Source organism: Neltuma alba, unplaced genomic scaffold, assembly GCF_004799145.2.
Source record: "Neltuma alba isolate B1F8T4 unplaced genomic scaffold, ASM479914v2 tig00004928_pilon, whole genome shotgun sequence".
In the NCBI taxonomy this organism is placed as follows: domain Eukaryota; kingdom Viridiplantae; phylum Streptophyta; class Magnoliopsida; order Fabales; family Fabaceae; genus Neltuma; species Neltuma alba.
Genome location: NW_021633912.1, coordinates 342,115 through 468,249, shown reverse-complemented (window position 1 = coordinate 468,249; position 126,135 = coordinate 342,115). Strand labels below are relative to the sequence as shown.

The window sequence follows — 126,135 nt, the reverse complement described above, 5'->3', positions numbered from 1 at the left end:
TAATTAAATTAAATTAATAATTATGTAATAAAAAAGTAATAGAATTAATTAATTCAGGAAAATTTTTTAGAACAATTAATTTTTTTGCTGAAAAAATTAAAATCATTATAATAATTCAATATCTTTAGAATATTATTGTTTATAAACTAATATTAAATAATACATACTATTTTATGTTTATATAATAGTACTGTTAGAATTTATAAAATAAAGAATAAAAAATTCAGGGACTTAATTAAAAATAAGATGAACTTATAAGAACTTGATAAAAAGAAAAATAAATACAAGGACCTAATTAAAAACAGGTGAAAGTATAAAGACCTGATAAAAAGAAAAAAAAACTATAAGAATCTGATTCAAAATTAGTTGAAACTATAAAGAGCTGTGGATTAATTATCCCTTCTTTTAATTTATATTGTTTATTATTTAATTCTAATAAATATAATAATACTATCTAATTAAACTTAGTTTTTTAAAAAAATAAAATTGTAAAATTTAATGATAAATATTTTGATAATATTATTTGAATAGATTTAAAAAAACTAAATAAATTACTTAATTATATTATATGTTACTCGTACACGATCTTTCTAAAATATTTATGTATATTCTTAATTCTAAAATTGTTAACTGAATCTTATATAAAACTCATGTCCTTTTTAATCATTTTGCATTTAAATTTATTTTTTTAATTATCTATCCAAACAAGTTCTAAATTTTCAAACTGATTTTTTTATAAATGTTAATCCAAATATAAATCATACTATACTAACTAATTTTTATTCCAACTCATATTTATAAAAGTTAAATAGAATAAAAATCAGTTTTAATACTGCCAATTCAAATACACCTTTAAAAGCTGCAAATGGCGCGGTGCCTCCCCTTTCGGCGTCCCCTAGTGACGCTTTGCCTCCCAATAGGTTGAGTAAGATTGCAATGGCTACCTTGCCGACGGCGCGGGTTCTTGTCCCGTTGAACGCATCGGAGTCATCCATATTTTCAAACAAGCAAACTAGAGAACTAGCTTCTTCAATGTCGCTGTGAATTGAGCCTTCATCGTAGATGTGATATTCAATGTTTCTGTCTATTTCTACATTATTATTCTTGGTTTTTTGAATTGTTCGTTATTATGGATCGCTCGATTTCTGTAAATGATTAAAACTCAACACCTAATTTATGGTGTTCTCTAGCAGTAGCTTTTTGGTGGTTTTTCTAGTTGTGAGTAGTGGTTCTCTTCTCCAAGTTAAATCTAACTTCCTTTCTTGTTATTTTGCCCAGCAAGAATATCTTTGTACATTGATATTATAAATGCAAGTATTAGATTGAAATTATTGCAGGGTTCCATTGACCTACCAAACATTTTTTCACGTCACGTCTCTTTTCCTACCCCACTTTTACTTCTATTCCCACTCCTATTTACTTCAAACCCTTCATAGCAAATGGGCATGACAGCACCAAGAGTACGATATGATTTCTAAAATATTAACAATTTATTAATTATGCTGTTAAGCCTTCATTTAGCACTAGAATCAAAGCTACTGCCTAAGGGCTTGTTTGGAATAGGATTGGAGTCTTCAAAAGTAGCTTTTTAATCATAATTTACAAAAAACAATTATATGAGAGAAATTTTGTCCCGAATTACGTCAAAATACTTATAATTACCTTATAAAAGTGATCCCAAACAAACCCTAAAACACAAGGAATGTAACCATCCAGTCCAGGCCATCATCAGTCATCCATACCCCGGTTATGACAAATCACATCTCCTAACATGACTCTAGAGTCTTCAAGCGCCCCCAAAAAAATGGGGAGAAGTTGTTTTCTACATTCATCTTACCTTCTAACATACCATCACAAAAGAAATACGTTTTCCTAGCTTTAACTAAACCCAGATGACGCAAGATAACCCAAGCGGCTTGGAACCACAAGAAAGTGAAGGTCCTATGGTGGAGGGAAGTTAAGAACTGAAATTTCATCACCCCTACGTACAACTTAAATACATCAAGGACCGTCAATTTTTTACTTAATTCAACAGAAATCATATCCAGCGTCATGTTATGATTTCTGTTATGACACACAAGCCAATGGCCAAGTTGGTAGAAAGTAAGGAACAACTTTACTTGACTCCCATGAAATGGCAGCCCCACGACCCTGATAATAAATTGTTTCTAGCCTTTTGGTCTCCAGATCACATTGGAAAATGTTCCACCCCGATCTAATGAAGATAGACTGAGAATTCTGAGGAAGGAATGACAGTATCTGAGATTCTTTACATTGCATGCTGAGAGTTGGATTTTGCTTCCACATTACTTTAAAGTTTAATCTCCACCTTAAAATCCACTTCTTCCTTACATGTGCACAGTTTCTGTTAATGGATGAGCTAGCTCCTTCTTCATCCTCAAGAACCCATATCTCCACACCCAAGTTACTGCTCTGACCATACTGTAGAAGCCCATCAGATGACTCCCCTAGAACTGACTCTTCATGCTCATGTGATAGCCCACCTGCTGGCAGTTTTAATAGAGCTATCCACCTATCTCCAAAGCGTGGATCATAAATAGCAAGGTTTCCCCACATTGCAAACCAGTGGACAACTCCCTTGACCACCATAGCTACTGTCCTTGGGCGCAGTGCAAAAGTTGTAGAGCATGTTAGAGTAGATTGCTTCCAAGTTCCAGTTTTTGAGGAGAAAGTCTCAATAGAAACTGTGTTGCGCACCTTAAGTTTGCACTCACATTTGGCTCGAATCACCTTGTAGCAAATGACATCATCAAGATGTTCCTCAACAATGAATGCCATGCACAACATTTTGTAGAACTGCTGAGGTTCTGGGAGTTGGTATTGTTGCTTGTTCTTGAAATTGTACACATAATAAGTCTTTGGATGACGACCGCAAAGAAGAATGCCATTGAAACAATCAATAAAGTAGCCAAGTTTTCTGAGAACGCCAGAAGACTTCAGATCATCACCCTCTTTACAAGTGGACAAAAAAGGCAATGCAGGTTCCCAGGAGGGCCGTTGGTAGCCATCACGGGGTCTTCCTAGATATAAAAAGTTGCATACAAAGAAACCCCAAAGTCTAAACTTTTGTCCCCATATATTCACATAGCATCGGTAGAATGAAGAACTGCATATTACACGCAGCCATCTCTTTGATGTGATGATGAATTTGCAAATAGATGAAGGGGGTAGTCGTAGCAAGATCTCTTGCAGTATGTCATCACAGTTTAGCACAGCATGAACACTGTCACAGGTCATCCTCTTATTGATGTCCATCCAGGATATAAACCGGTAAAGCACGTCCTCAATAGTCACGACTAACTACATCTGCAGAGAACTGAATTAAAGTGGAGAAATATTAGGACTGGTAAATGATTACTCAAACTCCTCTACTGATGAAAATAAATGTAAGCCAAGGCTCATCACCTGTCCAGATTCTGAAATAGGGAGTCAAAAGCAAATCTGATATCGGGATCAATTTATCGTTCAGTTACAATCACTACAGATCACTACGTTAAGTCTTTAACATGTAACAGTACACAAGATGGTTTTCACTTGAAAACCTAATTGATGTTTTGACTCCGGAGAAAAGATGGGTATGAAAATCTCCCATAAGAATGATTATAATCTAATGCTTACCGAAAATCCAACTAATTTCCCTCGTTGGAGTGAGTTATTATTTTCAGACGCGCAATGAAGCGGAGAGTATGAGATTTGAGAACCCAAGTTCAACCGGGGAAGTTGGATGTATTAATCGACGGACAAAATTTCAAAGTTGGCTGATTTATTTAGGGATGAGAATTTTCTCTTTTAGCAGTTTCTTGACAACGAAACACCCAGGGAGAAAATCCGGCAAACGTTGCATGCAGTTGCCAACATGTGTCTACCATCAAGAGGAAAAAGCAAAAAAACATGCGAAAAGGATCAAACAATCAATTAATCAGAGGTACAAGAATAGGGGGAGATGTAAGAAACTTCAAACCTCTGAACAAGATAGCGAAAACGAGGCGAACCAATGAAGAAGCAAGCACGTTTGAGTAGCGCTGCTCGGTTCCGCCGCCGTCCGCGGCCCTGGCAATTCTTTCGTGGCTTGATCCCAAATTCCCAACAGAGGCGAGGTCATTGCGGCAAGGGGTCTAGGGCCAACCGGCCAAGAGTTTTTTTTTGTTTTTTTTTTTTCATTTGAAAAATATCCCATTGTAGTAGTAATTTTTAATGATAGATGTCTGGTCCAAAAATTTTTTAACGATAGATGCAAAAAGGGGGTGTTGTTTTACATAAATGTTGTGTTATTATGGACGCGCGGGGGAGTGACATTGATCACGTTTATAAATGATATGATTTCCTCTTTATGTTAATACTATGTCACATACAGATATAAATATTTAGATAATTTACATGAAGCTGTTATTGCTTGCAAAAACAAATTTTCTGTCTGTGATCTGATAATTCAATTTGGTTATAAATATAAAATTATAATTTATTTTGTTTTTTATATTTATTTATTTTTTAATATAGTCTTTATAGTAGTTGCACATATTAAAGGTTTCATTAAATAGTAGTTATAACTTATATACTGCCTTGGGTCCTTAATATAATACCTTGTTTGATATTTATTTTGGTCATAGTTAAATATAAGATCCCAGTCTATTTTGTTTCTTATATTTATATATTTTTTCTCAAGATAGTCATTCTAATAATGATAGTTCTAGCCATATACTTGATTAGTAAGAATATTTTAGAAAAGACAACACTTATTTATTAGAAACAATTAACTCAATTTATTTCCTTAATATATTCAAACCAGCCAATTAGCTCTTATATTTAGAATCAGAAGTAGTACATGATTGGCAATAATAACTTAGAAAAAATAACAGTTATTTATTACAAATAATTAATTTAACTAATTTTTTCAATATACTCAAATAAGTCAATTAATTTTTATACTAAGGCTTAGAAGTCTTAGATATTTCACAAAGATTTTTCTCATTCATTGTATTATATTTTGTATAAATTTGTTTATTATTCCTCAAATATTTCTCAATGTATTTAAATATAACCTATATATTTAGAATTGAACACAATTTTTTAGATGAGTTTTTATTTTTATTATTCATGTCTTGAGAACATATATATTGCAAACACATACTGTGTCTGGTTCTTAATATAAAAACTAGTTGACTGATTTAAATAAATTAAGAAAATTAATTAAGTTAGTTATTTGTAATAAATAGGTGTTATCTTTATTAAAATATCCTTACTAATCAAGTGTATTGGCTAAAACCACCATTATTATAAAGATTATCTTTTAAAGAAATATGAGAGACAAAGTAGATTAAAGTCTTATATTGGGATTAAAATAAAAATCAAATAAATTCTTATATTAAAAACGGAAAGTATTAATTCAGAGCAATATTGTAGTCATAACAATTCAAATTTACTCATGATTAAAATGAATTGAAAAGTATGTATTAATATAATTAGATATTTTCTCAATGTGGGAAAGAGTAATAAAAGCAGTCACATGAGCATGAAAAATAAAAGAAATAAAAAAAGTTACAATGTCTAATAAAAGCAACACTATTTATCACCTGATTCTTTGTGCCAAAAAATTTATTTCCTAAAATATCTTTATTAATTAAATGTATTAGTTAAAATTATTATTGTTAGAAGAACTATCTTGAAAAAAATATAAATATGAGAGACAAAATATATTAGAATTTTATATTTAAAGTCAAAATAAAAATCAAATAATATTTTATATTATAAACTTGAGATAGGATTTCCCAAAAAACTAAGTTCATGGAGGCCCAATTACTTGGGCTCCTTATAGGCCGATCGATCCAGGTGAAACTCATAGGTGCGGCCCGTGCTGGTTTATAACAAAATAAGATGCCGTCGTCCGGTTCTCCACTAACCAGATAAAAACTTCCCTCCCTTTTCACACAGCCAGCGACCCAACTGCCAACTCTCTCTCTCCTCACTCCTCTCTCTCCTCTCTCAGCGAGTGCGCAGCACACAGTCACCGCCGTCTCTCTCTTTCTCTCTCGCTGTACTTGATGCTCATACGCTTCGCCTTAAACCCAATCAAAGCCCCTCTCAATCCCATCCATTTCATTTATTCCAACTCATTTCGAGTTGTTCCTCCGTACTCGCTCAGATCCTGCCTTGTTGACTCTTCTCCGAGATCGTCAATGCCAATGGCGATGCCGCCTAAGTCATCTATGTCGTCCGGCCACACCGAAGCGGGACTTGCCAGGCGCTTTTGGGACAAGTTCAATCGAGAATCCATTTTTGCCATGTACACTCCCTTTGCTGTGTGTTTGGCCTCCGGCAATTTGAAGATTGAATCCTTCCGTCATTACATCTCTCAGGACGTTCATTTTCTTCGGGCCTTTGCTCAAGCGTGAGATTCTGTTTCTATCTTTTCCTTTTTCTTCTTTTTCAGTTTCTTTTATTTAACCCTGCCTTTTTCTTTTTTTTTGATTACTGTGAAAAATTATAATGTATTCTTGCTTTCAAGGACTTAGAAAACGAAACTGAAATGCCAAAAGTTTCCTTATAATAATATTCGTAATCTTAACTCGTAAGCAACTGATTAATCACGCAAGATAGTCCTTGAATAGCCCTCTTCCATTCTTTTTCCCATCGCCATGCTTGGTTCTTGAACTGGTATACCCAAAACAACAGTGTATTACATGTATTTTCGTCCTTTCGAAATTGGCATTTTAAGAATAACCTTCTTTAGTAGACGTTCGAGATTAGCCGTTACTGAGTAACATATTAAGTTAAATGCTAACACTCGTTTTCTGGACTAAAATTATATTGCTGACCTTGTTATTTCTCCCGGTTGACGTTTGAGAAGTGGAAAGTAATTCGTTATGATTCCGGAGTTTGTAACATCACATGTAAAGGTGCGTGAATTGTTTGTTTTTGTTTTGGGCTCTGTAGCCTAGTCTTAAAAAAGTATTATGTATACACTGCGAGAAACATTATACATTACTGTTTAAATGGAGTTTGGAGCGTTGTGTTGTATTTAACACGTGTATTGTGTATCTGGCAGATATGATATGACTCTGTTTTAAAGTACCAGTGTTTCATAGTTTCGTCCTTTTTAGTCTCATGTCCTTTTCGTTGGTAAATAACTATAAGGTCATTCAAGTGTTCTTATTTTTTAAAATTTTCTCCTTTGATTGATTTGACAGTTACGAGTTGGCAGAGGAGTGTGCTGATGATGATGATGCAAAGCTTGGAATTTCTGAGTTGAGGAAGTCAGTTTTAGAGGAGCTAAAGATGCATAATTTACTTGTGCAGGTTAGACTAAAACTGAGTAAATAATAATTTGAGAAAATAACATGTAGTTCTCATGTATCCATATGGAGGTAGTATACTTGATTGGGAATGGTTTTTGTGGATATATTATTTTGCGATATAATACTTTATTTTATTGTTGCCCCATCTTTTTCTATAATCTTCTTACTGAATTTTGGTTTGTGGAAATAATTTTCAAGTGTTGGTTGATATTTGCATGACTTCTTGCATGATCTATTGAGTATTGGTTAATTATATCATAGGCACTGAATACTGAGGGTAAAGGAGAATATCATCTGCAACTTGATCTTTTTAAAACTTGCACACTGTGCAATCGTAATGATCAACTTTTGTGTACCCTTGGAATATGACCATAGGAGAAAAGGTACTTCCAGTCAAATGGAACATGAGAATGAGAACTTAGGATGTATTTTGAAGGAGGAAAATTTAGAACTGCTTTCCTTGCAAATTCCCTTATCACTGTTATTTGTTAGCAATAGCACAGAGTATACCTATTTTCAGAGAGTAAGCCAATTATTCCAATCTTGGAATATGTGAAACATATGTCTCATGGTCATGATAACTTTATCGATATTTTATACATGCTTGTTGTCTTTTTCAACCATTCAATCTCTATTATTTTGGTGTGCTATTTTGAAATGATGTGTAGGAATGGGGATTAGACCTTGCCAAAGAGAATATTAACTCTGCAACTGTCAAGTACACAGACTTCCTGTTGGCTACAGCCTCTGGCAAGGTGGATGCAGTAAAAGGTCCCGGTAAGCTGGCAACACCTTTTGAGAAAACCAAGATTGCTGCTTATACTTTGGGTGCCATGACTCCTTGCATGAGCCTCTATGCCTTTTTGGGCAAGCAGTTTCAGGAACTTCTAGACAACAAGGATCCTCACCCTTTCCAGAAGTGGATCGACAATTATTCTTCTGAAGGTTTCCAGGTTTGTCAAATTGACGACAGAACCTAATTATAGTTGCCTTCATAGTTCTCTTGTGGTGAATATTGGTGGAATATACACTTAATCGATGACACTCATTTATTCTTTTTCTTTTTTTTTTTCCAAATATAATTTAGGCCTCTGCTTTACAAACAGAAGACTTGCTTGAGAAATTAAGCGTCCCTTTGACAGGCGAAGAGCTTGATGTCATTGAAAAGCTATATCACCAAGCTATGAAGCTTGAAATTGACTTCTTCTGTGCACAACCACTATTTCAACCAACTGTAGTACCCCTGACTAAAGAACATAACCCAGAAAGAGACCGCCTCATGATATTTTCTGATTTTGATTTGACATGCACCGTTGTTGACTCATCTGCCATCTTGGCAGAAATTGCAATTTTGACAGCACCAAAATCTGATCACAATCAATCCAAGGATCAAACTGTTCGGATGTCATCCATTGATCTCAAGAGTACGTGGATGGAACTATCGCAGGAGTATACAGAGGAGTATGAGCAATGTATAGAAAACATGATGCCTGCTGAGAGATGTATGATAATATTCTATGTTTTCTTTAAGATATTTTGACTTAAGAAGAATCTACATTCTGTTCTCTGATATTTTTAGTTCTAACTCTGACCTCGTGATTTGGCAGTGGAGAATTTTGATTTCCAAAAACTGTCTGTAGCACTGGAGCAACTCTCAAAGTTTGAGAAAAAGGCAAATGATAGGGTTATTGAGTCAGGGGTACTCAAGGGTTTAAACCTTGAAGATATAAAGCGGGCTGGGGAGCGTCTAATTCTTCAAGATGGTTGCATTAATTTCTTTCAGAGAGTTGTAAAGAATGAAAACTTGAATGCAAATGTGCATATACTTTCATACTGCTGGTGTGATGAGCTAATTAAGTCTGCTTTTTTGTCAGGTATGTCCCTTATTATGCTGTAATTTTGTCTATGATGGTAATATTGTATATTATTCCCTTTAACTAATTCTCTTTGCCTTCCCGTCAGAACACTTTTTGTATATGAACTGGTTATTGCATTTTTCTGATGTTCCCTGTCAATTTCAAATGAAAATTTAATTTTTTAAGTAAAATTATGAATTATAAATTTGATATACATGTCTTCTTCTTTGATATATATACTCAACTTATAAAGAAGCATCGAGGGATTTAGAAATAATTAGATCAGGCAGGCAACAGGTTACCAGTGGTCAAGTTACCTGTTGCCATACGTAACCTTGTGTCAGAATGGTTAATGAGAATCGATTGAATGACCATGAATTCTGTTGCTGTCTCACTCAATCACTTCCTGTTGGTTGTTTGGAATCGGTTGAATTTTTGTTATTTAATGCCTAGCAAAGAAAGCCTTGATATGCTTGTGTATGCTAATGTAATTGTTGGCATCTTTATTATATACGATTTCATACTAGATTATTTTTTTTCAATCTTCAGTAGTCTTTTTATTGAGAATATGCCTTAAAAGTTAGTAATATATTATACCGTATATTTCCTATTTTTCTTGCTAATAGTCTGCCCCCGGGGGAAAAAATGGTGCAGCGGGCTTGAATGAGCTGAATGTGCATGCTAATGAGTTCACTTTTGAGGGATCTGTCTCCACTGGTGAAATTGCTAAGAAGGTGGAATCTCCCGTTGAAAAGGTCCAAGCTTTCCGGAATATATTAAACAACTTCAATGATGAAAGGAAGAATTTGACTGTTTACATTGGGGACTCAGTGGGTGATTTGCTATGTCTACTCGAAGCTGATATTGGAATTGTGATTGGTTCAAGTTCTAGCCTTAGAAGAGTAGGGACGCAGTTTGGTATTTCATTTGTCCCATTGTTTCCTGGCTTGGTTGGGAAGCAGAAGGAGTACATTGACGAAAGCTCTTCCATTTGGAAGGGTTTGTCGGGCGTTCTTTACACGGTCTCCAGTTGGGCTGAAGTGCATGCCTTTATTTTGGGTTGCTAGTCTTGTTGAAATGAGTATACATAGTGCAATACAGATACACAAACAGGTGGCAAATTTTATAAGGGCCACGGATCTCATGCTATCCCTCTTCTTTCTCGTACAGAATGTTGCGATTCAGAGATATGGTGTCATTCTGTTTACTGAATGTGCTTTACCTGTGGGTATTTTTTATATCTTTAAATTTTCTAATATTTTACCTGTACATTTTTCTTTGCTCATTATTGCTGATATTATGTCATCTCAATTTCCTACCCGTCTCTTTTCAGGTATGAGAAATTTGAGGCAGCAGTGATCCAAAACATAGATTGTTAGATGAAGGCTTCGATACAGCCGTCGTAGCGTTGTACTGGTAATTACTAGGTTCCTGATTTTTACAAATTGTAAGAATGGTGCTGAGATCACTATTATTTTCAGTTGAATGCTTGCTCGGGATGCATGCGGATGCAGAAAGTTGATGTCCATCAACGCTATTTTTCTGAACCACTTATTGGAATGCAAATATGATCTGTTCTGAGATGCGATTGTTGCGGACGAGTCTAAGGGTCACGATAAATTCTGAGAATTTCTGTTGTTGAGCGATTTTATGATACTCCCTCGTGTGCTTATGCTTATCAATAACTTTGGAAAAAAATTTTCAATTTCACTTTTATTTTACATTATAAAAAAAATTACATTAGAGTAATATTCGGGAAAAAAAAAATAATTTGAGTAACTTGTATATAGGATCATGAATCCCATCTAGAAAATTCTCTTTACCTTCCATGTAAAATGACTGGGAAAGGTTAGGGGAAAAAAAATGCAAAATGGCTGAGAGGAAAAGGTTAGGAAAAAAAGTGCAAAATGGCTATGAGAAGGAGAATGTGAGGAGTGGTGGGCCCCGTGACAATGGATTTGGGAAATCAGTTGTTGGTGTCATCCCCGCTAACTAAACGACAAACGGAAAAGAAGGGAAAGGATGAGAAGATGACTAATGCCAACCTTTTCTTTTGGGATTGAAAGGCACGGTTTGATGAATGATGGACGGATAGCTCAGCCTTGCCAAGGCCGCCCTTAGGAAGCGTGCGTCTTAAAAAAGTCAGCAACCAAGCCGGACCCGTCTGGTATGCTAGATCTGAAAGCCTTTTTTTTTTTTTTTTTTTTTAATTTTTGGTCCCCGGAAGGTTTGAATGAATCCTTTTTAAAAAAGGAATACGAGTAAAAATGTTAAAAGTAATAAAATGAGTTTTAAAAGCAAGCTTCGAGTGTAAAGAATAATAAATGAATATTAAAATGAATGATTGTGGCGTAATGTTATGTGTTGACTAAAATCATATTTTTACATCGAAGATTCAGATTAACCCCGATCCCTCACAGTGGTCCATTGGCACCGTCATCTTCCACAGCATCTTTCCCTTACTTATATTTCATAACTCTGAGCTCTGATATTCGTCAAAGCTACTATGTGTATATTTGTCACGTTTCTTCGAGTTTTAATGACTGCAAAGGAATGAAAGCAATAGAATGATCTATTAAACAGTAGCAGCTAAGACCTAGTCGACGGTTGAAAACTTAGGAAATCCCTATTAATTATTGGTCAAATTAAATCCCTATCAAATGAAATCGTTGGGAAAGAATAATGATATTATTATAGATATAGTAGTCCACTGTTAAAAAAACTTTCCGTGCCGCAACTATATTAACGAACATTACAGGTGTTAATGTCTGACACGTGACAAGAAGTTCGAAACGGATTAGCACCCCAAATTAGCATAATAAATTAGAAGTAGCTTCATTATGGAGATTCTTGATTGGCTGCACACGAATGTGCGTTTTGGAAAATCGCAATTAAATGAAATTATTGCCGAATGTGCATTATTAAGTCACTGTCAGGTCCTGACAAGTGGAACTCTTGCCACTTGTCCATCAACTACCTTATTCTTCCACTTCCGCATTATTCTTCCCATCTCTTCATGGGGCTCAGTTAAAACTCGGGAACAAAAAAAAAAAAAAAAAACAAGGCTTTAGCGCGTGTAGACTCCATTCTAACTTCTAAGGGCAAGAGAAACACGCCCAACAAAATAATTCTCCTTGTTGATATTATAACAACAGTGTTAGTGTCCAGCTAAGTTAAAATCTTAGAAGGATTTGTTAGCGCTGAACTTTGCTGTGGTTAGGAATTGTTAACTGTAATGTGAAATCGATCATCCTAAAAGCGGAGCCGGCGTAAAGCGCGATCCTCGTCTCTTCTAATTAAAATACACATCATTATTCTACTGAAAAAAATACACACATCATTATACAAATACTCAATGAAAGCGTGTTGTGTAAATTTTTAAAAAAACATTTAATCACATGGCAGATGATATAAGTTTATTCATTTGTAATAAAGTTAAGCGACAAATTAATCCCTCACTTTTAAGTCTTGTCCATACGGTAATGGCCCCGGCCTTGTAGGTTTGTCTTTTTACTTCGTTCTATAACTCCCTCGCACACGGCTGAGAAATCTATGGCCCTTTATAAATAATACAACCCGCAACTCCCCAATAACACTCACCTTCTTCTTGTTCTTCCTCCTCTCTGCCGGACTCGGTCTTGTTGGCGCAGCGAAGGAGATCATGACGGGGCTTTTGAGGACAAGAAGGAGGTACAAGCTCAAGTATCTGGTGGAGTTGGAGCCGTGGCCAATAATTGCTCAGGAACCATGATTCTTGATAAAGAAGCCTGACCTGAGGTGAGGAAACGAGTCCTCGAGGCAAGTCTGATGCTTGGCTTTTCATTCTCATCCATTTTTCACTTTGTACGTTTCCCCCTGTTTGGTTGCCGACAAGATGATACACTGGTCCTTGTCTTTGAATCTCAAATTTCTGCTTTTACTGTGTCTTTTTAATCTGGGCAATCAAAGAATCAAACAAACTCTTCAGCCCCTCCTTGGTTTGCCACTTTTCCTGTATCTGTACGAGTGCTATTCCCCTATATATTGGAGCCCAGTTATTCTGTGTTCTTAATCATAAATCCATTGTCCAACCGGGTTCGATCCCATCATTTTCTTCTCTTTTTCTGTTTGTTTTTTTGGCGCATCAGGCTGTACTGGTGGGGGAAATCAAGAAAGACGAAACCCGAATGTTTTCTGAAAAATAAACGGGGTCCGTTTCGTAGGTTAATATTAGAACTAGGCCACAGAAAGTGCAGGACACGGGTGACGATTATTTACTTCACATCAGCTGAGAGAACAAAAGCACATGATCCTGGCTGTCTTTCGTACGGACATAGCGCAAAGTGCCACCACTTACAGACATCAGTGTTGTGGGTCGCAGTCGAAGGCAGGAAGGAAGAGGTAGTCCAACATTTGTGGAAGATGACTCATGCGGATGCTAATTAAATATGCATGCATCAATTGAAGACGATCACCCAAAGGGGAAAACAATCACAATAGAGGCGAGTGGAGTGGGCATATTTTATGTTTTGCCGCATCAAGTTATTATAACCGCATCATTTCACCACAAGTCACCGAATTAAAACTACGGCTTTTGATAATAACACGTGAATACATGCCATACGATGATTAATGCTGTCTGGTGTGTCGGCCGAGAATTTCTTCTCTGCATTGCGGAGGGTTCTGTCTATTAAAATTAAACTGATCTGATACTAACAATGAACCTGCTTTGATTATGATAAGCGAAGGTTCAGCGGAAGAGGGGCATGGCCTGTAATTTTTGGGCATGTTTGTGAAAAGCTTAATGGTGGTGACTGGCTCTTAAAGATAAGGATGATTGTAATTTAAGTGTGCAGATGGTAGCATCCAAAATTCCCACTGCGTGGTTTGATAATATCATATAAATCGAGTTGATTAGATAAGAAGGAAGGAGGATCGTGGGCCACCTGGTGGAAAGTGACGCCCACCTACGACCAAAAAGAGGGCATAAACCAGCCGATCATTTTAAAGTTTTCTACTGGCTTGTGACTCATCCCATTCCCACTAATTATCCTTCTTTTCTTTAAATAATTGCTGCCCGTGATTATCATTGTTGCATCAGATCACTGCCATTATTAAGTCAATTAGAAACAGAACCACCTGCAGAATCCAATAAAAGAGAAGTGCCTCTTCGTCTCCAAATTTTCTATTTGTTGGGCCAACCGGCCCTTTAATTGGATTAGTATTTTTATGGGCCGGGTTAGCCCGCTGCCACCTGACCACGCGTCTGAAGCCCAATATTTGGGCTTTGCCTCGTCGGTGGATCCAAGCAAAAAGAAGAAGAAAAAAAAGCCCGAACAATCGTCTTGTGCCTTTGACGGTGAAGACATTCAAAGACGAAAGAGAATTGTATTTAAGTCCTATCATTTGAGGTCATAAAAAATCCTATTAAAAAAAATAAGTTCTAAATATAAAAATTCTTTTGCCACAGTTCTAAATATCAACTTAAATGGATACAAATATAGGATTTTCAGTCATAACTACGATTTTTTTTTAAACCTACAACGGTAAAATAAATGGAAACACCGGCAAAATAAGCTTTCCTTTCCATGCCAATTCCGTAGTTGTCATCCTGTTTGTCAATAAGAACAAAGAGGTCATTCTCTTAATATTTACTTCTCTAATCCTATTTATAAGGTACTTTCAACATGTTTCACAAACTAAAAAAAACTTTAAACTGCATTAACTCTCTATTAAAATATAACAATTTTTTAATTTTATCCCTATTTAATATATACACTTTTAAAAAAAACATCTATATTATAATAAATAAAAGAAAAAATAGTACATCCATACTAAAAAATTTAATAAAATGACTTATAAATAGGATTAAAAAAATTTCTCCTCTCTATCTTCTAAATAGAACCAGAAGAGTATTTGAGAAGATAATGCTTAGATGCCATTAACCCGAATTCTACACTTACTTTATTGAACTTTACAATGGACACGGCCCAAAGAAATGACATTCTTAAATGTCTGATGGCAAAACAAAACCCAAAAAAAAAGGATTGAGCCTTCAAGCTTTGCAATATCCGTTCCTTCGCTTGTAATATTCACTCATAAACATTGAAAATTTCCCCGTTAAAATTCAAACAAGGCTGAATAATTATTCGTTAAAAATGATTGTTGATAACTGTAGACGTAAAGAGAAATTATTGTATTTTCTGCTTGATTGAAAAATGAGGACCGTCGGGCACCGAAGCCAACCTGTGGTTGGCGACTAGAATATAGAATATTCACCATAGAGGAAATGATTAATAGCGGTGGTGGGTCTCCCAACTTTGGCACAAAACCATGTGGGGCACCTGAGCTTTGGACATTTCTCTGATTCTCAAATGGTCAGAAAATAATAGAAACCAGTTTCCTTTGCTAAAATCATTCCCATTTTCCAATAATGAGTAGTTGGGCACCAAGTTCCTCCCTCTGGAAGTTTCCCGTTTCACATGGCATCCAGCCTTTCCCTTTTCATTGGTTATGGATCAAATTATTAACCTCTGATTGAAAAAGAAAAGTTCAATATCTTCTCTCACATTACGCACTCAAATTTTTTTATGAAAAGAAAGATAACAGTACTACAATAATTGCACAAGAGCCAGATGTGCCCATGTGGTGGCCAAGCAATGGGATATTGCAATTGCTTGATAATAGGGAATGGGCTTTGGTGCCACAGACAATGATTGCTACTAAACACATTCCCTTAAAGCACTATTCTTCTGTCACACTTAAACAGAAAGTTCCAAACTGTCTCTTTTTTTATCTCCATAGTAAATAAGGCCAACAGATCGCTCAAAACGGGGTCATCTTTGGTTCACCAACGTAACTTTGAGATGGGGCATTTATGGGTTGAACGGAGTGATGTGCTTAATATGGAATGCTTTGTCTCGGATATCATGATGAAGGAAAAAGACAACGTCTGAGTAATATGATGTTATTTCTGCATCAATACAGCAGAAATATGAGAATACTCCCTGAAAGTTTGATAATAAAGCCTGAGAAAAAACGAAAAAGAAAGGGTTAAGGAAAAAAGATTAAAATTTAAAAATCAGTTATAAATGGCTCACTTGTGTTGACCTTATTATAAGAACAAGCAGCTCTGGAACACATTCTGTGCATGTTATGATGTCGAGGATATTTCCAATGAGTCCAAAGATTGACAGTCATCAGTTGCACATGATTAGCAGGTCCGGATCCCAAGTGCCCACGTAGATCCATTAAACTGGTCTATCATTGCCTTTAACTATAAATTAATCTGTCTCTCAGAACTTCTAGTTATATTTACTCCCAGCACTCCATCTTCTTCCTCTGTTCCCTGCTCTGCAAAATGCTATACTTTTAAGTGGAACCAACTCACAGGAAAACGAAGACCCTCTTAAAATGCAGCCCTTCTTCTTATTCCACTGTTTCATTGGCCTCTCTCTTGTTTTTGCCGAGGGAGCTCAATCTGCATTTAGTGATGAATTGTCAACACTTCTCTCATTCAAATCCAGTCTCGTTGATCCAATGAAGCATCTGAAGAATTGGCAGCCACCAACCAATCTGAGCCGTAACGGTTCATGGTCACCCCACTGTAATTGGACAGGGGTTTGGTGCAACTCTAAAGGCTTCGTAGAGAGTCTCGACCTCTCCAACATGAACCTTAGTGGTCGTGTTTCAGACCACATCCGAGCACTTTCTAGTCTGTCTGTTTTCAACGTAAGTTGCAACAATTTCGCTTCTTCATTGCCAAAATCACTGTCCAATCTCACTTCCTTGAAGAGCTTTGATGTGAGCCAGAACTACTTCACTGGCAGCTTTCCTACGGGTCTTGGGAATGCCGCAGGATTGAGACTAGTTAACGCGTCAAGTAATAACTTTTTGGGTTTTCTTCCAGAGGATCTTGGAAATGCAACGTTGCTCGAAAGCATTGATTTTCGTGGGGGCTACCTCGAAGGTCCAGTCCCCGTTAGTTTCAGGAATTTACAGAAGCTCAAATTTCTTGGGCTTTCAGGGAATAACTTTACAGGGAGGATTCCAGGAGAACTTGGAGAACTTGCTTCTCTAGAGACACTAATTCTTGGGTACAATGAGTTTGAAGGAGAGGTCCCTTCAGAGTTTGGCAACCTCACCAATCTCCAGTACCTTGATTTGGCTGTGAGTAGTCTCAGTGGACAGATTCCACCACAATTGGGTAAGTTGAAAAGGCTTAATACACTTTTCTTGTACAAGAACAAGTTTGAAGGAAGGATTCCGCCTGAGATTGGCAACATTACGTCATTGGAGTATCTGGACTTGTCCGATAACAAGATTTCAGGGAAGATCCCAGAGGAAATTGCTGAGCTGAAGAACTTGCAGCTATTAAATGTCATGAGAAACAAACTAACAGGTTTGGTACCAGAAAAGCTTGGGGAACTGAAGAAATTAAAAGTACTTGAGCTATGGAAAAATTCTTTACGAGGCCCTTTGCCGGCGAACCTTGGACAGAACTCTCCACTGGAGTGGTTGGATGTGTCTTCTAACTCATTATCAGGAGAAATTCCGCGAGGTTTGTGTGCTTCTGGAAATCTCACCAAACTGATACTTTTCAGTAATTCCTTCTCCGGTTCCATTCCAAGCGGGATCTCAAATTGTTCATCTCTGGCACGTGTTCGCATTCATAACAATCTTATATCTGGGACTATTCCAATTGGTTTCGGAAAACTCCCAAACCTTCAAAGGCTGGAATTGGCCAAGAATAATCTTACCAGCCAAATTCCAATAGATATCACTTCATCCGCTTCACTTTCTTTCATTGATGTATCCTGGAACAACCTTGAATCATCTCTACCTTCTGGAATTCTCTCTATTCCCTCCCTTCAAACCTTCATTGCATCCAACAACAACTTGGGAGGCAATATACCAGGTGAGTTCCAGGATTGCATCTCTCTCTCCGTGCTGGATCTTTCAAACAACCTTATATCTGGAGACATCCCAGAAAGCATTGCTTCTTGCCAAAAACTAGTCCATTTGAGCCTCGGGAACAACCAATTAACTGGGGAAATCCCGAAATCAATTGCAAACATGCCCACCTTAGCCACTCTTGATCTCTCCCACAATGCACTTTACGGCCGGATACCTGAAAACCTTGGCCTCTCCCCAGCTCTTGAAACGATCAACCTATCCTACAACAAGCTCGAGGGTCCAGTGCCCTCCAATGGTATTTTGATGACCATAAATCCTAACGATCTCACAAACAACACCAACCTCTGCGGAGGCATTCTTCCTCCATGTTCTCAGAGATCAATTCAGGGAAGCGAGCGAAGGACCTCGCGCACAAAGCATATTATGGTTGGTTTTATCACAGGAATTTCAGTAATTGTGTCTCTGGGCATTGCATATGTTGGGGGCAGATGGTTGTACAATAAATGGTACTTATACAACAGTTTCGTCCATGATTGGTTCAAAAACAGCAATGAAGAATGGCCTTGGAGATTAGTAGCATTTCAAAGGATGAGTTTCACAAGCAGCGAGATTCTCACATGCATTAAGGAAACAAATATTATAGGCATGGGAGGCACTGGCATTGTGTATAAAGCTGAAATTCATAGACCTCATGTAACAGTAGCAGTGAAGAAACTATGGAGGTCAGGGGCAGACATAGAAGATGGTAATGATGTGTTGAAAGAAGTGAATCTGCTGGGGAGACTGAGGCATAGGAATATTGTGAGGCTGTTGGGGTATGTTCACAACGAAAGGGATGTGATGATGGTGTACGAGTTCATGCCCAATGGGAATCTTGGGACAGCACTACATGGAAAGCAAGGAGAAAGGTTACTGGTAGATTGGGTTTCCAGGTATAACGTAGCAGTTGGAGTTGCACAAGGCCTCCATTACCTCCATCATGATTGTCACCCCACAGTTATTCACAGAGACATCAAGTCCAACAATATACTCCTTGACGCAAATCTGGAGGCGAGGATAGCAGATTTCGGATTAGCAAAAATGCTGATCCACAAGAATGAGACTGTTTCAATGGTGGCGGGATCTTACGGGTACATCGCCCCAGGTCAGTATTAAATTATCATCAAAAGGCGGAGGAACGTAATTTGATCTAGATAGATGAATAAATTCTTGACTTGAACGCGCACAAATTACTTCTGTCACTTTTTTTTTAAAAAAAAGGATAACGTTCCAATCAAACCTAAAAATTTCTTAGCTTTCAATATGTTCGTCTTTTACTAGTGTGAAATCTGCGGTCCTATAATGTAATGAGGAAAATTAACATTATGCTCACATTAATTTCTCGGCTGTTGTGTTGGTTCTTAGAATATGGATATACTCTGAAAGTGGACGAGAAAATCGACATATACAGTTACGGCGTAGTGCTTCTGGAGCTCATAACAGGGAAAAAGCCTTTAGACGTGTCATTCGAAGACTGTGGAGACATAGTTGCATGGGTAAGAAAGAAAAGAAGCAACGGAGGGTTGGAAGAAGCACTAGATCCCACCATAGCGGGTAGGTGCAGGCATGTCCAAGAAGAGATGCTTCTCGTGCTCCGAATTGCGCTTCTCTGTACGGCAAAGCTTCCGAAGGAAAGACCATCCATGAGGGACATAGTGACCATGCTGGGAGAGGCAAAACCCAGAAGAAAAAGCACCTGTCAAAATGGAACACACGAAGAAACCAAGGAAAAGCCAATCTTCACCTCCTCTCCCATCATAAGCCTTCTCTAGCAACTAGTTTGTATCTGTAAGTTAATAACTTTATAAGTTAGTGACACAAAAACTCTCCCATAAATAGAACGTCGCAAATTGATCTTGCTCGTAACCCCATGCTTTTGTGCTAATTAATCTTGCTCGTTGGTGCGGCCCCCTCTAATTCAAGAAAAAATTTTATCTGTAAAGATTTTCTCCGCCTGCCTTCCCTGCACTCGCTTTTTTAAGTATCTCATGCCAGGATGTCATACAATTAAATAAAGGGAAAATGACATTGAGGTCCCATGCAACACAAAATACTACAAAAAGGTCCCAGGAAATTTGGTAATGATTCTGAAGTCCCAAAGGGACTTCAGTGCAATTTGATGAATTGCAAAATGACGCCTCTGCCCCTGGTGAAATGCCCTGTTTTTCAGTCTGAAAATGAACACTCAGTACGCAGGAAGCAAGAGAGAAAAAACCCAAACTTCATTCTGCTTCTTCCCTCATTCCCATCTGAAAATCTCATCCACTCTATTAATGTCAATCATTGGCAAAAATCGCTTGTGTTTTTGGTTTGGTGTGTGTTTGGTCATTCAAGTTGGGGTTTTATTATAGGTGGGTAGGGTGATTGTGGGTGTTCTGTTTCTGGGTATATTATGGGTGGATTGAAGGTGGGTTTGCTCTGTCTGGGCATGGTTTAGGGGGAACTGATGAGAAAGATGAAGGTTGGTGTGATTAGAAACCCTTACTGCGAAATAGGAAAATATGTTGTCAATAGGGCCGCGACAGTTGTCAATATAGCTCCTTGACTTGTCAATAATAACAGCATTGTACAGATTTACATTAACTGATTTTTTAAATTTTTTACACAAAGGCCATGACCTTCTGTACCCTTAACTCATTGGTAGAGGTCACAAAAAGAGGAAGAACAGGTAACAAAGAAGGGTGAGTAGTTACATGAGGCAAAACAAAAAAAAAGCCACTTTGATCCTAGACAAATGATGGCAAAAGAATTTTTTCATAAATAGAAGTGACATAAATTTTTTTGGTAGATGTCACAACACACACAAATAATTAGTTTAATACTTGATACATGCAACTATTTGTTTTTTTTAATGGGGTTATAAAATCAGTGTAATTACATGTATATGAAGTTGTAAATGAAAGTTAACTGTGTATTACATTCTGATGCATAGTTTGTTGTCATTATCCGCACCCTTCATTGTCAATACATGCTTCGTCACTTGTCACTCACTGCACCATCAGTTGTCAATTAATGTACTGATATAAATTTAAAAAAAATATGATTTTTCTTACATAATGTTATACAACGTCATACAATATTACTAATTCCTCAAAACTAATATATTTTTTATAATATGATATAGAATAGCTATTAAAAGTCAATCATCACTGATATGAAATCATAAAATCACTTGTCATAAACAACATATTTACTTGTTAATGGTTTCAGTGTAACTTGGCATGTTAGATTCTGCTGTCATTTTAATTGTCATTATTCGCACCCTACATTGTTATTAGACTTATTATAACTTGTCAATGGAGCATTGTAACTTGTCAATTAATTTGCTGATATAAGTTGTCAACAATATGAATTCAAGTTACATAACCTGTTTTAGTATCATATGATATTTTTAATTACTCTGTCATATTATATTTTGATTATATTGTCACATATAATTATTATTAATGAAGTGTTAATGATGGCACTATGACTTGTCAATGGAAGCACTATGATTTATCAATGGTGGCACTATGACTTATCAATGGTAGCACACTGACTTGTCAATGGTAGCACTGTGACTTGTTGTTCACCGAATAACTTCTCGAAAGGTTTGGGCACTGCGGCGGATATGATTAGGTGCCCCGGTGCCTTACACAGAATGGCAACTCCTTGGAACATGGGGGTGCCGCGACAGATATGGTCAGACGCTGTAGCGGATTATCAGTTGTCAATGGTGGCACACTAACTTGTCAATGGTGGCACTATGACTTGCCAATAGAGTACTGTGACTTGTTAATGTAGGCACTGTCTTTTATCAATTGAACATAAATCTGAGTAACACCTTCTTCTTAATAATTATATTTTAATGCAAATATCACTTAACATTATAAATAAATGACACCTTCAATTATAAAAATTTTGGACATTAATTATTAATATTCACACATTCATTTGTTATAAAATTGTTATATCACTTGTTATTAACTTATGTTATATTACTTGTTATTTTGGATAACTCAGGTTGTTAATTTCTACGCCGGATGCTGTTGAGCTATACACAACTGAGAATTTCAAAAGAAATGAGTCACTTTCTTTTCTAGCAATTGATGATATAATTTTCTTCAATTCTTCATAACTTGTGCCCTCCTTTATACTGTTGTTCTTACACTACCTCCCACATATCTCATATCATCTTCTCTATCATTTATAAACTTTCTCTCTATGTGAACAAAGCAAAATAGATGCTTTTCAAATGTATTCGCCATCAGTAATTTAAACCTGCATCAAGAATCATGCAACTGTTATTGACAAGTTAAGGAGCTACGTTGACAACTGTCGGGGCACACATTGACAACTATCACAGCCTGATTGACAACACAATATCCCATTTCGTGCTAAGAGTTTCTACCCACACTAACCTTCATCTTTTTCTTCCTTTGCTACTAAACTAACATCAGCACAGAGCAAAACCATTAACAAGTGAATATGTTGTTTATGACAAGTGATTTTATGATTTCATATCAGTGATGATTGACTTTTAATAGCTATTCTATATCATATTATAAAAAATATTAGTTTTGAGGAATTAGTGATATTGTATGACGTTGTATAACATTATGTAAGAAAATCATATTTTTTTTAAAATTTATATCAGTACATTAATTGACAACTGATGGTGCAGTGAGTGACAAGTGACGAAGCATGTATTGACAATGAAGGGTGCGGATAATGACAACAAACTATGCATCAGAATGTAATACACAGTTAACTTTCATTTACAACTTCATATACATGTAATTACACTGATTTTATAACCCCATTAAAAAAAACAAATAGTTGCATGTATCAGTATTAAACTAATTATTTGTGTGTGTTGTGACATCTACCAAAAAAATTTATGTCACTTCTATTTATGAAAAAATTCTTTTGCCATATTTGTCTAGGATCAAAGTGGCTTTTTTTTTTTTTTTTTGCCTCATGTAACTACTCACCCTTCTTTGTTACCTCTTCTTCCTCTTTTTGTGACCTCTACCAATGAGTCAAGGGTACAGAAGGTCATGGCCTTTGTGTAAAAAATTTAAAAAATCAGTTAATGTAAATCTGTACAATGCTGTTATTATTGACAAGTCAAGGAGCTATATTGACAACTGTCGCGGCCCTATTGACAACATATTTTCCTATTTCGCAGTAAGGGTTTCTAATCACACCAACATTCATCTTTCTCATCAGTTCCCCCTAAACCATGCCCAGACAGAGCAAACCCACCTTCAATCCACCCACAATATACCCAGAAACAGAACACCCATAATCACCCTACCCACCTATAATAAAACCCCAACTTGAATGACCAAACACACACCAAACCAAAAACACAAGCGATTTTTGCCAATGATTGACATTAATAGAGTGGATGAGATTTTCAGATGGGAATGAGGGAAGAAGCAGAATGAAGTTTGGGTTTTTTCTCTCTTGCTTCCTGCGTACTGAGTGTTCATTTTCAGACTGAAAAACAGGGCATTTCACCAGGGGCAGAGGCGTCATTTTGCAATTCATCAAATTGCACTGAAGTCCCTTTGGGACTTCAGAATCATTACCAAATTTCCTGGGACCTTTTTGTAGTATTTTGTGTTGCATGGGACCTCAATGTCATTTTCCCTTAAATAAAATAATACTTCCCTCTCTTCTTCCTTGTTAAGGTCAATATTGCTCATTTTCACACTAGCAGTCAGTTAAAATGCAAACATACAGACCCATCATCACTTTTTTTTTTTTTATGGTTTAGCAACATTTCTCTCTTAGAATCCGTTTGGTACGAGAGAAATAAGAGAGAGAAGAGAAAAAAATTTTAATGAGGTCATTTCAAATAGTTCAAAAAATGAAGTCAAAACTTTTTAATTAATTTTTTAATTCTTTTATCTTATATTTTCTCTTCATCAAAATTTTATAACCCTACTTTTTCAATTTTTTAAAACGAGCTCACTAAAATTTTTCCTCCCCCTAACCCTCCATTTCCTTCGTACCAACCATACCCTTGAACAGATGTTCATAGTTATGATTTTCACCTTCCATAGTCTGAGTGTTCGTACGACAAAAAATAGAGGTAAACTTTCGATTGTCTTGCTTGGCAAGACATTTTGTTTTAATATTTCATTTTCAATAATAAAGCAGTACCTTGCAATTAATTACAAATTGTTCCTTGAGGACTAGGATCTTTTTCCTTTTTTAACGGCCAGAACCCAAGAGGTTGACACCTTCCAGCTCCGCAGACATGTTTGTATTCAAACTTCAAAGAAACATGTAGAATAAATAGAATATCGGTGCAATAAACGATTTACAGTATCAAAAGGCACTGTTGACTACTTGACTATTGAGATTTTCCTATTAAGAACATCAGGAAATTATGGCTGAGAAGGAAAAATGCTACCTCTTCTCTTCCGATTGAGAACACGACACGGGCAAAATACGCATGTTGCATCATACGCCAAACACGCTCAAACTACACATAAACTGGGGAATCACCTCAAACTGTGACCCATAAAAAATACTCCACTGATCTAGGTTACTGCAAGAGAACTGTTTCCAGATGTACTTCCTATTTCAAGCAAGCTGCCAGGTGTTGACTGGAAAAGAAAGGAAAAATTGCTATGAATTAAAATTCTCTAGGTGATATATCATCTATAAAAACAATTCAAATATTTTTCCCCATGGGATAAATAGTAGCTTAAAAAATTGTACATATTTTTCAAACATTCAATCCTTCTAAAATGTGTAGAAAAATATTGAATGAATAAAAAAAATAATTTGCATGAAACTTGAGCCAAAATTATATTATTGTTCATGATTTATGAATAGTCTTACTCCCTATGAAGTTATATTATAATGACGATATCCGTGCAGATGAAAGTAGGACAATAATATACATGTTTGAATTGCAATTTGTTATTTGAGAATTTTCACCTTTTATTTTTATTTCTATAACGATAATTTTGGGTTGAAGAAATCAACTCAACTCATAAGCAAAAAAATTCCCACCCTGATTTCTCCAAGCATTAGGGGCCGGTTCCTGATATATGGAGATATAAAAAGGACACTATGTTGTATAATTCGTCAACGGTCTGAATCCATGAACGGGCATAATACTTTAAGCCAAACTAGTCACGGCCATTATGCACCATAGAAAATAACTGACAGATCCAAAACTGTCATACATGACAATGGGTTCAGAATTTTATTCCCTTTCCCCACGGATATTTATCAGTAATTGACATGCATGATGTACCTGTTCATCATAAAGTCCACAAAGGGAAAACGGTTCTTTCTCCTTGATTCCCCCATTGTCTTCAACAATTCTTCTCAAATCCTGCTAGGAAGCTAGCAAATGTGTCATTAAACAGCAGAAGATATTTCATAGTACCCAAAATTAACTACAGATTTCAAAAGGAAATGAGGGAATAAAATCAAGAGGACACAGTATAACAATAATAACAACAGGACTTATCCCACTAGATGAGGTCAGCTTTAATTCTAAATAGGGCCTAGTATTTTAGATCATATTTTTTTAATAACTTGACACTTTAAAGGAGATTTTCTGATAAAATACCCAAATAAACTATGAAACTGACATAAAAAAACAAGGAATTCTCCAAAATATAACCCAAACTGATAGTTCAGATGTACTAGAAGAAGCCCTTACCTTTTCAGTCAGAATTTCAAATTCAAGTAATTCCTCCACAATTTTTTCAAGTGCTGAACGATTTTTCTGCAGCATTTCCTTCGCTTTTTGATATGCTAAGTCAAACATCTAAGAAGATGACAAAACGATGTTAGGTAGCCTTTTCAGACAATCAGTTGCCCTTGTACAGTTGTACTAACATACAGGTACCTTTTCAACTTTGCTCGCCATCACATACTCATGGTCATCCCCCATGCTCAATGATGTAACCTATTCACAGTTTGAAAAAGATTAATCTAATCATGCTACTGTGCACAAATGGTCCATTGGACTTTAAAATGGATGGCCAAATAGAGTGAAAAAAACAGATGGAGCTATTCAGTTTTCTGGGGCAAATGAACTAACTGGAATTATATATGCATCTTTTGCATTAATAATTTGAGAGTTATGGATTTAAATCATGATTAGGATAATTTAGAATTCAGTAAAGAATGACCAACAAAGGTGTTAGAGTTTAAGGAGATTCCGTCCTCCTGCTCTTAATATTTGAGGACGGTTAGAAATTGGGCAATCATACTAGTATCATAATGGTTTCTTGCCCAAAAATAGGTCCTGATTTGAATAAAATCATTATCTCTTGATTATAATAAAAGTTGATATTGATTTTTAGGGGGAAAAAAATCTTCATTTCCCTTCATGTCCAAATCATATGGTAAATTTTTGTCTCAAATATTACCCATTAAAAGTTTTAATCTAATAATTAAATGTCACACAACTTAGATGAACAAAAACCCGTCTCTTCTGCAGGGACACCTCAGTTGGATGTAGGAAAGGTGCATACCGCATTACGATAGTAGTAAATTGCAGGACTGTCATCTGGTCCCCACCCATACTGAATAACCATTCGTGTAGCTATCTGCTAAGGGATAGAAAGGGATCAGTTGTTTTATGCTCATAACAAAAACCTTGGTAAAAGCAATTGTATTGCCCAAAGAACCAAAAATCTGAAAACCAGCAAAAATCACAGTTGTGTCAAGTCCGACCTCTTGTGCCTGCTGTATCTCAGAAGAAGACAGGAAGTTTTCTTCCCCAAAAGGAAGAAGCATTTGGGAAGCAACATATGATCCAAAACAAAACACAAGTTTCTTCTCAAGATATGATCTTGATTCAGAATTCCCATGAACCGAACCTTCATTTCTTGCTTTGTGATTTTTGTACATCCAATTCCCTGTACAACAAGGAGGCAAGAATCTGTCATTATTCATGTGGAGTTAAATTTGTATAGCCTTCAATCAATTACCACTCGATCAGCCTCCCAAATCACAGAAATCAGCGACATGACAATCATTGCTGACTAACTTCACAATTCATACTGCCATTCAAGATTGAGCATCGATATATTTTGTGCTCATCTTGCAAGCAATTGAATGGGAAAATCTGAACGTAAACAAATAGGAAACTCAAACAAGAAATTGATGGAAACCAGAACCAAAGACACACTAATGGGCTTCTCTGAAATGGAATTAACAAGATAACGGAAAAGATTCTGTGAATGTGAAGACTGGTTTACAGCAGCACTATACACACCAAACACAAATGGAAACAACAGAATAAAAGATAATATAGAACAGTGAAAACACTCTCTAGCAGTTAAGGGCCTAAGGACCCTCCATCATGAGCAAGTCAAATTCTTTCGTGTTCTCTCAGACCTCAAATCCCTATTCAAAATTAAACCCCTACGGCTACATTCTCTTTGATTAACCAACTCGTTTGAGCAATCCATCATACTGAAATGTAAGATTTAGGTATCCCATGCTATCTCAGTCTCATATAAAACATCAAATGCAAATCTTGCCTGCAGGTTAGACACCTAGAAGATACAGGAATCATTTACTTCACCAAAAGCTACTACATTTCATCCAGTAAGAAGCAGAGTGATACTAAAAAATTATTTAAAAGTGTTACTTAAAACTCGCATATAATCCTTCACCAAATTTCAAAAGCAGCCCAAAAATTAGCACAACTAACCTGCCATGAGAGAGGTTCGAGCCATAAATTATCCACAACATCAAAATTTGGTAAGAGAAGAGCAATAAGACCACGACCAGCAGCCCAGACTGCGTGAGGAAACTTGGTCTCCCTTGTCCACTACACATCAAAGAACCTCCTTATTAACACATTTCTCAAAGCAAGTGATAAAAGTTAGATTCAGACATCCATAAAAGAAGAAAACTAGGACTGCTATTGCATTCAAACTTACAAACAGAAGAAACTCAGAAAAGTTGTATCACAAAGTAGAAAATAAGTTGACCACACTATAAGCTCTAGGACAAGATAGTTTCTCACATCCAATGGGGGGGTCAGAAGCTCTATCCCATTACTTATCTGACCATATGGTTCCATCAAGTCAACAACATGCTGCAGATCTTCTTTTGCCAATGTTAGTCCCAGATGATTCACAAACATTTTGCTAAGCTTCCTGGCAACTTTGGTCTTGCGCACCCATTTGGGGATCATAGAACTGAAAGTCTAAGAAAAGGTGATAAATATATTCCTTTTCTTTCAGGATAAAGCACACGAAACTAAAATAGACAAAACGTGATTTTAAAAGCATGAGTAAATTACAGATTCAACAGAACAGGATAGAAAGAAGATGGAACATGCTGAAAATGACAATTCAATAACTTGAAAATGAAAGGAAAAAGGAAAACCGAAAGAATAAAGAAAACACTTGAAACATGCAAAAATGACAGAGAACTTCTTGGATGATGCAACTTTAACAGCTAAATGGAGACGCTGCAAGGAACATCACTCATTCTTTCCTGCTCTTTTTGGCTTCTATTCCGTAAGGACAGATAATAGGCTAGTGTGACAGTGGTGAACTGTTTCAGCAAGAGGTCTAGCAACCATGCGCAAAAATGGAAGCATTAATGGATTCTAGCGTTTAAAATAGTAAAAGTAAATGCAGAAAAGATTTTTGAGAGGCTAGAGACCCCCCCCCCCAAAAAAAAAAAAGGCAACCCATATGAGGAAGATAGGGCTGTCATTTCCCCTTTTACCCAACTAGCCAGCTCATAAAGGATTATCGCAACTTAAATCTCTTTTCCCTTCCTTATATTTATGCAATATAACCATACACAAATGCATAGAGAAAAAATAGAGAAACATTAGCAAAAAAACATACGAGTAAATAAAGTAAAATTCTTACCGCAAAGAAACTACAGTAGCTCATTAGCTCTTCAGTATCAAGAAATTTGCTCTGGAAGGCACCTCCTTCCAAAGCCACAGGAACTAATTGAAGTTCAATAGGACGTAAAAGAGCTGTCTTCTCAGCAACCTGAAAACAACAATCTTTTAGTTCATAAAGGAAAAATCGAATAACAACATTTTGAAACCAGATGTAAGGAAAAAAAATGGTAAGAACCGGGGAATAAGATAATGGCAAGAAGAATTTAAGGACAGCAAGATGAGCTTTTATAAAACATGGATATATTCATTTTCTCTCGGCTTAGGCTAGTACAATAACCAGTCCAGTCTAAGTATCCTTCATTAGTATAATTGTTCACATTTTTTCTATTCTTCAGTTGTGTCAGTAGCTTTGGCCAAAAAGAAAGAAAAAAAAGAGCAATGTCAGTAGCCTCTAAGCACCCACTGCCTTAATCTTTTACTTCGGCATTTTTCTTTGCATTATGACAATTTCTAATTGTCCAATTCAGTACTATATTCCTCAGCAAAGTCTTATTGTTATTAAAAAAAAAAGTGTGGGGAAAAAGAGTTTCTAAGCATCAGTTTGAGTACAAGCACATTCATAATATTAAGCAAGAACGATCAAAGAAAATTAATTAAGGGGGAAACCTAGATATGCATAACCCCATACAAGAATTTACAAGAACAAACCTTTTTCCAATCTACATAATCAATGAGTTGGTCATCCATGGTTTCTTTTGCAGCCAAGTACAATATTCTCTCTCTCTCTGCTTGAGTTGGTCTTTGAAGATGAAATATTCTATCCATGCGACCTGGCCTCTGCAAGGCCTCATCAATTTGCTTAAGACTTCTCGTAGTAGCCATCAAAACAACCCCATCTTGTCTCTCAAATCTACAAAACATAACATTTGAAATTGGAATTTTAATTCACCACATAGTTATTACAGATTAGAGCTAGTAGCTTTTTCTCTGTCTTTTTCAGGTGTGTTGACAAGCTTACAACATTTAACCCTATTCTCCCATGCATTCCAGTAATTTTTATTTACTGGCTTAGGGAGCTGAGTTCCTCATTTGGAAAAGCGGATCAACTGGATAGTCTTTCATAGGTAACAACTGCTTTTCCGGGGTTTACATTTTGACTGGACCCCCAAGAATTCCTTATCCTTTGCATCCGTTATCAATGGGAGGTCACTATTGGATATGCAGAAAGATCAGGAAGCATTGATATTGTCTTGCTTTTCCCCGTTCTTAGCTTCTTTTAGTAAAGCCTGTCATCATCCTTTGACATTCATAATCTTACTTCGTGAAGCTTTTTGTTGTATGGGGGGGGGGGGACTAAAAAAATGAGGGCCTGAGGTAATGCCACTTCACAGTTGGGAATTAAAATAAAAATAGATTAAATGTTGTTCCACGTGTAATGGGCTTCTAGTATCTTCCTTAATGCCTATAAATTCATCTACTCTTCTAGTATGGGATGCCGACTAACAATTTATCCAAAGATTTGGTCGTTGATAGAGCTCAATAACGTTGTGCGATCCATATAGTCGACCTCACTTAGTAGGATAAGGTTCTATTGTTATTGTTGTTCTAATATGGGATGCATACAACATTTAGGTGGATTTATACTCATTTCTTCTGTTTTCTTAAAATTCAATACAACTGTAATCATTTGTACCACATCTTTTCTCAGTGTAACAATGAAAGAACCCATAAATAATAGTTACCCATCAAGCTCCACAAGCAATTGATTAATGAAAGCCTCATGATCTTGATTTTTGGTATGGATGAACGTGCCACGCACACCAGCAAACAGGTCAAAATCCTCCACAAATATGATTACAGGAGCCTACAAACAGCTGCAAATAATAAGGAAAAGGGAAAAGACAGATCATCTAGAATTGAAATAATGTATGTTCCAATTAAAGGTTACAAAACACAAGTCCCGAAAAAATTGTTGATTGACATAACTATCAGATAATGGAAATAAAATAACATTACTGAATACTTTAGATCAAAATAAGGTAACCACTGAGCTAAATCGGAGTTTTCCACGTTAGTTTCATAATATCCAACTAACTTCCTGTGAACTATATATTTATTTTAAACAGAAATAAATAAATAAATCTCCATTCATGAATGCAGGTATGATAGAAAGGGGGAGAATGTTAAGGTGGTCTAAAGAGGATAACCAAATCCCTTGCTGTTTGAAACAATTCGCGAACATTGGATGCACTTTGTCCAACCCACAGCCCAGCTTCCAGTTGTTGGGCCTTGATTTCAACAACAGGCACCCTAGCTTCTGCAGCTATAGCCAGTGCTAAAGATGTTTTCCCTGTGCCCCTTTCACCTACAATAAGAACCCCCTGCAATGCAAAACAGTTCCCAGGAGTTGGTGTTAGAATCTGATATAGGAATTCTAAATCAAGTGGTGCATGTAGCTGTTTAGCGATGAATGTGTACTACTGATAGTCTATTTTTTTGGTCAAAAGTACTACCAATAGTTTCAAGTACCGTTCAACTACAAGGTTATGATATCTTGCCTCATTTCTAGACATTTTTGTTACCAAAAGACAAGTCGAACTTATAAAATTTTTGCAATGTAACTTGTATTCATAACCAGGATCATCAATATGACCCATGGAAGCATTAACAACTATTTTTCTGAGAGTCTTACACCATGTCCATGTGGAGCATACAGAGAAGGATCCAAAAAGTGCCTCGAAACTTTTTCCTTTCAATTTTGGAACAAAGGAGGGTGGATGGAGGAAACAAAACTGGAAGAATTATTAACTTGCGATTCCACTTTTTCTTAACATTGAGCATAACCAAAAATTAAGAGTTTCCTCATGTGTTCTGAACCATTTCACGGTTTCTTTGACTTTAAAACAGGACCATTCATGATAAGCATCAAATTAGCAGGAGAGAACCCAGTAGTTAATGAATAGAAAATAGAAAAAATGCCAATGTCACAATATTACTGCTACAATAAATAAAAAACCTAAAAAGAAAAACAATGTCCTGCAATGTTGATAAATATTCATGATAGTAACATACCCGAGGTGCCTTAGCACCCATTTCTTGGAAGGCTCTAGGATTTTGCAAAAAAGCCACAACTTCATTGATTTCCTCTCTCATAGACTCAATACTAGCAAACTTCTTCAATGGTATTGGTGGCTTCTTCACCCTCTGCATACCACCAATGGATATTACAGATTTTCTCCACAAAATTTATGACATTAGAGCTGTGAAAAAGAGTAATTTCCGAGTCCCAACCTTCATTTCTTCAAAAGCTGTCTTTATAGGATCAAAACCAGCTTTTCTATTATGCTTGATTCTTCTGAGTTTTTGAATCACATATGATTTCTGCAATGATGCAATATTACCTAGTGAAAGTTGAATCAGTGCATCATAAACTTTATTCACAGGCCATCTAGGAAATCATCAGGGGGGGAAGAATTTCAACATTCCATCCAAAAACATGAGCTTGAAAACTGACAATTAATCACCAAATTAATGTTGCCCCCCTTATAACCACTTTTTTTTTCTTTCTTTGTTTTTTTTTCCCCCTGGGCCAACAAGCACTTTTTTCCTTTCTATTCATTCCTTTCCTGCATGATCACTTTTAACTAAACAAAACCATGCCGAAATTAACCCTTGCAACAATAATGCCTACCAGACTCCGGCAATCCAAAAAACAAGACGTTTTGAACATTACAAAAACAGATTAAGAATAATATGATAAACCACTATGAGAAGTGGAAATGACATTCTAGTAAACAGAACTCAGTAATTTTTCATATTCCACAACTTCCCCATAATACTCAAGCCAATTAGTTCAACTACGCAAGCTAAATTTCTCAATACTTCTATCTCCGTATGCAAATATTCAGGCTAACTTTAAGTGATACCAAGTTCAAAACAACACGGTGACAAAATACAACATCAAACTGGGTAATAAGTGGAAGACACCCAAGCACGGTATTTTTTCGAAAAGAAAGAGAGCAATCAGATAGCAATTTAAACATCTGGCGTGCCACAGGTAGAAGAACAAAGAAATACCACTCGTCGCAACTTCTGCACATTTGGATCTCTTCGTAAAGGGCCGTAACCAAGAAGACTTGGAACTTTTCTCATCATAAATTGAAACAAATGAAACAAGAAGAACCCAAATATAGCAGTTCTAATAAAAAACCAAATAAACCATCGAGCATCATCTGTTTTTCTGGATTTGAAATTCAATTCTGCCTCTGATTGCCACTTCAAGTACCATGTTGTGTCAACTGTCTGATCTATTTCCTCAGGCCAAGCCATCCCCAATTGCATCCGTGCCTAAAACAGAAGAAGAGAATATCAAAGGATTCTTCACAAAAATCTAAGCATCCAAACCCAAACTGGCATGCAACAAGTCATGAGATCAAGGATACCGGGTAAGGGACCAAAAACTCCACAATAGGAAAAACTATCATCATCAGTATATCATCAGTTATATTCTTAATTTTCCTGAAGACCCAATTTCTTGCATACAATACTATTCCAGAATTCCACAACCCACTCAAAATGCGATGAGATAGCCGTAATGTCAAGAGAAATTGTTGACGTATGTCCAACTCCGAGAAAGGAATCCACATCAAATGAACAGTTGTCGGAATGCCACTGGCAAGCATTTTCATGTACAGCCCATCAAAACCCCCAAATTTTTCAAAGATCATTTCATATTCCTGAAATATGAAGGCAAAGATAAGAAACTTACGCATAATTATAAACAACAACAAATTATGGATAATTATAAAAGAAGAAAAAAAGAAATAAAACGAGGATTTGAGGATTTGAACTTGTGACCTCTAAGTCACATGGCAGCAACCTTATCGTTGCTCCAAGGCTCACCCTCAATCATACAAGCAAGAAATAAAACAAAAAGATCTTTCTACAAGAAACACATAAAAAGTTATAACCTTTATGTCAACAAAAATTTCTTTCTCCTCCCCTCGGAGAGCAACATACATGGCACCCCAATCATGTCTTATCCGGGCATGCTCTATTAACTTTTTGGAGACAGCATAAGGAACAGCCATTGGATCCATTTCCCATCTATTTTTCTCTTCGTTGTACCAAGTCTTTGACACTACTCTATCTCTATCCGTAAGAATCCGTTCCTGCAATATACAATTTGTATATGGTGAAAGAAGAGTCAAGGCTGACAGAGAGACTCCAATAGAAGTGTTCAATTGAACCATTAGAGAAACAGACACCAGATCAAAAGAAGAAGAAGAATAAGAACTATTGAAGTGCTTTAATATTGTGTGGAGAAGAGAAGCAAACTTCATGAATACTGTTGGGGATATTTCATTACCAGAAATCCGTTCTTAACCATGATAAATAGAGAAGAGAAACTGCAATAATTAATATCATTTAGGCCCATTGTAATTCCATCTACTAAGGATACAAATTTATAAAGAGACACATCAGGGATGCCTTACAATCATAAAATTGAAAATAACTCCTGGAGCTCCCTTGGTCCATCTTTTATGAAAAAATTAATGTATTGCTGAGAACAGAGAATAAAACGACGTACAACTAAAGCAAACTGAATGTCATATGCTAATGCAAAATACCTTAAGCTTTGATAACCTCATAAGGCATCCTTTAAAATCTAAATTATTGAAAAGGGTGAACAAGTAAGTTTTTATTTAAGAAACACACAAAGCTCAATGATATATCACTAACGCCCGCAGAAAGAGAGAGAGAGAGAGATGTAGAACCTGTCTTTCCACCACATATTGTTTGGCAAACTCAGCATTTTCTATTAAATTACGTTTTAATTCAGCTTTAGCTTCTTCACGCCATTCCTTCCAACCATGGTACAAATGAAGACCGATGGCATTAGGAACCACAACCTCCTTATTGCCAAACATCCACTTCAGTTCAACTTCAGGAAAACCCTTCACCACCTCATCTTCCGGTGAGTAAATAATACTGCGATTTTCCCTACCAAACTTCTTCATCTTATTTCTTATCAAAGCCTCCAAATTTCTTTGCAACTCCCTCGAGTCTTTTAGGCCTTTTCTTAATCGTTGAGCCAAATCAATGGAGTCTTGGTCAAAGAATGGTTCAAGATCTTCAACTTCCAAAATACTGGGAAGAATTAATTGCTCCAAGTGTCTTCTTTGCACAGTTTCCAAGTCTTTCTGAAGATTAACTTTTGGGAGCTTCGTAATTGATCTTTCAGGAGAACTGCAACGCAGAATGAATGTTCACATAAGGACATACAACTTCACATGCATCATACAACAAGAAGAAGTCTCATCCCACTAGGTGGGGAACTTCACATGCATCATAACAGAACCAAGTTATATTATAATTAATTACAAAATTATGGGGCACATGGACCTGATTGACCTAATTATCCATTGTCAGCTCAAACAATAATGGAAGTTATGCTCAAGCACCCAAATTAGATATTTCAAGATATGAGTTCCCATCACAAGGAAACTTCAAAGAAGACAACTCTTCTTTCTCAAGTTCTTTGAGCAAGTAAATCCAAATGATATAATGCAGAGTGGCCACATTATTATGTCTAGACTACAGAGAATAACCACCAATTCCACTTCAACATACAACACCATTTGCAGCAAAATTCAAACCAAAGCTTGCCCAAATAAAGTAGTTAAGAGATTCGAATAGACTTAATTGGCTATGAGCCTTTGAACTGGGTCATTCAACCATGTTGCCCATTTGCAACCCTGGTTATCTGATTATATTCATGTTACATGCATAGCAAAACTCAAGGGTACAAGCAAAATAAAAAATCGTATTTGAGAATTTATTCAGGTTATTAAGGTATCTGACAAAAAGTCATCATAATATACCTTATCATAACCTTCTTTCCAACTTCCTGCTTAAATTTCTTCACCGACTGCTCACATTCCCTCTCTATAAAGGAAATTTCCCTTACACCAAAACTCAATGCTACCGTTTCCCTCCTCAAAATTAAGTCATCTATCTCACTGACTCTCTCCCATATCTCATTGTAATCCCTCTCCAGCTCTCTCATCCTCTCGTCCAACCACTCCATCCTTGCCTTCTCTGTGTCCCTACTCACCTTCTGGTTTAATTTATCATAATCTCCTTTAACTTTCGCTATCTCATCAATAATCTGCCCAGCTCTTCTCTCCAAGCGTCCTTTGTCTCTCCTTAACTCTTTTGCCTCCGCATAAAGCTTGCTCATAATCTCGTTTTCCAAGTCCCCCTTCTTCAGGCTTACAGCCTTCATCGCCAGGTGCACTTCGTTCATATTCCCATTACCTTTCCTAGCCTCTTCCATGCTCCTTAGTAAACCTGACACCGTCTCTAGCAACCTCTTTGTGCAGTCAGTGTACTCATGACCCTTGAAATTCTCATTTTTGTCCTTACCCTTATCTTTCTTTTCCACAATATCCACGTTCACCACAGGCGCGGCAAGTGCAGGAACTCGAACTGCCCCGACGGAAGAAAAACTGATGGCAAAACAAAACAATGCACAAAGAAGTTGTCTAAATATGGACTTGGAAAAGGTTCCCTCGGGATTTTCATGGTTGACATCTGCAATAGCTAAAACGCTTCCATTGTCTTCTAACTTAACCGACCGAGAGCCAGTAGAATCTTCCAAACATGATTCCTGTCCCCCTTCTGAGCGAACGGATTTTGAGGAAAAATTAATAGCTTGAATGCCAGGCGCGAATGACGGGATGCTTCGCGGTCTTTTCCGGGACTTCGATTTGAAACCTCGGTTTCGAGTTCGACGGACGGCGTCAAATGGCATCTGCGAGTGAAGTCCATATCGTGATTGAACAAGGAACTTAAGAGTACATGAACCAAGAATCGAAGGAGACGCGACAGTGGCTTCCATGAGAGCCAGCACTCAGACAAGGAGAGTGTCCCAAGAAGTGATGACCATTGTAAGAATTCGAAGGAATTACCAAATTCTTTAACGCCCCGCTATCTTTATTTTAGAGCCTGAAAGGGGTTTAGCCGTTTGGCGAATTGGAGATGCGTGACCTCAGTGGGATTTACAATTTACATTGAGCTCAAGGGGAAAAAACGCGGCGGTTTATTTGGGAAGCTGAAGCCAGTCGTCAATTAGCCATTGATTAGTCGCATTAATAGTTAAACTAGCTGACTGTGGATCATCCATCAAAATATGAATTTTGAAAACGGGAAACAAACAGCGATTGATTTACGTCACTAGTTGATCAGTGATCGCTGATCATCAATCCTCAATCAGTGGACCCTTGACCAGTAATCAGCAGTCAATACTCTATCAATAGATGCCAGCACACCGTCAGCTATAAATGGTACTCTTCTGATCCTAATTATAAGACCTAATTGACTTATTTGAGAAGATTAAAGAAGTAAGTTAAGTTGGTTATTTATAATAAATAAGTGTTGTCATTCCTAAAATATCCTTGCTAATTAAATATATTAGCTAAAACTATCATTATTAGAAGGATTATCTTGAAAAAAATGTATAAATATAAGAGACAAAATGGATTGGGGTCTTATAATTAGAACCAAATAAAAAGTCAAATAGGGTCTTATAATAAAGATAAAAGGAGTAGTACTTACTTGAGTGTTCGTTTGTCATAATTATTACTCCTATTTTTTTTTTACGTAATGTAAAAATATTAAAAAGATAGTACTAATAAAAAATGGAGAAGATGATAATGTTAAAAACATGGCAATTAGATGGGGAACAAAAACACGAGTATTAACCAAATACACTGTAAATGAGGTCAAAAACCAAAAAAGCGCCCAAACAGACTATAATTCTTAGTTAGTTAAAAATTTAATTTAATTATAAATATAATATTTTAATTTATTTTATCTTTTCTATTTATTTATTTTGCATCTAAGTAATAACTACATAATGATTATAAAAATTATTTCACTAAACATGATTAATAAAAATATTTTTAAAAAATACCTATTTACTATAAATAGCTAATTAAATAGCTAGTTTTTCAAAAAAATTATTTAACATTTATATTAATGATATGTAAATAATATTAAAAGCTCAAACTGGTGAAATTTTTTCAAATAGGAAGTCCTCTTTGGCAGTGACTACGTTCGGGTTTTTTTTTTTTTTTTTTCCGGGTCTCCGTTCACCTCAATTATACTCTCTTAAAGCATAACCTGCTTTATTACAATACAGAGCTAAAATGTATATCATTCTTTTTTTACGCAAAAATAATTATACTGACCAAATATCCATTAAGCAAACAAAGTCTTTTGTATTAGGTACAGCTGATATTTTTCCTATTCCCTGGATTTGATATGCCATAGTAATGTAGTATATATAGGGTGAAGGGTCAAATTTACTAGTTCTAATATCATAAAAGATCACCGAATACCGTAATAAGATGTTAAGCACAAAAATATACATGGATATTCCGAAACAAAGCAAAAATGTCATCACTGTTAGTTCTCCCATATGTCTATTGGGGCAAAGCAACAAGCAGGGCAGCCCATGTCCTAACACATGGTCTGCCCATTTAAGATTACATGGATACAGGGCAGCCCGTACCCATAATGAACCCGTTTAAACCTATTGTAAATGGGTTAGAATAACTGGAAGGGTTAAAACGGGTTATGGGAAACCTGTTCAGGACCTAAAAATTTGGAAGAACCTGTTCATATTCTTCACCACCTAGTCACTCACCACCAATGCAATGAAATTAATTTATATTTAGGCTTATCAATATACCAATCAAAATAAAAAGTTAGAGATTGGAAAGAGAAAGAAAGAAAGAAGGAGATGGATTGCAAAAAAGATTAGAAGAACCCATCACTACTACAAAAGAGAGCTTTCACGACGCTAATTTATAGCAGTCATTAGAAAAAACATTGTAAAAAATGACGATGACCTTTTTGTAATTATAAGAAAGTAAATTTTAATGGCAGTTTTTTAAATAAACGCCTTAAAAAGTCTATTAGAATTTTAAAACCCTATCCATTGGGCAATAGTTTTCACTTTTCAGCGTCAGAGCTCATAGTCCTCCATTACCTTGTCACTTGATTTTCTCCCTCCTCCCATCTTTGCTGGCCTTTATTCTTTGCTTTTATCATATCCGCCATGTTCTTCCATCACCGTCGCTGTTGCTATTGTCGTCGTTGTTGCTGTTGCTATTGCCTCATACTCTTCATTCTTATTTGTGAGTTTTTCACTCCTTCTCCTCTATTCTTTCCATGGGTTTTATGGTTTTTGTGGTTTGACAGCTTGAAATTCGTGAATTTTATCAGATATGAGTTTTTTATTTTACTTCTATTAAATCTTAATAGCTTTGATCTGGTGGTATAAGGCGAAGTAAAATAGCACTATTATAGCAAAAAAGAATGTATGTTTGCTTCATCAAAATGCTTTTAACTAGTAAGGGGTTATTAGTTAATTGATTCTCAAACCCCTTCCTTTAGGACCTTGTTCTTCCGTTCCATCCTGATTAATAGGATGAAAGTAAACTTAAAAAAAAAAAAACTTTTTAAATAACCGTTGTGAAAAATCACATATCACGGTGGTTCTTCAACATTTATATTTTACGTCGATAGCATAAATGTTGCTCTTAAAACCGTCATGAAAAACTCATTTTAACTGCCATTAAATATCTTTTTTGTAGTAATGCATACATAAATCTAACCCAAATAAACAAACAAAAACAACCAAATCGAGGCGGCGGCTGAAGCTCGATAATGCTGGCAACAACAACTGAGGAAGAACACCAAAGGAGATGGCAAGGATGATAGATCTGATGGCTGGTGCTTCTGTCGTGGCGTTGCCATAGAGGGCATGCGTTCATGGTGAGGCAACGTGAGAGTAAGAGTTTGGGACAATAAGATGGGCAAACAGTGGAGGGAGTAGAAAGTCTCACAAAGCATGAGGGACAATGAAATTTGAAGCAACAGGCAGAGACACAAGCCGTAGAGGGAGAACGGATCCAAAGACTTGATTGCGAGACTTGCAACCGAAGAAGAACTAAAGGCATAGGCACAAAGGGAGGATGAGGTGAGCAGCGAGCAAATGCTAGTCGCCATAGAAGGTGGTGCCATTGTCATGATGGATTTCGGTTACGCAAAGACCGTGGGGTTTCTACGTTTGGCACCTTCGACTATCTAGAATGTGTAAAACTATAAATTATAATGGGTTTTGAAATTTTTCATATAATGAATGTTGAAAAAATGATATAAAAATTGTTAAATGAAGATGAGTTTCAGGTGAGGTCACGATGAGAATTGAACCAAGGACTTGATATTTGAAAAAACAAGCCCTTAACCACAGCGCCTAAAGTTATAAGTTGAACCTATGCTGAAAAATAACATATTATCATAACGCTATATATTAAAAAAATTTAAAATATATTAAGGGTAGGCATGGACAGCCTGGGATGTGCTCGTAGCCCTCCCGTTTAAGGTAGGAACCTGCCCGGTATGGGTTTTTTTTTTTTAGCAAGCCCACATGGGCAAATTTTTCTTAGGCCTGAGTAGGTTCATCGGGTTACGGGCACTTTGCTTAGCCCTAGTGTCTACTCATATTTTTTTTTTTAATGGGTCCTATTTATTCCAAGTGTCATCTTTTAGAGCTCCATGCAATCTCTTTCTTCTATTAATCCTCTCTCCCTCTCCCTTATTCTCTTTCTCCTCTCTCCCTCTCACCCTTCTTGCTCTACCCTCCGATTTCATTTGTTTCACTGCTGTCGTCATTTAAATGACTTTACAAACATACAATTTTTACATTTGCGCATATTCATGAACTCCTCTCACAAATCAAAGTCGCATCCTTTAGCATTATACATAAATATGCCAAGCAAGTTCCCTTTTTGGTCAACTTTCTATGTTTGCACACTTTCACATTGCAATATCGAGAATTTGTGTATCATTTCCTGCAACATAACTCTGAGATTAAACTTTGCTAGAAAAACAAACCAGGTATTTGCTTTTTCCATTTAATTTTCATCTCTTTTGTTTCTGACTTCCATTTTTGCATGGTCATATATATATGTTTATGTATAACTAAACCTATTGCTTCATCGTCTTCGACAAATGTGATAGTCCCATGCTCTCTCTCCCCCCTCCCCCACTAGACATTTTGGTCGGGGCCACGTCGTTAGCTCCCACAAATGTCGACACCCCCCTCACTTCTCCTGTCTAACTCCCTTGCCTGCCCTTTCCTATCTTTCATATCTCCCTTCTTACGCTTAATCATGTCTCTGTATATGCTCTCTTTTAGACACCCCCTTCCTCCCTCACTCACTCAAATCAAATCTTGTGTACATATTGTTGGCGGCAGCAAAGGAGGAACAGCAAATCCGGTTCGAGTCGCGTCACAAGGACACTGTCCTTGAGAGATATTCCGCAGCCCCTCGGTGTAACAGGTAGCGGCACTCCCCAGGATCAAACGAACCCTTCCTGCGAAGCAAGGTAGCAGAACAGCGAAAGCGATTGTAACAGGAAACACAGCGGGAGAGAAGAGGAAGAGGATGGAACAGCGTATATTCACGCTGCCTGGACAGTCCCTTATATAGGCGCGAATGGCCACATCACCGGAGGACGCATCCCTCTGTTTCGCCGAGCGGGTACGACCGAAGCAACGTAAGGTTCCGTTGGAGACGGAACAACGCGAACGTTGGTGCACACAACGTTCGCCTACACCCCGCGAGACGCGTCCGGTCGGCCACAAAACGAAACAGTAAGCCTCTTGACTTTTAACAGGTCCAAAATAAGGCTTTTCTGGTAAGCATAATTTTATTAAAAAATATTCAACAAAGTTTAAAATAATTTTCGTAAAATGAGGCTTTACCGCGTTTAATTCACGCGCAGGGGGGAAATCGCCGGTTTACAACTGCGTTTCCCTCCTGGTGGCCTGTTGTTGTGTGCGCGAGGCCCACTTCCCTCTTGGCCCATTTACCCCCCAAGGATGCTTGATCTCATTTATACACTTAGACTTCTTCTCATCTTTCCCATGTGGGACTTTATTTGACACACATATTGCATTATTTCACAACAATCCCCCACATGTGTCAAATAAAGAGCCAGAGTTACACACATGGGTATAATCATTGTATCTAGTGGTTCTTGCGACTATGAACTAGACCTAGACTGATAACACTTAGTACACAGAGATGCCAGTGAAGCCTGCTTCTATGAACTGTCATCTCTTCGGCGTGTACTAGAGGCATTAAAAGTCAGATTATACCCCCACATTTCCGCTGTTAACGACGGTTTTGCGCGTTATAACGGCCGTGCGCGTGCCTGGTGCATAACGAATGCTCTAGAGATTTTGCCATGATCTCATAGGAGCGGCCCCACTCCACATTCGTAGAGGTGATTTCATTTAAGTGTACCTGCACTGAATACACCATCCCGTAGGATTTGAAATCATTAAGAGCTTTGCTCAACCCTCTAATATGCAATCTAGCACTTTCTCACACATCATAGGAAGGGACTAGTAATTTTGGTTTAGTGCTAGCAGTACTAATGAGCGACTTGTTCTTACCCATTGAACCTTCTTCATGGGATCACCAATCACAAAGGTTGGGTTGCCATCGCTGTCGTAATCATACTGGCTTTAGTCCCATTCCCCTCGATGTTTCGATAATTTGTTTCCTCCCTAGGGGTTTTGTTAACGGATCTGCTAGGTTCATTTCTGACCTCACAAAATCGATTGAGATCACCTCGTCCTTTAGCAGCTGCCTTAAAATATTGTGTCTCAATCGAATGTGTCTGCTTTTGCCATTAAATGTTTTATTTTTGGCCGTGGCTATTGATGCCTGGTTATCACAGTGTAATGATATTGATGGCGTTGGCTTGTCTCCCAATGGGATATTTGCTAAGAAGTTTTTCAACCACTCAGCCTCTGTACCAGCCAATTCCATAGCAACTAACTCAGAATCCCTTGAGGATCGAGTTATGATGCTTTGTTTGGCTGACTTCCAAGTGACAGCTCCACCACCAAATGTAAAAACATAACCGCTAGTGGACTTTGTCTCGTCTGAATCTGAGATCCAATTAGCATCACTGTATCCTTCTAATACAGCGGGAAATCCACTATATAGTATACCATAATTCATGGTACCCTTCAGATATCGTAATAATCTCTTCAGAGCTTCCCAATGTTCACTGCCTGGACAGTGAGTATATCTGCTCAATCTGCACACAGCATATGCTATGTCTGGCCTGGTATAATTCATCAAGTGCAACAGACTCCCAATAATCTGTGCATACATAGATTGAGCAATCGGATCTCCTTTATGCTTCTTTAGATGCACACTAGCATCATAAGGGGTACTCAAAGGAGTTTCATCATAATGTTCAAACTTTCTCAGTATTTTCTCAACATAATGTTCCTGAGAAAGTAAGATGCCATTTTCATTTCTTGTGATTTTAACACCTAGGATTATTTTTGCTTCACCCAGATCTTTCATATCAAAATTTGAATTAAGAAACATTTTTGTTTCAAGCACCACATTCATACTGGTTCCAAAAATAAGCATATCATCCACATATAAACAAATAATCACACAATCATTATTCATAACTTTGGTATAAACACATCTTTCTACTTCGACAGTAGAGAAACCACCACTCATTAAAACTTGATCTAACTTCTCATGCCATTGTTTGGGTGCTTGTTTTAAGCCATATAGAGATTTTACTAACTTACATACTTTGTTTTCTTGCCCAGGAACAGCACACCCTTCAGGTTGTACCATATAAATTTCCTCTTCTAAATCACCATTTAGAAATGCTGTTTTGACATCCATTTGATGTATAAATAGCTTATGAATTGATGCTAAAGCAATAAGGATTCTAACAGATGATATCTTTGTAACAGGAGAGAATGTATCAAAATAATCAATATTTTCCTTTTGGGTAAAACCCTTAGCTACAAGCCGTGCTTTGTATTTATCTATGGTTCCATCAGGAAAATATTTTTTCCTAAAGACCCATTTGCAACCTATAGGTTTTGCTCCTGAAGGCAAGTCTACCAAAGCCCAAGTTTTATTTTTATTTAAGGAGTCTATTTCATCTTTAATTGCTACTTTCCAAAGCTCTGCATCCGGAGAAGAGATTGCTTCATAAAAGTTTTTAGGTTCATTTTGTACCAAAAATGTGTAAAAATCATCTCCAAAGGATGTTTCCTTTCTCTGTCTTTTACTTCTCCGTAATTCTTCAGTCAAAACTTGATTTGTTTTTTCTTGGAAAGAGGCAGAAGGATTTTCAACACCTTTGGGAATATGCTCAACTTTTAATGGAAAAATGTTTTCAAAAAATTCAGCATCCTTTGTTTCAGTAATTGTGTTTTGATTCAAAACTAAAAAACGATAAACAGCACTTTGTTGAGCATAACCAATAAACATACAGTCAACAGTTTTAGAACCAATTTTCCTTTTCTTAAATCAGGCAATAAAACTTTTGCAAGGCACCCCCACACTTTCAAATATTTAAGATTAGGTACAAAACCTTTCCACAACTCATAAGGTGTTTTGTTAGTTTCCTATGAGGTATTCTATTTTGTAAAAAGCAAGCAGATAACAAGGCTTCACCCCAGCCTTTCCCAAGAGAGCCACAGAAATTAAATTTGCTCTCATATCGGGCACATACAGAACATCATTTAGCACTAGAGACTTCCCAGATGTGAGTTTCAGCACCACTTTTCCCTTTCCCTGAACCTTTGCAGTTCGGGAGTCAGCGAGATAAATTTGATCTTCCCCTTCTTCGAAGGAGGTATACATTTCCCTGTTAGCACATATGTGCTTGGTAGCCCCAGAGTCTACCACCCATTTTCTCACATCAGAGATGAGGAGGGCCTGAGAAAGCATTGCAGCAATTACTTCATCATTGTCGCTGTCATCTCCTTCAACCAAATTCACATTTGGCTTGGGAGGATTTTCATCCTTTTGAAAACTTCCCTTAGCCCTCTTCCTGCACTGTGCTGCATAATGTCCAGGTTTGCCACAAACAAAACAATTGCCCTTCTTCTTGAATTTGGAGTCAGTGCCTTTGGGTTTGTAATCAGGTTTCTTATTTTTCTGTTTCTTTGAGTTAGGGTCGTACCTCTTGTTGCGTGGTTTTGTCTCCACTAGATTTGCTTTGGCAGCCGTCTCTTTCTCTTTCGCTGCTTGTATTGTCCTTCTGTTGGTATCTTCAATGATGATGTGAGTGATCAGGCCGGTAAGCGACAATTGTTTCTGTTTGTGCTTGAGTTGTTGTTTGTAGTTGTTCCATGAGGTTGGTAGCTTTTCAATCAGGACCCCAGCGATGAACTCGTCAGGAAGATTGATCTTTTCAGCCCGAAGTTCCTCCAGTAATTTGTGATATTCATTGATCTGAAGCTTGATGTCTTTGTCATCGGTCATCTCCCACCTATAGAAGTTTCCGACCACAAATTTCTGCTTCCCAGCGTCCTCAGCAGTATATTTGAGAACCAATGATTCCCATATTTGCTTGGCCTCTTTGTAGACGCTGTAGATGTCAAACAGATCATTAGAGAGTGTACTGATCAAGGTGTGCCTGCATACTTTGTTGGCCTGGTGCCACATATCCTTCTGTCCTTGATCAACATCTGCAGCAGGTTCTGATTGAGTTAGCGCATTGACAACTCCATGCATGTCCAGAATTGTGTAGACACGTTCTTGCCACCGCCTAAAGTTGCTTCCATCAAACATTTCTATCTTGGATGTGTCAGGGAATGGCCTAGGAAGCGGTATGGCTGCCGGGACGTTCAGGGGAACGCTGGCAGGAATAGCACTGGAGCCAGCAGCATCGTTGTTTGCAGCCATTGTTCAGGGTATATCTCTCAAGATTGTTGGCGGCAGCAAAGGAGGAACAGCTAGGGGTGGTAATATGGGCCAACTCGCGGGTTGCGGGTTGGCCCATGGCGGGTTAGGGTTAGACGGTGCGGGCTAAAAAGGTCCCGTGTAATGGCGGGTTGGCTTTTAGCCAACCCTAACCCCCCATGGTGGGTTGACGGGTTGGCCCGCCAACCCGCCAATTATTTTTTTTAAAATTTTTTAATTTTTTAAATATTTTTTCTTATACAATATAAAAAATATAATGAAATTTTTATCCTTTATTCAAATACTTGATTAAAAACGCTAAATAAATAAATGATATAGATATTTTTTTAATTTTTTAGATAGAATATATAACATAATAATATACATATAATGATTAATAAAATTTTAAAAATACAAAAAAATAAATGCGGGTTAGCCTGCGGGTTGGCGGGCTAACCCACAGCGGGTTATGGGTTAGGCGGTGCGGGTTGAAAAGCGTTGTTTACTGGGGTTGACATTTAGCCAACCCTAACCTGTCATTTTTGGTGGGTTGGCGGGTTCGACCCGCGGGTTCAACCCATATTACCAGCTCTAGGAACAGCAAATCCGGTTCGAGTCGCGTCACAAGGACACTGTCCTTGAGAGATATTCCGCAGCCCCTCGGTGTAACAGGTAGCGGCACTCCCCAGGATCAAACGAACCCTTCCTGCGAAGCAAGGTAGCAGAACAGCGAAAGCGATTGTAACAGGAAACACAGCGGGAGAGAAGAGGAAGAGGATGGAACAGCGTATATTCACGCTGCCTGGACAGTCCCTTATATAGGCGCGAATGGCCACATCACCGGAGGACGCATCCCTCTGTTTCGCCGAGCGGGTACGACCGAAGCAACGTAAGGTTCCGTTGGAGACGGAACAACGCGAACGTTGGTGCACACAACGTTCGCCTACACCCCGCGAGACGCGTCCGGTCGGCCACAAAACGAAACAGTAAGCCTCTTGACTTTTAACAGGTCCAAAATAAGGCTTTTCTGGTAAGCATAATTTTATTAAAAAATATTCAACAAAGTTTAAAATAATTTTCGTAAAATGAGGCTTTACCGCGTTTAATTCACGCGCAGGGGGGGAAATCGCCGGTTTACAACTGCGTTTCCCTCCTGGTGGCCTGTTGTTGTGTGCGCGAGGCCCACTTCCCTCTTGGTCCATTTACCCCCCCAAGGATGCTTGATCTCATTTATATACTTAGACTTCTTCTCATCTTTCCCATGTGGGACTTTGGGCCTGTTTGCGTATCCCCAAACCGTGGTTTCAGAAGCACTTTTCCGCAAAACGAGATAATCTTCTCCACATATTTACTTCGTAATCCATAAAAGCACTTCTGAAACCATGGTTTGGTTTCTATCCAAACACACCCTTTATTTGACACACATATTGCATTATTTCACAACACATATATCTAATTATACATGAATCTTGTTTAATACTAAAACTATATCTCTTAGCCTCCAATAATGTGTTGTGTAAAATTTGAGCTGCATGTAGAAATTCAAAATTCAATACAAGCATGAAAAAGAGAACGGGTCAAAGTTAAAAATAAGAAAAAAAAGAAAATGTAAGACGAGAGAGACCCATGAACTGAATGGAAAGTATTTGAAAGACTTTTGAGAGCCCCCTTCCTCCTCTATTACTCGGAAAAATTTATAACCACATCCTCATCTTATCTCTCTCTCAAACCTGGTCGTAAGTTTGATCCCAAAGTAACTACTAGATATCAAGAATGCCAAAAGAATCGAGAGGGGAGAGAGATAAGAAGAGGATCAATAGAGAAGAGAGAGTATGACACTCCAGAGGATAACACTTAGAATAAATGGAGCTTGCAAAAAAAAAAAAGTAATTGACATTTGGAAAAGTTAATGAAGATGCATTTTTGTCCTGTTTTGAAATTTCAATGTGTATTTTTACGCCCAATATTTTATTATGGTGTTTGATGCTCTTTTTGATATTATAATATGTAAATTTGTGTATTCGCCTGTATATATATAAATATTATAAAAGCATCACATTATTCATAAATCATATTTTAGGTCAAAGGTTTCTACATACAGGATGCAATTTTTTTAAAGAAAAAGAAATGAAGAAACAGAGGGATGATATCCGTAATTTTTTAAAATAGGTATCTGAGTCTAGTCTATCCAGTTCAATTTTGAAAAAACCTAATTTAGCCGCGTACGGACGGTTGATTTCTCCCCGGGAAGAGAAGAGAATCACGAGGCCAAGCAAGCGGAGCACTCGTCTGGCTCCCAGCCTATTTTACTCACAGGTCGCAGCGATTTTGCTCGGTTCGGACACTACGCCACCCAACGAATGTCCATGAGCCAACACTGTTAATTCATCCTAATCGGGTTCCGGTTGAGCCTTTAAGGTATTACGCTTCGATATTTGCATTGGTTTTTACATTTTCAATGCCCTAGTTTGATCAAAACGTCGCTGGTATGGAAGTTCTCTCTGGGACTAGGTCCCTGTCACGGTAGATGTGACGTCTGTTTCGCCTATCTCTTTGGGCTCGCTTATGCTAGTCTCAGATGTTGCTTGTGATACACACAGGCAATGTGATCATCTATACTGCACGTATTCTTACTTCTGGACAGAAATCTATTAGCTGAAGGAATGGCATAAAATGCTGGATATTTCAAATTTCATATGCTATTTTTATGAGTGTTCAAGTTTTCTTAAATCCCATGCTTATTTTTAGTCAAATATGAGTGTTCAAGTTTTCTTAGATCCCATGCTTATTTTATTACTTACGTTCAAATGCTCACGGCCATGACAACACTCTAATAATTGCAATTACCAAAATTGTCTACATCTTAGGTATGCTCCTCTGGAAAATCATGTCCCAGAGCTGATTGTTAATGCAACAGACTTGCAGCCACTCCTTGAAACTCCAGGCGAGGTAAGTTAATGACATGATCTCCAATTTGTTGAAACATTTAGATAATGGAGAGATACCCGCTTCTTTCCCTCTTTCATTCCGGCTACTTTTAAGTTTGTTTAGTCAGTCGTCTGAAATGACTAGATTAGACTCTTTGTGGGTATCTTTTAGCTTTGTTTTTCCTATCGAAGTTAGCAGAATCTTGCCTTCATAAGAACAGGGACAGTTAGTAAGATTGTGATCTCAAAACTCATCAGCTACATAGAACTGACTTAATGATTTGCGAAAGAGAAACTATTATCGTAAGCCCCTTTGTCTCCCCCCCCCCCCCGGGAGAATGTTGCACAGTATATATACATAGTTGATCCAGTTTAGTGTGCATGCTGGTAAGATTTTGAGTTCTTTTTTTTTTTTTTTGGTACACAGGAAAGGAGATTGAGTTCATACCAATGTTCGTCTAAGTTACAGATGGAGGGAAAGACTGAGGAAGTGGAAGATATTGGAAGTGCTTCTGGTGGTTCACTTATTGATGATTCAGATGATGGGTCTTCAACTTCTGAATTAGATGGCAGGGCACATCTCGAGGTGAATCATGTTGATTTTTTCTTTTTCACTTACTTTTGTGTCTCAACTTTTTTGACAATACAAGATGTTCTCTCTTTTATATCCCCAGCTGAAACTCTGCTTCCCTGATGTTAATGCTTCGAAGCCATATGAAGGTTTATGTTATTTATGCAGGAACCTTTGACTGAGGAAGAAATAGAAGGTCTGATTGCTGAGTTGTTAGAAGTTGAGAGCAAGGTACGATTATTTATTATTCTACCACCCAGCTGAAGTCCATAAATATGCCAAAGAAAGTCATTATACAGCATAAAAGAAGTGGAAGAAAATATTCACCCTTAAATGCAGGCATTTCTATCTAACTGTTAGTGTAAATAATTGCATGCTTTTCACAATACCATGTGCAATGCTCTCTAATTCTCTTTGCACATGTTACGCTTATGAAGTGACATGGAAGGAATCATTGTTAATTGGCTAGATGGGAATGCTGATTGTGCATCATAAATTTCTTGCAGCTTGACTACGTAAGAAGAAATAGCTGTCAGGAAAAACATAATTCAAACAGCAGTAGTGCTTTTGTGCTAGGAAATGTGTGACATTTTTTCTTTTATCTTTTTCGGTTTCTCTAATATTTATTTTAGGCTGCAGAGGCTCAAGAAGCTCTTGAGGAGGAGTCTCTTAACAAAGTAGAGATCGAGGTTAGGCGAGAGTTGGAGCAAACTCTTCAAGGAGATGATGTTAGTTTCTCCTCTTATCTATCATTTTGTGGTCCTTACTGTTTTTACTTCTGATTTGTGTGTTTTCACTTTCTTGTAGTTGGAATCTGCTGTTGCAGATGAGATGACTACTCTTAAAGAAGAGTGGGAAGCTGTTCTGGATGACCTTGAGACTGAAAGTGCCTATTTGCTGGTTTGCTTCTATCTTATCCATCTTATTTATAAAAGAAGAAAATTCTTAGGGAAAATACAACTATATGGAGGTTCCGTAAAGGAGGTGCTCCTCCCTTCAGTTACAGTGCATGTTTTGGTTTATTATTGGTCCCCTTCTCTCTCCCTTCTCTCTCTCTCTCTCTCTCTCTCTCTCTCCCCCCCTCTCCGTGCAACTTGATATTGTGAGGTGTCTGAATTTTGTATGGTTTATGCGTGTGATACTTTAGTTGGAGCTTTCATAGTTCTTTTCAAAAGCATGCTTATTTTGCTTCTCTGTACATCCATATCTTTTTGAGTAGGAACAACTTGATATGGCTGGTGTGGAGCTGCCAAGGCTTTATAAGTGGATAGAGAGGGAGGCTCCCAGTGGTTGTTTGACAGAAGCTTGGAAAAAGAGGAATCATTGGGTAGGTACTCAGGCAACTGAAGAATTTGCTGAGTCAGTTGCTGATGCTGAGAAGCATCTAGAAGTCTACAGACCTGTTAGAAGGTATGATTTCTGTGTGGAATTTTTTATCTTTGGGGATGGCAGTATTTAGCCATAATCTTTTACTTATGTTTGGTGCTTTTCCAGACGACATGGCAAACTGTTGGAAGAGGGTGCCAGTGGATTTCTTAAAAAAAAACTTGATGAATCCATTGAACCGGTAAAGGAAAAAACTGATGTGGATTGGGGTATGTTTAACAAAATATTTCACGATGGTGGTGATGCTGATGCTTCATTTGGCTGTAAGAATTGGGCTTCTGTTTATTTGGCCAGCACTCCGCAACAAGCTGCACTGATGGGCCTTGAATTTCCTGGTGTCAACGAGGTGACAGATATGTGTTTCAGATGTCTTTTGCCTTCCTATGTCAGTTTTATATGGTTGAATTTTATCAAGAAGGGTTAGTGTTTACAAAAATAATGTAGAAATCCGGTTAATTCTTCTTTGAACTTGTTCTTAAATGGAAGCAATATTACATTGACGGACAATATAAAGGAAACAGACTTGTGCTCTGATGGGTACTCGATGGGATGGGAAACCTCCCCCAAAAGCTTTCTATTGAAGTGGGAGAACCTTTCCACTTAATCAATTGGCCCATAGAGCGTCTCATACTACTTAATGTGAGACTATCTGCCTTGAAAGGATTCTTGAGCTTGTTTAGGTCCAATCCAAACCTAGCACCTGGTCTTTAATGTGTTTCAATGCATTATCTCAGCTGTTATCCTTGGCAATTTCTTTTGCTAGAGTGCCACAATAAGTCGTGCTCATGTTCTATTATTCCTTAGTTTCCTGCTTAATTATCTTCTCCTTGGAAATACATTTTATCAGGTGGAGGAGATTGATGACATTGATGGCACTTCTACTGATCCATTTATTGCAGCTGCAATTGCAAATGAAAAGGAACTAGAACTTTCTGATGAACAGAAGAGAAAGTTTAAAAAGGTTTGTCATTGTTTGGGCTATCAATTACCATAATCCTTTATATCACCTTGATGATGCTTCTGTCGTTAAAGCACTCAATTAAACTAGGTCCCAATTAATTTGTAGTTTAGGGTCGACCTAGGTCATTACTTCCAATGAGCAAGTTGTGGGTTTCTTTAGGTGAAAATTTAGGTGATAAAAAAAATGTAATAAAATGGACCTAAACTAAAATGCAAAATTCTAATTCTAAATGCAAGATGCAAATGTCCTAAAATCTATATGAAAATTAAATTAAACCAAATTAATGCAATGCAATTTTTAGGGGGGTTTTTTGAAGGAAAATAAAAATAATGAATAAAGAAAATTAATCAGAAAGCAAAGAGAATTAAGAAGTGAAAATTAAGAAGTTCTCTTCAGGTAAGGTAGAGGGGACAACTTAGGATTTGTATGGATTTAACCTTCATAACCTTAATCAGTTAATTAGACCAAAGGGAAGTGATAAGAGAGTGGAATTAATAAACTTAATTACCTACTTGAAACAAAGGGAACCCTCAATTTCAAAAGCCCTTAAACTATTAGAGAACTCATAACAGTATAAGATTGGTTAATTAATCTTATTAAAACCAATGAAAAATAACCCAATTAATTCTGGAAATTATGTTTGAAATTATCTAATTAAACAATTAGACAATTAACCAACTCAATTAAACAATTAAGAGGCAAAAGAACCCAAATTTTGCAATTCAAACCACATTGATAATTAAACTCATAATGAAAACTCAATTATAAATTCAATTAACAATGCAAAGGTTCCAAACATATATTCCAACAAGTATCTTGGCACAAATAAGATCCAAATATCAATTTAATCCAAGAATAAAATTGACAATCTAGAACTAAACTGTCTCAACAAAATTACAACTTGAACCCATTTAAAACTAAACAAATTCAAGTCCTTGAATTAAAAAGATAAATGGAATATCACTCCCTTGTGGTCTTCAAATGCTAGCTCAAGGCTCTAGTCTCCTTCAAGCTCCTCCCAAGTTGCCTCCCTAACAAGCTTAAGCCTCCATGAAAATTATCTTCCCTCCAAAGTCATTAGATGCCGCAGCCATGAGGAGTAAAGAAGAGAAAGAGGATGATTATGTGGAGACGGAGTGGGTCCTTGCGCAAGCGAAAAGATGAGTGTGAGAGTGAAATAATTGTTTCAATCCTCCCCTCCACGTGACGTGAATCCTCGGAATATATGGGCACTGCACAAGTATAATGAAGAAGTGAATAAAATTCTTTGACCGCCTCTCAACGTGATCTCTCTCTTCGGATACTGGGCGTGGAATCCTTGCTTTGATATTAGCCATTGGATTGTGTTTAGATTCCAAGAAACAATCTTACACCATTGGATTTCCCATATACAAATTCTTGACCTACAAGAATTTAAGTGCATCTATTAATGTAGATTATATCCAAATATAATTAAAAATTAAATATTAAATCTGCACAAAAATTAGGCAAGAAAGTGCAAAACTTTCTAAAAATAATCTTTCTAAAAATATGAGACTTGTTTTTAAAGAAATAGGAAAAATTAATTCCAAGTCAAAATAGGAAATCACAAAATATTTATATTTTTAATCCAAAATCTCAATTTTTATGCAAAATCCAAAAATCAACCAATTTATCCAATAATGCATAAAAAATCTAATTAAGCTCAAAATTATCATTTAAATTCTGAATTAATGTGGGATAAAATATATAAAAATTGGGTTTTATCACACCTATAGATTTATTTTATGGGAGCATTGTTAAAGCTTCTTTAATAGTTTGATTTGGTACGTTACTTGCGTCTGACAATTGTTTTATATCCAATAATTACAAAGAATGGAGAGTAGATGGGGGGATCAGTGGAAGATGTTACTTGTCCTGTGGATTTTGAGCCAACATGCTGTTGTCCATTTGTTAAAAAGCTGTAGTAGATTAGCGGGCACCAGTTGTTACGTTTTGTTGATGTACTAGTAGTAGGAAAATTACAATGCTCACGATTGACTGTTATCATGTTGGTTAGAGATGTTTTGCGGCCTATGATTTGTAAAGGTTATTGTTTAAACTCTTGGACATGATTTTACCTGGGATGCTAATTATTTTAAATGGAACATGCTACTTATTGAAATGCCTGGAAAATATGTTGGTGGTTTTTCTTTTTAATTATCACTGTCATGAATGAACTAATCAATGCAATTGAATGCCATTTTTGTTTTGTCTCAGTTTATACCGTGCAAGGTATTTAATTTGTGGATTTATTTTCTTTTTAGTGGCACACTGTAGTTTAACTCCTTTTTCATTTTTCTTAGCATTGTCTCATTTTATTTTAAGCAAAATATATATTTGATCGGCTAGAGGTATTGGCCCTGCCTCCATTTGCTATAATCATGCCAACATATGCCCCTTTACCTTCCTTCTTATTACTGACATGATATTTCGGTTCTTTGTATTTACTAGTATCTCATTTCAGCAATTTTTACCTTTCATCAGGGATCTGATTATGCAATTCTCATGAATTTGATAGGTCAAAGAAGAAGATGATGTAATTGTTGATCGGAAGCTTCAAATCCATTTAAAACGAAGGAGGTATCGGAAGAATAAAAAACAGGTGAATTTTATAACCATGATTTCCCATTTTGTGTCTGGTTGACCCGTAAATTGGATGATATTTTCATATCTATTGAGGGATACTGTTATTTTTTAAATATTTAATTTAATTTTACGAAAAGGATATATTGTAATTGGTGCTTATTAATATCTCATTTCACTCAACTCAAATAGGGTTTATTCAAAATTTCAGACCAGTGATGTTGTGATAGGGTTTTTAAGACCCGTTAATCTATAATGTGGTATTGAGTAACCATGTGACCTATCTGTGATTGAATTAATCTTATTTTTGCACTTTGTTATTATATCCTATCTCTGATTCTGAATTTATTTCAGAGGGAAACCATAGAGAGTCTCAAGGAAGAAACTTGTGATGATAGTGAAAAGGTGGCTAACAATGAAGTTGAATGTCTGAATATGAAGAATGATAATATTGAAGATCTGGGTGGCATTTATGACCTTGACAAAGTGAAGCCTATGAATATTGGCCCTTTGTCAGAGCTCTCTAAATCTTCATTGCCTGATGTTGAACAAAGAGGTACCAAGCGACTAAATGATGGTGAAGAGTATAGTGATACGAAAAAGGGTCGGACTGTCACTATTAACAGTGGTGATGAAGCTGATGCAGTTGAAAATAATATAGTTAGGGATACAAATGCATTAGATAATCAGTCTGAGATGCAAGGCACTTGTGCTAGCATTGCTGATAGTCTTCCTTCACAGCACCTGGACAAGAAGTTTTGCTGCACTGTTTGTGATAAAGTGGCTCTTGAAGTTCACCAACATCCTCTTTTGGAAGTTATTATTTGCTGGGATTGCAATTCTTTAATGGAAGAAAAGAAACGTGTGAAGGTATGGATGGAAAACCAATAGTGTTTTCAAGTGAATTTTCCTTAAAATGTGTTATTCAGTGCACGTTTCAGATTTAGAATATTAGTAAATATAGCTATTTGTTTTAGAAGTTTGATTACAAGTTTTTGATTTATCGACCTCCCTGATATGTTTAATTGTCTTCTTTTGGGGTAAAACAGAAATTTTCTTCGGAAGAGGGGAAAATATGAAGTGTTAAGCGTGAAAAACCCTCAAAATGAAATAAATCAATGAATACAAAAAAAATGAATGGTATTAAAAAAATTCTAATAAGCTTAAAACTAACGTAGTGGAGCTATCCAGTGGCTTCGGATGTTAGAATTGTAGACTCCCTTCAAGTGCCTGTGAGCCAAGCATCAAAGGCCAGCCATATAAACACCTCTACCCCCATGAAATATTAAATATAAAGGCATATCCTTGAAAATATAAGGATATATCTGGTTTAGATCCCTTCTATTGATGGGATCTTCACATGATTCAGTTGTCAAACCTGGGCTGTCCTTATTTGGCATGGACGGTGAAGGAATAAGGGAGCGCAAATGTTCTGGTTCAGATCTATTCATTGCACTTATACTGAGGGAAAGAGTCCAAAGCGGCCATCAGACCTGCAGCATGTCATTTATGTTTATCTTATCTAGTATTGTTTTCCAAATGTTGGATTTCACCACAGAAGGGTCTTTGAATCTCCAAGTTGACTTCTCAAGAACAAATCCTTCCCTTGTAGGAGAATGAGTAAGGAAATAAAAATGATTTTTGTAAAATTACTAGAAGGGTCATGTGTGTAAGCTCTCATACCGTGACCAGAGGGGAGAGAATCAGAATCAATAAAGACTAGAGAATTTGAAGCTCACGACATTATAATTTCTATAATTATTTTTTTTGGGGGGGGGGGAGGAAAATTTCCAGAACAATTAGAATTAGAATTATAGATGATGAAATTTTTTGAATTGGAGAGTTCTACAAAAAGCCTTTAAATTTGGCTTTATGCTGGCCTGCTATGTATAGTTTAACGTACTGTATTTGGAAATGCCGCAAATGTCTCATTTATTGCCTGTTGCCTTCTAATTGGAAAATTTATTGAGCCAATGTGTTGTCTCAGGATCTCAATCCTGATTGCTCCGAGTGTTATTGTGCATGGTGTGGGGGAAGCAATGAATTAGTTAGCTGCAAGTCATGCAAAGTGTTGTTCTGCAACAATTGCATAAGGAAGAATCTTGGTGCAGAATTCCTTTCTGAAGTTCAGGCCACTGGTTGGCATTGTTATTGCTGCCACCCAAATCTCTTGCAAAGACTATCATCACAACTAGAGAAAGCTATGGGATCTGTTGAAACATCAGTTTCCAGCTCTAGTAGTGATTCGGATAATTCACATGCAGAGACTAATGTTACAATCAGGTGCATTGATCCTATAAATTTTAATTGTTTAATTTGTGGATACCATGTAAGCTTCATCTCATCTCATTTCAATTGCTATATAAGTGATTTCTTGAATTTTCCCAATCTTATTTGCAATCAGGAGCACAACTTGTATTAATGTCTTTCCTCTTCCTGAGGATGCTGATTTTGAATGTGAATTCAACATGATTGCCTTTACCGTATTATTTTTATTTAAAATAGAATTGTTCAATGCATCATTGGCTTGGTCTATGTTCTATTATTTACTTTTCTATTTGACAGGCACATAAGGCGTAGATTTTCTGGCCATCAAGGCTTTTAAGTTACACAAGTTGAGGTCTTAGCAATTAATGCTTTTGCCTGTGTACATTTTTTTTGACAAGTTTTTGACAAGTTTATGTTCGTTCTTTCTGAAATCCATTTATTTTAAGAGTGTATGTATCAATTTGAAATATTTATTGACAAAACTTTTCTTGGTCGTTGATTTCCCTCCCTTTATTTGGCTAATCTTGTTTATTCGTGCGTTTGCTTCATTAAAAGCCCCTGATGAATTGAGATATTTATTATTATTATTATGAAATGTCCTTTTTTTTTTTTTTAAATTTTTGGAAACCAGTTCTAAGCGAAAGCGCAAAAAGAAGATTAGGAGGATCCTTGATGATGCTGAATTAGGAGAGGAAACAAAAAGGAAAATTGCGATAGAAAAGGTTGCCTTTTGTTTGTTTGGTGTGTTATGCCCAACCTACTTCTGTCTTCTTGATTGCTTATCATTCTTTCCGTCATTATAGGAGCGTCAGGAACGTTTGGAGTCTTTGCGAGTGCAGTTTTCTGCCTCATCTAACATCATGGGCTCTTCTGGGTATAAGGGGAATTTATCAGAAGGTGCAAGTTCTGAAGTCCTTGGTGACGCATTAACAGGCTATGTAGTAAATGTTGTGAGGGAAAAAGGTGAAGAAGCTGTCAGAATTCCTCCTAGTATATCAGCTAAACTGAAAACTCATCAGGTTTATATTATGTGTTTGCACTTTCTGAGTTTGGTTAATATGTTTATTTCCTGTGTATTTTTTCCGTTGTGCCTTCTGGTTTTGACTTTTGTTTATGCTTGTCCTCACCAAGATCCTTTGCAACTTTTTTCTTTTCTTTCTTTTCCTTTTTTCGGTAATGGATACCAAATCTTATAAGAAAACAACTAGATGGGTCCTCGTGCATTGTAGAGTCTGAGAAAATTTCTGGCATGGACATTTTTTATATGCAAAGGAAGGGAAGGAAAATTGATGAATAAGAAAAGAAAAAAAAGAAAGAATAAAACACACAAACTCTCATTTCTATCCCCCCAATTTTCAGCCCACCAAACAGCCCCATAGGCATCCATTTTACCTTGGTCCTTGTCAATTATAATCTTGGAAGCTGACATGCCTTAATGTGTTGATATAGCTGGAAGCGATTACAAGTTTAGTTATGACGCGTATTAGGAGTAGGAATGATCCGTATCCTCACCTGGCATCATGTGCTTTGGTGATGGTGCTGCCCTTTTGCATTGCCTCCTCCTTAAGCATCTCCAATGCTTTTACCTGGATTTGTTTTGGCTTGTCTTTCCTACCATCTACTCAGCATTCACTTCTCAATTGCAGATTGCAGGAATAAGATTTATGTGGGAGAATATAATACAGTCAATCAGAAAAGTCAAGTCCGGGGATAAAGGTCTTGGTTGTATCCTCGCTCATACAATGGGCCTTGGTAAAACCTTTCAGGTATTTTATTCATTCAGGAGCTTTTAATATGTGCATACAATTAAAGAATAAATTCTAGTTCTGTTAAAATTGCACGACCATCTGGGTGGCTGCTCAGTGACGGATTTATATTTTATTTTGAGAGCCTTTACTGCACTTGCATCTGAGTATACGTATACATTGTTTATGTAATTTATTTTCTTCTCTTTTTCTTTTGTACAATATTTTATTTTCACTTTATTATTTGAAGAATCTTGTTCTTAGCTTTTGCAATGTTACATTCATTGTAATTTACCTTTTTTTTTTTGGTATTTAAATTGAACTTGCATCAAGTGGTAAAGAGGTCAGCCAATGTTAGGGTAATCCAACTTTTTAGAGCTGTGATGGGAGCTCCTTTACAATAGGTGAGAAAAATGCCAACTTTTGAGACCTAAGAGGCCACTTTGAGAACCAATATGCTGCACCAGGGCAGCTACAAAAAGAATTTAGTAGGAAAGAAAGAACCTTGTGAGCATTGAACAGAGACTGGACACAACAGAAATAGGGCTGGACAGCTACAAAAATTGTCACGAAACGAAATGAACAAGGACCAATCATGGATTTTGAGGGGTTGGACTAGGTAGATCAAAGGTTTATAAGCAAGTTTGGACAACAAGAAGCCAAAGTGTGTGTCCCTTGTGCTGTCACTTGTTGGCGCATATTTGTTAGGTGGCATGTGTAGGTCTGTGAGGTGGCTGCTGGAACTCCAGTCAATGGCAGATGACTCCTCGGCAGCATCTGACATTGATGGCACAGCTTGAGCTTTAAAAATAAGACTGCACAATGAGGTGGTGGGTGCGAGAAAAGAAGGGAAGAGGGCAATCAATTATAAGAATGATGGACAGTCACTAGTAGTTCTCATACCATGGAAGGAAAGAGCATAAATGAGAACGGAAACTTGGTGAATTCTGACTTACATGTGCATTTTTATTTATGTTAGATGTGCAAGGCAAGGAAATAATGGCCAATAAGTACAAATTTAAATCACCCTAACCAATTATAATTATCCTAATCCATGCAAACTAATCAATCGTAATCATCCTAATTATTTACAATCAGTGATATATCAAATCATAAATAACATTATGCATTTACATTTTTGCTGGTTAATGGTTTTGGTCTGATTGGTTGGCCATTTTAGGTGATAGCTTTCTTGTACACAGCAATGAGAACCACTGACCTGGGGTTAAGAACTGCACTTATTGTCACGCCAGTCAATGTGCTGCACAATTGGCGGCAGGAGTTTATCAAATGGAGGCCATCAGAACTAAAACCACTCAGGGTCTTCATGCTGGAAGATGTATCAAGGTCTGCTTATTTTTATATTTCTATTAGATTCAATAAGATCCAAAACAGTCCCAGCAGAGCATATTCATAGACGTTTGACACATATACATTACGATCCTGTATATGAAACTCTGAAACTGATTTAGTAGCTTGGCAACACTCAAAACTTAATAATAAGGATCGTTCCACTGAACACTGAACTTGCTTCTACCACTCTAAATTTGCCTTTTTCAATCAGTGCAACATTTTTTTTTTCCATGGTTGCTATTGATCACATTTTTTGCACACATTTTCTACTCATTGGTGAAGTCATTTTGTTCCCAACTTAATTTGCCTTTTGCCAGGGATAGGAGAGCAGAAATACTTGCAAAATGGAGAAACAAAGGTGGCATATTTCTGATTGGCTATACTGCTTTTCGAAATTTATCTTTTGGAAAGCATGTGAGAGATCGACACACAGCTCGAGAAATTTGCCGTGCTTTGCAGGTAGCACAGTGTGCTGGTTCTGTTGTTGCACGTGATTATCATTTGCATTCATTTGACGATATTTGCTTGCTACTGAAGGATGGACCAGACATACTTGTTTGTGATGAAGCGCATATGATAAAGAATATAAAGGCTGGCATAACTCAAGCCTTGAAACAGGTAAAATGCCATAGGAGAATTGCCCTGACTGGATCACCTCTTCAGAACAATCTCATGGAGTATTATTGTGTAAGTTTTCACGGATGTTACAACTTGGACAACTATTGAGTCCTTGTACTTATTGTTTGACCCATCAGCATTATATCTGAATCAGATGGTTGATTTTGTAAGAGAAGGTTTTCTTGGAAGCAGTCATGAATTTAGGAATCGGTAAGTCTTTCTTCACTCATCTATCTGATTGTTATAGTATGATAGGATAGGACCCTCTTCTAAACAAACTTTTACAAGACTAAAAATCAGAAGTAAACAGCAAAGAATGGGAATACTTATTAATAATGCTTTTACTGCATAAAAGATGACTACAACACATGGCAAACAAAACATGCAATACACTCAGACACAACTCTCATAAAAGACAACACAAAGGAGAGGAACTCTAGGACACAGACACATAACAAGTTTACCAATCTTTTGAGAGGATTAGCTCTGTCCATCCAAAGGCCTCAGCCGCACTTCTCAAAATTCTTCTCCGCCTCTCCTCTTCAACCGAAGGGAAGATTTAAAGACCCAAATTTGATGACAGCACCCCTATGGTTAGCTTATTCTATTTGTTTCTCCAAAATAGTAGAAGTCTCCCAGTCAAAGCTCTGGCTAACAAAAGCATCTTTCCCTCTTCCATGTATTTTTCTAAGTTTACAACAGTGATACTAACATAGTATTTTAGCATATGAATATCTTTGACAATTCTTTCTTTATGTGCAGCTTCCAAAATCCTATAGAGAATGGTCAACATACTAATTCTACACTGGATGATGTGAAGATTATGAACCAAAGGTCTCACATCCTCTATGAACAATTAAAAGGCTTTGTTCAACGAATGGACATGAGTGTGGTGAAGAATGATTTGCCTCCAAAAACTGTCTTTGTGATAAGCGTCAAGCTTTCTCCTCTGCAGAGAAAACTGTACAAGAGATTTCTCGATGTGCATGGATTCACAAATGACCGGGCTTCTAATGAAAAAATGAGAAAGAGATGTTTTTTTGTTGGGTACCAGGCGTTAGCTCAGGTATGTGTGTGTCTCGTTGTATTATTTGGCATATGGTTTAATTGGCAAAGCATTGTCATTACTCATCAATATATTTCCCTTAAGCAAGTCTCTTGCATTTGCTATGTTATGGTTGCTTCCTGTTTTCTCCCTGTGTATGGTGACACAGTTTATTGTATGTAGTAGATATGGAACCATCCCGGGATCTTGCAATTGACAAAAGAAGACAAGGATTATGTTAGACAAGAAGATGCTGTTGAGAATTTTCTTGTGGATGACAGCTCTAGTGACGAAAATTCTGACTATAGCGTGCCTGTTGGAGGAGGTAACCTTAATTAGTGCAGCATGTGTGCATACACCAATAACTATCAATTAGTGAACAGATATGTGTTTGGTTGGAACCTTATTTCTTTTCTCATTTCTCAATCACCTATCTTTCTTGACATGATATACATCTGATGGAACTCTATATCATATACTATTCATATGCTCATGTATGCTTGTTTTGCCACATTTGACAACTCCCTGCCTTACAGAGAAGGTTGGATGTGCAAATGAGTTTCTGCGGAGGAAAGATGAGAATGGCTTTTTTCTAAAGGTATGACAGGAAAAAGTTTCAGCTGATAAATCCTGTTCTAGTCCCAATACGTCAAGATATAAATGAAATGCGTAGTTGCTTGGTTACCATTTTGTATTGCATTCTGTCCCCATCATTGGCTTAAAAATATCCTTTCATTATGTTTTTAACAACGTCGTCTCAATGTTGGTGCTCCATATCACTTTTCAGGGTTGGTGGAACGATCTTCTGCATGAGAAAAATTATAAAGAACTTGATTACAGTGGCAAAATGGTTTTGCTTCTGGACATACTAACCATGAGTTCTGATGTGGGTGACAAGGTGTTGGTTTTCAGCCAGAGCATACCAACACTAGACCTCATAGAACTTTATCTATCAAGATTACTTCGACGAGGCAAACATGGCAAATTTTGGAAGAAGGGAAAAGACTGGTATAGGTGTGTTCAGTTCTTTTAGTCTGTCTAACTTGCCAGTCTTGTCAGTCTTTTGATGTGGCTTTGTTTTACCAATCCACGATATGCTGCTGGGATTTTCACTTTGCTTGCATCCTTCAATGTGTGGGTTTATTTCTATCTTTTTCTGTGGTAGTTGCAGCTACGTTTTTAGATTTCAGTCTTGATAGTTCATCTAATCCATTTCTTTCTTTATGTCATTGTCTCACACGATCCTTTGTATTTTCCATTTGGACTTTAATTTTTCATTAGGCAATGCTCTCCTAAATATAGTCTTTGAAGGAGCACCATAGGATATAGGCTTAAAGCTTCTGTTCAGACTACTTATACAAATATTCTCACAGTATATATTTGTGTTGATGTTGTTTTGTAATAAAATGTGCGAGTTCATGCATTATGATAACTGAGATCTCTTGCTAGTTGTACTGTATTTTCTCTTTCTGGTTGTTGAGATCTCAGCAAAGCAGTATGCCCTTATGTGCTATTTTTAAATAAACTGTTCTTGCGCGCACAGAAAATTTCTCCTTGTTTTATCTTGCCCAGTTTGCAGTACAGTGTCTGTCTAATTGAGACTTCCTGATATTCTCAACACTTTCATTAGTTTTAACCATAAGTTAATTATTTCCTGCAACAGTTTATCTCAGTTGACTGCTATGGGAGCTTTATGATGAATACTTGCAAATTGGATAGACCCTATTTTGGGTATTATTTTTAATCCTGTTGTTAATCTCCAGGCTGGATGGAAGGACTGAGAGCTCTGAAAGGCAGAAGCTGGTTGAGAGGTTTAATGAGCCTTCCAATAATAGAGTGAAGTGCTCCCTTATTTCAACAAGGGCTGGTTCTTTGGGTATTAATCTCCATGCAGCTAATCGTGTTGTTATAGTTGATGGTTCTTGGAATCCAACATACGATCTCCAGGCCATCTATCGAGCTTGGAGGTGAGCTAGAGACTTTTGTATATAAGATATTAATCTTCCTTGTGGCATGACCAGAAGCATCAATTCTTTCTTCTTCCTCTGTTGTTGCATTCAGGCAACCTCTATCTCTTTCAACGTTTCTTTTATGTTTTCATCATCAATTAATTTCATCATTCTACAAAGAATTAGAATTTTAAAAAAATACAACTAATTTCACCATTCAAAGTTCAAAAATCCCAATTTCAATCGGGGATTTTGATTCCAACTTCCAACAAGCATGCTTAGTGGCAGCGGCCTGGCATGACAAAGGAGGAAAAAGATGGCAAACCTTTGTGAATGAGTGTTATGATAATCATGGCGGCTTATCTTTACTAGTGACTTGGCTCAGAATAATTTGTATGGTTTCATTATGGAAAGGAATCTTTAAAGGAAAAATCTTAAATGCAGTTCTTTATATCTTTACTATCATGTACCTTGATCAAAATATAACAAGTGTGCTGGTTTCTATTAATAAGGCGATAGGTATATGATTTTCTTCAATCAAACTACGCACTAAGGTTCATACAATTTGGTTATTCACAAAAGTTTAGTGTTCTATCAGTTGATCAAGGTCATGCTTGGAAATCTTTTCCATGTTGCAGGTATGGCCAGAGAAAGCCTGTGTTTGCTTACCGATTGCTGGCTCATGGAACTATGGAAGAGAAAATATATAAGCGCCAGGTAACGGAATGTGATTTGCCTTCTATGGATGTTTGTGACATTCTAATGACAGTGAAATGGTCCGTATAGGTAACAAAGGAGGGGCTTGCTGCTAGAGTGGTTGACAGACAGCAAGTGTACAGGACTATATCTAAAGAAGAGATGTTACATCTCTTTGAGTTTGGTGATGATGAAAACCCTGAGACGTTGGCTGAACTGAGCCAAGAGAATGGGCATTCATTGGAACAAACGATCCCACATTCAAATGGAACCAGCCATTCCGATAAGCTAATGGAAAGCTTACTTAGCAAGCATCATCCCAAGTAGGTTTTCTGGACTTGCAGCTATTATATTTCATTGTTTTGTTATGATTAAGTATGTTTGGCTTGATCTGAAACAAATAAATTATAATTGAGTGGGATTTTTCTTTACATAAATTCTCAAAATTTTGCCACGCAAAGTGATAAGACTTCCAATAAGTGGGGCGTGACTTATCAGAGGTGACATAAGAGGGATTCAGTTTAACAAGCTGACCTGGTCTCATTTTATTTAATTCAGTTTTTATGTTTATGGAGTCCGTTAGCAGAATAAGTGAGCTAGTTAGTTAGTCATGAATCAGGATGAGTCTTTCCATATTTCCTATTTCATTGTTATCATGAGATTGTAGGGAGAGTCAGTTGTTTTCTTGTTAGCAGAGTCATTATGTGTGTGTGTGAGCTCCCCTGTTTAGCAAGGAGTGAGACAAATAATATTTCAGTGCAATTATTTCAGAGATTCTCTTGGGCTATTCTCTTATTTGTGGCAAGATTCTTGCTGTGAGTGAGAGATTAGAGTGCTTCCATTTTCTTTCCTTTTATCTGAATCTGTTTCTCGCGAGAGTACATACCACAAAGATATATCCTCTGCTGCTAGGTACAGCTTTTACAAGCAACAGCGAATTAGTTAATAAGCTGGATTTTCATTTTTCAGTAACATATAAATCCAAGGAGTCTATATGCAGCTGAGCTTATACCACCAAAACATTGTCTTCTAAGCTGGCTTATACCGGTGATGATTTTTTAGAATATATTGATCGAAATGCTAGATAGGGTGCCAAATTCAGTTAATAACTTTCATACTGAGCATATTTGGGGCGACATGGGCAGCTCTTTTGACATTTAGTTGACGATCATCGCATCAGGACTTATTTGACGTACGCTTTAAAACATTCGTATATTGTGATGGTAATTAACTTGTAAGAACTGAGTTGATGGCAGTGATAAATTAGAGATATCAATATGGTAATTTTCTTATTAGGCTTGGACAGTTAAGCTGAACAAGTTTGTATCTGTAGTAGCAGTATTATGTAGAGACAGAGACTTATCTGGGCATCTGACGTCATCTGATGTGATATTTTGAAAGGTGGATTGCCAATTATCATGAACACGAAACCTTGTTGCAAGAAAATGAAGAAGAAAAGCTATCAAAAGAGGAGCAAGACATGGCTTGGGAAGTATACCGGAAAACGTTAGAATGGGAGGAAGTGCAGAGAGTACCACTGGGTGAATCTCTGCCTGTTCAAAAGCCCCAAGAGCCGAATAATGCACCCCCTGCATCAAAATCCCGCAGCCTTTCACCAACAAGGGTGAGGAGCCGTTTTGTGACCCGCAAATGCACCAACCTTTCACACTTGCTGACGCTTAGAAGTCAAGGCACTAAATTTGGTTGCAGTACGGTCTGTGGGGAATGCGCCCAAGAGATCAGATGGGAGGACTTGAAGTACAGAGATGGAAGAGCAATAAGGTGAAGGATGATATAATTTTATCCGTTGATATTTTAACTAACCAATGCATCTGTTTGTTGTAAATGTTTAATGTCCCGAGGTCAATATATATTCTTTTGTAATATTTATAGCTGTAAATGGATTGGGCTTCATGTTCAAAATCTTTTTGAAGAAATTGTATGGTTACGCTCATGTTCTGTGGGACTATCTTCTAATTGCTGGCGTGGCTTGAAGGTTAACTCGTCTACAGCGAGTCATGCCTAATGTAAATGAAACCTTATACAGTTTGATTACAGTTGCTGATCTATTTTTCATTTTGGGTTCATCATGGAAATTTATGATACCTTACAGAATTTTGAGATTTTTGAATGATTTTTTTTTTGGGGGTGTTTGGAACCGCACATGACCAACGAGCAAATTCGCGGTATTGTCTCGGTGAAACCCAACTCTACCCTAGGTGAACAGAAAGAGCCAATAAAGACTTCAATTATAAATTGAAGCCTTGTCTTTCATTTAAACTAGATATGTAAAACCATCTTGGAATACTTGGATTACAGACAAGTGCTCGAATCATGACGATATATAATTTATTTACATTCTCAATATTCCTTCACCATATCCTGATAGTCTCATTACACTCCCCCGCCTACTTCACAGATGCCCTCGCCTCCATGGCAAATTTTCGCATTTAGTATTTCTGTTTATGTTGCATTGGATATTCCTAGCAACCTCTCAACGGGTTTCATAACTTTTATGCCCACAAGAACCGTATCTATAACTTACAACAACAATCTGAGGCATAGGTAGTCTGAAAATGTATCCGTGATGCGGTGATAGTCAAGTGAAGCATATTTCATCTCCTAACCAATTAGCCTTTTCCTTTGGACCAGTTGGCCCCTCCTCACAGTAAAGCTCTGTTGGAAACAGTTCAACAATGTTCTTCAATGAAAATCTGACAAACAACGGAAGCAGATCGATCATCTTTTTGATTTCAGAACGTGAATCGTAAAGGATGGTAGGACCCCACTCTCTCATGTACTGCAACCAAGATGGCTCTTCAATGGCCTCATCACCCAGATGCTCAGCTGCAACAATCTGATATTTGATGCTTGAATCCACAAAGTGATTGCTTCTACCTGCATCATTACGCACTCCAATTCCAAGTTTGGATGATCCCTGAAGGTAAGTCCCTGGATGAGGGAAGCTAGCGTGCCCATTTTTTGATGAATAAACGATTGGTTTATTCCCCTCTATAAACTCCAAATTAAACGCATTTACCCATTCACCCCCACTATGCTGAGAGAAGAAAACAGACCATAGCTCTCCTGTGAAATTGCTCACGCGAAGCGTGAAGTGTTCCCAATCCCCCACATGCTCTCCTATCCTTTTCATTGCAATGTTCAGAAATCCTACTTTGATGGTGACAGCTCCATTGAATGGACAGAAAACCCACATTGCAATATCAGCGAATGTTCCTCCCAAAGCTGGTTTTACATGAACATAGAGTTCTGCACTCTCAATGTTCCCCCTTTTTAGATCATTTCTGGCTTTGTCATCATCACTAGGTAAATCTATCCAAAAAGCACCATCATTTGTCCCTCCTCTAGGTAAATTGGAGCCCTTGTAATCTATGGCTTCTCCCCACTCACTGCCATCTTTATATAAAAGGGCTCCATTTTTGAAAAACCATTGAACTGATGATGGCAGATATATTTCATCAGGATGGAAGAATACAGTGGGCCCATAATGCTCAATAAGTGCATGAATCTGGTTGAGATTTGGCATTGCATTTAAGGTGGAATCAAGATTCTTCAAGCATGAGATATCTATCTCTTGCTCGGGATCAAAGTGGGTGCTGCAGAAGAATGTCCCGACAGATACACCTCTTCCCAGCGAACCTCTTTTCCTCGGTCTTGTATTACAAACCTGAAAAAGGATTCTTGAAAACCTGGAATTAACGGCTAATAATACATCATTGACCTCACAGGTTTCTGTGAGATCAGCTCTCACACATCTAACTTGTTCAAGACTAGGTTCTTCTGGTTTGGTAGTGACCATAATACCCATGGCTTTGTATCCCATTGGAGGGTTTGGCAACCAAAAGTAACCACATCCATCATGTCGTGAATCAGAGCTCCATATTAATGAGTAGTTTAGGGGCTTTTTCAGAGGTGGAGATTCTAACAACGAGCCACGGGTATGACTAGCTTGAAGTTCAAAAGAAGTGGCTTCACGAGCTACAAGAATATATCCTCTCAATGGCTGATCATTGGACTGGCAATAGTGACCAAGGCAGGAAAAGCCATCGGGGACCTCCACGGGTCTATAAAAAGTAACACCCTCAGGTCTCGCATGCAAGCCATCGTAGCTCCAAACTCTCTCAAATTTGTCTATGCTCAAGACTTCTATTTCTCCGAGGCATATTCTTCCACTAGCAAAGCTACCACCTGAGCCAGATCGTTCAGAAAAGGTTGAAATGAATGATATAATAAATGATGAAACCAAAAACATTTGATAAGGTTGCAGCGTTAGAGAAACATGGATATCGAGAAATGAATCGACTAATGATTTCCCGAATTAGACCTCAATCGTTTATTCTACTAGCTGATCGGCAATAATATGAGCTAGCTGTTTCCACCATTACAAGCAAAAGTGGAAAGTAAACCCTGGCAATTTCGGATGCAGAGAATTCGGATGATCCCAGTTGAGACATCAGATTGGTGAATCAGTGTTTTTCAAAGGTAATTCAACATCCATCAAAGGTGAGGCGCCACCCCCCAAAAAAAAAAAAACAAAACAAAAGGAAGCCCGGCAATTATACGTTCCGACAGACGAGATAATCGCCTTCTGAAGCCAAGAAACTTGACAATGGGAATCTAGAAATTATGATGGCAGATAACATCGGCAAAATAATATATTGCATGGTAAGCATAACGATTAATAAAGTACATGCAAAATGCAGTTGATAAGTGTAATCGATGCTGTGTGTGCAGAGAAAAAACTGTATTTGAAAAAAAAAAAAAAAAAGGGAGAGATGAGCAAGGGAATAGAAATAATAAAAATAACAGCAACAATCAGAAACCTGGAGGCCACGGTGGAAGAGGTGAAGGGAGGGAGAAGGGCTGAGGGTGAGAGGGAAGGTGAGAAGCAGAATCGCCGCAAAAACAGTTGCCCCAAAACATCTTTACATACAATCCATTAAACCTGAAGCCCGACGAAGTCCGCAACTTTATCCTCCACCAATGATTTTCGTCTCTGAAAGTAACGGGGGAAGAGCTCTAAATCTACAGGGTCTTCCTCCTTCATCAGAGAGTTTCTGTAGAGAGGGACCAGTCACTATCTCCTTCCTGTCTTCCCAGCTTAGCCGTCAACTGGTCCAGCTTCCCTCCTCTACCCTCCCCATTCTCTACGCCTCCCCTAACTTGAACGACGTCGTTTTGACTAACTTAAATGATGCTTTCACATATTAGTTTCAAGTTCCGCGCACCTCTTCGTTCCTTTCGGGCATCCCATTCTTCCCCGGCAGCGCCTCCGCTCTTCAACGACCCACCCAGATTTCACTTAATGGCCCAGGTGAAGCGAGCAACTCCAAAGCTGCAACTTTCTGGCATCTTCCTCTCTCGCCTATTAAAAGCTTCAATCAAGCTCTTCGATTGAATTTTGGAATCCATAGAGGTAGACTCGGCATAAGGTGCTCTGTTACATTGGCTGGGTGCTGTTTTGCTTTGTTTCAATGTACCATTTTACAACTTCTTCGAAAGATAATTTCCTCTTTTGAGCGCTCTTTTGCTAATTTTCACTTGTATTCATTCTATTATGGTGCCGTGTTTGTATAGGGGAAGAGCTCGGGTCAGTCTACAATCTCGCACCTTTTCATCTGGAAAAGTAATTTCGTGTTTCTTCATATTTAATCTTTTACTTGTGCCCACATTTTGCTTAAAAGAGCAGAATTTTGAGGAGGTCATGAACGATTATTTCAGTTGTGAGAACACTATACTGATATATTGATGAATGATGCCACACATTTTGATGGGGTATGAAATATCATAATTATTTTTTTTCATATCCCATCACATTTTAGTGTGGATATTTTTATATTGCCATATGAGACTTTCAGGCAAAAGCTGCGTGCTTTGATGAACTTCTCGTATTTTTTTGACGCCTGAGGACAATATAAGGTACTGGACAAAGTTTCTATCTCTCTCTCGCTATAGGTGATCAAGTTAGATAATAATTTTTTAAAAAAAAAAAGTCATAAAAAGGCTTGTTATTACCATAAAAAATTGTGACACGTATATAAAGATCGAGGAGGACGTGGAAGAGAAAGAGCCATGTGAGTAATGCTGTTTCCAATTTCCTTTGAGATTAAGTAGGGGTCTCTCACACAATCATTTGTACCAAACCTGAAAACTAGTTGGAATTAGTTGCAAGATTTGGAAATTTTATGTTTGCTCTCATGGCAGAACTACATAAATTTTATGAAGGAAACTGGACCTGACTTCTTGCTGTTGTTGTTTAGCTTTTGAATGAATTCAGTATTATTTAAAAAAAAACGCATGATTGTTTGGCTATTTCACCGAACAATCTATAATCTATCAGGATCCTGGAAAATGCTGCTTTGACCTTAAATTCTTTGCTGCTTTGAGGTTTGAGTGCATGAGATATATGATTTTTATGCTTGTTGATGCTGAGTAGAACAGTTTAGGCAGTACCCATAGACCCCCTTGCCAGAATTCTTCTCTGAAAATTTTTCCCACCAGCACATTCGACTTTCCTGCGCTGCTAGAGGAAGATGAACGGGATGTGTGAAATTCAGTCAAGTCTGGCTCGATGGCTGAACAACGGAGGTGCTGCTGGGGGAAAAAGAACAGGACGCGCGAAAAAGAACGAAGAAGTGCCGCGGAACTTGAAACTGATATGAAAGGCACAACTTAAACTAGTCCAAGCGACGTCGTTGAAGGGTAGAGGAGGGGTAGTGAATGGCAGGGGCAGAGGAGAGAAGCTCCACCCGCCGTCAACCAGGTCTCCCAGTTTTAGCCATGTGCGAAAAGTCTGATGTGGTGCTATTCTTTTTGGGGGGGATTTGGGCCTTGTTTGATGAGAAGAGAGAGATAATGTCCGCTGGGGCCTTTTTGTGGAAATGCATTTTGGAATCCTGATTTTGTTTGCTTCCGCTGGTTAACTTTTATCATTCACAAGAAGCCATCTGGTTGAGCCGCCAAATTTGATTTCTGTATTCATAAGCGGTAGGCGACGGCTTCATCAACTTCGATGTCCGTTGTTGGGGTTAGTAAAAACAAGCCATGCCTATTGGCAATTGGGTGATTAAAGGACAACTTTCTTTTTTTTTGGTTAATTTGACATACTCGTGCCAAAATTACCAGGGCATGGCGACGTTGAATGGTTTATTTGGCGGGACCGACAAAGAGAGGAAAAGACTCGGGGGAATATTCCGCATCATATTCCATTTATTTGACGAGTAAAAGGCCAAAGCAGACGGAGGAAGCGAAAGGGCAGACCGTCACGTCACGTCAAGCTAAGCTGGATAAAGAACGCCCACAATGCATAATCCGTAGACCGTAGTGGAGCTTCCACTCTCCACCAATACCGCGTCTTTGCTCTTCCTTCCGTGCTCCCTTCTCCCAGCCATTAATTTTTATATTTTTTCCCTTTTCCTTCTTTGTTTGGAAGTTGGGCGTGGAGAAATGGGATCCAAGCCCAACCCAGGCCCAGGCCCAGGCCCTCCACTGGTAAGCCTCAGGGAGCCCATCTTGTACGGGAGAGGCTTTCATAGTAAACGTTTTCTCCTTGGCCGCCATCCCACGTACAGCGGTCCCATCTGATGATCTGAGTACTCCTCGCTTAACGCCTTTTGCATCTTCTTATTCTCCATCCCTCTCTCTGCATTACTCCGCCGCAGCCCTTCTTGATGCTACCCAGAGCTCCGTTCAAAACTAGTATTTTGCTTACGCAAGTCTCCGTCTGGTAGTTACGATTCAAACTCAACTATACCAACCATTCTATTCCTAGCTAATGGCACCTATAAAGCATACTCATGTACATAATCACCACCTTCTAGCCAGACAAAGTCATGGGGAGGCAGACAGCCACCTGTCACCACCACCCAGCTTCAAATTCAATGTATGCGTCCGTTATTTTGTCTCTTCCACCTATCTTCAAAATTCCAGGCGGCAGGATAAAGGTTCAAGTCTTTTAAGACTAGCTAGGGAGCGGGAGGAATATTCAGGCAATTTTGGTCATATCCTTTTGAGTGCAGAGCTGCCGTTATTAGAGCATTGTTTGTGGTTGGATGCGATATCTTCGAAATTGCAGAGAAAAGAACACTGGATCTCATCTCAAAAGCGGCATTCATTGTCCTAAAGATCCCATCCAAGTCTCAAAAGGTCAAAGCGACGCGACGCGACGCAACTAAAGTACGTACGCCCCAAAAAAAAGGGAAAATGACAATAAAATACCACCTGAATTTCAAAAAGACAAATAAGGCACCTGAATAAGCAAAATGACATATAGGGGACTGGGTACCAATCTGGAATTCAGATTTTTGGCTAAAAGACCAAAATGCCCTGTCTGAAAGTGAGAGGAAGGAGAGAGGAAGACACTGATGAAATACGGGAAGGAGAGAGGAGGAAGACGCTGATGAAATCGGGAAGAAGAGAGGAAGGAGAGAGGAAGACGCTGATTTTCGATGGGTTCCCACAGCTTAAAATGTTATTGCCTAGCATTTCTCTAAAAAATTTTGGTTCTGTCTTTGTTCTTTGCATAAAACCATTTTCAGAGAATGTAAAGCTGTGGGAAAGATGAACCTGTGGGAAAGATGAAGCGAAAATCAAAAAACTATGGCAAGCAATTACGTAACGTAACTGCTGTCATATGCGTGCTGGTTTTTGGTAAATCCCACTACGTAAATGGTAAATTTCACTATGCATGTAGTTAATTATGAAAGTTAATAGTTCAATATTTATTGTGACGTACTTCAAATGCACGTTCACTGAATGATTTATTTATGCTTATAAGTTGCCTTTCCGGTGAAAACAGGTTTACAAAACCCATTGAAGAAGTAGTCACTTTCACTATAAAAGTTGTAAATCCCAGTATATGTTTTGTAAAATTCAACGTGAAATTTTATTGGTTTTTACAAACAAGTTGTTTATCTCCTGAAAACATGTTGCAAAACCCATTAACAAAGTAGTCACTTTCACTATAAAAGTTGTAAATCACAATATATTTTGTAAAATTCATAATTAACTACATGTATAGTGAAATTTACAACCACTATAGTGAAAATGACCACTTCTTAAATGGCTTTTGCAACCAGTTTTCAGGGGATGGACAACTTGTTTCTAAAAACCAATAAAATTCCAGACTGAATTTTACAAAACACACAGTGATATTTACAACTTTTATAGTGAAAATGACCACTTCTTAAATGGCTTTTGCAACCAGTTTTCAGGGGATGGGTAACTTGTTTCTAAAAACCAATAAAATTCCATACTGAATTTTACAAAACATAGAGTGATATTTACAACTTTTGTAGTGAAAATTACCACTTCTTAAATGAGTTTTGCAACCTCTTTTCAGGGGATGAGTAACTTGTTTCTAAAAATTAATAAAATTTCATGCTGAATTTTACAAAACACACAGTGATATTTACAACTTTTATAGTGAAAATGACCACTTCTTAAATGGCTTTTGCAACATGTTTTCAAGGGATGAGCAACTTGTTTGTAAAAACCAATACAATTTCACGTTGAATTTTACAAAACATATACTGGGATTTACAACTTTTATAGTGAAAGTGACTACTTCTTCAATGAGTTTTGTAAACCTGTTTTCACCGGAAAGGCAACTTATAAGCATAAATAAATCATTCAGTGAACGTGCATTTGAAGTACGTCACAATAAACATTGAACTATTAACTTTCATAATTAACTACATGTATAGTGAAATTTACCATTCACGTAGTGGGATTTACCAAAAACCAGCAGGCATATGACAGCAATAATGTTACGTAATTGCTTGCCATTGTTTTCTGATTTCCGCTTCGGTTCACTCCCTCTCTCACTACAAATCCTCTTTCCCACAACCAAAATCAACAATCTCTACAGAATAGTGATGCGAAGGAGTAAAATAATAGCATTTCCAACATTCTTCTTTCCTTCTTCCCGCATTTCATCAGCGTCGGTCTTCCTCTATCCTTTCTCTCACTTTCAGCGTCTGTCTTCTCGCATTTCATCAGGGCATTTTGGTCTTTTGGCCGAAAATATGAATTCCAGATTGGTACCCAGTGCCCTATTTGTCATTTTACTTATTCAGGTGCCTTATTTGTCTTTTTGGAATTCAAGTGATATTTTATTGTCATTTTCCCCCAAAAAAAAAGAAGCCGGGGGCGATTATTAATTATTAATAAGTAATAACCGACCAAAAACAAACCCGGGGTCCACAAAGGGTGAAAGGGAGCACACTCATTCCTCTACGTCGTTGCTGGGACCCCATGGAAAAATACTCCCCTGAGGCTGACGTGTCTCCGAAAATTCAGTGGCTTGGCTGCTTCCTTCCTATGTACTCTTTACACTGAAAAGCAAGAGACGACAAAATCGTATGCTCACTCCCACCCTCGCTTGAAAGTTTGATGGCGTGAGATTCCCCATTCTCCTACGCTTTAATTAGTAATTCATTCCGGCGTTTGGCAAAATTAAAAAGAACTTTTCAAAAACATTTTTCTGTAAAACAAGATAAACTTCTCCACGTATTTATTTCGTAAATCATAAAAATACTTTTGACACTATGTTTTGGTTTTCATTCAAACACCCCCTTAATCTCTTCTTTTATTTTTTTTCCTGCCCTTTTGCACTTAACAGTGGTTAAACTCCCAAATCTTTTTTATATTTATGTCCGTAATTACAGGTGAAAAGAGATGCGACTAGAATTGGCTCACGATCTATCTCTCCGGTGCTGCCTATGTGACTAGAGAAGACGAAGCACCGGTGTATGTGCCCGTTTTTTCTAAAAACTGGTTTCAAAAGGAATCCAAACCTCTACATAGTACAGCTTAATTATTAATTGAGTCGGTAGTTTGTCATCGTTGCTTTTACCAGGGAGGGCAAATTACTCTGATCCTAAATATAAGATTCGTATACACATTAGTATAATGGTCTTATATTTAGGACGGATGAGTAATTAGTGTTAATCTTGATTAGGGATCACAATCGTAGTGGTGTTTACCTTGTGGGACCCATGAAGGTTTTTGCGAATGTGTGATTGGTGGGTTGGGGCCTGACATCGAATGGCCTTTTTGAAAGGCTGAATAGGACGCAGGGAGGGGTGGGCCAGCCTTAAAATTATCGCAGCCAGACAGACTCAAGTGGGAACTTCGTACTTATATACGTGCATGACATCACTTTTTTGTTTCTTTAGTATTTGTTTGAACTTTAATCACTCCCAACTGTTGACACTTGCGAGTGCCTCGCTGTTTGATTGCCACTTTGCTTTTCCCTTCTGCACCGCACAAAATGCACTTCCAACCAAGTCCCCCCCCCCCCCAAAAAAAAAAACCCCTCTCTTTCCTTTTGAGCTCATTTCATCCCGCCTTCCTTTCTTTTCTCTTCTCCATGAGAGCCCAAAATAAAATCATATCCAGACGGTCATTCCACTGTAGGGGAGATTTTATTTTTCACTTTTGTTTGGTGTCTCTTTAATTTCTTTTTTTTTTTACGTCTAGTTATATTGATGAGTTATTTTTATGAATTGGATCATTATTCTATCTTATTTTGAGTTTATAATTGAAGAACATGAAGATAAATCAAAACAAATATTTGTTTGGATTTGTGATTTCATATATAAAGTGGGATAAAACTTCATTTTATATACTTATACCTGTCTTGTATGTTTAAAAATCTCCTTTTAAGCTATTCCAAATAACCTCAAGTCGGTACAACTATTTGCAGTCAATTTTAGTCAACAAGGCACCTACAGTTACAACTAGCAATTAATTAAATTAATAAACAGTTTTGAAAAGAAGGGGTTGAGAACATACTTAGTAGTGGGCATATTGGGATTCGGAAACATGCGGGAAGTTTCACAGCTAATACACTGTTGAGAGGAGGGAGGCAAGACCAAAACGCATCGAATTAGTCTGAAGTTGTTCATTCATTTTGGCGTGCACAAAACCTCAGGAGACTTGGGAGCGCAAGAAAGGCAGAACAAGGCCATCGGGAAACTGGCCAAAAGGAGTATCATTCATCATCATAGGAGTGTTTGTTTTCAAGAAGTGTTTTTCTGCAAAACAAGACAAACTCTTTCATATATTTATTTTGTAAATCGTAAAAACACTTTTAAAATCATAGTTTGATTTTTATCCGAACACCCTTATAATCATAATCATAATTACAACGATGATTAATGATTACGTCAATTTGGTTCCTCGCAGCCTTTCGCCACCTTTGCAAGCAAACTACTACAGCGCTTCCTTCTCTCGCTAAACGCAAAAGTCAACACTCGCCTTTGGATGCCACCCCAATCCGACGGCCCACGATTAACAACACCGTCTTCTGCCCAGAGAATTTCCCACCAATCATGCGAGTCAAATACAAAAGCCTTGTACGTCTTTCTTATTAGACGGATAGGGAGAAGCTTGCCTCCTGAAAACTGCTTTTAGATAAATACGATTGCCATAAAGCCCAAATCGTATCCATTCACATTTCCTGCTTCGCTGCATCGTTCTCATTCCCTATTTCCTCCACTCTCCTTTTCGCATCTGCTTTTGCTCAGATTCCCGGCTTATCTAACGTAATACCTGCTTGTTCTTTTCCCTCCCAGTTACAGGTCAGCTTTCTATACGCCCACTTTGAGTTTTTGCCAATAACTCCGCTTCTTTTTGGCTTTAGTTGAGATAATTTGGGTTTTCAATACACCATGGAAACTTCTATTACCTCTACTGCTCTGTTGTTTTTTGTAATTTGATTGATTCCTTACCGTGGATCTTGATCTGTTTTGCTTTTCTTGCAATTGAGTCTCCTAAATAGTCGTTGATAGGACCTTGATAGCACAGCATTCTCGTGCTGTGCTCCTTCCTCTCTCGACAAAGAGTTTTGTTTGCTGGTTCCAATGTGTTTAGCGAAGCAGCGGCTCTCCTTCTTCTGTTAAAAAAGGATTGAATGGATTGCGGGTGGGCGTATCTTCTTCTCGTTGATTGGCGGCGTGGAAGATTTTATATTCGGTAATTGAAACAGATGGTGAATTCCGGCAGGATGACCCTCATGGAATTGAAAGTTCGAGTATCTTGTGTTCAAACTGAACCGACTGCATGATTTAACTCTAACGGTCCCCGCACCCCTTTTCTATATCACCGTTCCCTATCCTAATGGCTCTGACTCCATTCCTTGTTTGCGCGTATTAAAATGTTTAAGTAAGTAATGAATCGAGTTGGGTACCGGGATTCGGTCCATTCCTGTTTTATGACTTCATGTTGTTAGAAGCTGATGCTCGGAAATCATTATGGAACTTTCTTGGGCTTGACCAGCTTCTGCTCTATGCTTCAAGCCAAATAAAACCTTTCTTCCGCAAAACAATTTTAATCTTTCACTAGAAATGGATTCAGCTGTTTAATATCTCCTGTTGACTACCGCTCAAAGTTCGCTCATACTCTTATTAGCCACTGTTCGTTTGCCAGGCACCCCAAAAAAATAAAATAAAAAAGGAATCTTGTCTTTCTTTCAATGATATTTTCCAAGCTTGCCATGCATATGAGCATTGGTTAGTGGGTGGTACAATATTACGTAGCTATTCCTGTTTGACTCCAGCACAGAATTTGTTGATAAGTTGTGTAGTTCAGTATTTTTTGGCCGACCTATAACTACTCCTTTTTCACCCCTGTATATTGACGAATTCAGAAGTATTGTATGTTCAAATTTCTGCATTAATTGCATACTTAGGCTTATTATCTACATTGGGCTAACCGCCATTGTTTATATCTGTTTCCTTGTGTTTTTATTCAATGGCCAACTGAGCTGTTTTATCCTCAGAGACGCCAGAAGCTATGCTCATGACTATTGACATCAATAAAACAGGCTCATGAAATTACTTTGTATTTTGTTATTAATGGTTGAGTAACTGACATTCTACTTGCTTTTCACATCAGGCCGGACAGAGCTGAGTCAATTGAGAGACTTCAGGGTAATGTCTTCATCTTTTCCTCTTCTTCCCACTCGTATTGAAGACAAATATATGAAACCTCTAGATTCTTTTTCCTTGACTGCAGGAGACCTGACTGCAAATCCTGCCTCAGTACAGGCTGCTTCATCAGACTCCAACATTAAAAGCGGTGGGCACATGTTTTCATCACCTTCTAAATGCCTGAATGGCATCGCTTTTTCTTCCTCAATTTCTCAACATGATAGGCAGCATCAAAATTCTCCCTTCATTTCTAAGACATTGAGAAGAGACGATGTAATGCCCCCGCAAGGAACTTCCCTTACTCAGAGTGGGGAAGATGCGTCTTTCCCACCTTCACATTCTTGTTATCCGGAAATACACTCGGCAGCATTCGTTTCTCGACCCCCAGAAAGTGATGATATTTCATGGGGACCAGATCCCTTTCAGGATATTCTTAATCTATCTGTAAATGATTCCGTACAGAACGATCAGATGGAAAATAGTTCTTGTTTTATGTCTGATGACAACTCCAAAAAAACTGATTTTGGGGAGTGGGTAGATCAGTTAATGTCAGTCGATGAATCTCCTCATCCAAACTGGAGCCAGCTTCTTGTTGATGATAATGTACCGGATTCGAAATCAGAGGTTTGTTTCTCAAACTGATTTTGAGCACGGATGCCTTTCTGTGGTCTGATGACTGTTGTTTTAACGCATGAACTATTTTTGGTTAGATTTAAAAAATCTAGTCAATTGTGATCCTGTTTCCTTCTTGTAGATGCTAAATACCTTAAGTGATATGTGTCTAACCCTTGAACCTTCTAGTCATGGGGATAATTGCAGTTCCATAAAGCATGCCATGTGGTTCTCTCTGTTTTTCCCTTCCCTTTACATCTTTCAGCGTGTAGATAAATATGATGTGTTTAGAAGCTTAAAGGTGCTTGATTCTATTTGCAAATGGTTTCAGTATTATGCACATTTCGTTTTTGTGTATGTAGACATTGTGCATTTCTCTTCCCTTTCTGTATCTCTGGTTCTCATTAATTCAAAATACCTTTTTAGGGTGTACATTAATATCGGCCTTTCTTATATATAAGATACTGAAGCGTATCCTACTTTGTTGATGCAGGGGACCCACTCCACCAAGCAGCAGGATGCACCATCTGGAGAAGTTAATGCTCCTCCTACTTCAGCAACGAATGCACTACAAAGTAAGCCTAGAATGCGTTGGACTCCAGAACTTCATGAAGCTTTCGTGGAAGCAGTGAATAAGCTTGGTGGTAGTGAGAGTATGTTTCCTTCTCTTTGCTGTCAAACCTATTGACCTTTTCATAGGTGGTGATGTTTTACACGGTCCCATGTTAATATGCAGAGGCTACTCCTAAGGGTGTTTTGAACCTAATGAAAGTTGAGGGTCTTACTATATATCATGTGAAAAGCCATCTGCAGGTAGTTTTTTTTTATTAAAAAAAAAATCTTCTCTTTAGCTGTATTACCATAGGCATAGGTAGCTACACTAGATCAGCCCCTATTGTCAGAGGCATAGATATCTACACTAAACTAGCCCCTGTTGTCTTTATTGAAGGTTTTTTTTTTTTTTATGAACTGCTTGTTATTTTAATTTCAGAAGTATAGAACAGCCAGATTCAAGCCCGAATCATCAGGAGGTATGTGCATGTGTTTATATAATAACTCCATTGTTTAATATAAGTTGTCCTTTGTCTGTCAAGATGCAAACTATGTAAGGGACATCGACCCCTCTGTTGTCTCTTTCCTATCCGCAGGAGCCTCTGAGAAGAAGTCAACGTCAACCAAAGAAATGAAATCTTCAGACTCGACAGCGTGAGTATTTTCCTTTGTCTACAATCTTCTGCAATCACAGTGCCATACAATTGTTGACTCATCTTATTTCTAGTGCCAGATTGTTTGCTCTTGTTGTATTCATCTGGCAGAGTTCATTATTTACTGAATGTAAATCTACCTTAATTTATATTACATGTATTTGATTATCTCATTGCAATACTTAGAGTTTTACCACGGCAATAATGCTTATTGTTCCCATTTACAATGTCAACTGTTGCTCCGTGTGATTCAGTTGCATTAAATTAAACGATGAGCAAAACCGTATTTTGGATTTTGGTTGCAGTAGCATGGGGATTACTGAGGCGTTGCGGTTGCAGATGGAACTCCAGAAGCGGCTTCATGAACAACTTGAGGTACTTAAGGATCACTTTGTTATACTTCTACTTCAAAATTTTTTACATGCTAAACTTACAAGTCAAATATTGATTGATGATTGCACATCCCCATTGATCATGATAAATGGAAGATTAGTTCTGTTAGAAATTAAAATACCTTGTCAAATGTGTCAGCCTGTTAGGTACTGTAGTTGAAAAGTTGTTTCGAAATACTTTGCTTCTGCCTGAAGCAACTTGTGCTTAGACTGTGGAAGTGCTGCAAATATTCGTAACATCCTACCCCAGGTTTTCTGGTCGGTCTGGGGTTCTTACAGTTTAGGGGTTGTGTACCTTGTAATTCATAGAAGAGGATACTATTTTGACAGGGGGTTAAAATGGGGCTAGCTTTAAGTTTTGGCATATTCTGATGCTATAGTTGTTACGCAGATTCAAAGAAAGTTGCAGATTCAAATAGAAAACCAAGGGAAGCGTCTTCAGATGATGTTTGAGAAACAAAGAGAAATGGAGGACGGCAAACACAAGACATTACCCTCCTCCTTAGACGGGCCCACGGTATTAAATTCCCCCGCGATTGAGGGTCAAGAAACATCTGGAATCAGCAGTATCAATGCAACAACCGCGGGCGAAGAATGTTCTGGGGATGCCTGCACAAAGCAAGAGGTGGAAGGAACTAAAGTTACTAATGAAGAAGAGGCGGGGCATGACCAGTTGGGTGCACCGGCCTCCAAACGGGCGAAAAGCAGGTGACAGCAGAATTCTCTAACTTGCAATGGCATCTAGTATCGCTGCTTCTGGGGATAATTTGTTGGAATTGCCCTTTAAATTTATTATTTCTGTCCAACAATTTCTTGTCCGATTTGGGCTAACCATTCTAGCTGGCTGTGCTACTACTGACATTTGCTGTAGATATTTTTTTTTTTCAATGTTGTTGAATTTGGAAGTTCTCATTGATATCTTGTTGAATTTGTTCTACCTTTATGGTTGAATTAGACATATTAGAATTTACAAGTGTAAGAAATGATCTCATGATTTAATACCTCAATAGCTGAGAAGTTGTAAATTCAATCTTATTTGTATTTGTAATTTCAGATTGTTGTGAGTTTGACATCACCTTTTAAATTGTTGGTGCCCGTTCTTCTAATTTAAAAAAAAAAAAAACTTAAAAATGCAAACACGAGACAATTTTAATAACTATAAAACTGACGGAAGTTGGGCAAGGTCGCAAGTCTAATTCTCCAAGATGTTTAGCTTCCAGGATTTATGAAAACTAAAATCTTTCTTATTTTAAAACTATTTTAGAGGTTTTGCCCGACAAAAATTTAATGTTGCAAAATATATGTTAATGTACCTAACCGCTCTAATGAATATTTATGGAAAATTACATTCCCATTTCGTGCATGAATGACGTTTTGAATCGTAATTTAGGTTGATGAAAACTTCTTTGCATTTCAATCTGTTTGGTGTTTTCTGACCAAAAAAAAAAAAAACTCTGTTTGGTGTTTGATGGCCACAGTGCTAAAACAACAAAATTATAATGTAGATCTGGAAGCTATAAATAATATCACATCTCTCTTTTAATCTTACATTAAGGTATTATTTTAAAAAATCGCACTTTCGTATTTAAAGATTTAAATCCTTAGTTTTGACAATCATCATTGATATTATAAATTCCCAAATGTAAAGCTTAGCCTGGAATGTTAACCATTAAAGCACCGGTTTTATTTGAACAATGACTGTTGTTCTTGAGAGAATCAGCCTGACCTAACCCCAAAATAAAAATAAAGATAAAGAAAGCAATTGGAATCGTCTCCGCGAGATCCCAGCTATGAGTTGGAGAACAATTGGATTAGAATTCGCATATCATTTCAAGAAAGACAATTTTCATGAGAGGACATCAGGTTCAGAATTGTCTCGAGCTCCCTCTTTCCCCCATCAGTGTTACTAACTAATGAGTACCTCTCTGATTTTGGATTCGACCCCAAGAACTCGGCGATTCTGAATTTATGGCCTGCCCTGTATAACTCCAGTAGCTCCCAACAGTACCTATGATTGGCGTTTCATCTGGACTTCGGCTTTTCGACCTGCTTGAAGGTTTACTTGATACGGAAAACTTCCTCACCTCTTCCATGCTCAACGCTCCAAGAATCGGCCTATCTTCATGACTCACCTGTGATAACGAGCTCCTTTTACTTATGGGTGTTGTGGAGGCTCCCACAGAATTCGTGCCATTCTTGGAGTTGGGTGTGGTCTCTATTTCGACCAACCAGCTGGAGAGGCTGGTGTCGACTCCGATTTCTTCTTGATTTTTATCATCGAACTTCTCGAGTCTTGCTTTACCATCGGACACCTCCAAACTAGCCTCTCCGCTCCTGGGCATACCAGTGACATCTCTCTCTGAATTGATGTTTTCCTTTTCGTATTTCAGCGTCTGCATTGCTGTTGCTTTCTCCACCCTCGCTTGAGTTATATTTTCAATTGGATTCAATACTGAGGAAACATTTTGAATCCTTCTACCCCTGCCGACGAAAGCTTCTGTGCCACGGAAGGGCATCGGACTGTCAACTTCATTGTCCGCTTTTTCAGCTTCAGAAACTTGTTTTCTAGAGCCGGTGGATAGAGAAAATAATGATTCTGAGGACTCTTCTTGAATCCACGTTCGATTAAATGCCCCATCGCCTTCGCCTCTTTCCTCATTGTCAGCATCATCATCATCATCAACGAACTTATCACCAAAATCATCTTCACCCAAATCAAAATCTCCGCATTCCTCGTCAGGGAAATCTTGGTATCTGCGCCGGGAGAAGTGAGATGGCTTTCCTGATGCTGCGGAGTTGGGGCATTCGCTTACTCGAGGTGTTTCGTCTTGGTCTTGTTTGTTCTCATTGAAACTCCTTATTATTTGCGGGGCAGATGGCTCTTCATTCGTATTTACTTTCAAGTCAAAGTCCACTTTCCTCTTCGCATTCCATTTTGATGTCCCTTCAAGTTTAATTGTGAACAAGTCTGGGCTATCCTTTATTTTGAAAGGCGTTCCTTGAGCAAGATTTTCCTCTGCTTTGACGGGCTTCACTTGAACTCCGTCGTGACTCCACCCAAATTTGCCAGATCCGTCTTTTGTGTTTGAGGTAGCATCCCTGGGTGGCATTGGGCTGTCAACTTCATGCTCGGCTTTTTCAGCTGCAGAAACATGCTTTCGAGAATCAATGGATAGAGAGAACAATGACTCTGAAGATTCCGCAGGAAGCGATTTTCGATTAACGCCATCCTCCTCTTCATGTCCGCCTTTCTTCTCATCCTTCAAGCCGTCAGCAGTGGCTTCGGGACCACGGTTTATGCGAGGGGTTGCTTCATTCTCTGTTTTCTCGGGTTCCGTTGTGCTTTCCTCCAACTTTTTTACCTCCTTGGCAGATAACTCTCCATTGGCATTTGCATTCAGGTCATGCGTGATTTTCTCTATGCCCCTCTTAGTTGGTTGCTCTTCAAGTTTTATTCTGAACAAATTAACAAGCAGCTAAATGAGGGGGAAAAAAAAAAAAAGCGAAAAGAGAGAGCTGCGCAGTGGAAAAAGAAGTTCTATCTTCTATGGGCGGTGAGCAGGTCAGTATGGATAGCTTACTTTTGTGTGTCAGTAATGGGTTCTTCAAGAATCTTTTGCTCTGCGTATTGACGCTTGGCATCTTCATCGGCTACATGAGTCTGTAACCATATAGTGAGAGAAAATAAGTATATCTACATAGAGAGAGAGAGAGAGAGAGAGAGAGGCATGGATGGAACAGAAAGCGTGAGAGCTAATGAGAGCATACTTGATGTCGAGAAGGAGTTGCGTGAGGGGAAGGGTGGCGTTCTCGGCGTTTGGAGGCACCAAAACAAGTGAGAAAGCACACCATCATTAGGCGCTGACAGCTTCTATAAAGTGCCTTTACGTCTAAAGAAGAAAGAAGACTGCCTTAGACTTAACTCTCGGGGAGGGAAACAGAGGTTTGGGGAGGGGGGGGGGGAGGTGGGATTTCGCGAGGATGCATGACAGAGGAAAACGGTCAAGAAAGCCTTCAGAATGCCGCAATCTGAAGGAACTTTCAAATAATTTGACCGTTGAGGTTTTTGTCATGGGCTTCCGAAGTTGGGCCATTGTGCTCTGTTTACTTGACCCACTTACTTGCATTGCAATTAGGCAACGTCAACAGGAGTTGACCCGCTCGCTTTAATTGCCATCTTCTCTGTCCTTTCCTTTATGACTTCATCAATAGTAGTTAATAGGGCTTTAATAAATCCCCCTTACTAGTACTAACTAATATCCTAAGAATAAGGAAATTAATTAAGGTTGGTTAGCTATTAGAGATCTTTACATTTTTCCAAAATCACTCTCAATCAAACTGCTATTTTTAAAAATGTATTCTTAATGGTTGGTTAAATTTTGAAACGGGTTCAGAGTAAGGACCCGTGAGCGCACTGTCTTGTGCATGAGTAGTGTGGGAGGGAGTAATTTAATGAGTACTATATTAAGCTGCCTGTCCACGCATTTCATGTTTTTATATTTTGTGTAATGATCCACGTCTAATTTGTGGTCACATGCCGTATATGTATTATATCTAAATTATTTAATTTAATTTAAATATTTGTGCTGGGTAAGGTAAAGCGTGATGTGTTAACCCGAAAAATGCAAAAATCAAAATAATGCTGCATTTGAACCATCAATGCATAAAAAATAACTTAAAAATAATAATTGTTTTCAAATTACCATGTTCAAGTCAGGGCCGAATGATCCGTTCACATCCCTAAGAACATGCCCTGATCTTGACAAGATTTTAAATTTAACATAACCAAATTTTGAGAAGCTGTGGTCCACAATTTATAAACAGTTTGATTTTTTTTCAATTTATACCATACCCAAAATTTCTTCTCATTATTTATAAACTGAAAGTTATAAGTATTCATGGAAGTTCCGTTGAGATTGAAGGGAATTTATATTCAAATTTAACTATAATGACAGTGAAGTTTCTTAAATGAAAATTAGTCACAGAAACCTGAGCACCAAGGATCAGGCTCAGCCATGTATTAGACAGGTAGGCAATCCCGTAAGGATATTCTTATAAGCTAATTAGGTGGGCCCCATTGAAACTGCCCCTTCAATTAATTCGAGCCATGGTCCCCTCCCCCGTATTTTTCGAGGGAAGCTATTCTGTTCTATTGGCGCCCTCATTAACAAAATCCGTATAGTTTAATTACCCTCATAAATATTATACTCCACTTGCTTCTCCATATTCAATCACTATTGTATTATATATAAACGTGCTGGAAATTTTATTTTAGGCGCATAAAAGCAATGCAACGTTCGTGCTGGATCACGTGGACAGCTGTGCGAATATTTTATTTTTATGAACATTAAATCAGAGAACTCGGCGTTATTAAAAAAAAAAAACGAATGAGGAATCTTTATAAAAAAAGAATAAAAAAAAAGATTATCCGCTTGATAAGAACTCAACATACCTGATTAAAGAATGGATGCTTTTTGTGATAATTTGCGCGGGAACATAATTCTTTTTTATAAAACATATAAAATTTGAAAGAAAAAAAAAAAAGTAATAAAGTAAAGTAACGTTCGCCCCAATAAATAATACGAATAACATCCTCCATTTTATTTTTGCGTAGACTATATGGTGCTTTTTTTTTCTGAATGTGTGATGCTACCTGTGATTCATAAATCTTGCCTACTTAAGTAAATTTTATTAATTAATATATAAGCATATTAACATTAAAACAGATAATCCGTGGGACCAAAGAAAAATCAGAAAAACGTAAAAGAAATTAACAAATTTTTTTATTCCAGTTTTGAAGGATACCGAGCGTGAGAAATTAATTGTTATGAAAACCCAAGACACTGTAAAAAATTGAACTGACGGCATTACCCTCAAGGCCTCAATATTTGAACGAATGGAGATTTGAAGCCGGAGCCCTTGTTCGTGACTTGCCCTGAGCTCCCTTCTCCTCGTCAATTCGTGAGCTGGCCACCTCCTTTATTCTTTGATTGGTGCCCAACCTAAAATCTTTTTCTTTGGGTTTGAATGAAGTTCCAATGAGGACTCTTTGTGAGGGGAAAAAAAAAGCCTGGATTCTCATCCCCAAAAAGCATGCATTGATTTTGAGAAGTTTTATATTTACATAACCGATCTGCGGAACTTGTTTTATGAGAAATTTGAGGAGATATACTATTTATAATTCATAAATATATAACACGATTTTTTTTTAAAATTTTAGACCGCATCTAAATTTTTTGCCTTTTATTTTAAAAAAATGATATTCACATAAGTTAAGAAGGAATAGTTAAGTGTTGGCAAAAGAAAGAAAAGTATGGACGGCTAAGTTATTAATTTTATCTGAAAATGAAATTCAAATAAAAAATTTATACTGCCTCCAATCTTTAATATAAAAGTTAGTTGATTAATTTGAGTACATTAAGAAAACTAATTAAATTAGTTATTTGTAATAAATAGATGTTATTTTTCTTAAAATATCTTTACTAATCAAATGTATTGGTTAGAACTACTATTATTACAAAGACTATCTTAAAAAAAGGATAAAAATGAAAGACAAAATAGATTAAGTCTTATATTTATGACCAAATAAAAGTTAAATAAGACCTTATATTAAAGACCAGAGCTAGTATTTACATTACAACATGTCTCTAATCATAATTGACTTTAAATACATGTAATACGGGGAAAACCCAATATCACATCAAGTGATTTATTTTTTCAAAAAACCATTCATTGCCTGTAGAATGTAAATTTATGCTAATGAAGGTTGGAGGGAGCGGGTAATACCGCAATAATCGTTATTTTTGTTTGGTGGGAGCAAGTAATAACGCAATAATCGTTATTTTTGTTTGGTTGTTTGGATAAGTTGGCGAAAGGCGATGGTAGGATTATAGGGAAACCACCCCTTGCTACAAATCAAGAATCTGGAGGCAGGGGTGCCTCCATCCGTTGAGTTGAGCGGCAGGTGAGACATTCAGATTGTACTCCTCGAAGGGTGCTGTTGACCGACTCGGCGGTTGAATCTAATTAACTGGACCCACTGAAACTGCCTCTTCAATTAATTCTTTTCTGATTTGAGAGTGTTTGGGTAGAAATAAAACTATGGTTTTAAAAGTATTTTTACAGTATACGAAGTAAATATGTGGAGAAGTTTGTCTTATTTTACAGAAAAATGCTTCTAAAAAATACTTTTAAGTGCTTCCAAACACTCCCTAATCTTTTTTTTTTAGGCCAGCACGCCTCTATTACTGCTATCCATTAAGTTTTTGGTCTTATAATTAAAATTGAAAGTAGTGTTATTATTATTATCAATCTTCCAGTCCTTAATATAAGACCCGTTTAACTAATTTGATCAGATTAAGGAAGTTCAGCAAGTTAGTTAGTTATAAGAAAAGTGACACATTTTTTCCTAAAACACTATAATCATCTTTCTTAATATTTTCTCTCTCTCTTCTACTTGATTATGGTTGAGAAAGTATCCATATAAGTAATTTAGAAAAAATTGATAAATATAAAAAATAAATCTTATATTTAAAATTAAAACTAATTTAAAAATTATGTTTTATACTAAGGACGAGAGGTATTATTTATTAGTGTCATCATCAGTGGCATATTATGTATAAAGGTGCTGAATATTTTATTTTGAGCAGATAAAAGCAACACAACTGTCGCGCTGGATCATGTGGACAGGCACGGCCATGCAAATATATATATATATATATATATTTTAAAACGGAATCAGCTGCTTTTAGTTTTTCACGAACAAGATTATCGGTTTGATAAGAACTCAGCAGAACTAATTAAATAATGAATACATTTTGGTTGGGGGAGGGGGGAAAAAAGCATAAATACTTCTTATGATGATTTCCGCCGGAACATAACTCTTTCTGTAAAACATATAAAATCTGGAAAAAAAGAAACAAACGATTTAAAAAGCAAAGTAACACGCTAATAATGATAATAATGCTGGTCGTTTCATTTTAATATCACACGACTTTTTCCCCTCTAAGGATTGTTGGCCTTCACGTGATAACTTTTTATATTCGAATTTCTTGATTGTTACTCCTCCGGTCCTAATTATAAGACCCAATTGAGTTATTTGAAGAGATTAAGGAAGTAAGTTAAGTTGGTTATTTATAATAAATAAGTGTTGTCATTCCTAAAATATCCTTGCTAATTAAGTATATTGGCTAAAACTATCATTATTAGAAGGATTATCTTGAAAAAAAATGCATAAATATAAGAGACAAAATGGATTGGGGTCTTATAATTAGGACCAAACAAAAAATTAAATAAGATCTTATAATAAGGACCGGAGGAGTAATTTGATTTTTCGAAGTAATATTTTGCGGGCTGAAGAAGGATGATGCGATCACCTTCTTTGATGGCAGTAAGTCCCGTACAATCTCCGTTTTTGCGGGAATCGCGTTCCATACTCCGTCCAATCAACTCTTAATTTAATTCTTCATACTTTATTTTATTAGATATAAAATCTCAAATAAAGATTAAAAAATCGCACGTTAAGAACTTTAAACCTAGACTATTCAAATTAAATTTCATTTTGTGTTTATTATTGTTGTGATAATTATCATATGAAGATTTGGCTGTTGTGTATCCTGGGCATACCACATAATATATTTGTAACAAAAATAGAGCAAATATACACAAAGTAAATCCAATAAATCAATACACAACAGTAGCGTACCATATCAAATTTGAAAGAGCATGGAATGGCTGATTAAATAAATTTACAGCTTGAACTGACTTCAAAGCCTCACCTTTATTATTAGCATCATCATTATCATCTGCTTCTTCTTTCCCCATAAACCTTTTCATCATTTTTTTCTGCCCCACCTTACTCGCTCTTCCGTTGTTCCACGTGTCCATCTCACGCCCTGGCCCCACCCTCGCTCCTCTTTTGTCCTCTTGCTCTCCCACAGCCCCCTACCGCAAGCAAACTGTGATGCTCACCCGGCTATTCCATGAAAATAATCAGCATACTTCTTAAAAGGAAAAAAAAAAAAAAAAACCCAGCCAACCCATACACAACACATCGCTCATCTTTAGTTTCCTTAAATAAAGAAAAAAAGACAGAGTTTTAAGTACTTCTTCTTTTGTCGAAAAAGTCAACAGCTTTAAATACTTGCACATACTCATGCACTGGTTATCTTACTTTACCTAATGTCATTTTTTTAATGATAGTGTGTGTTTTTGGATTTTATGAGTTAAAAGAAAAAGAAACCCCCCACTTGAAATTAAAAAAAGGCCGGGTGATAAGGGAAGTGATCATTCATGTGAAGGAATAGTTGAGACTTGAGAGGGGACTGGAGCAGCAGAGGGACAGACCCAGTTGATCCTTCGCTTCATTGTCAGGGTATTACCACCTTGTGAGTGAATTGTCTTTGTTCATCCATAAAGTCGCTATCATCGCCACTACACCTTCCCCAGACCTTCCTCTCCTCGCTATTCGTCCCCTTTTGTCGGTTCCCTCCCTTGTTTTTCCCACTTTTCATTTTATGTTCACTAAAGGGGTCAGATACGAATACCTGCCCAAAGCTGTCCAGGCCGCAGAATCTTATCCTCTTCACCTGATCATCTCTCCTCCTGCACACTCTCCTCTCTCCTGACCGCCTTTCTCATTCCGTGCTGCCTTTGTTTTCAGCCTTCTAACAACAAGGCCCGGACTCTTTTCAAAACCTGTAACCGGGCTTGCGGCTTTTCCTGGCATAGCTTTTTCTAGTTCTCTTCCTATTCCTCCTTTAATCTGCCAAGTGGCGAGTTAGACCTCCAAATTCAGCCTTCCGTGCTTAATTACTGTTTTCATTTCTTGATAATTTCATTTCCCCATAATTCAAAGAGAATTTCCTGCCTTGGCCTTAATTTTATCTGATATTGAGTTGCTTGGGTGTGGCGTTGAGTGAGAACCGACTTTATATCTTCTACAGTCGGAATAATTTGCCGCGAAATTCCTGAAGCGCTTGATGTGCGAAAAGCCAGGGTCCTGTGATTTATGACGTCTCGTGTCATCGGCGTTGGAGTTGTTGGAAGAAGCAATTTATTGAAGCCTGAGTTGATCGAAATGAAAATTGAAAAGTCGGAGAAACGTGTCCTGTGAGTGGAGTCTCGAGATACCCGTCAGTTTCGAGAAAAAGTGCTCAACTCCTGGGGCACGAGTTGAAAATGGAGGCATTAAATCAGAAGTCTCTCGAGAGAGTGGTGTCACAGAAGGCTCTGCAAATGGGAAGCTCGTTTCCGTGTCAAATTTGCGTGGTGGGATTTCTCTGCGGAGTCTGCCTTACCTCTTTCTTTTTGGCTGCTCTGACTTCCTTTGGCACTATTCAAATTGGTCCGGTTTCATTCTCATCCATGTCCTTAGCTAATTCAAGTTCCGGCATTTTAAGTAAGTCAATTTCTCCTTCTTCATTTCTATCGATTCTTATTGATGCTTGGTTTTCATGCAAAAGGACCCTGCAACTGGTTTTTGGGTCTGGCTGAAAAGAAGGTAGGAAAACAAGGATCTTTCACTTCTGCTGTAGGGATTGAACAGATGATATGATGAATTGTTACTCTTTTTCAAAGTTGAGTGAAAAGAAAGGTTCATTACGCTTATGTTCAAATTCTCGTGAAGGGAACTTGATGAGAATAATCCGAGTCTTGTAATTGAAGCGACTTTAAATTAAAAGCCCTTTACGTTAAGGGTACTCTACCAAGTAATTACTGTACTTTTTTTTTTCTTTTCTTTTTTTAACTTTTGACTCCTACTACAGCATAGATTGGGATAGCATGCAGGGCCTCAGCGATTGAATTAATTATAGATTAGAGATGGATGAAACAACTGGCTGAATATATATTCTTTCTTTTTGTTAGACAAGGTTACATCTACGGGCTGTGATTTGAAACTGAAGGAAACAGAGAGATTAAAGGATTTGAAGAGCAGTGGAGAGAGAAACAGCGATGGGAAAGTGTCTTTGCTTTATTCAGCGTGGAGTGGTTTGTTGACCAAATCTTCAAACGAGACATTTGAGAAGTTGCAGAAACTTGGAATTAGTGGGTCCAGCTTGCCAAGTGCACCTCATTTGGAAAACTGCAAGGTGAAAGCAAAGCTATATGAGCGCCTTGATAAGCGTACTGGAAATGAGAGCTTCCCTCCATGGACAAGTTGGAAAGGGTTTTTATCTGCCTACCCAGCTTCTGCAAACAACGCGCACATTCAATATTTTAGTCACAAGGCTGCATCAGACGGCACTTATCCTCCCTGGGTATGTGCCTTATAATTTGTTTGACTCAGAAACGACATGGAATGTATTTCCTTCCTTTGATTTTTGCCTTGTTCGAAAGTCAAAAACTCTATCAGTTTAGCTTGACTACTTTGCTACTTAAACCTAGTTTCTATCTCTACGAGATCATCATTTGACTAACAACTTGTGGATGTTCAAGGAACATTTACGAGCTTGATTTTAGCATAAAAAGATGGGTCGTTTTGGTTTATTAACAATTTGCTTACATAGGGTACTTCCACAGATTGCAGGATCTGATGAAGAAAACTATCCTTTGACTAGAAAAGTGCAGAGGGATTTATGGATGCATCAGCATCCACTAAACTGCAGGGACCCAGATGTCAAGTTCCTTGTAGCTGACTGGGAGAGGTTACCTGGGTTTGGCATTGGGGCTCAGATTGCTGGAATGTGTGGACTTCTTGCCATTGCAATCAGTGAAGGAAGAGTCCTTGTCACCAACTATTATAATAGGGCTGACCATGATGGTTGCAAAGGTACAACATGGTCATACTTCTAATGCTTTATCTTGGACCGTATTGGTGAACAATATACGGTGAATTGGGCAATACTATGAACTAGCAATGTTTTATATGCAGGGTCTTCCCAGTCTAGTTGGAGTTGCTACTTCTTACCTGAAACATCCCAAGAATGCCGCAACCGTGCTTTTGAACTTTTGAAAAGTGAAGAGGCATTGAAAAAGGGAATCGTGACCACAAAAGAAAATTATGCATCAAAGCATATATGGGCTGGGTCAACACCCAGGCAAGCTCTTGGAACCGTAACGACAAATATTTGAACAGCTTATAGACCGAGAATCTGTATATAGAAGTTTTATGTTTCTAATGACTATATGCTGCAGGACATGGGGTGAGCCTTGGAACTATTTGCAGCCAACAACTGAAATAAACGGCAGCTTACTTGCTTCTCATAGGAAAATGGATAGACGGTGGTGGAGAGCACAGGTCAGCTGTTATACATGCAGAACCAAGCTATTTCTCCGTTTTAGTAGTTTGGTTCAATGACTATGTCTACACCTAGCTCCATTAACACGATCCCTCTCTGGGCTGGAGAAGTGTTGTCATTTCACAACACGGGCAATCTTCAGCACTTGCTTACTTGGGGGATGACATTTATGATCAAGTGTTCATGGGAAACATGCATTGCTACATTACATAATATCGTTGTTGCTGTTAATTATGTTTGCAGGCAGTACGCTACTTAATGAGGTTCCCAACAGAATACACGTGCAATTTATTGAATGAGGCCCATCACGCTGCATTTGGTAAATTAGCCGCGAAAATGGTTCTTGACGGTCTACCGGGAGACTGGCCAAAGGTTAGTCTCTTGTCACTGTCAGTTTTTCATTAGTTTTTGTACTTGACATAGACAACTAGAACGAGAGTAATCATGCTCAGCTGAGCTTGCAAGATAAAGTAGATGCATAATAGGTGCCACGTGATTTCTCATGAATACATGGTCTGGAACTTGTATCCATCAAGACTAGTTCTAATGTTAATGGTTTTGTGTGATGCAGAGTACCGGTAAGAAGCGAAGGTCGGATATTGATGATTATGTGTGGTCAAATCACAAGTCATGGGTCCCAAGGCCCCTTCTAAGTATGCACGTCAGGATGGGAGACAAAGCATGTGAGATGAAATTGGTGGAGTTTGAAGAGTACATGCAGCTCGCCGACCGGATTAGGAATAGATTCCCTAATCTTGACAGCATCTGGCTCTCAACTGAGATGCAGGTGCCAAGTTTGTTACTTCCTATAACTCTCATTATCCGTTACTTCTATGATATTAGATGTGTCCTAACATTATGAAGATGTAACTTGGATTCAGGAAGTTATAGACAAAACCAGAGAATACCCTCATTGGAAGTTTTACTATACAAAGATCAGAAGGCAAGAGAGGAGTAATATGTCAATGGCGGAGTACGAAAGGAGCTTGGGTAGGGAAAAGAGCACTAATTACCCGTTGGTGAATTTCTTGATGGCTGCTGAGTCGGATTTTTTTGTGGGAGCATTGGGGTCCACTTGGTGCTTCCTCATAGACGGGATGAGGAATACTGGGGGAAAGGTAATGGCTGGCTACTTGAGCGTCAACAAGGACAGGTTTTGGTAGATTTCATTCTTGTAAATAGCTCTCTGCTCAACCAGCGCCTTTTTTTGTAATATTATTCTTTCTCTGCATGCACAACAATAATAGTACACCCTTAGCTCTGATAAGAGTGATCCATATTATTTCTTAAAATTTTTCGGTGTTTGACGTGCTATTTGTACAGAATATAGATGGCCCTTTCTTCGGAGGGAGCTAGAACTTAAGAAATGCAATCTTGCTTTGCAGGTTCGGGTGTAAATTTAAATGTGACGCTATTTAAACCCCCCCCCCCCAAAAAAAAAAAAGAGAGAGAGAGACGTGCATTTTGAATAAAGAAACCGTTGAAGCGTGGATGAATTTGAGGAGTACGAGTGAAATGCAACAGAGCGACTCAGGAAACATGAGAAATCTATTTGAGTTTTGACTTGTATGTTAATTTTACGTATGTAGTAAATATAACAAGGGAATAACATCTAATAATTATAATATAATTTAGAAATTAAATGAGCCTAATCATTTAATTATTTACAATCAATTATTAGGATGCATGACGATTATTTTCTTTCCCTCTGTTACCCGGGTCACCCATGACAAATGAGATTTCAAATTACCCTCCCTGGTTACCAACCTCGCCGCCTTCGATCAAGGCTGCCACGTCCGCTCACCAATTTTCGCTTTTGCCATTCATTTCTTTCCAGAGTAAGGATATGTTGAACTGTTGAGACACATCCATTCTGTACCTATGATTATTTCATCCATTTGAACGAACAATTTACTACACCACGGATCATCGTAATAAATCCTCCGCCTAAAATGATTATCAAATACAACATTTAGGATCGATTTACTCCGCGGGGGAAAGCCCAAATTCTGCACATCCAAAAAGAGCACTACTCTTAACTCACAGTAAGATGGATAATCAAGGGTATATAGATGTAGGTACAATATTGGCAACTATGAAAAATTAGACAAAACCAAAATATTGAAGGCGACATGGACTGAGACTCTAGCTCCTCAATTTTACTTCACGTGGAGGCAATACAACAATTTCCAGAAGACAAAGCTTTCATAATAATAATTAATCCAATATCACGAAAGGGGGGAAATAAAAGGTCAGCTGTGCACAAAGAAAGACAATTATTCTCCTTCTCGCAACAATTTTCATAGCGAAGATTACCGGTAGACCGTTTCTTATTGTTCTTCCACATCTTCACCCGACTGATGCACTCCATCCCCGCTTTTTGTCCCTGTTTGCTTCCTATTTTTCTTACTTTTGGCTTTTTTGGCCTTCATGCGGCGCTTCTTCTCATTGGCATCTACCCATTTGTAGTCTGAAGGAATGTTGAAAGGGTCAACGTCATCCTTATATCGGTGACTATCAGAGTCACTGGACTGCCCACCACGACTTCCTCTCATCCATGAAATCCAGGATGTAGACCCCTCCGAATCTTTCCCTTTGGCATCCTGGAAATGTGCTGGGCTGGAGAGCGGAGTGGAAAACTCCTCTGCTGGCTGAAGTTCCTCAAATTTTGTGAAAGTAACAAGCACTCGTATAGTAGGAACTATAGGAATGGCAACCTGCATCGCGTATGAGGGATTAAAACAAAACCAGAAGCCTTTCGAGCATACCGATGGATGCAGAATATGCCACATTTAAAACATAAAAGCATCATCAAAAACAATTATAATAAAGACTAGCATAAATACCGTAATGAAGTTACATGAAATCTGACATGTTCAAAACGCATTTAATGTCAACGCTTTTTTTTTTTTTAATACCGATATATATGGTTAAGAGTATTGTTTAGATTATCAGATGAGATTTGATGTCCATTACATGTAGAACGCCAGTGTCGGAATGGTGTTTCCCTACCCAGAAGCAAAGGCTTGTAAAAGTAAAGCAGCTCAATCATTCAATATAATTTAATGCCAGTGCCCCGAGCTTGACCAAAAAGATTAGCCCAAAAAAAAAAACTAATAATCAATATCTCCAATAAAAAATTGATATGGAGTTCAAGCTGTGATTTGACAAAGCAATCAATACATATCTCCAGAAATGATCGTTGTACATTCAATGGTATTAGCGACAATTAAACATCATATTGAACCAAGATAGACAGAAACTAGCACAATATGCACCGTTATCACACCTGCCACTCAACCACGATTTAATTCCTTAATGTTTAGATGGGCTAACCTGACTAACTGCCTAAATCATTCAACATTTACCTAATCCATGGTAGAACCAACCTGACTGAAACGATATCCAAACTCTTGGGGTGTTTGGTTGAGGGAAAGGAAGAGCTTTCCTTTTCCATATCAAGATATATATATATTTATATATAATGGCTAATATTTCATGTTGCCATTACTAAACAATAATTGCGCTTTTCTTATTGTTATCATTTTTATTAATGGACACCAAGGACATTACTAAACGGCCCCTAAGTCTTGCACACCAAATAATATTCCTCTTATTTTTGTTATGGACCATGTCAAGCCGTAGTCAGGAAAAATTAGCATTTTCATCTAAGGAGATATGGACTATGAAATTAAATAGGGTAGTTCATGTTATTCTTTGAGAAACAAGACTTTAATTTTTAGCATTATTCAGAAGACAAAAAAATGTTTGGCCAAAAAAAAACAAGACCAAAAATGAGTATAATACGGAATCTAATCGCTGTGTCTAAAAAGCCACTGCAGATAAATAAATTAAAAAAAAAAAAAAAAACATTACCTTGACAGGAAATGTTCCTTGAGGAAGTTTAGTTGTCAAAAGTTCCCTGAGTCTCCTAACAGCCTTAACCTTGTTTGCTAAGATGTCAAGTAGTGGCAGGAGCTCATCTGTTTTCAAGGGGAAGTCAGGTGTCAACCACAACACAGGTCTCAATCCCTTTTTATATTCGCTCTCATTCTTAGACTCATTGATTACTCCTTTCTTCTTCTTCTTCTTACTGTTTTTATCTTTTCCCTTCTTGGCATCTCCAGCATCCTCCTTCAGAAACTCAGATGCTGGCTTTTGTTGATCACCACCTGGTCTTTGGTTGCTACCCTCTGGGGCCATTTTTGAGAATTTCTTCATAATTTTTGAATCCTCTGGGTCATCACTGCCACCCTTAGTGTTTTTCTTGTTCCAACCAAACCAGCTCTTCTTCTCTTTAACTGCACCATTGGCTTCACAGTTCTCATAGGAAACTGCTGAACCATTTTCTTGACCATCAAACGACCCATGGTCTTCATCTTCACAAACATTATCAGAATTCCCCATACGGAGAGCAGAATCTAATTGCATTCTTTCCTCAGCAGTCAATACATCATCATATCCATCATTGTGTTCTCCATTGACCATGCTTTCTTCATCATCTGCAGCAAAAAGCTCTTCATCTGTCAAAGCACCAGGAACCCGCCTTGACTTAACACTCACCATCACATGAAGCATGTCATAAACTTTAGCCTTCCAATTTCCAACCATCTCAGTCTTCTCTTGGCGCCTCCAATTCAAATGGGGAACAAGCTCAGCCTGAGTAACATCAATACCCGGTCTATACATATTTGTTCGAGACATTAGGGCAACTTCATGAGCAACTTCAGCTTCTGTAGGTTGTGTACCAGCTCCTTCCAAGGCATTTGTGATTTCCTTCTCCTTATGAGCAAGAACAATCAAAGAACCAGGCGACAGGGTTAAATTACCATCATCTGAAGTATATCCCTCTCCAAGGAACAAAAATGTCTGGTCTGACCGCTGGATGCGGAAGCCATCAAATCCAGCAAGGGTCATATCTGCTCGAAGATTAGCACCACGTTTCCAAATACGATAAGTATCAGATGGGGCTATGCGCCCAATAAAAGGAATGACAGAGCTCTCAAAATGGAAAGTTATCTCCATGTAAAAGTCACGAATCCGAGTAGCTGAGGCAACAATGCGGGGTAGCCTACGACACCACTTGGCCCAAGCCAAAGGTTGATAATGCCGTGCCATAATCATGGCTATTGCTTCTTCTCTAGTGCACACTGCTTCCTGGAGAGCACTCCAACCATTCTCATTCTGCAGACTCCAATCCGCACCAGCAGCCATCAGAATCTCAGCTGAGATGGGATCCCTGAGACGTACTGCAAGGTGGAGAGGGGTCTCCCTACCAGGAACATCACGACGGTCAATAACGGCAGAGACCTCATCTGCTCGAACCTCAGCAGCTAGAGATTCAGCTTCTGTCTTGACCTCACCAGCCTTGGCAAGTCGAGGTAGGGTGGAAACCATTTGCCGTAGGGCAGCGTGATCACGCCTGGCAACTGCTAAGTGAGCACGACTGTGAGCATATTTAGATAAATCTTCCATGGATTTGTCACCTACCTCTCTCTTTTCCCTTTTTGCTGTTCCTAGGCTAGAATCATGAATGGTTCCATTTGCTTCCATCACAGGTAAATCTTGAGTTAAGAAGAAGAAATGGTGCAGATTTTACTCATAGCATTGCTATTCGGTTCAGGGTTGCAAGCAAATCGTACTAGGGAAACTAGCCAAAAATCGCCCAACAAAAATAGGAAATTCTTTTCCCCTTTCCCCTCTTTGGCCCTTCCCTGCCAGAATGAACCTCTAGTAAAACAACTCCTCGAGATTCTACCAACCGCCCAAAGTCATATATAAAATCCAACCCTCCCAAAAAAATTCAAGACTCAACTCTATCCGCTCCAAATCTTTTCACCATGCTCAGCTCTTCTCCAGTTCTTCGAACTTATACTCCAAAATCCAAGCATATAGCCAGACCTTGAGTTCCAACCCAGCGGGTTGATGCTATGTCGGAGCTCAAATCTGCAAACAAACATAAAGTGGGCGGAAATCACCACATAAGAACATTAAGAAACATAGATTTGCGCGTCAAGAGACACAATTAAGACGGAGCATCCAGACTCGACCCGGAGGCTAGCACATACGCGCTTGTTGAGAATAATTAAGAGAAGTTAAATTATAGTCTCGATAAATACTATTAAAACGGCCACAATTGCGCCGAACCAAGATTCGGCAACCAAAGAAATTTGCATGAAGTCAGTTGATCTCCCATCTAAGGAGGATGAGAGAAGATCCGGGGATTTTGACAGCAAGGAATTGCGTCATTCTCGGGAGAAGACAAAAATAAATAAAAGCGCCGGTCAGATTGACTTACATTTTGAACAAGAATCCAAGAAAGCAGGAGAAGAGGATCGGGAGGGAGAGTGGCGAGAGGAGGATCCGGGTGAGAGCAGTGGGACTTAGGGTTGAGCTGCGAGATTGGGAGCAACTGGGGGGGAGAGAGACAGGAGAGAAAAGAGAGAGGAGGCAGAGAGAGATAGATTGGGGGGACAGGGGGGGAGAATCGGGCGGCTGGAGTGGAGCGGGATCTAACGGTCAGGATGGGTCAGGAGGGGGAATAGGGACCATTAATGCTGACAACACAACTCAAAAGGACAGGAGGGAAGTGGAACGGGCGCGGACTGAGATCAGAGCGAGGCTGCCTGCGCCTGCGCCTGTGCGAGTTGGGTGATTCCGTTGAAAGGCTAATTCACTGTCCAACTTCAGCGGATTCCCTCTTCACCTCTTTCCTCTCACCATATCCAATCACCATCTCTGAATTTAAGGCATTCAATCCGCTCCCCTTTTTCTTTTTAATTCATTATTAATTACTAATTACCCGTTTTTTTTTTTTGGCCTGATAATTACCAGTAATCGCTTGCCAACAAAATTAATGCATAATTCATTGCCATCCTTGTCGCATCATCTCATCATCGAACCAAACTAAGCATGTTAAATTTTGAAACATAGAATTCAATTTTAATTAATTACCTCCGTTCATTAAATTAATAAAGATGTTAATTCGATGTTTAATTAATTTGATCATTAAATGTGACAGATCCAGAAGTAACACTTGAATATATATTGAAATTATATTCTGAAGACGCCTTTCAATCAGAGTAATTAAAATTTCAATGGTCTGATATGGTAATTTCAAGTGAGACCCAAAAATAAAAATCTTGACCAAACAGCACATGCCAGTCAGGGCTATTTAAGATGGCCCGCAATAAAAAATATTTATAAACATGTTTTGTGTAATTTAAGATAAAATTTTTTTATATACTTATCTTATATTTCATAAATCAGATTATAAAACTACTTATAAAATATTCTAAACAGATTATAACAAATACATGTTTTTTGTTGCTCGTGTTTATTTTTTAGTCCCTTGTAATATTTTTAATGTACTTATGATGAGTATTTTCACCGATTAAAAAAAGGATGTTGCTAGTTGCTACTTATAAAAAGTACCTCGTTTTTTTTTTTTATGCGATTCATTTTAATCGACGTTAAATTGATTGACTAATTGGAGATATATAAAAATTACTTCTAAAAACTACTTTTAAGAGTGGTCCAATTGTGCGGGATGGACGGAAAAATGAGCCGTCCAGATTCTTGAATAGTGCGTGCTGGTACTGAATGTACGAGTGCTATATTTTCATCTCAAGCTCCATTTTGGCACGTAAGCGTGATTGTGTGGGGACCAATAATTTTTCTCGAGTTTTTTATTACTCTTCCAAAGTCTCACACACAGCGACTATTAGAGGTTAAAAAAAAAAAAAAAAAAAAGCTCCCGCGGACTATGAACGTCAATAAATGGCTTAAAATTTAACAAAATATAATACTCAATCCAAACTGGTTTTTTGATGAAAATTACACGGACAAATAGGTCTTATGTTTAGGATTTTTTTATTTTATATAATCGTATGATATCCATGACACCCGTCGGCTTTTTCTTATTTTAATGCATTAAATAAACGCTTCCCATTTGTTGAACATCAAAATCAAAAACGCACCAAGTTAAACTTATTTTTGATATGATGGAGAACTGAGTTTTTAATTTTTCGCACTACTATTTAAAAGAGAGGTTCTTTTCATGTACAACCAGAGCATATTGCAGTCATGTAATACAGTTTGTAAACAATATAATTTCATGCAAATCTTATATTATATACAAATTCATTGATATTGGCTTCTTATTTTTTGATGCCGTCCTTTGTGTGCAGTGGCGTAAGTATATGCAGTTTTCTTATATATGCATATGTATATCAGGATGCATGGCATGAAATTAAAATCGTACAAAAGTGCTAAGGAATTTACAATTATAGTATTATAGACAGCTGTCTGCTTTTAAAACGCACGAAATTTATAATAGAGTAGATCACCGCCATTGATCGATTTTAACGACGAAGCACCACCGTTGCACGGTGGTGGCGACGGAGCACCGCCGCTAATGTTGACGGGATATATTTAAAAAAAAAAAAAAACCACGTACAGCAAAGGCAAGGGGGGGGGAAAACATCGACATCATGCTACCAGCTATTGCCCTTGTTGTTATGGGACCACCACAAAGAAACCCTGGATTAGGGCAGTGAACTGTGATTGAATCATTACGAGAAATCTACCATCGTGGAGCACCGGTTCAGAGACTGGAGCCAAGGATGATGAACCACAAAATGCTGGATCAACTAATTAAAAGAGGAATATTAAAACTGATCATCAGCGCGTGATTGGAAAAAAGGACACTTGCATGCATGAAACCATAATAACTAATTCCCTAGTGCACTTTCGGGCATCAGTCGTTGGGAAAACCCAGTTCAGAAAAATCCAATTTTGCAAAGGCAGCCTGCTTGCATTGAGAAGACTGAGGTTTGAGGAGGAAAACTTAATTTATCAAAAGCAAGCAAATAATCATCATTAGTCTGGACTATGAGAGTTAGTTCCGCCCATTTTGACGCAAGTGGCTCAGAGAATATGGAGAATGGAGAGGTATGTTGATTGTTGAATCTGGTAAAGCCCAGTAGGTGACCAGCCAGCCATGATTGATTAGTTTTCTGCCTTCACAAGAGTCCATCATGAGACATCTGCTAATGAATACATTGCAAGTGCACACACAACACTACTCTTGCCCTGATGGTGATCTGAATAAAGCCCTCGCAATTCACTTTCTGGTTTCTTGCTCCCCTACCGTATGATTACCCAGCAGCGGTTTATTTCTGGTTATTATTATGCTCGAAATGGGAGGAGTAAAGGGGAGGTGAGTGTGAGTGTGAAGGCATGATGGTGCGTTGGAGAAGACGTGTCGCAATGTAAAGGCGATTAAAGCAGCTGGGCACTGCGAGGTTGGTTTGGCAATGGTAGGTCGCCATTTATTGGCCTCATCACCCCCCACCCCACACCGTCTGCCCAGAACCTTCTCTATAATACCGTATAATACAACTGTACAGTCAGAATCTGGAATATCACAATTTAACACATCCATTCTTCATCTTAAAAAACCAGCAGCCCCTCCACATTATATAAATATGCTACTCACCTGCACAGCTAATGTCTAGATATTGTACCTAGCGCCCTTGTTTCTCTGGATGATGTATTGACTTTCTATCTTACATGCCGTCTTAATTCTTTCTTTCTTTGTTTTCCACGAAAACAATGTTACTCGTGTGGTTTTATTTAAGACTTAATTAACTAATTTAACTAATATTTTTAATTTTGTTAAATCAATTAGTATGATAAGTTTTTCTAAGAAACCACAATCATCTTTTTTAATTTTATTCCTCTTTCTTTTACTTAATTATTGTTGGCGGAATACCAATAAGTTTAATTTGAAAAAATTTGATAAACATATGAAATATTACCTTCAGTTCTTAGTATAAGAGCTACTTGATCGATAAAAGTATATTAAGAAAGTCTGTTAAGTTAGTTATTTATAATAAATATATGTTATCTTTTTTAAAATAATACTCTTGGCAATTATGTATATTAGTTAGAATTACCATTTGATGTAACTTTTAATACATGTAACTACTATAAAAACTGCGTTGAAAAAATAGATAAATATAAGAAATAAAGTGTATTTAAGTCTTATATTTATAATCAAATTAGGTGTCAAATTAACTCTTATATATACAGACCGAAGGTAGCAGGTTTTACATGTAAAACTAACATCAGTCTTCAAATTAAGTTATGGACGGGAGGAGTGCCATTTACTTTTGCCACTTATCCCCTACCTTCCCATGTCAAAGGCCGCAAGTATCCAACATAGATAACTCATGGCGAGTTGCTCAGTTTTCTGAGACAAGATAAGGTGATTTATATTTATAATATGTATAATGATACGAAATCTTGAGACTAAAGAAGTGATAACATGAGGACTTCTCCAGTATCTTTTATGTGGATATTATTAGGATGCTACAGTACACATAACATGTTTTTTAATTCATCGCCACAGATTTACAACTCTAACCTAACTAAAAGATTTCTCGGGATAATGTGGCAAATGGGAGACAACGAAAAATAATGGAATATAACGGACATCTGCATTGATTCGTGTTTATGATTCTTTTTCTCTTGATTTTTATGGATAAGCAAATGCAAAATATGAAAATCTGCATATATTCAATTATTCAAATTGAGAGTGGTTTAAATTGACTTTTTTAAATAAAAATTAATAAATTATTATTATTTTGTTTATTATATCGAGAGCTATCAGAGACATAAATCCTGATCACAGTTCAGCCTTTGTCATCAAGATTGAGGTTAAAGAATGGAAATAGGAAAAGGCAGTGACGAATTTAAAATGGATCAAACGAAAAGCCGGTGGGCCAGGCTTTGAGGCCCATATGATTTATGGGTGTCCTAGCTCCATCCCGTATGCCGCACACGCACACATGCACATGCCCCTTCCACCCGGCCACGTCGGCATGGGATACGCATCTCAAAAGCTACACTTGTGATGCTGTTCCCAGCCTGAAAGTCCATTCTTTGTCTATAATAATTTAAGGAAGAGTTTGGATTATTTTTTGAAACTGACTTTACAGCAAACATGTCACGGAAGTTTTGTTTTGATTGACATGGAAGCCCACGTAGTTCTTAGCATCAAGAGAAAATCCCATGCCTTCGTAGGATATGACCGTTGAAGCCCAGCCACACTGAAAGGGCTCCGGTTCAAGGGAGCCATTACCACCTTCACCAAACGCATAGAGGGCCGCCTTTAATTTAGTTGGCCCATCTTGTATTTCTGCAGGCCCAATAATGAGTTTGCCAGAAACTCCAAAACCCAAGGCCTGCAAGATCGCGTAACTGGCAGCAGCAGTGATTGTAACGACTTGGGTTCGGTTTCTGTTGTCGGGGCAGCCCGGCCCGAAAACCGATTTTGGGCCGGGGGCAAGAAACTTGACTTGTTGGGGTCAAATTCCCAAAGCGGCCACCTCTCCGTGACGCTTCCGCTCATTCCAGCTACTCTCAAAAGCGAGCATGCAGCTCCATGTGGCGCCCCAACCCATCACACTGATTTCTTCGACAGCCTATAATCAAATCAACTGGGCACTATACATACAGATCTCGATCTTCTTTCTATGTATGTGTGATTTATTGGGCTGAACTTGTGATTATTGCAAACAAAAAGTGCTCGGCCGATCGAAAACCTTCCTCCGAAGTAGGTTACTTCTCTGATGTTTCCTGCGCCATCTCGTCAAATCACGAGTGCGTGATATACCTGTTGAGTTTAGCCAAATTCAATGTTTGTGGGATTCTTTAGTGGAATATTCGTAGGGTTTTGACTTTACCAAGCAGTGCTGGTATATATAATTTGGCGGTAAAAAGGCCTGATGGCGAAAGTGCGTAAGCTGGCATGAGAGAGTCAACGTCGGTCATGATGGGGGGGGCTCTGCTGGAAGATACGGAGAGAGAGGATTAATTAAGAGGAAGATCTGGGCATGCTATTATTTTTCCAACACTCCGCGCTGTAAAACCACTTGCTTCCTTTTTCATTAGTCTGTGTTGCCGACACACTCTTCCATGTGACCGCAAATCACAAATCCGGGCTTGTTTGAGTCCCCCTTTTCAACCACATGCTTTGAAAATTTTCACATCACCCATCAAAGCACGCCCTTTTCTTAAACGTACTGCGCCTTTCCGACATGCATCTTGATTTTTTTTTTTGCCTATTTAAAAAAACTTTTCCTTGGATCCTGACGGGATCTCCTATATAAAATTCCTCCCACCAGTTTCAATTTCTCCATTTCCCCCTCCCCATAGTTCTACATCTGTTGAAAGAGCCAAGTGCAAGTTTTCGTCTGCTTATGATGGCTTTTTTAAATCATACTACCTCCGGTCCTAATTATAAGAGCCAGTTGACTAATTTGAGGAGATTAAGAAAGTAAGTTGAGTTAGTTATTTGCCCTAAATAGGTGTCGTCTTTCATAAAATATCATTGCTAATCAAGTGTATTGACTAGAATTCTTATTATTAGAATGACTACTTTGAAAAACAATATATAAATATGAGAGACAAAGTAGATTGGAGTCTTATATTTAGGATCAAAATAAAAGTCAAACGGTGTTTTATATTAAGGACCGGAGGCAGTATATTCCTTAAGAGTAGCAATAGTGACTCATCACTGATAGAAATTGAAGAGCCTCTTCAACTAATAAGTTGGCTGGTACTTTATTTGAAGAAATAATTCGATAATAAAAGGAAGGAAAAAGTCCATTCGCCTGTATTTATATATAATAACGCACCAAAAGGTCGAAAAATTTGTGAAGAGTTTAGAACGAATCCAACAGAAATGGATATATTTCTGCACGTACGTGCGCACACTTGTTGAGGTGCAAATCGACTCCGAAATATTTTTGAGAGGCGCAATAAATATCAAGGAGAGGGAGACATGAACGATCATAATGTGGAAGGGGCGGCGGCAGGAGAGGGAGACATGAGTGACTCCATTTTGGGCGAGGCGCATACTTCTTTTGACCTCTGCGCCAAAAAAATATAATTACTTTAGGCTTTACAGGAGCCTCAACTATTCAAGCGAAGCAACCGAGAAGTTGAGGACGAGCCTCCAACACTGATCCCAGCTACCCAGCTACAGTGACAAAACGCCTTTATAGTCATTATGTTGTCAGCTTCATTCATCCATATAAGACGGGTCATCAGCTGGTGGCCCATCTTCCCCGTGATCGCCATGTCTTCCAAATTTGCGTGCTTTTACAAAGAGAGAACCACAGTTGAAAACCCCGCATAAAGTAATACTATTGGGATTTGAAAACCATGCAATTCATTTGGACCGTATCTATATGTTCATTAGCTTAGAGGAGAGCTGCCTATAGCACAGCCCACTGTCTGGCCTGTAAGTTCTTCATCACGCTAGTTCTTGCAGAGAGCCTGGTTCCACTGCGATGACGAGGACTCCTTGTTGTGAGAAAATGGGATTGAAGAAGGGACCGTGGACTCCTGAAGAAGATCAGATTTTGATCTCTTACATCCAACGATATGGGCATGGAAACTGGCGGGCTCTTCCTAAACAGGCTGGTGAGCATAAATCAATTCCTTTCTTCAACCATCTCTTTATGTCCTAAACCATCACATATGATTCCATGTATGGGACGATGCAAGTGTTTCATTGATCAGCGTATTGAAATGCTGGCTTTACTCTAAAGTCTAAACTATATATTAAGCAGGTTTATTGAGGTGTGGGAAAAGTTGCAGGCTTCGTTGGATAAATTACTTGAGACCTGATATAAAACGAGGGAAATTCAGCAAGGAAGAAGAAGAAACCATCCTCAAACTGCATCAAATTCTTGGAAATAGTGTGTGTGTGTGTGTGTGTGTAGTTTCAATCTGCTAACTGGCGTTTTGAATCACTTCACGCTGCCATTCGTTATATATATGGGATATATGGATATATATTTATGGGCTTTCCCTTTCATCGCTCAGATGGTCTGCTATTGCGGCGAGATTGCCAGGACGAACAGATAATGAAATAAAGAATTTTTGGCACACCCACCTGAAGAAGAGGCTGGAAAGATGCGAAGTGCGTAAAGTAAGTGCGCCCTCCTCTTGGACACAAGCATCTTCGAGCAAAGGGGTCGTGATGCTACCTATGCCACAGTTAGCAGTAGCAGCCTCGGAATCATCAAGTTCTGCTGATCTTGGCTTCACTGGCAAAGTTCTGATGAGTGCTAATGAGGGTTTAGCGTCAAGGAAATATGCGGCCACGGTGGATTCAGGATTTCATGGCGCACATTCTGGTGATGCATCTGGGGAAACCCTAGGCGGCCATAGATCTAACAACATCAGTGAAGAAATGGAATTTTGGTATGATCTATTCATGAAAGCCGGACAGCCGCCGCAAGTGCATGCAAATCTCGGACAGATTGCATGATTTTTTTTTTTTAAATATAAATCTTGTCGTGCTTGTGTACAAAGTTTAAATTCACTTCAGCATCAATATAATAAATGTTGCCGCAAAGGCAAAAAAAATTAGTTTAAATTCGATCTTTGCAAGTATCAGTGGCGGTTCACGGCGGGCCTCTCCGGCCCATAATCTGCCTCGCCGAAGTTCCCACACGAATTAATGCCCAGTGATATCTGCATCAATTATCACGAACATGTATGTCGCATGAAAGCAGTAAATAACATGACACATACACTTCTCACAAGTTTAATCTTGTATCTGTATGAGAAAGTAGATCTAGTTTTATTGTTTGATAAGAGCGATGAGTTTTATGCACCCGCTGCGGGTGACTTTTTAGTGTTCTGAACAACAAGAACCAGCCGCTGATTCATGCAAATGCAAAGGGAAATGCGAAGATCTGCCTGGTGCAATGCCGCCGGTGGTTTGTTGAGGCAGTGGAGATAATAGACGGAGATTGAATGTGTGGATCCCGTCAAAGTGATTTGACTCGTTTCAGGGTTCCCGACTATAGCTGGGGATGAGGGCACTGTTGGGAAAGTAGATAATTGAAGACGAGACGCTGAAGAAGGTGGCGCGTGCATCGGATCGTGGTATTGGAAGAGGATGGTTTCGGTGAGGGTGGCACGTGGCAGTTAAGAGATGACTCACCAGCGACGGGTCACATGAGTCCGGGGACGGCAGTTGAACATCGGAGAAATCATATTGGGCTCAGGCTCACACTAAAATAACATGGGGGCCCATTATTTTGTATCGCGGGATGGGCGTCGCTTCTCCATGCAGTGTAGGAAGCCTCTCTAATGTTGTGCTGTTGATGCAATAAAATGGGTTTGTTTATTGGCCCATAAAAAAAACAAAAGAGCAATTCTGACGTATTTTTTGAATGCAGAAATACCAAGGAACAAAAAACCGGACCGGGAATTAAACCGGTCAAGGCAGTGGGTCAAGGGTTATTGGTCGGACCGGAGTCGAACCGGTCATATTAAAATAATATAATTCAATTTCACCATATACCGTATGTATCAATGGATATGGTCTGGAATTTTCAAATCAAAAAATTACCCTCATAAAGATCAAATTCTCTTCAGACCTATAAAATTCACCTTCACAATAGGATATCATACACAATAATTTTTATATTCAGAATCAATTCAATTCAATCCAATGAAACAAAATCTATATTATTTCAGCAAAAAAAAATCATCAACTACTTTTCCCCTCCTACTTCAAGTGTTCAGAGGTTAAAATAAAATTTTCATCTCTTGAATCCTCCCTTCCCAAACCGTTCAACAGCCAGAGAGAAAGAAGGAACAAAGGCACTTGTTTAATCCGAAGAACACAATCTACCTAAAAGGGAACAATTTCTAGCTTACCCAAAACTCAATGCACCGAAGGGCGAAGGGACAATGTCGATTGGGATTTGAGGGAGTCCTGCAACTTTTGATTCTGCTTTTGCCTTCTGCGAACTGCGAATGCGAGAGGCGAGAGACTTGCGAGTTCAGAGCCTTCGACTTTTGGTTCTACCTTCTGCAATGGGAGTGGCGAAGGCGAAGCAAGAGGTGGTGACTGGTGAGGTTGAGGGAGACTCAGGCTTGTGACGACAGGTGGCAAAGGTGAAGTAGGGAGCAACTGAACAAGGAGCTCTGCCGTAGACCGTGCTGTTAGCGACGCCGGGGAGCAGGGATTTTGGAGGAGGCGATCGCGATTTTGGTTTGAGGGAGGGAGAACAGATGCGCCAGTAGAGGGGAGTCAGGGGAGGCCGAGAGCGAAGCAGGGATTGGGGAAGTCGCTGAACCGGGTAAGCCGAAAGGGAAGAAGAATCGAAACTAAAGAAGTTCCTTTTCTTTAAAACGACGTCGTTTGAGGAGTCTGGCTTGTCAAAAAAAATAAACCGGGCAACCCACTGAACCGGGTTACCCCGGTTTAATACCGGTTTTTTACCGATTCATTAGACCACAGGTCCAACAAGTAAACCAGATCGGACTGCAGACCGGTTCACCAGTTTTCCGGTTGAACCGGCCGGTCCGGTCCGGTTTTTTTTCCTTGAGAAATACCTTAAAATTATATTTGTCCCATGCGTTTCATATTAATTGAAAAGGTAAATTAATTACTTACTCTCTGTAACTTCTTACATTTTATGCCCATTTTTTAAAAAACTAAATTCATAATTAACATAAAAATTTTAATAAACTGCATTCCCTGATATTGCCGCTCATTTCTCGTGCTCCTTGAAATTTATCTTACTCATATTATTTAGTTATTTAAAATACAAAATCAGCAAGTAATATGCATCGATGCTCTTAAATTTATTCATAAAATTTAAACTACAAATTACTCCTCTGATCCTTAATATAGGACCCAATTGTTGAATTAGTTTTGGTTCTAAATATAAGACCCATTTTTTATATTTATCAATTTTCTCTAAATTACCTCTATGGATACTCCCTCAGCCATAATTAAGTAAAAGAGAGAGATGGGGTATTAAGAAAGATGATTATAGTGTTTTAGGAAAAATGTGTCATATTTTTTACAATTAACTAATTTATCTAATTTTTTTAATCTAATCAAATTAGTTAAATGAGTCTTATATTAAGAATCGGAGGAATAGATCAACGGATTTTTCACAAACAATTATTTACGCTTGTTGTCCTCGCGAGTCAGGGGGATGCGCCGTGTTCTGTTTGCAAAGGCCGAACTGTATTGCGAGATAAAACGACGACGTTAATCAGAAAAGGCAGGGCTAGGAGAGGGCGTCACGCTGGGATCAGACTAGAGGGACAGCCAGTGGGGTCTGGAGTTCTGCTCCCAGGTCGAAGGTTAATCTCTACTCGCTTTTGCTCCGTCCGCCTGCCACCGTTTTGAAGATAAAACACCTTAAAACCCCTCGCCTCCAAATTATAGCCTCTTCAATTTATCAGAGCATCGTTCAATGGCATTGGCCATCTCAAATTTATTGCAATGCCCTAATGTGCAGCTTTCCCGCAAGAATTTTCAGCCCAAAGTCTCTAAGACATCATTATCTTCTGTCAGGTAAACTCCTCCATAAGGCGTCTCCTCGGTTCCAACTATCTGTTACCATCAAATCACTGCAGCCCCACCCTCTAGTAAACTGGTCTCTTAATTCTGTCAAAACTTTTAGTAGCTTAGCCGTTAGATTTACTAAACTCGGGCAATTTAGGTGATTAATCTGATTGAGTTGCTATATGCATTTTGAATTGTCTTGCTACCACCTATGATTGTCCTTTACAAACAGCAACTACTTCGCTCAAGGCACATAGCACGTGAAAACCTCCTCAACTATGGTGATTAGAGTAGAATAAATAATTTCTTCGAAGGTGTTACAACCATCACCGTTCGTAGATTATGCTTTTTGCTTGAAAATTTGGTTGTTAATTTGGCCCAGTCTTCTTCCTGGAACTATAGTGCTGAGTGTCGAGTAATGATTCTTTCCTCACATATCTGACTGTAACTTCTAACGTTACAATTAATTTGGATTCTCAGGTTCATAAAAATAAATGGACGGATGGGCCATAGGGTTATCTGCGCTGCTGCATCTGCAGCAGGGAGTTCTAATCCGGACAGTAACTTAAATCCATATGAGGTAAGGTTCAGTCTGCTTGCAGTTTGTTGATCCATATAGCTGGTCGTGTATCTTAACTATTAGTAGGATGTCGTCTGTTAGGTCCTAGGTGTTAGCCCTATTGAGGGATTTGACATGATCAAGGCAGCATATACCAAAAAACGAAAGGAGGCTGAGAGGATTGGCGATGAAGAAACTGCTGCCAGAGTAAGTTACTCTCCCCAGTCTTCTGTATTTTTTTTAATTTTAAAATAAGATAATAATCTATTGAAATTTACCCTGTAAAGTTATATTTCTGGTAACTGACAGTAGGACAGCCTGTTATTCATGTTTTGGTGATTAATTTATTGTACTGATATTTTGGAATTTAAATTAAAAGTAAGAGTTATTTATTATTGATTTCTGTACTTAGAATCCTTATCTCCTGAGTAAACCTTTATCATCTAAATCAAGAGGCAACGTGAGCACGAAGGGACTTTCCACCTTTGCTTTGGTGTCCCCCCCCCCCCTATGCCATGGCCTTCTGCGTTATGGTTATCTTCTTAGTGCTTTCACATACGAGACCTTGTGTATTGTGATCGTATATTTCAGGTGGAAAAGGCATATGACAAAGTGATGATGGCACAATTAACTAATCGAAAGAAGGGTGTGACTTTTGGTTCGTTCAAGGTACAGTAGGGTTTTCTTTATTACCTACGCTCTAAATTGTACATGCAGACATGAAGGGGCTTTGATACTTTTTACTTAACTTTTCTTGGAAATTGAACTAAATGAGTAACGTTTGAAGTCGTATAGTTTTGCTGAAAATATCCCTTCCCTAATACTTTCTTGCTGCACGATGAAGATAAACTGCCTGTTAATTATGGCAACGGAGTACCTGGGAGGAACTGATGTGTCAATGTTGTTCTTGTTTTGTCTTGTTCTTTGTCTTTGGGCTATGTTTGTGCCCTTGAAGGAGGAAGGAGATTGTACAGCTTAATTAGATGGTGTACTGTTGTTTAATGCACACCCTATAATCACTTATCATATATCGCATTCTCTTTCTTGGTATCGGGTTCTTGCTTATTTTGGCTTTCTTACTATTATTTTCGAGAATTAGGCTATATTAGTCATCTATCTGCATCTAACAGCTTATATAACCTATATAAAAATGCAGGTTTCTAAGGACATAAAGTATGCTGACAAGCAGCCAATTGTACCTTGGGGGCCGAGGTTCAATATTACTGTTATGTTTGATGGCTTGTAGTTTTGTTGCTGTAGCTGTATATTTAACTTCTCTCGGTTGTCATGCCTCATGGAGGTCCATGTGGTGGCTTGGCCCATCATATGGCTGCTGTGCGGACACATCTATTTCTGGTGCCCAAAAGAAAACGCCTCTTTCTCTGTGTGATTTTTTTAAAAGGCACTTTTTTATGATGTGATCTGATTACTTGTAGTATGTGAATGCTTGGAGAAGCTCAATTCCATTTGCCTTGACGCCAATTTTTTCTCACTGTCCCCCATTTCCAGGGAATCGGTTTGCAACTTTATATGAATGCATAATGTTCTTTTCTAGGCCATATTCTAGTGTGCTTTTTTGTGGTGTTCTACATCTGCTTCAAATTGCTGTTTCCTTTACTACTTACATTACTGCTTTATTATCAACAACTTGTTGACTTCTAATGATGTTTCAGGTTTTCCAAATCGAGTAAAAATGATATGCGTATCAACCTTGCGATATCTGCTGTTTTTGTGAGTGTTCAAATGAAGAATTGCTTTGGCAAATGACAATGCTCTGAAACAATGATATTTTATTTGTTGGTGTTTTGCACGGTAAAATTTAATCATCTTATTTACCCATTACCCTGCAGACAGCTTGGGTCCTTATCAAGCGTAATGCAGAATATAAACCTTTGCAGTTTTTGGCATTTGCTTTTGTTTATCGGCTTTTTGAGAAGTTAAAATCCTTTGAACCACCTGTAAACCCCACATATAATGTGAGCTTCATTTTCCATGATATCATTCAGAATATTTTAATATTATTTGGTTTTGAACCACACTGCTATATCAATCTAAGTTGGCATCGGCTACAGGAAGATGGTGAGGATACAGGAGAAGGGCTGCGAATGGGAAAACGACTACTCCGATCACTGGCTTTGGTTTTTGGCTGCATAGCTGTTTCGTCTTTGGTATGACATTTAACTACACCTTGTGGCTGACATAGTCATAGAGTTGAGTTCAGAGGTCAATTCTCTTGTTGTCCTATAATTTAAATACATCTTTTTCCACCGTTGACTGATTTTACTTTTGATGAGAAATTCCATGTATTTTAAATTATATGTTGAATTGATTTAAATCTCAGCAGCCAAATTGAACAATCAAATATGTCTTTAGCTCTTTATTGTCTTCATTCTTTCAATCTCAACATGCTTCAATTATTTTCTCCATATACCATGTTTAGTAAAGAGCTAACGCCCTATTGTGTGTTCCTTGTAGGCATACACTGGTCTTTTGAACGTCATCGAGTTCTCAGGTGGCTACATACCTGCTTTGCTTTACAACAGTCAGGTATAAAACTAAATTTTATTGGCTTAAACTATAGAAGATAAAGAGTCCATTTAGATTGACAGTGGAAAAAATAATTTATTTTCAATTTGACTTTTAAAAAAGTAAGATTAGGTAATGTAATTTATGTTTGGATTGACTTTTGTAAAAGTTAGTTTGTAAAGTAAAAAAGTTGTTTAGATTATAATTAAATAAGTAAGTTTAGTTTGTAGAATAACCAAAATGAGTATGACTTTTATTAAATAATGAAGATTAAAAATATGAATTTACAAAATATAATAATTTTAAATTATTATAATTAGGAAAAAGTTATATTTCATGAGTAAAATATATTTAAATTAGAAATCACAGTAATAATACCTAATTAATTGGATGATATACTCTGCATAATTTATGTAAATATAAAATGAAAAATAATATTAAAAATTAAAAATGTTATAAAAACTGTTAAAAATTATTTTTACTTAAAAGAATATTGAAAATAAATAACTAAAAACTGATTGAGAAGCACAAAGAATGTATAGAGAGAAGCATAAGAATAACATAAATATAAGGGCAAAATTGTTTTTTAATTCGAAAAAGCTACTTTTACACAAGTTATAAGTACATTTTATGTGTTTTTGCAATCATGCTTAAAAAAATAGCTTTTGATCCATAAGTTAGATTAGTCAAAAGTTGTGACAAACAGCTCCCAGATTTGCTAACTGACTTATCGCACTTTTAAGTTATTTTTTTCCTCCAAAACGTCTTACCAAACAGCTTGAAAGCTGTTGCCAACCCAGGCGCAGTCAATAATATGATGGTAGTCTTGCCGTTTGACGTCCTCTGGGACTGGTTTCCTCTTGTCTTGTGTGGTTGCATGTCCTGACTTTTATATTTTTATTTGTCTTGGCAGCAAAAAATGAATTCTTGGTTACATGAGCATTATTATTTGATGTGAATTCGTCAGGTTGCCCGCAAGTGTGCGGCCTCTATTAAGAAGTTCTTGAATGGTCTGGTTGTCGATAAGCAATGGGCGTAATCATAGTACTTTTTGGAAATCGATATACGCGTGGCTTCATCGTTTATAGTTTAGAGAAGTAATGCAAATTTCGAAGTATTTCTTTACGGGCCAAAATGCTTTGGTTAGGACAAAATCATCTTTTTATCCTATGTAGCGTTGTATAAGTTGACGTGATATATATATATATTTATATTAATCTTTTGGATTTGCTGCCCGACATTTATTTAACGTAATTATTCTTTTATGGGATTTGCAGGAGTTGATAATCACCACGTCATCGGCAGTAATGCTTTACATCATGGCGTCATTTTATAGATAAAGGGAACTTCGCTGAACCTGAAGGCACCCCGCAGCGAGTCATGGTCGAGAATTAGTGCCGCCGTGTTCCTTTGTGTTCGCAGCGTTTCACTATCAAATTTTGTGAGCTGAGGTTGAGATTCTGTAGAAATGGATGGTATTAGCAATATTTCTACTACTGGTGTTTGATGTTGTTCATTTTCTTCGATAACTCGTGTTGCCAGTTGCTCCCGAGGGCCCAAAACAAAAAACACACACGCACACACAAAAACCATTTGTCCGTGCCCGTTGCCCCACACAAGAATGGTAGGGTTGTTTAGAAGGATGGTCTACGGTGTTGCACGCGCTTATTCGAAAAACGGGTAGGTGTTTCATTGTTTCATTTCTGATCCTCCGAATTTGTCTTGAAAAGCGTTTGATAATTAGTTTATATTTATATATTTACCACAGAGCCTTCAGCTTTGAGCACTGGAGCGTCTTTGTGGGTGTGGGGATTTGCATTTTGTTTTCTTTCACAGCACCATGTTCTCATTCTTCATTAGGATTTTAATTTTTTAAATTCTTGTTTAGAGTTAAAGCTTTATTTTAAAAAAAATTACACTGCGCTTAGTCAAAAAATATGAAATCTTTAATAATGAATTAGCATGAAATATGAACCGCTTATTAATAATGAATTAAATATGAACGCTTATTTGTAATATGAATGGCGTAAATTTAAGGGGATGGCTTCTCCCTGTTTCTTTTTCACTCTGCTGCTGTCCTGCGCCCTTTTTTTTTTTTTTTCAGGTCAACATCTATTCAGCATCTCAAAATATTTTTCAGGCTTATTTAGTATGCTAAAATGTTATGTATTTAATATTTTTGAAGTATTTTTTTAAATTCACGCAGCATTTTAAAATATTTCTTTTTATGCATCTAGTATCTTATGCTTTTAGGTATATGCAGCATTCTAAAATATTTTTTTATACATCTAGCACTAAAACAGAAAAAAAAATATCTTAAAAAATATTTTAAAGCGTTAGATGTGTTTGGAAAAATATTTTAAAGTGTTGAATGCATCGTAATTTAAAAAGAAAATAGGGGCAGCAGCAACGGCGGACAGAAAAAGAGGAGGAGAAAAGCCATCACCGTAAATTTAAAGTTGAGCCTTTGAGACGCAGACCTAAACCGGCAGGCGGGCATATTATGTGGGCAGCAGAAAAAAGACTGATTTATTTGTAATTAAGCTTTTGAAAACTTAAAATTGAGTAAAAATTAGATTGAGTAATATAATTTATGATGAAATTAGCTTTTATATAAAAAGTAAAAAAAATTTACATTTTTGTTGAAAAAACCAAGTGTAAGTGTAAAATGACATAAAAGGGGCATGGCTGTTATTAATAAAGCACGGCACGAGTACTTCCACATCACAATGTTTCTTCCACTTGTGGTTCGGGCTTTAAAGAAGCCACTGTTTGTGGTTTGGGCTCAAAAACCCCAAGGCTCGGCATTCATGGGCCGCACTGATGCATACGGATCCAATCCGGGGCTTTGGCGTCTCATCATTCATCATCATCAATTATCAATACTGAATATAAAATCTGTGTATATATTCGTAAGCTGTAAATATTACTATTTGCTTCAAAATACACAAAAAAAAGGGGGGCGTGTTTTGTGCCAGCCAAGATTCCTTTGGATATTCATGCTGGAGGTGTCATTTTCATGACTTTGTTGTGCAAAGACGGATCGTCAAATATAGAAGCCAAACCCATTGCTCCGATTTCTTATCAGCCCGGCGGGGTCAATCATCTGGGGGGAGCTGTTCGGGCAAGGCTTTACACGCGCCTAATAGGGCTTAAAGGCTCAAACAGCGGCAATCACTATGATGCCACTCATCAATCAGCTGCTTTTAGTTTCGGTTCCTCTGATACGACAAGGGAGAGGTTTATGGAAGGCCAGTTCTTCATTAATGCATGGGACGAAGGCCGCCTTCAAAGATTGGGCGGAAAGAGAGAGGGGGACCATGACATTAAACAATGTTCTTGAGCATTGGTGGTCTAAACCAAGATTTTTTATTTCCTTTTGGAGTGGGTTGGGAGGGTACTTGGAATCTGGAAGTGGTGCCGATTTGTTTCCATAATTGGAACAGTGACAGTTTGGGGGATGATCCTGCAGGAGAAGTGATGTTAGATTTTGTGATGGGGAGGTGTCGCCCCTATTTGTGGGGGTGTGTCAGTCCCTATTTGGGCGTTTTGAGATTACAAGTAATGCCTCCCCGCCTCTTAACTGGAACTTAACTTTCCCCGAGACTTCTCCCAACTTCCCCCGAGACATTTCCCTTTCATCACACACACACACACTCTCTCTCTCTCTCTTCTCTTTTATTAGTCCATCTTAATTTCTTCTCTCTCTGTCCCATGCCACGCTCTGGACTCCTAACAGTATATAACCGGCCATGTTCCCGCCTCCGTAAATCAGAGGTTCATCGGCTCCCTCCCGCTTCCTTCCCGCACTTCTGTCTCTTCACCATTCATCCTGCCTGCCTCTCACTCACTCTCGCTCTCGCCCTTTTCATATCCAAATCGGGCACCCCATATTAACTCTTTCTGTAATATGCTCATGTCTTGGCGTTCCAGTACATATGGCCCCTTGATTATTGATGTTACAAGTGTCGACTATTGTCCTCTAGTCAAGAATCCTATCAGGGAAGTTAATTACGGATAATAAATGTGCTCTGGCATTCCATTGCTTTGTGACGCCCCCTCAAATAATAGAGCCTCTACGTTAGGAAAGGGAATGATGAATGAATGTAGATGGAAATTATTCAGACGCGTGAGAGACATAATATGTTTGTGGGGGAAGGAGACGCGCCAGGGAGGGGAGTGAGGAAGGTGAGTATTGGGGGATGGCCATCTCGGGTCCCCATCATGGCTGCTCACTGCCAAAGTCAGTGCTGTTGAGGGCATAAGACGCCCACCTACTATTCCCCTCGCTTGGCTTCAATTAATTAACCCTTGGTTCTCCCTGTTCGCCCTCCCCTTTATCTCCTGGTCACTGCTCACCTCCCCCCCTCTGATCGTACTATTTAACTCTCAGTTGCTTGCGCTTTTCTGGAAAAAGATGATCTGATCCCTTTCCCCTTCCCCACCCAGGAATCAATATTTCTCCATTTGCACCGCCAATCTCACATTATTAATCCTGCACTCACCCCTTTCTCCCACGGACACTATGCTGTCTCATACCTAGGTTTTTATCCTTGCACGCTGCTTCTTTTCCCTTAGTTTCTCTCCCTTTTCTGAACGCTAGATAGCAGTCACAGGCCCTCTTCCCCTCCCCCTCTCTCTTTCTCTCCGTGCATGATATGCCCCTTCATCACTCGTCTACCATCGCTCAAAAGGAAAGCAAAAAAACAAGGCATTAGTAAAAACCCTAGAACGAGTGCTAGTGAAGAGATCTAAGCAATCCCACCTAGTAAGAAGATGGATTTGGTTTCAGAGTCATCAAACCCGAGCTGTGAGAGTGAAGGTCGCGTGACTGCATCGGCGAGCCGGTACGAGAACCAGAAGAGGAGAGACTGGAACACATTCTGCCAGTACCTGAGGAACCAAAGGCCGCCGGTGCCGATGGGGATGTGCAGTGGCACTCAGGTGCTGGACTTCCTCAGGTACCTTGATCAGTTCGGAAAGACCAAAGTCCACACCCCGACTTGCCCTTTCTTCGGCCTTCCCAACCCCCCGGCACCTTGCCCCTGCCCTCTCCGTCAGGCGTGGGGCAGCCTTGACGCCCTCATCGGCCGCCTCCGCGCCGCCTACGAAGAGAACGGAGGCACCCCCGACTCGAACCCCTTCGCCGCTCGTCCCGTTAGGCTTTATCTGCGCGAGGTTCGTGATTTTCAGGCCAAGTCCAGAGGCGTTAGCTATGACAAGAAGAGGAAGAGACCTAAGCCCAAGCCGAACATCGCTGCCGATGCTACTAGTGCTACTACTTAGCCGAGATGATTGACTCTTCTAAATAAAAGAAAACAACAACTACAACAGCAACAAAGCAAGGGGAATCGGCTCACTTCCCTTCGTACGTATCCTGTAATATATATGTCCCGATAATGTTTTGTGGTGCGCAATTTTAATGTGTTCACTTTATTATGTCTTGCAAAGACTTGCCACTGAAATCCTTTGTTCGCGAGTAGTCCAAGAAATGATCATCCGCGATTGATAATTTGTACCCAATTAAATGTTATGCGCATACATGTTGTGTATTACTTGAAAGACACATGTGCACTCGATTCTCTGTGTAATGGATGTTGCAATGCCCTCTTGCAAATTATTAAAATTCTCAATGGATCTCAAGCTGTTCTGTGTCTGCTTCTGTCTTTCAAAAAAAGAAATACGTGTGTGTATGTGTGTGTATATATATATAGACACTCCGTTTCCTGCGCATAAACTAGCTAGTGAAGATGGTTTTAGTTGTCGCCGGGAAGTTTTATTGTATATCAGCTTCATGAAGATCGTTTTTCTCTTGCGAGATTTGGCGCACATGCTTGCTCGCATGGCCCCTCTATGCGTGTGTTGTTGGCCCGTGCGGTAGAGCCATTCACATCCAGAAGGAAGAAAAGCTATCTGCAGAATTGTATTGCAGGTTGAATTTGAATTACCAGCGTGTCATATCAAAACAGGATATATTACATAATATATCCGGGGGAGATAGTACGGGTTAACTAGGTAAATAAGCATTGGATGGTTAATGGAAAATTCACGAGGCCAATATTACAAGTATTGGTCAAATCTGGTTAGGTATGGTTCCGATTAAAGATGATCTTGGGGAAATCTGCATTAGACAAAAGGACAAAAACCTAGATTATGTTGTGTATTATTTATAGATGCCAGCTACAACTGGACATGTCAAAAGTGAATGAACCGTGGCTTATATCCAAGAATAATTTCTTCCAAGTGTTGGCAATCACAGGGGAAGCCATTTGCCTGAACATCAAATTTTGAAGGAGGAGGAAATACTATTCTCTATCTTTTGGTACGAAGGACTGAGAATGTCTTCTGGTTTGGTCGTCCTGGGTTAAAAAGAGGAGCCCTTTATTCATTTCTAGTGTGAGGCTTTGTAACAGCTTGTTTGGTAGACTTGAAGAAACTTGTTATTTTATTAAGCTTTAAGGAGCACAGCTAATCATGATGGCTAGGGCCACTTTATGTGATTCTAATTGTGATGATCACACTCGTATCAAAAGCAGCAGAAAAGTGAGCTGCATATGTTGATTAATGTTTTTGTCTTTTTGTAATTATACATTGAGAAGTTTCCGGAATAAGAATTAGGAAATTTTATGTTTGGTAATCACGTCACCAACACCTGCAACTTCTGATTTCTACCGATCAAGTTATTGATGAGGAAATATTGACAACGACTCATTCATATTCCTAACAACGGGATGTTTGAATCCTTAGAAGAACGGGATGCGTCGGATCTTTCATCTTGTTACTCCGTCTGTCTTGTGTCTATTTTTTCCCTTCTAATTTTTTTTCTGTTTTGCTCAAGGATATCATGAGCTTCATTTACGTGAAGGCAATGTATTTGTGAATTGTTGCTAAGAAAATAAAAGGGAAAATATGTAAACAGCCTTTCTAAGTCAGCTTATTTGTTGATCATGTACTTTAAAATTAAAAAGCAAACCCTTCCAACAAGGTTTTTGTTAAAATACGCAGATCTCATAATGTGCAGACACGACGCGCAATTTGACTAGCCGGAAGTGCTGTTATGGCTTTTTTTGGGTCGGTTGTTAAACTTTTTCTTTGAATTTTTGTTACTTATTTTTGTAATTATACAATATACATGACTCTCTAAAACTTGAAAGAAAATTGAAGAAGAATTGTAACTAAGTGAGTATATAGAAGACATTTATTTTCAAGCATATATGATAAAAGCTAGTACAGATATAAATTTTAAAATTTTTTTACCAGCAATTTTGTGCATTTAAATTACACATGGTAGTAGGATTAAATTGCATGAAGTGACTTTTTAAAAATTACGCCAAAACAAAGATAATCTGAATAATTTAGACTATGGCGAAATAAACAATAATATACCAAATTGCGTTTTTAGGAATCCGCAAAATTACCTCGTAAATCCTTCTTGGGGGTTCCTACGTATTACGTGTACCATGAAAGCACCCGATTTTCCGAGGTTTTTTGGTATTTATTCATTTATCTATTTTCCCCACGTAGAATCCTCCCCCTCCGCCTCCCTCTATGAAAGCTAAACCATCGCGTGTATATGGAATTCTGGTCTACTTAGCATTAAAACATTAATTTTTTTCCTTATCAACAATACTTCATTTATTAGACTCTTGCGCGCAATGTACAAGAAACTTGCATATTGTTGTAATGACATTTGAAGTAAGGTTTGAATCCTCATTAGAAAAAATACCCAACTATATCTTGAACAAAATTATCTGGAATGATTCTAATAGGACTTAAAAAGAAAAAAACAACCCAGACGTCACACACACACACACATATTAAAATGTATGAAACTTAAGTCTTGTAATTAAATTAAAACCCAGACGTCATGTGATCGGACCCTCCCTTTCCTTTCTTTATAACGATTATCTGATCCGGCCCTCCTATGTCCCATAATTTTCCATTTTGAAAGTGTGTGAAAGTGGGTTGTTTAAATAAACGAAACTATATTGCCTTTGACGTCAAAGTGGGAATAGTAAATGGAGTATTTAATTAAATCTTATTGGGAACATATTTACTTCGAATCTACCGGCAATCATGTTCTTATTTTGGGTAACCAAAGAGTGTCAAATTCAACTTTATGTTGTTCTACAGTATGCTTCATAACAGATTGACAGATGGGAAGTTGCGTTTTCAGGCAATCTAGCTTAGGAGGTGTTTGGGAAGTATCAAAAGTACTTCTGAAAAATATTTTTTTATAAATTGAGATAAATTTTTTCACATATTTACTTCGTATATTGTAAAAATATTTTTAAAATTATGATTTTGATTCCATCAAGACACCCCCGTAGTTGATAAAGGAGAGAGGTTCTTCTATCCACACTAGGATAATTTGATGGGAACACACATATGGAGTTAGATGAAAAATAAATACACATATTAAAAATATCAATTAAATTAGTTATTCATAAGAAATATACATTATGGTGTTATATGTTAAATTAGTTATTCATAAAAAATATGCATTATGGTGTTATATGGTATTAAAAAAATGCATTATTTTTTCATACAAAATATCACTCCTTGTAATCATTATATTAAAAACTATTCTTAAGTATAAGTAATTATGGAGAATACCGAAATATTATATTTAAGACTAAAATAAATTTGACTAATTCTTATATTTAAAATTGAAAAGAATAATTTGTATCACAAGTGATATTTAATATTTAATAATCACATAATAAAGCGCACATAGTACTAGGGACTATTTTATTCCAAAATTAACCCTCTCATCTGACTAGGAAAGGAAAAAAGGGGTTTTGAGTGTATGATGTAAATGCAGGACATCTAATATAACTCAAAGAATGCAGCATTATTGAGCCGCTGAAGGGGGGAAAAAAAAAAGCTTTTGTAAAAGCAAGAGAAGTAGACATCAAATTAAAAGAAAGTGTACGACTAAGATTAGTTCAAAAATTGAATGGCTATATGTCGGCAAAAAAAAAAAGAAAAAGAATGGCTTTATATATTTACAATGTTTTTGGGTGAAAATCTATTTACCATCATCAATAGGCCATGTATGTACGTGTCTGAGCACGCATGAGGCCAGTGGGAATCAAAGGGAATGAGATAGAAGGGGAAGCAGCCGAGAGCATAACCCATATCCAGGATCCCTCCGCATCTACTTGTTTATTTATCTATTTATTTGCACAGTGTCCGCGAGATCGAGGACTGGACAGTCTTAGGACTGTGAAAGCGTTTCTCCATGGCTTCCTTTTTAATATACTCCCTCTAGTGATTAGTATAATAGTTGGTTAGTAGATTAATTTAAATATACTAAAAAAATAGTTATTTATAATAATAGATATCGTTTTTTAAAAAAATATTTTTACTAATCATGTGTATTAGTTAAAATTACAATTCGATAAAATATTTAACATATGCAGCTACTATAAGGATTATCTTAGAAAAAAATGTATAAATATGAGAGACAAAGTAAATTGAGATCTTATATTTAGAATCAAATTGAATGTCAAACTAACTCTTATGTTAAAAATTATAGATGGTAGTACATATTCAGTTAATAAAGTTGATTATATTAGTTACTTATTTGTCATTATTGTATAAAAAATGTTTTATTTTTCTTAAAATACTCCTCTTTTTATAAGAATATTTAATCCTAAATATAAGATCCTCATCTATTTTATATATCATATGTATCATTTTTTAACTAAACTTAATTTACTTATAAATTGATGCACAATTTAGTATTACACAAACATATCATATTTATTATAATTTATTTATTTATTTAAATTTTTTTAATCCACGAAGTAGGTGTGAAGAGTGATGTTTGGAATAAAAATAAAACCTCAAACGAATATAATATAAAAATAGACACACGGGAGGATGGGTTGAATCCATGCTTAACCGAGTCCAACAGTCACCCCTGAGTTTGAGACAAGGGGAATGAAGGACTTAATTTAGGGCCTATTTGGGTGTCATCCAAAATCATGGTTTGGGAGGTAAGACCATCGTTTAGATCAGATGACATCCAAACACCTTAATATTTTGAAAAACTATGGTTTAAGTTGAAACCATGGTTTTAACCTCTGAAACCAAGGTTATGTGAAAAGCGAAATCATCTCGCTTCTAATACTGAAATTTTGGCTATTGGGGTGTCAGAAGGTGGACAACATTGTCTCAACAAAAAATGCCCCTTGACTCGCCCACATCTCGCGTGGCTTGCTGGCGTATACAAATGGTCTCAACAACTAGACACAGCACGAGAGATAGCCTGAGAGAATCATATATATATATATATATATATATATATATATAAGAGGAAAAGATAAATGAGATGTTTCAAAATTAAAAAAAAATCATGATATTTCATATTTATAATCTTCAAAATAAAATAATATCTTTTTTGGTAAAAAATATTCATTTTTTACGTAAACATTTTTAATCTTATAATTTATATATACACACATATTAATTATTTATTAATTATATTATCTTATATATTATTAATTATGTTGGTAAAAAATACTACTTCCAGTCCTTAATATAAGACCCTATTTGACTTTTATTTTGGTATAAATATAAGACCCCAATCCACTTTATCTCTCATATTTATACATTTTTTTCCAAAATAACTCTTCTAGTAATAAGAGTTCTAGTTAATACACTTGATTAGTAAGGATATTTTAGAGAAAACAACACTTATTTATGACAAATAACTAACTCAACTTACTTCCTTAATCTTCTCAGATTAGTCAACTGGCTCTTATAATTAGGACCGAAGGTAGTATATTATTAACAATTGTATTCCTTTAAATTAAAATATATTATAAAATCTATCTTTTATGTAATTATCATATTAACTTATACCTTTTTTAGTAATTTGCACATATAAAAAGTACGTTTGATAATAGCTATCTAAACACTCTCATTTTATCATAATTATTTTTTCACAAAATCTATTCTCCCAAAAATCTATTCTTCAAAAGCTATTCTCCCGACCATGATTTGATTTCATCCAAACACCCCCTTAAACACACTTATGAGGAATAAGCAAAGCAGTCCGCAGCAGAAACGAGTTAGGAATAACATTGCTTATGCCCAACACCGCATGTTACATTCCTTATTAATTACTACTGGTCTTTAATATAAGAACTAATTGACTAATTTAGATAAATTAAAAAAATTAGTTAGCTTAGTTATTTATAATAAATAGGTGTTGTCTTTTCTAAAACATCCTTACTAATCAAGTTTATTAACGAAAACTACTATTACTATAAGAATTATCTTGAAAAAAAAAAGATAAATATAAGAAACAAAGTGAAATAGAGTTTTATATTTATAACTAAAATAAAAGTCAAATAGACTTTATATTAAGGACTGGAGGTAATATAATCCAATTCTTATGTGCCACTTCTCAACTCCCTTCCATCATCATAATTACTCCGTACATTTGCTTGCATTTGTAGATATGCAAGGTCCATTTGGATTAGTAGAAAAAAAAAACTTATTTTCAATCTGACTTTTAAAAAAGTGAGATTGAATAATATGATTTATATTTGGATTAATTTTTGTAAAGGTTAATTTGTGAAGTAAAAAAATTGTCTGGATTATTTTTAAATAAGTTTAGCTTGTAGAATGACCAACATGCCTCACGAAAAATAACAGCCACAAGCGTGGTCCTAAAAAATACTACCTCTAGTCCTAAATATGAAAGCCAACTAATTAATTTAAGTAGATTAAGGAAATAAGTTAAATTAGTTATTTGTTATAAATAGGTGTTGTAGTTCCTAAAATATATTTACTAATCAAGTGTATTGGTTAGAACTATCATTATTAAAAGGACTACCTTGAACAAATGAATAAATATGAGAGACAAAGTAGATCGAGGTCTTATAATTAGGATCAAAATAAAATTCAAATAAGATCTTATATGAAAGATTGGAGGTAGTAATTAAAAGTATGAATTTACAAAATGTAATAATTTTAAATTATTATAACAAGAAAAAGTTATATTTAATGAATAAAATATATTTAAATTAGAAATCACAGTAATATGAAATTTTTTTAACCAAATAAAATTACATAATTAATTGGATGATATACTCTACATAATTTATATAAATATAAATAAAAAATAATATTAAAAATTAAAGTTAACAGAATATTAAAAATAAATAACTAAAAATTGGTTAGGAAGCACAAAGAATATAGAGAGAAGCTTAAGAATAATATAAACATAGGGGTAAAAATATCTTTTAATTCCAGAAAGCTACTTTTGCATAAATCATAAATAAATTTTAAGTGCATTTATAATTATATTTAAAAAAACAACTTTTAACTTAAAAGTCATATTGATAAAAAATTATAACAAATAGCTTTCAAATTTATAAACTCACTCGTATACGTTACCTTTTCCTCTCAAATCGCCTTACCAAGCAGGCTGTGTACAATCTATTTCTTGATCGAGCTGCTTAAGCCCCCAATAACTTTCCCTCTTGTCAACTAAATCATAAAAATCAAATATATCCTTGCCCCAAGGGTTTCATTTGATATAGAAAAAACGATGAAATATAAAAGAAAAACAGTTATCGCCAAAAAATACATTACTATTTGCGATCGAAGTCTTGTTTCCAAATATTTTTACATTGTGATTAGGTTGCAGAATGCCAAAAAACCTGTAGAATATGAAAAATGATTTGCGAAATATTGCTCAGGTTATTTTTCATTATAATACTAACAAAAACAATCTTTATGCTGTTGGGGTGATATCCCCCTTTTTTTAACCTAAAAAAAAGGAAGAATGGGAGGTCAAAAAGGCGATAAACGATGGAGGCAGCAAGCCAAAAATGAGCTCAAAGAGGAAGGAAAGGGGGGAGGGGGTGGAAGGAACATAGAAAGGGCTCAAGAGCCGAAGACCGTACAACAATCCCGCAATCTACGGTGCAGTGGGGGGTGACACGTGGTCTCACGTGCAGATTTGTACTGAATGTCGGCAATAGCGGCGGCATCTTCTTCATTCGTCCACAGCCAACCCTCCCTGCATCAACGTCGAGGTTCTCAAGTTTGTGGGTTCTCGATCATGCAGTTGCTCAGGTTAAGGTGGCACTTAGCACCACCTTTGGTTTCTGCCCCTCTTTGTTTTCCATCTTTGGCCCTCCCCTTTTTTGCCATTTCTGGCCGGCCCTCATGACTTCACCGCACCTCCTTTCCCTCTGGGACCACTTTCGACTGCCACCCTCCTCTTCCTCTCTCGTTTTCCTTTCTTCTTCTTCTCCAAAAATTTCCTGTCTCACGAAAACCATCACAACTCTTGAAAATATTACCATGCCGCGATTTTTTTTTTTGACCAGCAACC

General features: G+C 37.6%; 13 protein-coding genes and 1 long non-coding RNA gene across 27 annotated transcripts; 8 read left to right on the top strand and 6 right to left on the bottom strand.

Moving 5' to 3' along the window:
* Positions 1–1,626: 1,626 nt before the first annotated feature.
* LOC114746290 (F-box protein At5g03970) lies at positions 1,627–4,106 on the bottom strand. 2 transcript variants are annotated; one of them, XM_028934517.1, is made up of 2 exons: positions 3,983–4,106; positions 1,627–3,337 (listed from the first exon to the last, which is right to left on the bottom strand). In XM_028934517.1, exon 2 carries the CDS (start codon positions 3,274–3,276, stop codon positions 2,068–2,070), a length of 1,209 nt encoding a protein of 402 aa, XP_028790350.1. In that variant the 5' UTR covers positions 3,277–3,337; positions 3,983–4,106; the 3' UTR covers positions 1,627–2,067. The 2 variants fall into 2 exon arrangements, with proteins under 2 accessions (XP_028790350.1, XP_028790351.1); XM_028934518.1 differs by lacking the exon at positions 3,983–4,106 and adding an exon at positions 3,427–3,976.
* Positions 4,107–5,963: 1,857 nt separating this feature from the next.
* LOC114746295 (bifunctional TH2 protein, mitochondrial-like) lies at positions 5,964–10,752 on the top strand. Its single transcript, XM_028934526.1, has 7 exons — positions 5,964–6,406; positions 7,206–7,314; positions 7,982–8,266; positions 8,401–8,815; positions 8,921–9,187; positions 9,824–10,397; positions 10,503–10,752. The coding sequence occupies exons 1-6, from the start codon at positions 6,060–6,062 to the stop codon at positions 10,234–10,236; spliced, it is 1,836 nt and encodes a 611-aa protein (XP_028790359.1). The 5' UTR covers positions 5,964–6,059; the 3' UTR covers positions 10,237–10,397; positions 10,503–10,752.
* A 5,512-nt stretch (positions 10,753–16,264) lies between these two features.
* On the top strand, positions 16,265–19,889 carry LOC114746205 (leucine-rich repeat receptor-like protein kinase PXL1). Its single transcript, XM_028934415.1, has 2 exons — positions 16,265–19,208; positions 19,469–19,889. Exons 1-2 carry the CDS (start codon positions 16,562–16,564, stop codon positions 19,873–19,875), a joined length of 3,054 nt encoding a protein of 1,017 aa, XP_028790248.1. The 5' UTR covers positions 16,265–16,561; the 3' UTR covers positions 19,876–19,889.
* Positions 19,890–24,598: 4,709 nt separating this feature from the next.
* LOC114746204 (probable inactive ATP-dependent zinc metalloprotease FTSHI 5, chloroplastic) lies at positions 24,599–36,970 on the bottom strand. Its single transcript, XM_028934414.1, is given in 20 exon segments — positions 24,599–24,705; positions 25,365–25,445; positions 25,779–25,886; positions 25,968–26,027; positions 26,599–26,673; positions 26,801–26,958; positions 26,961–26,985; positions 27,786–27,905; positions 28,104–28,286; positions 28,966–29,094; positions 29,655–29,856; positions 30,689–30,810; positions 31,154–31,327; positions 32,019–32,150; positions 32,238–32,327; positions 33,024–33,293; positions 33,389–33,682; positions 33,917–34,117; positions 34,724–35,195; positions 35,831–36,970. Coding segments are annotated over 20 exon segments (3,981 nt in total). The 5' UTR covers positions 36,850–36,970; the 3' UTR covers positions 24,599–24,639.
* A 556-nt stretch (positions 36,971–37,526) lies between these two features.
* Positions 37,527–65,999, top strand: LOC114746203 (protein CHROMATIN REMODELING 20). Of its 4 annotated transcripts, XM_028934409.1 has the most exons (28): positions 37,527–37,531; positions 48,083–48,184; positions 48,634–48,715; positions 49,121–49,279; positions 49,433–49,495; positions 49,897–49,992; positions 50,072–50,164; positions 50,484–50,674; positions 50,759–50,996; positions 51,498–51,611; positions 54,151–54,234; positions 54,570–55,085; positions 56,203–56,498; positions 57,115–57,205; positions 57,287–57,502; positions 58,130–58,249; positions 59,409–59,575; positions 59,899–60,040; positions 60,119–60,268; positions 60,354–60,409; positions 60,962–61,265; positions 61,431–61,569; positions 61,781–61,842; positions 62,032–62,258; positions 63,008–63,211; positions 63,832–63,910; positions 63,980–64,212; positions 65,291–65,999. In XM_028934409.1, exons 4-28 carry the CDS (start codon positions 49,163–49,165, stop codon positions 65,673–65,675), a joined length of 4,383 nt encoding a protein of 1,460 aa, XP_028790242.1. In that variant the 5' UTR covers positions 37,527–37,531; positions 48,083–48,184; positions 48,634–48,715; positions 49,121–49,162; the 3' UTR covers positions 65,676–65,999. The 4 variants fall into 4 exon arrangements, with proteins under 4 accessions (XP_028790242.1, XP_028790243.1, XP_028790245.1 ...); XM_028934410.1 differs by lacking the exon at positions 37,527–37,531 and having other exon boundaries at positions 47,993–48,184; positions 61,431–61,566; XM_028934412.1 differs by lacking the exons at positions 37,527–37,531; positions 48,083–48,184; positions 48,634–48,715 and having other exon boundaries at positions 49,234–49,279; positions 49,904–49,992; positions 50,091–50,164.
* Positions 66,000–66,138: 139 nt separating this feature from the next.
* On the bottom strand, positions 66,139–69,054 carry LOC114746206 (uncharacterized). Its single transcript, XM_028934416.1, has 2 exons — positions 68,734–69,054; positions 66,139–68,098 (listed from the first exon to the last, which is right to left on the bottom strand). Exons 1-2 carry the CDS (start codon positions 68,831–68,833, stop codon positions 66,489–66,491), a joined length of 1,710 nt encoding a protein of 569 aa, XP_028790249.1. The 5' UTR covers positions 68,834–69,054; the 3' UTR covers positions 66,139–66,488.
* Positions 69,055–77,847: 8,793 nt separating this feature from the next.
* Positions 77,848–81,060, top strand: LOC114746207 (protein PHR1-LIKE 1). Of its 4 annotated transcripts, none has more exons than XM_028934419.1 (7): positions 77,848–78,468; positions 78,950–79,109; positions 79,193–79,269; positions 79,448–79,486; positions 79,601–79,662; positions 79,970–80,036; positions 80,445–81,060. In XM_028934419.1, the coding sequence occupies exons 1-7, from the start codon at positions 77,848–77,850 to the stop codon at positions 80,763–80,765; spliced, it is 1,347 nt and encodes a 448-aa protein (XP_028790252.1). In that variant the 3' UTR covers positions 80,766–81,060. The 4 variants fall into 4 exon arrangements, with proteins under 4 accessions (XP_028790252.1, XP_028790253.1, XP_028790251.1 ...); XM_028934420.1 differs by having other exon boundaries at positions 79,448–79,487; positions 79,605–79,662; XM_028934418.1 differs by having other exon boundaries at positions 79,448–79,487; positions 79,605–79,662; positions 79,967–80,036.
* Positions 81,061–81,702: 642 nt separating this feature from the next.
* LOC114746268 (uncharacterized) lies at positions 81,703–82,987 on the bottom strand. Its single transcript, XM_028934498.1, has 3 exons — positions 82,969–82,987; positions 81,975–82,841; positions 81,703–81,779 (listed from the first exon to the last, which is right to left on the bottom strand). Exons 1-3 carry the CDS (start codon positions 82,985–82,987, stop codon positions 81,703–81,705), a joined length of 963 nt encoding a protein of 320 aa, XP_028790331.1.
* A 158-nt stretch (positions 82,988–83,145) lies between these two features.
* Positions 83,146–83,865, bottom strand: LOC114746190 (uncharacterized). Its single transcript, XR_003740256.1, has 3 exons — positions 83,822–83,865; positions 83,635–83,714; positions 83,146–83,509 (listed from the first exon to the last, which is right to left on the bottom strand). It is a non-coding gene; the product is annotated as an uncharacterized LOC114746190 (long non-coding RNA).
* A 6,352-nt stretch (positions 83,866–90,217) lies between these two features.
* LOC114746286 (uncharacterized) lies at positions 90,218–93,690 on the top strand. 2 transcript variants are annotated; one of them, XM_028934513.1, is made up of 8 exons: positions 90,218–90,452; positions 90,920–91,311; positions 91,574–91,823; positions 91,926–92,091; positions 92,189–92,291; positions 92,536–92,664; positions 92,864–93,079; positions 93,174–93,690. In XM_028934513.1, exons 1-8 carry the CDS (start codon positions 90,233–90,235, stop codon positions 93,453–93,455), a joined length of 1,758 nt encoding a protein of 585 aa, XP_028790346.1. In that variant the 5' UTR covers positions 90,218–90,232; the 3' UTR covers positions 93,456–93,690. The 2 variants fall into 2 exon arrangements, with proteins under 2 accessions (XP_028790346.1, XP_028790347.1); XM_028934514.1 differs by having other exon boundaries at positions 90,218–90,456; positions 90,924–91,311; positions 93,174–93,455.
* Positions 93,691–94,299: 609 nt separating this feature from the next.
* LOC114746247 (ankyrin repeat domain-containing protein 13C-B) lies at positions 94,300–98,955 on the bottom strand. The gene is made up of 3 exons (XM_028934476.1): positions 98,591–98,955; positions 96,169–98,238; positions 94,300–95,009 (listed from the first exon to the last, which is right to left on the bottom strand). Exons 2-3 carry the CDS (start codon positions 97,843–97,845, stop codon positions 94,623–94,625), a joined length of 2,064 nt encoding a protein of 687 aa, XP_028790309.1. The 5' UTR covers positions 97,846–98,238; positions 98,591–98,955; the 3' UTR covers positions 94,300–94,622.
* Positions 98,956–105,394: 6,439 nt separating this feature from the next.
* On the top strand, positions 105,395–106,750 carry LOC114746283 (transcription factor MYB4-like). Its single transcript, XM_028934512.1, has 3 exons — positions 105,395–105,786; positions 105,936–106,065; positions 106,192–106,750. Exons 1-3 carry the CDS (start codon positions 105,654–105,656, stop codon positions 106,637–106,639), a joined length of 711 nt encoding a protein of 236 aa, XP_028790345.1. The 5' UTR covers positions 105,395–105,653; the 3' UTR covers positions 106,640–106,750.
* A 2,690-nt stretch (positions 106,751–109,440) lies between these two features.
* Positions 109,441–114,556, top strand: LOC114746178 (uncharacterized). 6 transcript variants are annotated; one of them, XR_003740255.1, is made up of 11 exons: positions 109,442–109,699; positions 110,171–110,270; positions 110,352–110,456; positions 110,841–110,918; positions 111,406–111,461; positions 111,923–111,980; positions 112,100–112,225; positions 112,322–112,417; positions 112,725–112,796; positions 113,553–113,644; positions 114,053–114,556. XR_003740255.1 is itself a non-coding variant. In XM_028934368.1 (11 exons), the coding sequence occupies exons 1-10, from the start codon at positions 109,599–109,601 to the stop codon at positions 113,586–113,588; spliced, it is 828 nt and encodes a 275-aa protein (XP_028790201.1). In that variant the 5' UTR covers positions 109,442–109,598; the 3' UTR covers positions 113,589–113,627; positions 114,053–114,556. The 6 variants fall into 6 exon arrangements, 4 of the variants coding, with proteins under 4 accessions (XP_028790203.1, XP_028790201.1, XP_028790202.1 ...); XR_003740254.1 differs by having other exon boundaries at positions 113,553–113,647; XM_028934368.1 differs by having other exon boundaries at positions 113,553–113,627.
* A 2,511-nt stretch (positions 114,557–117,067) lies between these two features.
* LOC114746189 (protein LIGHT-DEPENDENT SHORT HYPOCOTYLS 1-like) lies at positions 117,068–118,418 on the top strand. Its single transcript, XM_028934383.1, has one exon. The coding sequence runs from the start codon at positions 117,552–117,554 to the stop codon at positions 118,059–118,061; it is 510 nt and encodes a 169-aa protein (XP_028790216.1). The 5' UTR covers positions 117,068–117,551; the 3' UTR covers positions 118,062–118,418.
* The last annotated feature ends 7,717 nt before the right edge of the window (positions 118,419–126,135 follow it).

Excerpts from the sequence above, each read along its gene's own strand:
- LOC114746290 (XM_028934517.1), bottom strand. The coding sequence starts at position 3,276 with ATGGACATCAATAAGAGGATGACCTGTGACAGTGTTCATGCTGTGCTA.
- LOC114746295 (XM_028934526.1), top strand. The coding sequence starts at position 6,060 with ATGCTCATACGCTTCGCCTTAAACCCAATCAAAGCCCCTCTCAATCCC. Across the intron at positions 6,407-7,205 it reads CTTCGGGCCTTTGCTCAAGC|TTACGAGTTGGCAGAGGAGT; the intron begins GTGAGATTCTGT and ends TTGATTTGACAG. Across the intron at positions 9,188-9,823 it reads TAAGTCTGCTTTTTTGTCAG|CGGGCTTGAATGAGCTGAAT; the intron begins GTATGTCCCTTA and ends AAAATGGTGCAG.
- LOC114746205 (XM_028934415.1), top strand. The coding sequence starts at position 16,562 with ATGCAGCCCTTCTTCTTATTCCACTGTTTCATTGGCCTCTCTCTTGTT. Across the intron at positions 19,209-19,468 it reads TTACGGGTACATCGCCCCAG|AATATGGATATACTCTGAAA; the intron begins GTCAGTATTAAA and ends GTTGGTTCTTAG.
- LOC114746203 (XM_028934409.1), top strand. The coding sequence starts at position 49,163 with ATGGAGGGAAAGACTGAGGAAGTGGAAGATATTGGAAGTGCTTCTGGT. Across the intron at positions 60,041-60,118 it reads AAATTTGCCGTGCTTTGCAG|GATGGACCAGACATACTTGT; the intron begins GTAGCACAGTGT and ends TTGCTACTGAAG. Across the intron at positions 64,213-65,290 it reads CTTAGCAAGCATCATCCCAA|GTGGATTGCCAATTATCATG; the intron begins GTAGGTTTTCTG and ends ATATTTTGAAAG.
- LOC114746206 (XM_028934416.1), bottom strand. The coding sequence starts at position 68,833 with ATGTTTTGGGGCAACTGTTTTTGCGGCGATTCTGCTTCTCACCTTCCC. Across the intron at positions 68,099-68,733 it reads TCTTCCACCGTGGCCTCCAG|GTGGTAGCTTTGCTAGTGGA; the intron begins GTTTCTGATTGT and ends GATCTGGCTCAG.
- LOC114746207 (XM_028934417.1), top strand. The coding sequence starts at position 77,848 with ATGTCTTCATCTTTTCCTCTTCTTCCCACTCGTATTGAAGACAAATAT. Across the intron at positions 78,469-78,949 it reads TACCGGATTCGAAATCAGAG|GGGACCCACTCCACCAAGCA; the intron begins GTTTGTTTCTCA and ends TTGTTGATGCAG. Across the intron at positions 79,110-79,192 it reads TAAGCTTGGTGGTAGTGAGA|AGGCTACTCCTAAGGGTGTT; the intron begins GTATGTTTCCTT and ends GTTAATATGCAG.
- LOC114746268 (XM_028934498.1), bottom strand. Across the intron at positions 81,780-81,974 it reads TCGAATCCAAAATCAGAGAG|GTCAGGCTGATTCTCTCAAG; the intron begins GTACTCATTAGT and ends TTTTGGGGTTAG.
- LOC114746286 (XM_028934513.1), top strand. The coding sequence starts at position 90,233 with ATGGAGGCATTAAATCAGAAGTCTCTCGAGAGAGTGGTGTCACAGAAG. Across the intron at positions 91,312-91,573 it reads ACGGCACTTATCCTCCCTGG|ATTGCAGGATCTGATGAAGA; the intron begins GTATGTGCCTTA and ends GTACTTCCACAG. Across the intron at positions 93,080-93,173 it reads GGCTCTCAACTGAGATGCAG|GAAGTTATAGACAAAACCAG; the intron begins GTGCCAAGTTTG and ends ACTTGGATTCAG.
- LOC114746247 (XM_028934476.1), bottom strand. The coding sequence starts at position 97,845 with ATGGAAGCAAATGGAACCATTCATGATTCTAGCCTAGGAACAGCAAAA. Across the intron at positions 95,010-96,168 it reads AAGGAACATTTCCTGTCAAG|GTTGCCATTCCTATAGTTCC; the intron begins GTAATGTTTTTT and ends TACGCGATGCAG.
- LOC114746283 (XM_028934512.1), top strand. The coding sequence starts at position 105,654 with ATGACGAGGACTCCTTGTTGTGAGAAAATGGGATTGAAGAAGGGACCG. Across the intron at positions 105,787-105,935 it reads GGCTCTTCCTAAACAGGCTG|GTTTATTGAGGTGTGGGAAA; the intron begins GTGAGCATAAAT and ends TATATTAAGCAG. Across the intron at positions 106,066-106,191 it reads CATCAAATTCTTGGAAATAG|ATGGTCTGCTATTGCGGCGA; the intron begins TGTGTGTGTGTG and ends TTCATCGCTCAG.
- LOC114746178 (XM_028934367.1), top strand. The coding sequence starts at position 109,599 with ATGGCATTGGCCATCTCAAATTTATTGCAATGCCCTAATGTGCAGCTT. Across the intron at positions 110,457-110,840 it reads ATGAAGAAACTGCTGCCAGA|GTGGAAAAGGCATATGACAA; the intron begins GTAAGTTACTCT and ends CGTATATTTCAG. Across the intron at positions 110,919-111,405 it reads TGACTTTTGGTTCGTTCAAG|GTTTCTAAGGACATAAAGTA; the intron begins GTACAGTAGGGT and ends ATAAAAATGCAG.
- LOC114746189 (XM_028934383.1), top strand. The coding sequence starts at position 117,552 with ATGGATTTGGTTTCAGAGTCATCAAACCCGAGCTGTGAGAGTGAAGGT.